This window comes from Harmonia axyridis, chromosome 4 (assembly GCF_914767665.1).
Source record: "Harmonia axyridis chromosome 4, icHarAxyr1.1, whole genome shotgun sequence".
Lineage (NCBI taxonomy): Eukaryota > Metazoa > Arthropoda > Insecta > Coleoptera > Coccinellidae > Harmonia > Harmonia axyridis.
This window is the reverse complement of record NC_059504.1, coordinates 8,491,886-8,609,207: the sequence shown is the minus strand read 5'-3', so window position 1 is coordinate 8,609,207 and position 117,322 is coordinate 8,491,886. Positions and strand designations below refer to the sequence as shown.

Genomic DNA, 117,322 nt, shown 5'->3' with positions numbered 1-117,322 from the left:
CCTAGTTGACGTGGGAATCTGCTTTTTCGAGGTACCCGTGGAGGAAGTAGTTAGGTTTTTGGCCGCTGGGTGGCGCACCGCAGTAATCATTCTGAGTTGCGCCTGCCAGCGTTCAACAAGATGCTTGCTATTTCGTTTGTTCATCATCATGGGTTGAGTTATGCGTTACTCCCTAATAAGGGTGAAACCGGTATATCGCTACTCTCCCTTGATGACATACATTCTCCTTGGTTTACTTTTGATTATGATTCCTATGTAATAGGGTGGAAATCTTCTGTTTGACAATGATTTTGTTGATAGCATTTTTGTTGATACCAGATAGACAATTAATATCGTACACACACTTGGAAATAGTACTTCTTTTTTTTCTGTATTTTTATCTTACTTTTAGTGTATGTACTACTTTCAGATCCTGTCAGTATATTATAGAAAATAACGAGAAGAAGCTTCGCGAAACAAACGCTATCTTCCCAGACTACCCCCGAGACCAGAATTTTCCAATAAAATCGCGGGTTAGAGTCCCGCAATCGAATCCTTCAGGAGGCAGCCGCCTGTGAATTTCATGTTTAAATGGAATTGAGCCAATTCAGAAGTGACAATTACTTGGGGGCTTTTAGCGCCTGGACGCGCGTCGTCCCGCCTCACAGAGGGAGCCACCCGACCACACTTGACAGCCGCTTGTCGTTCGCCCCTATTGGACGGCGTCTGCTGCTTTTTATCATTTTTTTCCTGCTTCTCATTTTTCGTGTCAAGTCGCACATGTGGTACGTCTGCGATGTTGGTTTATTGGACGTCGGTTGACGTCGAGGATTGACAGTTAGTTTATTCGCTTCGTTAATTAATGACGTTTGGTCGTTGGGGCAGGGATGATTCATTCTGGATGTTGTATTTGTATAGGATGGTCCAAATTCGATGGCTAATGGTGGGATCTCCGTTATTACAGCAGTAAGAGAAACTGAATCAGCTGGAGTTGAGTTTTTGGATATGGATATGAGCTAACAATTTCAAGGTTCCTGGAAAATGTCATGCTGTGATTGTATTGCGGATTGTCTCTCAATTCTCAACCCAAACGCATTCATTGCATTCGATAACGATCGCCTGTGATTGTTTCAGTAGGTTTTAACAACGCATAATACACTTGCCGAGCTGGTCCGAACAAATACTGAGCATGACCTTGGAACTGTGAATGTTCGGTTTGGCCGTCGGCGTTGAAACTTGGCTGGAATATCCCAATGATTTTCGGCGCTTGGAATTATCATTATGAATCCATTTTTCGACTACAGTCACAATGCGATGCAGAAATCACTTTCGTCTTTGCCTTGCAAGCAGCTGTTCACAAGCAAACAAACACCGTTCAACATCTATCGGCTTCAACTCGTACGACACCAAATTTCCTTGTTTCTGAATCATTCCCATCACTTTCAGGCGTTTCAAAATGACTTGCCAATTCTTGTTGCGCTTGACATCATTCTTGATCAAGTGATTCCTCCAATTCTGGATCTTCGAAATCATTTTCTCTTCCACCGCCATGCTGGTCTTCGACGTCAATACACCGTTCTTGAAGCTTTGAAACCACTCTCGTTTATGTTTATAAATACCTAGGCTTATTGTATGATATCTACGATCTACTTATTTCGACTACCACTTACCGTTACAGCCATCTATTGCAAAACGGCGGAAGCAAAGTTGTACAACTAAATGTTCTCAATGTCCATTGGTGTTAAGTGTAAGTTTACCAACTATCCGAAATACACCTATATAAAAAACTCTCTCTCTTCAGCCGTTTGACATTTAATGTTGGATATAGGCCTCTTTTAAACGCTTCCATGTTTTCCTATCCCGTACTTTCTTCATCCACTATCTTCCTGCGATCTCCTTGATGTCATCTCGCCATTTCTTGAGTGGTCTCCCAACGCTTCTTTTACTCCTGCGTGGTCTCCATTGAGTTATTTTCAATGTCCATCTATTCGGATTCTGGCGTGCAACATGTCCAGCCCACTGACACTTTTCAACTTATAAAAAACTAGAAGGAACAAATTCCGACGTCCTAGGCCGGAAAAGTAGCTTTTCCGGACCGAAAACAGTATATTTCCATGGAAACATAACCATTCCATTCAATAGCACCATCTACGAAAGAAAGGAAATGTGGAGAAATCACGAATTCAAGATGCCCAAATTGTCCAGAAATGAAAACCGATTGACAAGAGGAAATATCCAGGATTTCATATCATGAGCCGGGAATTATCCCCTATGATCCAACCCCTTCCTGCAATAACCGAGCAATAATCCCCAGAAGACGGGTTCTATTTTCCGATACGCAGCCTAGGAAATTCTGCCTAACTCCTAATGAAGCAATAAACTTGCGATTCGGGATTCTGGTTTAGCCCTTCTCCAAACAGCCAGTTACGTGGAAGTTCCACCCTATGTTTCGGCAACAAGCGGTCTTACGGACAAAATGCTGATGGTGCGTTAATATTTATGTCAAATAAATCGATCCTGCTGCTTTGAGAAATCGTCTTCGATTCCGTTCGAGCAGAAGTTCCGTTACATGAGCCCTTTCTGGTCCTTCGACCGATTATATCTCTTCCGCTCTTGTGCTTTTTATCTTCTTTAGTTCTTAAGTTGGCGGAAGGGATGCTGATACATTAAGATCGCGGTTGGTAGGATGTCGGAATACGAAAATTCATATACAGTGCGCGTCAAAATTACGGAACAAATTCATTTTATCAGAAGAAAAATTTTTGGCAACTAAATCCTGAAACAGGTCAATTTTTGATTCTCTTTCACCAAATTTTATGTATTTTTGAAAGATGTTTATTGCACCCTGTGCCATCCCCATCAACCCTCTAAATTTTTTGAATAGGGATAATGGGTCATGTGGTACTTTTTTGGCAAATTCTTTGTATCTTCTTCACAGGCGTGCATAAATTTTAAAGAAAGTTTTTTTTTTGAAAAGTTAGTTAGTTCTAAGAGGTTTTCAGTATGTGCACTTTGTCATGGCTCATTTACTTCGAGACGATGATACCTGATGGAACACCCTGTATATTTTTCTATATTTGAGTAGCTCTCTTTCCCCTGATTTCGAATATATAACATAAGTTTGGCCTATCTCTCTTTTTCTGAGTATCACAGAGTTTCAAATTTTAAGAACCACCTTGCAAGCTAAGTAATCAGTTTTTAAATCGAAGGCTGCGATAAATGCCCTTTTTTGAGTTATCTCCTTGGCAACGATTTATGACATACGTTTGTCATTGAATGAAACTATTCATCGAATATGCACTGAACAGAAGTGAAAAAATTTGAAATATGAAGAACATTGAACAATAAAAATAAGAAAGTTACAAGGAGAGAATATATGGAGTTGCATCCAAATCATCCAATTCCAATTTATAGTGAAAAACGTATGTCATATCGTTGCCAACGAGATATCTCAAAAAAGGGCATTTTGAGTTATTGCAGCCTACCACTTGAAAACTAATTACTTAGCTTGCCAGGTGGTTCTTAAAATTTGAAATATTGTGGTACTCACAATAAGACATAGGCCAAACATATGTCATATATTCAAAATCAGGGAAAAAAGAGCTAATCAAATATAGAGGAATCTACAGGGTGTTCTATTTGAAAATATGAAGTTGCAATCAATATGTTGCCCACTCTGTATGTATATCGTTTTGTGAAATCATTTTAAGAAACACTAGTCGATTTCGTGAAACTTTTGTAGAAAACATTTTTGTACCTCTTTTAGTAACAAAGTTAAAGGGGGATCAAATTATGGTGAAAAACCCGGTACAACACACAAAATGGTTAACCCTTCAAGGATGATGGATTTAAACTTTTTACCTGCGTGTCTTTCTGTGAACAAATATTATTATTATAGCATCGATTAAGTCTTGTTTTAACTGAAAAGGGAGTTTCAAATTACCCTTTTTCTCCTATTCCAACTCTACTCAGTTTCCGATTCGCAAAAGTCAGAATACAGTGATCTTTTCTTATTTCATTCATTTCCGTTTGTTTCCCATTTTCCCTTCACAATCCCCAAACTTCTCATCGAATAATTTCAACAAAAAATCAGACATAGCTCATCGACCCTTCGTAATCACCAAGAGAAATTCTAAGTTGCAAAGTTTTCAAGAAAATATCCACGGAAGTTGTCAGCGGCCGAATACCTCAAACCCTAACTATAAGGATATATAGGTTTCCTCTTCCAGTCACTGCGATTATTAAAGTTTCATAACAAAGAGCTCCTTGTTCCATAAGAGCTTACGAGGAAGGCAAGCGAAAATTCCTTTCTTGCTAGATGCATTAGAAACGTACAGCTGAAAAACGATACCCTGCTTTTCCGCTACGACATCGTAACGAGAAGTTCCAGATCTCTTTTTGCCGATCCGTTACAGCACCATTAGTTTTTGCAAGGGTATATTCCCCAAAAGTAGATTTATACACCAAGAGGATAAAATGCATGATTTTCTTCGACGTGCGTTTGTAGACCTAGAGCGAAGCTTGAAGGCGCTACAAAGCACTGAAAATGACATTAATACATTTCAAATTTATGAAAATACAGATGGCGAACAAAGCCAAATTTAAATACCAATTTTGTGACAATTATAGATGTCTGCTCGCATTCAAGTTTTTTTGGAAGAATATTGTGATATTAAGCGAAAAAATTATCGAACAAAATGCTGACAAAATAGTCGTAAAGTAATTGCCCCAAACATTCCAAAAAAGTAACGACTAGTCCATCAAGAAATTTCATATTGGTGTTTGATGAAACAAATAAATAAAATCCATAGTGAGAGTCTCATTCGAGTATAGTCTTCAGGTCAATAATAATGTTGAAATTAGCTAGTACTCAAAATTATCAGCTTTTTTGAAGAGTCCAAATGTTGGATGCAAGTCATAAAAATCGAAAATTATAACTAATTAGCAAAATGATCAGTTTCTAACTGAACCTCAGAATGAAACGTTCCTAGCGGATAAGATAATTTTCAAAAATGCCATTTCTAATGAAAATATACTTTTTATATAATTGAGATCGGATAAACAGAGAAAGCTGACAATAGGAGATCTTCAGGACTTGGGATCAACCAATTTGGTATCTGTGAATAATATCGAAATTTTTATGGATTGAGTATTCAGGATAGTTTCCAAAAAAAATTGATTGATTGATTTTGTTGTCATTTCTAGAAAGAACATGGTTCTGTGGAAAGGTAAGTCAATATTTGTGAGTAACAGAAATAACGGATTCTTTACGCAGCCGATATAATATAGAAACACTTTTGGATTATTGACAAACAAGATGGTAGCTGAATACCTCAGATCACCCTTATCATCTTACTTAGGTCACTACTTTTGATGCTCATCAGCATTTTGTATTTAACTTCGAAATTGAAGAATTGTACTTTTACAGTATCTAATAAGTAGAATTTTTTTTATTCGTCTAGAATTGTAGCGTAACATCGCAGTTTTTTCTTCATCTTCAACGTTTTTATGTAGTCCTTGAAAGTATCCTTCGGTGGCACTCTTAATCTCTTCTTGAGGACGGATTCTGCGATCTTCAAGTTGAAGGTATTCTTTGCACCGTAAATGCTCTCGCCGTATAAGGGGTGTATCTGAAAAAAATAAAACAATCTTAATTGTTTTAGGTACTCAATCAGCTCAATTATACCTTGTTATTTTTTTATACAAATAATTTGACTGTTAGAAGTACGAAGAAACGATGATGTCTTGTGTATGTTTCAACTATACATACATTCAAGGGAAAAAATTTACAACCTGGCACCAGACTGATGCTGAGTAAATACTAGCACAGATAAATATTTAAAATAAATAAATATATAAAAAACAGAGCCCTTCAATGTTGTTTCCCTAACTATTTTGAGGTACAGGCTGATCAGAACAGATGGTGTAGTTTGATGGGCTATGTCAAATAGACCAAAGTTATATGGTTCCTTGAATTCAATAACTGCAACGACTTGCAACTACTTGCAGTATATTGAAAAAATCCAAGGAGAAAACCTTGAAAATAATCCAGGACAAAAGTCTTTGGCGACAAAAAGCAATTTTATATATATATTTTTTTTATATTTTTTTTAATTAGACATAATGTCTGTGTTCAGCCGTCACAATACTTAATATATATGCACCTACATTAGTACAACAATGTTCTTTCGTGCTACTTGTGCATAGAACTTTCACATTCATAGATTTCTCAGAAAAATATAATAAAGAATATATTTTCCCTACCCTTATTAGTGGGCAGGTACCATGATACCATTGCGCAGGCATGCAACTTAGAGAATAAGAAAAGGGAGAAGAAATTCACAGTGTACATTATGATTTTATGTTTTTAACCCAGGTATATAACTGAGAAAAACGAGTTCAGTGGAGTAAGTTACCAGATAATGACCAGTTGAGTTAGTAGAGTGTTTAAGGATGTTTTCAAGTGCTATACCACAATAAAGGTCTCATCTGTCATCCATCAGTGTTTCCAAAATCCCCACAAAAACGCGATACCCCAAAAGTCCAAGGTGAAATACCCAAAGAAAAAACTTTTTCCAGAGATTAAAATTTTTGAACTCCAAGAAAAATGGATATCACGAAATGAATATAGATAACATGTTTTTTGATGGAACCAAAAACATAAAAAAAGAATAAATCTTTTCCGACAAATACACAACACATTGACGTGCAGATTTTAATATATTTCTTTATTCACCAGTCTTCTCGATGAAACAAGAAACAACCTAATACATTCGCCATTGAGAAATCTACAAGTGATAAAAGAAAGAGCAAAGCACAAAAACAGCTGGAGATAGCAAGATTTTTGGAAATAATAGGTAACTAACTCACTGAGAGAGTAGCGACGAATTTAGATCTACATAATAGATAAAAGGAGAGTATATCAGACAGGAAAACGATAATTTAAGGACCAATACAGCAGAATAATAGAATTGAAACAGTAATGAAGTAACGATATTCAAAACTGCCTGATAAAAGAGAATCAAGGAGTACGGAATAATGGTGTGCAATTTAAATTGATTCAATTTTCTTGTTAGCATATGCATTCATCTTTAACGAACAGAATATTTTTCTGATGATGAAAGGTTTCGAACCCGCAACCATTCCTATTCCATCTTCATAGCCGAGCTCCCACAACCGATAGCCCTTTCACCAAGTCTACAACCAAAGTGAATTATCCTCATAAGCGAACTTGCTGATCACGATGATTTTACGACCTTTAGACCCCCACGTCGTAAATATCTCCATAACAAAGCACCCTTCGATTTCGTAGCGGCGTGGGCGAATTTACGCTTCCTTCTAAAGTACGTAAAATCTTCCCCGATGTTGCGTCGCGGCGCTGACTGCTCCAGACGGCAGCAGGAGAACCCCGAAGCCAGACTCTCTGTTCTGTTTATTGTCCGTAACTAATCGCTTAGGGGTGGCCAGCAATGCCCAAGATGCAGCTGGATACAAAACGGGTATGGTTATTTCTGTTGAATTTGAGTTATTGGAGGAGAGCTGATTCGGGAAACTGGCCGTGGAACGATTCGCGGAAGGAATTAATCAAGACCACGCTCCGTTGAGTGCGGTGAGGATTTATGTTGAGGTAGATAAGAATTCGACGCCTTTATGTAACGTCGGAAGTGAGCGATGATACGTATTTTTTAATGGAGAATTTAAATAGGGGTGGAAATCGTACGTTAGGTTTCATTATGAAATTTTTACTATATTTCTGATGAAAAAAATTGGGTATTACTGACTCATTTTTGAGTAGGTTATATCCAAAAATCAAAGAGGAAGAAACCCATTTGCTCCTCTTCGTAAAAACATTTCTTTTCCTCTTCGTTCCCGTCTTTCAGGGCTCTCCTTCAAGCCATTCACATAACATTTGGTTCAAGAACTTGAAGGCATAAAATTACACAATAATACAATGAGAGAATGACTTGAAGTGGAAAACTTTTGAGCAAAAGCTCATTTGTATATTGCAGAACTGTAGAGTTCAATTGGCGCATAAATGAGCCCTCAAAAGCTCTCGATTTTACGTCAGTACTTGTTTATTTCATTTTTAATTGATGATGATATGCTTGAATTTGCTATGGTGTTGCACCACTATTGACGAGAATTGAAGTTGCTATTCTATATGTAGTCGAAATAAATGGATTGTAGATTTTTCAATATTTTCTTCTATTATAAAATGACTGTATTTTGTTTTGAATGTAGATTACTCATGAAATAAACATTGTTAGAACTTTCATTGTGAATCATGCAATAAACTTAGATATTTCTAAACATAACTCCATCGAAATATTAGTCGATTTGTGTCTGCATCATAAGGTTATTTTCGATTAAACATGTCAGCTCACGGGCCAAATTCTCGTCATTTGAGGGAGGTTTTATTTTTCTGCTTCAATACGAAGAAATATGCGGCTCATCGAATGCTCTCAACTACCTATGGTGGGGCCGCTATTAGTGAAAGAACGTACCGAGAGTGGTTTCAACGCTTCAAGATAGGTGATTTTAAAGTCGAAACAAGCATGGAAGCGTGAAAAAGAGAAGGTTTTCGAAGATGCAGAATTGGAGGCATTACTTGATCAAGACTCGTGTCAAACCCAACAAGAATTGGCAACGTCGCAACAAGCCATTTCAAAACGCGTAAATGTCATGGCAATGATTCAGAAACAAGGAAATTGGGTGCGTAAAAGTTGAAAACGAGAGATGTTGAACTGCGTTTGTTTGTTTGTGAACAGTTGTTTGTAAGGCAAAGGCAGAAGGGATTTCCACATAGCATTATGACTGAAGATGAATAATGGGTTCATTACGACAATCGAACGCAGTTAATGCGTTTGAACCGATCATAGAAAGACAAACGGCTGCAATACAATGAGGGACATGATAAAATGATTTTACAGCATGACAATGCTCGACCCCATGTTGCAAAAGTGGTCAAGCCATACTTGGAAAAGTTGAAATGGGAAGTCCTACTCCACCCGGCGTATTCTCCAGACGTTGCTCCCTCGGACCATCTCTTGTTTCGATCAATGGCACAAGGCTTAGCTAACCAGCACTTCCGGTCTTATGAAGAAGCCAAAAATTGTATCGATTCGTAGATCACTTCAGAAGATGACCAGTTTTCTCAACACGGCATTCGTACGCTGCCCGAAAGATGGAAGAAAGTAGTGGCCAGCGATGGACAACACTTGAAATCCGGTTTTTTACAATAAAGCCTCGAATATCTGGAAAAAACGGCGGAAGCAAAGTTGTACGCCCATGTAATTGATGTGGTTTCATCGTTATAAACGTAGGATGGAACATTAAAAAAGTGATACGAAAATAAGAATAATTTTTCCTCTAGGTCCTGGAGATAACAGACAAAAAACGTTAAAAAGCTTTGTCTCCTTAAAGGAACATCTCAAATCGCTGAGACATTATCCGACTTGCCTTGTATAATCGCCGTAGGAAAACCCCCAATTTCCCCCGAGGAATTCAATCGGAAGAAACAAAGCGAGGTTTTTCCGTATATCGCCTTTCCCATTGAATACCCGAAAATCCAAGAAAATCCCCCCTTAACAATCGTATCTGCGAAAAACTGTCAGTATAAGTTTCGTTCGCGGACATGATGAAGTTCACCAAGCCGGGGGTAATCAGGGAGCTGGAAAAATCAATATGTGCAAACAAGTAAACAGAGATTTGTCCTAGGAAATCTCATGGTCTGTAAACATTCTTTTGGGCCCCATCAGCGCGGGAAATACTAGGGATTCACGGCTTAGCTTGATTTGCAAGCTACTTGGCTTTTGCATAACTTGATTTCAAGGAAAGCTCAAGTCAAGAAGTAGTTTTCAAATTTCTAGTCAAGTCGAGTATTTATCAAGTACTTGAATCATATCAAGCTACCTGATTTTTAGTAGTTTTATTGTGTAGTGTCACATCACTAAAAAAATGATGAAATGAGAAGGAACCTTGCGAAAAGCACTTTTATTTATTATACTTATTGTATAAAAAAACCGAAAATATCAACTTTTTTAAAATAGAAACATAAATTGAATCACTATAAATTATAACAAAATAAATAATAATAAAGAAATAAAGTTTCTTAATATTGAGAAACCTCCAGGCTTTGTTTGATTTCATAATTTTTCATCCAGGATCTTAAACATGAGGCATCTTATAGATTTGTCGCCTAACCTTTTGCGGGTTTTTGTAACTGTAAGAGCTGCTCTGGAAAATTGTCTTTCAACAGGAGCTGAAGATGCTGGCGTTGATACAAAATTTTTGGCCGTTTTGGCCAAGTTTGGAAAGATATTTCTGAAACTACCAAAATCTACCAGTAAATTTCATAGAAATGTGAGAAAACTACCGATAAAGTCACACTGGCGAATGCTTCAGTCTCTCGGCACTCGAAGAATCCCCTTATTTAGTCTAAGCGCGCACAAGATTGCAGAAATATATGACGTGCGACGCGTGCATATCAAGCTCAACTAATATTAAGAAGCTTGATATCAAGTCAAGCAATAAATATCTAAAATCAAGTCAAGTCAAGCTCAAGTATGTAATTTTTCACGAGCTTGATTTTCAAGTCAAGTAGTTGGTTAAAATGTCAAGCTACTTGGCTTGATGAATCCCTAGGAAATACATAGCCCATTTACGCATTCAATGTAGGAAGGGTCCGGGGAGCGTGCGTTTTGTCCAACCACCCGTCAGATTTACAAGGATTAACTACCACTCGCAGAAAAAATTGTACGCAACAGCGGAAAACCCGATTAATTGCGAAACCGAAGCAGCTCTCCAGCATTTTTATGGTCGATTAAATTTCTTTATGGCTTTGGTGTGAGAGCTCCAATTTATCGACAGATTTAGAAAAAATAAAGTAGCTGGGGCGCATGTGAGAGTTAATACGCTGAAATCGTAAATTGGGATATTTTATGCGGTATCTCCTTCTTCTTTCTTGAGCGTTATGATCGTTATCGATGGTTAGTGACCATAGAAGGTATTAATGGGTTCATTACGATAATCTTAAGCGCAAAAAATTATGGGGATATTCCACGTCGACAGCCAAATTGAATATTCAGGGTTCCAGGGCCATGCTCAGTATTTGGTGAGACCAGCTCGGCGTAGTGTATTATGAGTTGTTAAAACCGACTGAAACAATCACAGGCGATCGTTATCGAAAGCAATCAATGCTTCTGACCTGAGCATTCAATGACAAACGGCCGCAATACAACGAAACACATGATAAAGTGATTTTACAGCATGACGATGCTCGACCCCATGTTGTCAAGACATACTTGGAAACGTTTAAATGGGAAGTCCTATCAAACTGAGTACAGCTAAAATCTCTCAAAATTTGTCATAGGGCCTGTCGAATACCATGTCTAGTACTCTCCATTAGAGTTTATTACTGTTTCCAGTATCAATTTTTGTTTTGGAGGTTGAATAAAGGTTTTTGGTTCACATTATTTTCGAACAAAAATATTTTATCAACTTTATAGCGGAAATATGGTACAGTTATTTGATCATTCAAACAGTTTTTTTTTTAATATCTTGAAAACTATTTTGACGAATGAAACGATTCGAATATAGAAAATATTCAGAATGAATACTCGACCTTATACAACATTTTTTTCATTCCCTATATAACTGAAAGAGCTCAAGCTTCAAAAATTTCATGGCTCGCTAGAGAATGTCGAAAAATCTCTTGATACTAAGTTTGAGACTCAAAATAGGTACAGTTTTTTAAAAACGTCTCATATTCAATCGAACTTGAAACACCCTGTATTGCATTTCGCGAAAAAGTAAGAATTCTTCATTGAATACATCATGTTGGAACTGAAACAACAAACCGACTATACAGTTTAACGTTCCAAGTGAAAAATACGTGTAGAGATATGAGAACTGTGAATTCAGTAGATAAGATCGTTTTCCCATGGTTTATGGTGAACAAAGAGTTCCTCATTGTTTATATGACTCGAGATCGCGTTGAATGTTATTCAAGGAAGGAAGTTGTTAAAATGAAAGACGGGAATAATCAGATAATCACTGAAAATATTTACACTTCCTCATTCTACAGGAGTCTTCTACCGTTTTACGATGTAGGTGTTGGTACATAAAGAGTTCATTGAATGTTGGGAGAGATGTTATCGAATAAGACGCGTTTTTCATTAATTAGTCAGGTTTTGTTTTTGTTGCTCATTGGAGATGAGGCGAGTGAAGGCTTTGGGGAATAAAGGGAAAGGTTTGATGATTCTTCTCGAAAAGTTATTTCGAGCTTTTCTATTGAGGTTACAAGTTTATCAATTTTTTACTTAGAATTTGTTGCATAATTGCATGAATTTCATAAGCAACTTCTGAATAATACGCAATTCAACAATTCTCGGCTTCAACTCATATGCCACCCAATTTCCTTGTTCCTGAATCGTTCCCAAGACTTTCAGGGGTTTTGAAGTGGCTTGTTGCGTCATTCCCAAGGATCCTGCCAATTCTTATTGCGTTTGACACGAATCTTGACCAAGTAATGCCTCCAATTCAGCATCTTCGAGGACCTTCTCTCTTCATGCTGGTCTTTGACGTCGACGTTCTTTCACTAATAGCGGTAATTGAGAGCATTCGATTAGCCTCAGCCGCAGATTTATTCATACCAAATCAGAAGATCAAAACCTTCTGCAAATTATGAGAATTTGGCTCGCAAGCTGAGACCGACATTATGATGTCGACACAAATCGTCTAATATTTCGATGGCGTAATGTTTAGAAATACCTGAGCTTATTCTTTACTGTATGACATCTACGATCTATTAATTTTGACTACCACTTACCGTTGCAGCCATCTATTGCAAAACGGCGGATGCAAAGTTGTAAGTCTATTTAATTTTATCTAGATTTGTATTGTTTTATTCATATTTGTAATTTGGAGTAAGTTTTGGGTACTTTCTATTATTATAATTTTTATTATTTGATCTGTTGGGTATTTGATTGCTAGGGATGGTCCTTTAGTTAGAAATTAGTGGGATAAATAAGTTTCAACAAATAATTATTAATATTGGTAACCTTGCAGTTTTCTTTAATGTCTTTGGAGACAGTTCTCGAAAAGAAAAACTGATTTACGATTATGCGACTTATTTTTTGCCGCGAATACACCTTACTCCGCATATTTCTCTTTCGTTCCATCTCGAAAACAAATAATTCTTTTTCGATCGTCTTTGTTTTCCTCCACGCCCCAGTTCATGATAGCGAATAAATCATCCCAAACTTCTTCGGGCCACAATTAATAACAGCCCCCCCCCCTCCAACCGATCGACAGTTACCTATTATCGCGAAGAATCGAACTCTCAGCAGAAATAATGACGGCGTAAACAGGAAACAAAGGGTCCGATGATAAACGGAAAACCGACACAAATAACTCGTATGAATGTACGACCTCACGATAACTCTGATTTTTCCCCTGAATTTTCCGCGACCGGAAAACTCGGATACCGCCGATCTCAGCGTCTCTCCGTTTTCCCATGATCAGGCCCGGTCTGGCTTCACTGGTGGCCTTCGGCTAGAGGCTGATTTGAGGCTCCACTTCAGGAAATAAGACGAACAAAATTAGGTCTTCTAACGACATCTAACATGGTTTCAAATAGTTTTAAATTTTATTTAATGTGGTTTGAATAAATTGCGGAAGATTTTGCCTTCGAATCAGCAGCAAATTAAGATTTATTTTCATTATCGAATCTTTACTTAAAAGAACATGATTAGTTATGTAGTGCTAGGTAATTGGGAGTGGTTATTACTAGGATTGAGACTTCTTCTCGATGGTGATCGCCCACGTCGGATCAAACTGACAAGTCACATAAAGAAGAATCAGTTTTCACTTAGTTCTGCAGTACTCCTGGCCACGTTATTGATTATCTCATCTTATATTCCCACAACTTCAAAAGTCTTGGCGTCCTTAGGTTTTTCAGGAAATAAACAATCTATATTCTGGAAATGAGATGAATAATTCTAAGTACAATATATTTGATAGAGAATCTTTGTTTGGTACTCTTTGCTTTATGCAGGAAGAGACAAAATAGGAAAAATATAAATTTATCTATTATTTATTTTTGAATGATTATAGTTAATCCACAATTGAATCCAAATTCAATAGTCTTACTACCACCTTTTCTCTCAATCAACTGCCCAATAGGCTTGGCATTCCAAGAAACAAGTCATTCCAAAAATTTTCAGGCATATCGTTCCATTCTTCCTGAAGAGCTAAACTCAATTCCTGAAAAGTTGAAGAAGGGTTTTGGCGATTGGATATTGCTCTCCCTAAGCAATCTCATACGTGCTCAATTGGATTCATGTCTGGTGAGTTCGCTGGCCTGTTCATTTTCTGGATATTGTTCTTTCGAAGAAAGTTTTGAACCCTTCGTGTGCGGTGAGGCGTTATCATCCTGATAAATCAAATTTTTCCAGAATTCGTTGCGCAGAACAATTATTGGTTCAATTATGTTTTCTACGTAGATGGCACCAGTCATTGTTAGTTCAACGATAATAAGGGGGGTATCCGACTTGAAAGGGCAAGACTTTTGACGATGTGTGTATATAATGAAATAATATTAATAATTGAAAATAACAGATTTTTCAAAAATTTTTCTACTTTAGTTTCGTTTGGCTGATGGAGGCCCCCTTGTGCCGGATGCCTTCGTCAATCGCCAAACCGCCGACCAGACCGGACCTGCACATGATAGATGTATTTTCGGTACGGCAATTAGCGCGCGTGCCGCTACCATTTTTCAACATCGCGACCGTCACAAGTGGGGGGGGGACGACGGGAAATGACGCGGCCAGAACGGCCGAAACAATAAAAATCAAATCTAGCCCGCCTCCGTCGTTTCCGCTAGAGGTCGTATGACTCACGATTTTCGCGGGACCGGAGAAGGGGGTGTTTTTCCCCGTTTCGCCGACTTTTACGAGGCGATTTTCCCTCATCATCTACGTAGTGAATGCGGACATAACAGTTTATTCGAATTGAGCGTCGGATGTTGCTGGGATATCCTAGACTGGGGGACCTTGGAATTGGTCTTTTAGAGTTTCTGGATTTTTTTTCGGGTTTAGTATAGCGGGATCTGTTCGTGAAAGGTTTGTTTTGCCGTAGATGGAACCGAAATAACAAACTCTTCATTTCAAATATTGAGATCCTATAATTTTTCAAGTAGGCACTTTTTATTTTGATGTCAAATTTTGGCCTCAGAATATCCTGAAATTATTGTTGAGCAAACACTGCAATCGAAAATAGTTACTAATTGATGCACCCTTTTCAATTTAAATTAATTTTATTCACTAATATTTTTTCTCTTGTATTAGGTGTACAACTTTGCTTCCGCCGTTTAGCAATAGATGGCTGTAGCTCTGAGTGGTAGTTGCAATAAATAGATTTTAGATGTCATACAATAGTGCTTAGGTATTTGTGAACATAACGCTATCGAAATATAAGTCGATTTGTGTCTGCATCATTTAGTTATTCTCGATTAAACATGTCAGTTCACAAGCCAAATTCTCGTCATTCGAAGAAGGTTTAAATTTTCTGCTTTAATATGAAGAAACCTGTGACTGAGGCTTATCGAACGCTCTCAGATACATATGAGGAGGCCGCTATTAGTGCCGAGAGTGGTTTCAACGTTTCAAGAACGGCAATTTTGACGTCGAAGACCAGCATGGGGATGGAAGAGGAAAGGTTTTCGAAGATGCAGAATTGGAGGCATTACTTGATCAAGACTCGTATCAAACGCAACGAGAATTGGCAGAATCATTGGGAATGACGCAACAAGCTATTCCAAAAAGCTTGAAAGTCATGGTAATGATTCAGCAACAAGAAAATTGGGTTGAAGCCGAGAGATGTTGAACGGCGTTTGTTTGCTTGTGAACAGCTGCTTGCAAGACAAAGACGGAAGGGATTTCTGCATCGTATTGTGACTGAAGACGAAAAATGGGTTCATTACGATAATACAAAGCGCAGAAAATCATGGGGATTATCCCGTTATGCTTCCACGTCAACGACCAAACCGAATATGCACGGTTCCAAGGACATGCTCAGTATTTGGTGGGACCAGCTTGGCGTTGTGTATTATGAGTTGTTAAAACTGACTGAAACAATCACAGGCGATCGTTATCGAACATAATTAATGCATTTGAGCCGAGCATTGAGAGGCAAACGGCCCCAATACAACGAGGTATATGATAAAGTGATATTAGAGGATGACAATGGTTCTTTAAATTGTTTTAGTCCTGGATTCTGAATTTAGAAGTGATCTTTGGGAAATACTTCAGGTATACTTATGTTTGTAGCAGTACTTGAACCCCTTACATTCTAAAATGTGTACGTGAAGGTTTTCTGCATCCAGATTGAGCAATGGAAACAATAAAAGATTCTGTAGATTAAAGTGTGGCTACTTCAACTTCATCTTAATTTATTTATTTACTATTATACTAGAAGCCAAACATGACCAAATTACAAGGTATGAATGAACCTAACCGCATTTTTATCTGAGGTGTGGTATTCTGAGGGAAATCTCCTCCAAAATGCCAGGAGCAGCAATTATCAGCTTGCAATTTCTGCAAAGTTGGCGGCCAATTTGCTTATCTACGAATTATTAACGTTAAAATTCATCAAGTGTATCGGACATATTTTCGATGAACGTCACAGACATATCTTTCAGATATGATTTTCATTTTTGATCTTCTAATCAGAAGGCCCCCCTGAGATCCAACAGTGATTACCTCTTTCCCCCCTGAAAAACCTCCTAGATCCCATAGTATCGAAGCCCAAATCTAATTTATCACTTAGCTTCATACCGATACGAATCCCTTATCCGAATCAAGGTGAAAACTCCGAAATACATCAAACCCGCAATTCCCACCAAAACCGGAACAAGGGGTAGTCCGCTAATTCCCATCGCCTGACCCAGAACCGTAGGATTACACACTTTTTTTCCAATATACCTCCAACGAATTCACCTCTAATTTTCCCGAATCGGAAAAACCACCTCCGCTCTCCCAAAATAACAGGCTAGCATGCTCCACCTTCCAAACACGGAAGAAAGGGCTAACTACGATTAGCTTCGCCCCCTGGCCACGGAAAATACCCCCCCTAAAAGATAACCCGGCAACGCCGGGCCGCAACACCTGGCGAAACGCATCACGCTCCCCGGGAAAGCCGGTTGCGTTGAATTTCCTTCCGTTTTTCCCGCCCCATAAAGATACACCATCTCCTCTGACACTTTTCCATCAGGTCGTCGTGAAAACTTGATGAGTGTACGGAAGAGAAAAGCTTGCAGTCGGGTTGGAAGGGTGGAAGGGGAAGAGGAGGGTGTTGGATGGCACGTGGTGCAGTCGAATTGGATGTTTAAATAAGTAAGCAGCCGAGCCGTTACGGGAAATCAGAGAGAACTATCTGTGCGCCAGGTGAGTGGGTAGGTGCTATGCTATGCTGCCTTTTTTGGTCCTTCGAGTCGGATTTCTTTGTTTCGGTACAACGGGGGAGGGAGAATCTGATTTCAAGTGTGACTTTTTGTTTGGCCTTTTTCAGTTTGCAGTTTTTGTTGGTCTACATTGGTAAGAAAAGCACCACTTCGTGGTTATGAAAGATATGGAGAAAAATTCAAAGAGATTTGAATAAAAGAATTCTGCCAATTGGTGAAGCGCTTAAAAACAGCTCTGCGGAGAATGGCATTTTGGTCTCTGAAAGGGTGTGCAACCAGCACCGTATATTTTGAAAAGTTGAAATTCCTATTCATGTCTCAACCCGACTACTGGTATCAAATTTCAACAACATCGGATTAGTAGAACGCTAAATATTGTGGTCAAAATTGTGAATCAATGAGAATTATATTCTCTCTAATTCTATGGCATATCTGTTCATTTTTTCTGCCATATTTTGAAGTACCAAATCGTGCGGAAATATTCCAGTATCACAAAGATTTCTTGGTTATATATCATTATTATATGATGGTACTCGGAACTCTCCTATCACGGATTTTTCTGTTATGTTATGTATCAATTCAGCTTTTTTTTTCATTTAGTAACAACCAACTTTCTTCACTTCAAATATCCTTGAACGATAATTATGGAAATATTTCATTAATTTCAATACAAATTCAGTGAATTAGAGAAAATAATGTATAAGGATATACAAGCCTTAATACTTGTACTTAAGGAACATTCTGATACTCCTCTATTCGAAAACTAGTGGAAGAATATATATACCTTCTGCACTTTATTATGAATGACTATTGAACAGCTTGAATTTCACAATTTTCACAACCCGTACAGGATATTCACATCAAAATTTCATTAAAGTATAGAAGTGAAGGCTTGTATGAGGATTCGTGAACATACAGATCAACCTTGACTACAGGTCAGGGTTCCTCTAATTTTTTTGACACATACTATCCAACAAATGAAATTAATTTTATGGCATTCAGACAATTTTTCGATTCTGGAAAAAGTACCTCCTCGAACGGGACTCGAACCCGCAACCTCCGAATTACTAGTCCGATGCTCCAGTCTTTGACCTCGAGGAGGTACTTTTTTTACAATTGAAAAATTGTCTGAATGCAATAAAATTAATTTCATTTATCAACACACAAACTTTAAACGATTATTCACATACTATCCAACTTCAGGCGAAAATTCACCTCACACACACACATAAAATACGCTATTCCTGAAGAGCGTATATAGGACCAAGATCGAGCTCCGGTCCAATCTCCTCAAGCCCCGTCGAACTAGATAGGCCCAAGTGAAGTGCGCCCGTCGAGAGACTAAATTTCGCAAAATATTTTCCCACTTCCTCACGTAAGAACCGCAAGTCTATCTAATGATAACAGACATTTACTTCCTCGAGTGCCTCGGTGTGTGAAGGGTTGAAGTGCATATTGAAGTTGGGTGTTGACTTTGCCTGTTAACGCGGTTAACCGCCCAGCCACGAAATGGAAATTGTTCAGCGTAGAAGCAGTGTGCGGCTTGTTTTCGTTCTTCACGTTCGCCATTGTCTATTATCAGTGGTAGGAGTGCGGGGGGTTGACGAGGACGTCGACCCCATTCCGATGGAGATCTATCCGGATAGAGAGAGGGATTGGATGTGGTGATTGATTTTGATTGAGAGGGTATCGTTGTGATAGAATGATTGCAAATTTTGCACAGTTATTTGTTATTTCCTTCCGGTCGGAATATAGTCCAAATCCGAAGATTATACAATAGGAAGTAAATTGAGAATTGTAGAATCGGCGAGATAGGCGTTAACCAATAGGTTAATCGAGTGTGATGAACAACTTATTTGTGGTGCTGATAAATACAATACAATACAATAATTTATTCATCGTCAATTTCAATCACAAAATTACAGTTTTCGGGAACTTGGTCTAAACAATGTTTGTGTGCTGAGACTCCCGAAACAAAAATTTAGGTATTCAACATTCTGAACAATTAGATCATGAACAATTAGAGAAATGAACAATACAAGGAACCCTTGAGTACAGGATACGCGGAGCCACTGAATTGGAGGAAAAAATATCCCGAAACTCAATTATTCAATGTCGAAATAATTTCTTAAAAAATGATGGGTTGTCAAGAATGAATGTTTTTAGTCTCCTTTTGTAAACTTTTCTATCTTTCATAAAGTCTCTCAGTTCGGTGGGTAGCAAATTGTACATTTTCGGTAGCAGGAAAAAGAGAAATCGTTGATTTATGTTCTTATGATGAAGAGGCATGATCAAATTCTTACAAATGTTACATCTAGTAGAGTAGCCGTGAGCTAGGGTCGGAAATATATCCTCTACTTCAAAGAGGAATAACAAAGAGCATAAGCAATATAATGATCATCAGTATAATTCTTCTCTACGTTTGTGATATGAGCATACGATCTGGTGTTTATTCCAATATGCTGAAGATAGCAAAATGTATCCCTCCATATAAGGAAAAAGCTTAACTGTTGTTTTTAATGGAACAGAGCCCTTCAACCTTGCCAATAATTTCTTCATTAGAGCCAAAATTCACTGTCAGCATACCTCCTTTCAACCAATGTTGTAGTTGGAGCACAGTCTAAATAACACTTATATCAAGTAATTGCACAGTATTTTTTTCATGGAAAATCATTGTTTTATCGAAACACGTAACTCGTTTTCATCAATTTTTGGAACAACAACAAATGTAGCATCACTTAACCTCCAATATCTCAAGCCAGATATAAAATTCAAGGAATATATCAACCTCATGAGATTTGTAGTCACGGAAATATTGGGTATTTCTCTTCCAATATTCTTCTTGAATATTCTATATTTCTGATAATGGTTTTGAAACTTTGCACGGATCTCAAGTTGAGAGGGAAGTTGTGCATCAAAGAAAAAGTCAACAATTTCCTCAAATAATCTTTTCAAATTATCAATTGCAGGTACTTTCAAAATATAATTCATTTGCACCATTCAGTTCCTGAAACCCAGGCGTATTTTCGTTTGTTAAAGCAGTGTTTACGGATCTGGATAACTGGAATTTGTTTCTTCAAGAGAATATACCATACTACAGATATAAGAATAGAATATCTTGGAAACCCACATCACCTGTTAACGAAGAGTTCCAAAAGTATTCAATGATGTGTGAAGAATATAGCAGTTACAAATTGGCGTATGCGCTGGGTTCGAGAAAATATACATGGTAGCAGTGAGGTCCACTTTGACAGAAATTGTATGAACTGTGAACGATACTACACACTTCATTGAGATTTAAAGCATTATCATCACTCATACAAATAGGTATAAGTTTTGGAATTGTAAATTGTAACTGATAATTTTAAAAGAATGAGATCAGAAAGCTGAAACGGTGTAAAACAAGATTCATTCTCATGTGAATCGAATTGAGAATTCTTGAATCTTCATCTTACCTATATGTAGTAACTTCATTCTAAGTCATGAATTTTTTTACATTTAATATGAGAATCAGAATAAGAGAATCAGCTGACTTGAGAACCAGTGACATTGAAAAAAAACATAAACCGAAATATTAGTTGGTGTTTCTTAATGCACTCACACAACTAGCAAGCATGAATTTCACATATGCTAAATTCCCCTCCCTTGAATAATTCGATAAATCCCTAAATGGGGATGACGAGACAACACGAGTCTACTCAAATCCTCCATAACGCTTTCTACATCGATGATGATAACGCTTGTAAACGAAAAATAAGCGAACATGTACCAACGGTTGTTATTCGGATCGTAGCGATGCAAATGCGGTCGGATACCGTGAAAAACACGAATCAATTCTTCATTTATTTTCATCGGTCGTCATCCGATCATTGACCACTTGATCACGTCGATTTATCGGTATGTACTTTTTTTTTGTTGTCGACCACTCTCTCTGTTACATTACCAGACGCCAACGCCAGACAGAAAGTTTTTATAATCGGTAATTTTTCGTGTTTATGGAAACCGTTATTCGTGTGATTTTATTTTAGTTATTTGCTACTTTCCACAGTTATTAATGCAAGAAATGGATTATAGTTATTTTCCCACCTGGGTGTTTCATACTATTCTATCAATTGTTTCCATAACGTAGATTACGGAATTTCTTGCAGTTCAGTGATTAGTCCATTATTTCAGAAATTATAGGTTGTAAACTGAAATTTTCAAAAAAATTTTGATAATATTCTCAAGGCTGCCAACTCGCCTAGAAGCAAGATATAAAATAATGATCAAAACCTAAATATGTTTTAGACCACAGCTCGATCTATAAAAAACGTCTGTGTTTGAGGAGGTTATGACCAATATTTCAGGAGCTATAACGATTAAAGTGTAGAAATTCAATTTTTACGGTATTATTCTAAATTTCGGGTTCAAAATTTTCATGAACAGCGAGGTCTACGAACAATCGGTGAGCGGTGTTAGGATAAACGATCCCCAAATTGCCAAATTTCGCTCTTGGCTGAGAATTTTTAGTTGGAAAAATTTGTCTCAAATTTTCCTTAGCACCTTGAAATAGTTATTTTCCTAACAAGTGTAGAAAGTGAAACTTCCGCAAGAGACTGCAGTTGTTTTCGGTCTAAAAAATAGTTATTCATTTTGAAGAATCCTTAATTTCTGATAATGTTGATTGTGATTTCGGAAAAAAAGAATAAATCTGCACCTCGTAGTAAAAACATATTCCCGAACACCAACCTTTGTTTGCTTTGACTTAGTTCCTCGGTCGACAATTCACATTGTCGTCCGGAAAAGTATCAATTTTAAAACATCTTCTTCAAGTTCCATCTCCCCGGCGGAGGTCGGTAATCATCATAGGTATCTTAACTTTTTACGCAGTTCCTTTAAATAGTTATTTTGAATTGCAACCATTTTTTCAGATTTTTCCGCTGAGATTCGTCTTCTTCCTACACTTCATTTACTCTCTATTTTCCCCTGCATTATAAGTCATCAGATACTAAATACAAAATGTTATTTCAGGATATATGGAGCGGCAGAAAGTAAAACCAAACTTTCACTTCCAATGAAATAGATATAGACGAAAAACTAGGCCATTGTTTAGAATCCAAATCATTCCATTTCAATAAACAATAAACTCCTCGCAAACACCAAAATTCCAATCATCCAACAATATACATCCTCAAGCGGAAGCGAATCGCATGTACGTCCGATATATATCCAAGCATTGCTCATCCAACAAACCGCAAAACACCAAATTCGTTCTGCGAGTGACGTCCACCCACCTCCTGAGCGTTCACCGCAGAGCACGCATAATAAACAAAAGCTCTTAGAATGATGAATTCACTTAAAATCTAATGACGCATCTCGGCCGGTCGCTTCAACGTCCGTATACACGCAAGACACGTAAAGAAAGGGTATAGGAAATGATGGCGTTACGTAGACCCGATCGCCAGAGGTACGGCCCTAAATTTTAACGGGGGGGGGGGCATAAACGGACATGCCATGCCTTCAGGATTGACCGAATCAATTTTACTACTGGCGTTTTTCGTAGAACGACCATAAGCCGAGCAATGAGTAAACGGGAAGAGCGATGTGTGATGACGAAATGAATGTCGGAATAGGCTATTTGGGCATTTGGCGTTACCCTCAAATATATTGTTCTATTCATTGGCATTGACATTTATTAGACTTTTAACAACCATGTAACTTCTTACCTACATCAATTTTAACAAAAAATCATTGAATATGCTGTAATATGCTGACACATGTTGGATATTGTATTTGCAAATTATTGCAATTCCCACAATCTTTTTATTTTCCGTAGTGATAAATTGAAACGAAATTCGATAGAAATCGCAATTGTTGGAATGGTTGGTTGTTATGGAAATGTATATGTCTATGATAAATATATTTATCTATTTCAGTATAGTAATGAGTTCATTGCAGTTTCAAAAACAGTGCTGTAATGAACTCATTACAGCATCGTTTTCAGTTATATTTTTCGATTTTTGGTTGTCTCTACTGCCTTCCAATCCTATCAAATTTCAACAAACGTCAATAATTGTCAATATAATGTATAATTATAATTTGGATATAGTGAAATGGCAGCATTATTCGCAATTTCTCTTAAATCTGGTGATGTTAAATTGATTTCGTCAGACATAATTCATGAATTCAATGCGAAATTTTAAATTATTAAAAAATTCGAAACGTACGATTCAAATTCAAATTCCGTAATCTGTCATCTCACACCAACTGCCAAGATACAATACATAAGTCACTAGGATGTATAATTAGAATTTTTCATTGAATTTCGACAACATTTGACAAAACTTGACTGGAATAGACAAAATATCTTCTAATACTCGTTGCAGAAGGCAACTCCAACAGTTCTGCATTCGAATTTCTCATTCGTGTTGGAATAGGAGCCCATTCTGCAACTTGTTTTAGAATAAACTATTTGATAACTTATTAAATTTTATTTTTCTTCATGAATGAATTACTAACAGATAATCGACTTTTTGGATATTTATTTTATATTTATCTGACAGTTTTTTGGAAAAATATCGGATATATTTATATTATGGACAGTGATAGCGATTTAGAAGTACTTACTCCTCCAGAAATAAGGGAGGTTGCAAAAAATATCGATTGTCAAAAAATGTTGAATTATTTATTTCTATTAAGAATAGGCATTTTGCTGCCTAGGTAGGAAAAGTAATACTCACACACATGAATAAAAAAATATCGTATGTGTTTGTAAAATCAATATTTGCTGTCAATCGGAGAAATAATTATTTTTTCTCTCGAAAACTGTGAAATTCAGCAAGAAATTACAAGATACCTTGTGTATTGAGGATGGATTAATTTACTCAATGTTAATTTTTCTATTGAATGAAATGAACTTGGGAACAAGTTTCTTGGGAAACAAGGTTGATGGGTGGCTTTTTCAACGCCTTGCAATCATTGAGAAACACAACCAAATATTTTCTGAATGCCTACTAGCCCGTATAAAATGTCTGCTTAATGGAACTGCAACTATGCAAGCAGGGGGGGCTCAATAATTTGACGCCTTAAATATTTTCACAAGTATTCAAATACACCCCGTTTAAAATGATAATTGCAAGTTTCATGCAGAAATGCAACTCCGCCAACTCTCCGATCCGACAACGCCGCATTAAATCCGCAGGCGTGGAGTTTATGACTCCATAGCTTTAATTGATATGACTTTATTGAGGGTACATTGTTAACACGTTAACTAGTTTGCCGCTCAGAACTCCATCATTGCGAAACGGGCGAGTATTCAGAGGTTCCACTGCCTTCATAAAATCGAATTGGCGATTGCTTGTTCGGCGAAGTTGTTCTGTTCAAATTGAGCGGTTCGTCATACGCCCACAGAGTTGTGGATTACAAGGGGACCACGGAAATATTTCTGTTAGAATTATCGAGATGAAACAAGATAAACCGGAAAGATGGCGAGATAAGAACGGCGAAGCTCTTGTTTTGAGATTTTTTCTGGCGCTGTCTCACTGTCACTAGAATTTTTATGGAAACACCCGATGACTCGAAAAAATTCAGAAAAAATGAGGAATTCCATTTGGAGATTAAAGAACTGTGTAAAGTATACAGTGTGGTCTAACGAAAAATTAACACCTCGATTGTCCGAATTTAAAATGAAAATGTGCAAAATCGCTCGAATCCGTCATTTTCTCATTCGATGGGAAACAACTTTTCCGCTCTTCACATCCCCGTAACTGCAACCCCCTAACGGGGGTAAGCACAACCCCTTGATTTTGAATAGGGATGAAGGGTAATGCGATACCTCATTTTGAAGATTTTATCGAGTATTATCTGAACCTGAAATTTCGCTTCAAAATTTCCATCGATAACGAAATGACAGGTAAAATAGTGGCAGAGTACTTACTACTTATTACCTTTGAAATGTGTCGGATCGAATAATATTCTCGAGGTAAATTCCAGATTGCCTTATTCATTTTCAGTTATAATATTACAAGAGCATAAAGAATATTCGATTATACACCGATTCACGAGACGTAGTTCGCGAAACATCACGAGAGCGGAGCTCGGGTGGTGTTTCGCGAACTACGTCGAGTGAAGAGGTTCGTATAATCGAAATATGTTGTTTATGCTCGAGTGGTATTCGGAAAATCGAGATGTTAGGTTTTCGTTGGACCACCTAGTATATGTAGTCTCCGAGTATGCTCAAAAACAGTTGCATTCACATCAGTGCTTTATTAATTTTTTTTAGATATAGGTTCTTGAATATATTATTATGATTCTGAGACCACTATCAACACGCAATTTTGCAAGTGGCTTGATATAGTTATTCTTAAGCTACTCGCAGGATTTCAACTTGGTCGGATCTATTGTCAATGAAATATAAAGGTTCTTTTAGTTATTCTGCTTGAATTTCTACATCAGATCCTACTATCAACGAAAATTGCTTACACGACACCTGACATACTTGACATATTTTAAATAGAGGGCGAGTCGATAGCCATTCCCGACAGAAGAAAATAAAGCTCAGCTGCTCTCAACGACAAAGAAATAACCAACATTGTTTCAAGTTTCCATGAAACTTGAAATTGCCCCATCGGACCCCCCTTGCTACGGCCTTGTGTATCAATATGTTTATATCCACCCAATTCTTCATCTTCGAAAACCTTCTCTGTTCCACCGGTCTTCGACGTCAAAATCACCGTTCTGGAAGCGTTGAAACCACTCTCGGCACGTTCTTCCGCTAATAGCGGCCTCATCTTAGATATTAGAGAGCATTCGATGAGCCTCAGCCACAGATTTCTCCATTATAAAGCATAAAATTATTCAACCTCCCGCAAATCACTAGAATTTGGCTCGTAAGCTGACATGTTCAATCGAAAATAACCATATGATGCAGACACAAATCGACTAATATTTCGATGACGTTATGTTAACAAATACCTAAAGTTATTGTATGAAATCTACGATCTATCTATTCCGACTACCGCTACAGTCATCTATTACCAAACGGCGGAACCAAAGTTGTACACCTAATACTATGAGAAAAAAAAACTTGATTAAGATTTAATTTTGACACCCTTTATCTCGAAAACAGAGCGATTGCGGGACCTTCTTTATGGGACTTTTTTCTCTTAAAATGATCCGAAGAATCTGTCATGTTCATTTGTACCTCCAATTTAGGAACACCCTGCATAATACCTATAATTTCCTAATCAAAAACAATGTAAGAAAATTTGATAATTCCCAAAACGCAACAAAGAGTTGCACTTCCCATCAATTAAAACTCCCATTGATGGTAATTCATCCAACCTCCGAATAACACTCGAGGAAAACCCTCTTGACGTATTCGCTGAATATTAACCACGCTCCGAGGCCGCTCTCTCTCTCTCTTTCTCTCTGGGAAAATCCAGGTGGAATTAGCCCGGAAAATGATAGACGTGCGTGATAAATCACACACTCTTATGGAATATATTACAATCTTGCCTGTGAATCTCTAGGAACGTTTCTCGCTACGCTGCCGTGAGGACGTTGCCTTGCGGGTAATCTTATTCTTTCCTTTGGCTTCCTTCGTTTTTTTTTTTATGCTCGGGTGTCAATTATTGGGCAACCTTAGAAGATAGCACGAACAGATTTCAATTTGACTGTACAGGCTGATCGTGCAGCGGTTTTAAAGCGGTATCTGATAAACGGTTAAAGGTTTCGATGAGTACATATATATATAATCGGTTTTAAAACGTCCGGCGACGTTGTCCGATGCCTAACTTCCACTCGTTCCTATCGTTCCATTGGTCCTCTCTTAGATTCCTATCACTCATAGCCTTGGTTATTCCTTCGATGAGTACATACATATATTAATATAGTAAATCAGAGGTCATTTGAAATTTTCCAGAATATTACTAATATACAAGGGTTTTACAAGTTTCCAGGAATGTGTTTGAGAGCAGGTAATTCATCATCTTACCAGTCCTTTTCAACAAACTCCAGTTTGCTATTTGATTGTCCATCAAAATAGTATGTGTCGATTTGTTCACTTTCATTGCTCGAAATATTAGGTGTACAACTTTGGTTCCGCCGTTTTGCAATAGATGGCTGTAGCGGTAAATGGTAGTCGAAATAAATGAATCGTAGATGTCATACAATAAGCTTAGGTATTTGTAAACATAACGCCATCGAAATATTAGTCGAATTGTGCCTGCATCATAAAGTTATTCTCGATCAAATATGTCAGTTTACGAGCCAAATTCTCGTAATTTTCGGGAGGTTTTAATTTTTTCCTTCAATATGGAGAAATCTGCGGCTGAGGCTGATCTAATGCTCCCAAATACCTATGATGAGGCTGCTATTAGTGAAAGAACGTGCCGAGACAGGGTTCAACGCTTCAAGAAGAGTGATTTTGACCCAAAGACGAGCATGGCGGTGGAAGAGAGAAGGTTTACGAAGAACAGAATAGGGATGTTGCGTATATTTTTAAATTGCTTTCAATTTTAGATAAACCCTATATAAACACGAAAAATATCTTCATGGAAAAATATAGAAAGTACCAATAAAAAATACGTAAATAAAAAAAGATTTTCAAAATTCCCGCTGAAACGCTTCATTCTGTCACGGTATTATGGTGACGTCACTGCATAAAAGAGTCAACATTATAGACAAACTAACTAGTTTATCTATGATCACCACGTGCTAACGGTCTGTCAAACTGAACTAATATCAGCTGATATTGACAGTCAAGTCGGTTTGATTATATCATCTGACGTTCTAAACCATAGATAAACTAGTTTTAGATAAGATTAGTTCGTCTATGTTCTAAACGTTTCAGTGCTATGACGTCAAATTGACCTGATTGGCGTTCGCAGTCACGTGCTAGTCGATAAGAATTAACAAAATTTAAATCAATTCTATCAAATTGAATTCGAGAAATAAGATGATGAAAATGCTATTTCAGTATTTTAAAAAAGGCCTTTAATGTGGAAAACCTAAAATCATTTGATTTTATTATATGACGCTAAATCTCTATTGGATGCATTATTTTATTAGGACTCGTGTCAAACGCAACAAGAATGGGCAGGATCATTGGAAGTGACCCAACAAGCCATTGCAAAACTCCTGATAATCATAGGAATAATCCAGAATCAAGGAAGTTGGGTGCCGTACGAGTTGAAGCCGAGAGATGTTGAACGGCGTTTGTTTGCTTGTGAACAGCTGCTTGCAAGGCAAAGACAGAAGGGATTTCTGTAATTTCGGTGGTACACCCTGTAGAGAAATAATGAATAATTTCGCCAATCTTCTTCCATCTTTTCTCGCATCAAAACACGGGGATTCCTCGTATCGAACGATGAAAACTCATAAACTTCCTCCCTCTTCAAAAGCAACTATCCTTACGTTACATGTCGTTGCGGAAGAAACAAGAAATGCAAATGATACCAACCCTGTGATTTCCCCTTAGACCTCTGTGAATGCGCCTATGGCTGAGACCTCCGCGATCACGGATCGTAACCGCCGTCAAATTATGAAATTTTAACGGAACCGCCGTTGCGAAAAATTGGGCTCGACTTGTTGCTAGGTCCCGTTGATCGATAGAAGGGGGGCATTTTGAACGGATCAGCCCGCAAATTGGGATGCATGGACGGAGTGGGTATAACGAGTAAGTCGGTAATTATGTTGCGCTGCACCCACTTCGGATAGTTGGACTGAAAGGAGCGCGAGTTTATTGGAAAACTTCGGATGGTTCGATGTCGAGGAGTTCGACGAAATCTTTTGAATTTTTTTTTTTAAGTTTGCATTTTAGCGTTTTACGCTTATCTGATTGGAGAAGGTTGCTGTGATTTGTTTGGGTATGGAAATTTGACTAATTGTACAGGGTGTATGATAAGTAATTGGGAGAATTTCATCTATGGAATCTTGAGCCCACAATATGAAGATTCTCAAGATTCTATAATTGGAATATTTCCAATTACTTATGATACACCCCATACAGTCCGGTCAACTTAGCCGAAAATCTAGGAGTGTGGTTGTTATAATTCCAATAGAGCTGAAAATTTGTAGAAGTCTGCAAAGGAATTATAGTTTTTTCTGTGTTTCAGCCAAACGGAAAGTTTTATAACGAAACTAGTATAGACAAAGAATGTATATCGATAGTTTCAGGGATGATTACTGAAAAACTCTATAAGAAGTTCGATTTTTCAAGCATTATTCACAAAATTCTGCTGAAATTTCATGACACATTGAAAAAATTCAGCATCATAGCTGTATCATAGAGAAACATAATATTTTCCCAAAATCAACGTTCAAATAATGTATAATTATACTATCTTTCTCAATTGAAAAATGAACATCTTCAACATGTAAAAATAATATTGGTGAGCAGATCTTTTTGGCAGTTTTGTCTTTCAGAAGTTCGAAATAGGTATCTTTTATCATTGGAAACTATATGCTTCTACAAAATGGTGAAGGCGCCGGTCACCAAATAGCTAATTCTTTTATTGAGATTGAAAGTGCATATTCAGCAAAGTAATCAAAAATATATCTTGAAAAAATTCAAGAGCATCTTATGAATGCATGTTTTGAAAAATGGTTATAGGTGGTGAAAAATACTGTATATTAATGCTGGTGGTTCACTATCTACAGAGTAATAAACATAGAGGGAGCATATTTTCAGTAAGCAAATTTTGTCCCCAACTTGAACTTACAAATTTGACATGAAGCGCGCGGAAATGAAAACATATCAGTGATACGATATTTCACTCAATTCGCTTGAAATATAACTTGAAATAAGAACGCACTTCGTATGTCCCATAGTGAATCAACATTTCATATTAACTCAAAATATATTGAAATGAATATCTAAAATATATCAGAAATTCAGAAAATAAACTTCAAGCGCGCCAAACGACGTGAAACAACCGATGACACTAGGCGAGGAAAAGTTGCTAAACCTTGAATTTCATCAGGTAGATACAGAAAATAATGAATATTCTGCTTATTATGAATTCGACAATCAAAAAAATATCGGTTTCCTAATATTGAAATTTGCACATTTAATCGGAAATCGGGAAATCACTCAATAAATATATTTCAGTCAATATAATATACATTCAAAATGATATGGTAAAATTGTGGATTTGAAAATATATCACAATCCGACAACGTAATCTATCCATGTTGGGGACATGAAAAATTGCGTATACCCCCTCCATCTATGTTTATTACTCTATGGTATAAGAGAGCTCCCCTGACTGGCAGGATGACCACTACATTCATTAAAAACCGGAACTTTCCCCATTTAAAAATTTCAAGATGAAATATATGTTTAACAAATTTTATCAATAATATATTGTGAGGTGATATCAGCTATATAAATAATTAGCAACTTAGAAAAATATTTTCCTCAAAAATCAATAGGTAAGAGACTACATCAGATTCATAAACAATATCCAATATGTATACTAGATATTTCCCCTTCTGTCCATTCATTATCATCAATCCAAAACATTTCATCGATCCATCATACCGCTCCATTCTGCACCTAAATCCCCAATCCTTTAATTCAGTGACTGAAACTCAACTACTTGATTACGTTAAAACGAAGGCATAATCCATTTTCATTCTCCCGATGCAACCCCAACAGACAGCAGACGTAACAGGACACACCTTGAGGAAATCAAGAAAAACCTACAGGAATAGATCTGTCCATCAAAATGCCTCTCGGCGTAATTACGCATCCGCAAAAAGCCCCCCGAAGAAATCAATCCTAATTCCTACGATTTGGGTCCACTCAATCATTCTGTGGTTCGGCCACGGTCGAAAAAAGTCCACTCGACCCCACGCTCCGTGAATCGGCATCGACCTCGCATTTGTCAGCCCATCTATGAATTATACGCCTTTTTTTCTGTGGTCTCACAGCCAACTGCTCTTTCAGCGGAATCGTCAATCGCATTGTTCTTTAAACCGCGACTCGGGCATATTTCGAAAGTGAGGTTATGTTAATGGCACGTGATAAATCTGACGGGACCGTCGCGATGAAAATTCGGAGCTCCCCTCCTAGTGGGCCCCCCGCCGAACGTTCGAGGGATTTTTATCTTCGGCTGCGACCGACGTTGCCATATTTCATCTGCTGTGCGAATTGTATAAATCTGTATCTGGAGTTTTCCGGGCGGTGAATTTATGGCTATCGGGGTCTGAGAGTTTAACGTGGACGTCCATCTTATCCACTCAACATGCCGGATCGTTTCCGGTTCATTAGTTTCGATGATGAGCGGTTGGAGTCGTTCCAGGAGATAAATTGACGTTTCTCTTCTTAATTTTTGATATCGCGGGATTCGTTATTTCCAAGGTTAATCTGAAGATTTGAAGGAAAAATTATTATAGCTATTAATAAAATGAGAATCTTATGCGAGGATGTCCCTGTAACCTGGCAACGTCCTGATACTTTAAAAAGCATCTTCTTCATTACAATTCTCAACTGCCATAATTAGTATATTGTGCAACAAGTGGAGAAAGTCCAACTTTTTTCACGAGTGTGGAATTTTGTAGCACGAGCATGAAAAGCGAGTGCCGCAAACATACGAGAGAGAAATGGTATACTGTGCAAGAAGTGGGGAAAGTCCAACTTTTCTCAGAAGCGTGGAATTTTGTGACACGAGCATGAAAGCCACGAGTGAGAAATTAGTATATTGTGCAACAAGTGAGGAATGTCCAACTTTTTTCACGAGTGTGGAATTTTGTAGCACAAGCATGAAAGGCAAGTGCCGCAAACACAGGAGTGAGAAATTAGTATATTGTGTAACAAGTGAGGAAAGTCCAACTTTTCTCACGAGTGTGGAATTTTGTAGCACGAGTATGAGAGGCGAGTGCCGCAAACACACAACTGAGAAATTAGTATATTGTACAACAAGAAGGGGAAAGCCCAACTTTTTCTCACGAGTATATTGTGCAAAAAGTGGGGAGAGTCCAATATTTCTCTAGAGTGTGGAAGTTCGTGGCACGAGCCTGAAAAGAGAGTATCACGAACCCACGAGTGAGAAAAGGACCTTCTCCACATGTTGCACACTATACTTTTCCTACAACTGCTATGGAAAGTAGCGTATTATTCATAGCTTACCCAATTTCAAAACTATGTATTGCTCATACTGTGAGAAATATTATTCCACACGGCACTTTGCCCACACCTCGCTTGGTAGACCAATGAAATTGGGCTTTCGAGAAGTCGTTTCTATAGAAACGCAATGAATAAACAGATACTGTGAACGAAGCCTATTTTGAATTGAATAAGGTACATTACTTGTGCAGTTGCAGGAAAAGTATAGTGTGCAACATGTGGAGAAAGTCCTTTTTTCACTCGTGTGTTCGCGGTACTCACCTTTCAGGCTCGTGCCACGAACTTCCACACTCGAGAGAAATATTGGACATTCCCCACTTGTTGTCCAATATACTGTTTCCCACAACTGCACAAATTCAAATAATACAAGTACCGCATTCAATTCAAAATGCCCTTCATTGACAGTACCTATCTATTTCTTGCGTTTCCATAGAATAGACTTCTCAAAATCCCAATTTCATTGGTCTACCAAACGAGGTGTGGGCACAGTGCCGTGTGGAATAATATTCCTCACAGTATGAGCAATACATAGTTTTGAAATTGAGTAAGCTATGGAGAATATGCTACTTCTCATGGCAATGTTAGGAAAAGTTTCTTTCTCATTCGTGAGAAAAGTTGGACATTCCCCACTTGTTGCACAATACACCTACTGCTTCCTACAAATGCATAAATTTAAATAATACAACTGATATACCAATACATATTTTCGAAATTTAGTAAGCTATGAAGAATATGCTTCTTTTCATGGCAATTGCAGGAAAAAATGAATACCTAATATAGAAATATATTTTGTTCAAGTTATTTAAGAAATGCAGAATACGCCATTTGGTTGTTGTGTATCATAAAAATAATAAATGATTATAGTATAAATTATGCAAAGTTACATTTTTCACGACCATCCTAAAAATCGTCACATTTCGCGTCATCAACTCCCAAATCCCCCCTCTCTCAATACAACCGAACGCAATAATCGCCCCTCTCGCTTTCAACGAAACAAGAGGGGCATTCCCCCTCTCCCCCCGACAGCTCGAAATGTCTCCTAAAGCGAAGGATTTTCAATGAAGATCGATATTGCTGCAATTCGTGCGACGTTTCGCGTCGTCAAGAAGTTCACGGTGATCTTTACGAGGAGGATGCACGCTTTGCTGGTCGCCTTCCCCTCGGCCCTGGTGAGTCACGTCTTCGCGGAACAACGGCCGGAGAGAGCGAGAGAGAGCCGAATGTCAGATACATCGAGAGGACGAATAAATCAACGCATCCAAGTAGTCGATGGCGAATTGAATGCTCTTCCGATAGATTAGGCCGTGGCTCGGTGCGTCGGAATTCTAGCGGCAGAACTATGAGGATTCAATAGTCCTATCCGGCTCGAAGGACCAAAAATCTGCAGGAGTTATATGCAGTACAGTGCATCCCATTTTGGGTGAGACAGCCAGGTTTCTCGCTTGTTATTTAAGATAGAGCCTTTCGGTTTGCACGTTCCTGTCCTACTTTTTCGTGAAACTCAAGTTGGTCTAATCAGATTTTGCAAAACTGTTTCCGTTCAAGAGATACAGGGCGATTTTGGAAATTGATACTTTTCGGACCCCTCCTTCATCTCCGTAGATATTAGAAATAATGCTGAGGTAAAAACTACGTCTGAATCAGAATTCTGCGTAGAATCCAGTGGCGTACTCAATATTTTTTTTCGGGGTATGGTTTTGAAGATTCAACACAAACCTATATTTTTTAATGGAACACCATGTATATCATTACTTCGTTGAATTCTTTATTTTTTCCCTTCAAAATGATGTATTATACTATGTCAGTAGGATGTTCAGAAAAAACACTAAAACATCAAATAATGATGATTTTTTGTTAATAAAGTTCAAAACTATAGTAAAACTCACATAATAGTGATCGGGTGGTGGAGCTGCTACTTTTACATCCTTAAATCTCTTCGTACGATCGAAGAAGAAACCATCCACTCCAATGACTTTCTGGCTCATATAATCAGCTGGCCCTAAAAGATTGACATAGAAACAAACAATTCATTTCAAAGTTTTGTTGAACTTACCAGGATTATCTTTATGAGGGAGTATGACAGTTTTCCTTTCTGCTTTCTCCAAAAAGGGTAGGTTCTTCTTGTTGTGCGTAGTTTTGTCCTTGTTTTTGTTGAAACATTCTGATATACCATACTTCGTTACAGGGGGAGCCTGAAACCAATATTGGTTTGAATAAGTAACTTGAACAATTATGGAACTTTTTAAGCGATATCCTCGCATGTCTATTCTCCTACACAGTGGAAGTTTGTTGAATTCTATCATTAAAACGGGAAAGGACTTACTTCAAGTTGAGTATCAATTATGTATCAAAATGAAGTAATAATGACAGGTCAAGAAAAGGATAGTTCTGTATGGGGCAAATTCAAATACGACGGTTACCTTTTACACTTGAAATAAATGTGAGTACATAGGATTGGAAAGAAAATTCTGTTGAAAATGCTATAACAATTTATAGGTTTTTTTATTATGTCTTGAATCCAAATCCTATACTGCCTTCACATTCAAATTCAGCCTAAAAATGGTGAATGGCTAGGGCTTGAGCCTACGTGTTTCTAATGTCTTTATCGAGTCACTGTAATTGACTGAGGTCATTTCGAAAGAGGATATCTTTAATCAGAGATGAAAAACTCACCAAGGTTAAATGAAAATACAATTCAACTAGAGGGTGTTTTTTTTAGAGCTATAGAACTTTAAATTGCAATAAAACAACGATGGATTATTCGATTGACATGAATTTCATTTATCCGCAAGATAATCTTGTGGTATTACATTTTAAATATGATTTCTGGCATATGACCGCCACGGCTGGCTCGGATGTAGTCCAATCTGGACGTCCAATTTTCGATGACTTTTTCCAACATTTGTGGCCGTATAAGGGCAATAACACGACGAATGTTGTCTTCCAAATGGTCAAGGGTTTGTGGCTTATCCGCATAGACCAATGACTTTATATAGCTCCACAGAAAGTAGTCTAGCGGTGTTAAATCACAAGATCTTGGAGGCCAATTCACAGGTCCAAAACGTGAAATTAGGCGGTCACCAAGCGTGTCTTTGAATAGATCGATTGTGGCACGAGCTGTGTGACATGTTGCGCCGTCTTGTTGAAACCACAGCTCCTGGACATCATGATTGTTCAATTCAGGAATGAAAAAGTTAGTAATCATGGCTCTATACCGATCACCATTGACTGTAACATTCTGGCCATCATCGTTTTTGAAGAAGTACGGACCAATGATTCCACCAGCCCATAAAGTGCACTAAACGGTGTTTAGACATACACTTGAGAATTAGCTTCACTCCAAATGCGGCAGTTTTGTTTGTTGACGTAGCCATTCAGCCAGAAGTGCGCTTCATCGCTAAACAAAATTCGCTCATGAAAATCGGGAACAACGGCAATCTCATTTTGGGCCAAATTATACTATTTGCAAGCGTTGTTCAGGCGTGAGTCCATTCATGATGAATTGCCAAACCAAACTGAGAATAAATCACTTGACAGCTGTTAAATCGGTTGCCATCTTGAACAGTAATACCAACTTAAAGTTATATACCTCGAAAAAAAAACACCCTATACATGAAAGTCAATCATATTTTCTCGAGAGCTGTAAACGAGATGCGAATTCGCTTTCATACATTTTTATCCTGTCCACCGCTTGATAAAAGGCCCTCTAACTCATCAAATCCAAATGCTGCGAAACAATATTCATTCTTACGCCCATTTCCCGAAACAGGTAATTTCGAAACGTATACTCCTCGTAGGCGTATAGATGGCGTGATTCAGAGAGATCGGGATTCATTGCACCAAGAGCCACAAAATCACCAAATACACGTGTCCGAACCGATTGTTAATGGAACATTATTTATATTTATCTATGGCTACGGCCTGGACATTATATCGTTAATTGAAATGTCGCAGCGTCGAGTTAATCGCCTGATTTACGGGTGCGTACTGTGTTTACGACGTACGACACTGATTATCCGGCCACGTTCAATTTAGATGTTATATTATGCAGAGGGAAGAATCGTGTTTTCTTGGAAACGAGCTTTCTTCTATCGAGTTACCGACCATTGATTATGATAGTCATCTGGAAGATTGATGAATGGCGGGTTTTTGGAAAAGTTTTAACGTTCGATCGAATCGTAGATTGTCGTTTGAAATGTATACGTATAGGCCATAAAATTTTCCATACCTGTGACCCTTAGAAAATTGAAAAAAATCGAAAGTTCCTCCATAGGACTATTGTACCACTGTATTGATTGATTCGACTATGTAGATCACGAAATGCTTGCAGTTTGGCGATTAGTACATTATTTCAGAAATAATAGGTGAAAATCTGAATTTTTCGAAAAAAAAAATGGATGCAATTCCTGTGGCTGCAACTTCTCCTGGACGTGAGCTACGCCCTTGAAACCTCACAATGGTTCAGATCAGAACCTGATGTTCAAAAAACATTAGTATTTGAGGGGTCTGTGACGAATAATTTAGAAGATATAACGATTTTTGGATGGAACTTCAATTTTTTCCCAAATTTCGAATTCGAATTCCCTCAAAACTGTGAGGTCTACGTAAAATCGGTGAGTGGTGCCAGAATTGACGATACCTGATTAGCCGAATTTCGATCTCACCTGAAAAATTTTTTGTCGAAGAATTTTCGTAAAATTTTCCATACCTAACCCTAAAATATTCCATAGAAATATGAAAAAAATTAAAAGTTCCTTCATGAGACAATTGTACCATTTTGTTAATTGATTCAACTATGTAGATCACTAAAATGCTTGCAGTTCGGCGATTAGTACATTATTCCAGAAATTATAGGTAAAAATCAGAAATTTCCAAAAAAAAAATGGAAGAAATTCCAGAGACTGCAACTTCTCCTGGACGTAAGCTACACCCCTGAAACTTTACTAAGTTCCAGATCAGAACCCGATGTTCAAAAAACGTTTTTATTTGAGGGGTCTGTGACGAATAATTTAGGAGATATAACGATTTTTGGATCGAAATTCAATATTTTCCCAAATTTGGAGTTCGAATTTACTCAAAACTGTGAGGTCTACGCGAAATCGGTGAGCGGTGCCAGAATTAACGATCTCTGATTAGCCGAATTTCGATCTCACCTGAAAAATTTTTTGTCGAAAAAATTTCGTAAAATTTTCCATACTTAGAAAATTGAAAAAAAATAAAAGTTCCTTCATGGGACTATTGAACCATTTTATTGATTGATACGACTATGTAGATCACGAAAATACTTGCAGTTGGGCGATTAGTACATTATTTCAGAAATTATAGGTTGTAAACTGAAATTTTCAAAAAAAATTTTGATAATAATCTCGAGGCTGCCAAATTCCCTTGAAGCAAAATACGCACTTGAAACCTCGATATGTTTTAGACCACAGCAAGATCTATAAAAAACGTTCATGTTTGATAGGTATGTGACCAATATTTTAGGAAATACAACGATCGATTTGTACAATTCAATTTTAACGATATTTTTCTAAATTTCTGGTTCAAAATTTCCTCGAACTCATGAACTGGTTCATCGAAACACGAGATATATAATCCACGACATTTCCACCACCTACACTAATGCACAAATTAATCTATCTGGTTAACGTCCAAAAATTCCCATCGACGTTAAGCCCCATCTCCACGCGTCTAATTAATCATTCGTACGTACACGCCGAACCCCACGCCAGATTCGAAACTCCGTGATCAAAAGTTAAACAATATATTTCAATTATCGTATCGCGACACCCTTGGATGTTTGCACATGCATGGACCGACGCAAGGGGTGGTGGTGGTGGTGGTTGCCGAACGACGGAGGGGGTATGCGGGGGGTTGGAAAACTCGTTCGCTATTTATTATACGCCCTGGAAACGACGAACGAGCCGAAGGTGATGTGATGTGACGACGTACGTAACGAGGGGTCGGTTCAACTGTGCAACGGGATATAATATGCAGTTTTAGCCGGGGTGGTGTTATACGACCTGAGACGGGGTGCTTTTGATCTTTGATACGTTTAGAGCGACGTAAAAATCCGTCGGTGCGATGGTAAATTGATAATGGTCGGAGGGAATTACTGCTATGTCGTGTATTTTATCGAATAGCGTTGTTGACATGATTCAGGCACCCCTAGTGTCATTCATTTGGATTTGTTATTGGGTTGGATAAACCTTGACGAAGATTTTAGACATTTCTAGGTGAGAAGAGCGCTAATAGGGGGGAGTGCTCGCTCATTCCTTGGAGACCACATATGTTTAGGTATATAAGTATACAGGGTGTTTCCTAAACATGCGGCAAAAATTCAGGGGGTTGTTCCTTGGACTATTTTAAGCATGTTTTGTCCTTGGATGATTTTTGAAAAACCTCTTTGTTTCGAAGATACAGGGAGAACAACATTTTTCATATTTTTAAAATTAATAATAGTTTAAATAAAAATGCGTACCGCACTGTGTTTACTAAGTAGGTACAATTTATTTTTAAATTTGTTTAACAACATTCCAATTACTAAAAACGGCCAGTTTTTTGACTAAAAATTGATAATGTGGAAGACTTGCGAAATCGGATCATTGCTGGGTGTAACTTAATAAGAAATGATCCTGGTGTTTTTGAAAGGGTTCGGCAGTCAATGAGGAGAAGATTGGATGCTTGTATGCAGGCTAGAGGTGGTCATTTTCAACAGTTTTTGTAGGTTGAGTTGTATTTTCATGTAATTTTTCATAATAAAATGTTATTATCTGAAATTTTGTTTCCCCTATATCTTCGAAACAAATAGGTTTTTCAAAAATCATCAAAGGACAAAATATTCTAAGAATAGTCCAAGGAACAACCCCCTGAATTTTTGCCGCATGTTTAGGAAACACCCTGTATATGTGGTCACCGAAGGTTTTGTTTCAATCCCTGAAGCTATCAAAGAAGAATGAACGCGTAATGAACCCATTTTTCGTCTCCAGTCATAAGCGATGCAGAAATCCCTTCCGTCTTTGCCTTGCTAGCAGCTGTTCATAAGCTAGCAAACGCCATTCTACATCTCTCGGCTTCTACTCGTACGGCATTCAATTTCCTTGTTTCTGAATCATTTCCATGACTTTCAGGCGTTTTTAAATGGCTTCTTGCGTCACTCCCAATAATCCTGCCAATTCTTGTTGCGTTTGACTCGAGTCTTGATCAAGTTATGCCTCCAATCCTGTATCTCTGAAAACCTTCTCTCTTTCACCGCCATGCTGGACTTCGACGTCAAAATCACAGTTCTTGAAGCGTTGAAACCACTCTCGGCACGTTCTTTCACTAATAGAGTCATCACCATAGATATTTGAGAGCATTCGATGAGCCTCAGCTGCAGATTTCTCCATATTAAAGCAGAAAATTAAAACCTCTCACAAATGAAGAGAATTTAGCTCGTAAGCTGGCATGTTTAATCAAGAATTACTTTATGATGCAGACACAAATCGACTAATATTTATGTTTAAAAATACCTATAAGCTTTTTTTCAAAGCCATGATAACAAATTTATGATGAATTTGAAACTAGTTGGTCTCATTTCAAAATTTTTTCAAAGAAAACTGGACCAAGAAACCTGTGAATAGTTATTTACCTAAACTTTTCCGCACTCAACAGCTTGACCGAACGACGCGAAGCTGTCGAGTGCCGAAAAGGCACTTTTCACATGAGTTAGGAACAATATTTTTCCTACTAGCGTAAATGAAACACTTTAACGGAGAGTGTTCGTCTTGATACCGACTGACGTTATAAGAAATTATATTTTTGTGCGCTCAGCCGCATAGAGAAACGTTTGAATTTTAGGATTGACGCATAGAAACATGCCAAAATTTTATGATTCATGCGATTCTATTATATTTGCAATTGGAAAGGGAATATCAGGACTTTTTTCTGCACGAATTTGGAAGAGTATTATTCTTTCCAAACGACAATTCGTGTGGAAAGTAATACTTTCGAAACGCTAGTAGGAATAAGTCACTTCATTTGTACAGAGAGGTTCCATCATTCTCATCATTTTTAACGTCCGAAACCAAGACAGTCCAACAACCAGCCATAACCCCCAGGACGTCCATGGGATAGGCAGGTATGCAAACTGCTCCTCCACGCACCTCATCTGCATATTATTTACCAAAACATACGGCACCCAGCCCTCCAGATGCCTAACTTTATCCCCTGCACACTCATCTGCCTGGCGTATATCGAATTTTAAACGATTCCGATTTGATGGGACGTCAGAAGCATCGGTCGCAGTAACTTTCAACTGCAGCATTCTGCCGATGCAAACACACGTGTGTTCAGTTCGGGACATGTGTACCTGGCAATTAACGTCAAGGGAATAATAACCGTCAAAATATCGGATCCTCTCCGCGGAATATTTGCTTTCCCAACATATTCCCGAGGATGCAACGGAGCGAGCAGAATTTCAGGAGTAGGGTCTCGAAAGAAGAGTGGGATTCGATGCCACCATAGAGCAATGAACATAGATAGAAGGAGTAATATACGTAATTTTTACATGTCCCTAACACGGTTAGGTTAGGTTAGGTTGTCGGATTGTGATATATTTTCAAATCCACAATTTTACTATTTCATTATGAATGTTAATTATAGCGAAAGAAATAACGGGTGTTTTATTTTCGAGGTATATAACATTAAGTTGGCATTACTGTTCAAGATGGCGACCGATTTAACAGCTGTCAAGTGATTCATTCTCAGTTTGGTTTGGCAATTCATCATGAATAGACTCACGCCTGAACAACGCTTGCAAATAGTGCAATTTTATTTCGAAAATAATGGTTCTGTGCGGAATACGTATCGCGCACTACGTCCATTTTATTTTGTTTAGCGATGAAGCGCACTTCTGGTTGAATGGCTACGTCAACAAACAAAACTGCCTCATTTGGAGAAAGAGGAAAAATTTGAAATATTTTCACTTTATGTGAAGAACAATAAAAATAAGAAAGCTACAAGGAGTTACAAGGAGATATATGGAGTTGCATCCAAATCATCCAAATTCCAATTTATACTGAAAAACGTATGTCATATCGTTGCCAACCTCGTTGCCAACGATATAACTCAAAAAAAAGCATTTTGAGTTATGGCAGCCTACCAATTGAAAACTGATCAGTTAGCTGGTCTGGTGGTTCTTAAAATTTGAAACTCTGTGGTACTCAGAATAAGAAAGATAGACCAAACATATGTTATATATTCGAAATCAGGGGAAAGAGAGCTAGTCAAATATAGAAAAATATACAGGGTGTTCCATTTGAAAAAATGAAGTTGCCATCAATATGTTGCCCACTCTGTATATTTTTCGTTTTGTGATATCATCTTAAAAAACCTTAGTCGATTTCGTGAAACTTTAGTAGAGAACATTTTTTTGTGTTTATACCATAAAAAACAGATTCTCCTCAACGACCAAACCGACCTAAATAAATCACCCTTACTCAACCTGTTTTGAAACCCAAGAATTTCCAGGATTTTATTATATTTCACACCATATTTTTTGAACTATTTAAAGAACTGTATCCCAAATATGTAGTTAGTTACCATGCTCACCTGACGAAGTCATGTTATCATGACGAAACAATTGTTGTGAAAATAAATATATAAAGCGGAAATAAGTTATTTTACTTTTTAATCATGAACATTTTTTTGTTCCTCTTTTAGTAACAAAGTTAAAGGAGGGGTCAAATTATGGTGAAAAACCCGGTACAACAAAAATGAAAACTTATAAAAAAAAGGATTGTACACTTTTCGCCATTCTCAAAACAAGGCTCTTCCACACCCAAAAGTACATTTGACAGTTGCCAAACTTCCATTTCTGAATAGGAATTACCGCATTGTCATCCAGGGCTCTGCTCCTCTCTTAATCCACTTAGCGAGGAATCATCGTCAGCGTCGCGGGGAGATTTCTTTTCATTAAATCCTTGTTAGGACCCCCGCTGCAAACACGCGGTATAATGAAACGACAATACGATACGAATACGGGGCGAGCAAACTTAATTTAAAGTGGCGAGAGCGGCAATCCAATCCAGAAATCCTGTTTGTGAATCGAAATCGTGAAAATGCGGCCCGCAGTTAGATAAATCAGGGAGGGACCGACCGCTCAGAAGGGGGGACACAGGATTGTGGATTGTGCACAGAGGAGATTAGTATCGATTTGGACGTAAGTAATTCTTCCGACGAAAAGTTATTGCGACAAGATAGCTACTTGTAGTTTCGCAGATTTGGCTCACGATCAGGACAATAACGTATGTCGCAAAAGTTTTGGCACAAAAAACCACACACCGCATCGAAGAGAAATTGACTTTGGATGAATTTGCTTGAATTTTTGTTGTTGTAGAACTTGTGATGCTGATCGTCACGTTGCATCGCAGTTCTAAATTCAACCGTTTGGATTATACAGGGTGTTTCCTAAACATGCGGCAAAAATTCAGGGGGTTGTTCCTTGGACTATTCTAAGAATATTTTGTCCTTTGATGATTTTTGAAAAACCTATTTGTTTCGAAGATATAGGGGAAACAAAATTTCGGATAATAACATTTTATTATGGAAAATTACATGAAAATTCAACTCAACCTACAAAAACTGTTGAAAATGACCACCTCTAGCCAGCATACAAGCATCCAATCTTCTCCTCATTGACTGCCGAACCCTTTCAAAAACACCAGGATCATTTCTTATTAAGTTACACCCAGCAATGATCCGATTTCGCAAGTCTTCCACATTTTCATCTGCACTTATCAATTTTTAGTCAAAAAACTGGCCGTTTTTAGTAATTGGAATGTTGTTAAACAAATTTAAAAATAAATTGTACCTACTTAGTAAACACAGTGCGGTACGCATTTTTATTTAAACTATTATTAATTTTAAAAATATGAAAAATGTTGTTCGCCCTGTATCTTCGAAACAAAGAGGTTTTTCAAAAATCATCCAAGGACAAAACATGCTTAAAATAGTCCAAGGAACAACCCCCTGAATTTTTGCCGCATGTTTAGGAAACACCCTGTATAGGATGCTAAAAATAACTTTTTTTCGTACAATAACAACGTCATATCTTGACTGACAATATCAACTAAAAGTTCTACTTTTCCTCCGCTGGAGGGAAAAGTGTTGCCTAGCAAACACAAGCTCGCCATGAAAAGAGACGCTTCTCCTCCTTTTCAAATGAGAAATCTCTCCATAACGTGATCTGAAGCTCGCCTTCCAGTCCCAGAGTTCTAATGAACTCTACAAGTTTCTTGTCCGAAGCAGATTTTGCGTTGACAAGTGATAGTGAGGCATTCCGTAACCAGGTGATCCGGAGTTTCTTCCTCCTCTCCACAGAATCTGCACTCGTCATTTTCTGCTAGACCCATTCGCATGAAGTGTTTCCTTCGGCGTCAACGCCCTGTGAGAAATCCAGTGAGGAGGTGCAGTATATTTTTGCTAAGATCCAGACCCAGAAACTTTCTGGGAAGATCCAAACCAAGAAGATTCCGCCAGAGTGTTTCTCTTTCTATTTTTTACTCCTCCTGAAACTCGTTCTTGCTTCGATTGTTCATACAGCTGTTTAAGACCCAAAAAGGTTTCCGGTACGCTCAGAAAACATACAGGGAATATCAAATCGGAAAATGAAAAACATTCAAAATTAAACTTACACATGTCAGTTTCAAATTATCCCTTCCAGTTGTTGTAGAAACAAATATGCTGTGGCCTGTTTTTACTCTATATCCCGGAGGTATAGTCTCTCTTGGGTACATGGCACAATCAGCTCTCAGGTGAGAATCGTATGCCACAAAGTTGATTTCTCTGGGAACTGTTGAATCGAACGGTGGCCTGAACAAGCTATAGGGCTTCAAGTTTTTCTCGATTCGGTTTTCTGCGAAACCCTTAGGCAGATAGAGGTCGGGTTCTGGAACTGAAACAGATATCCTATATAGGGTGTTTTTTTCGAGGTATATAACTTTAAGTTGGCATTACTGTTCAAGATGGCGACTGATTTAACAGCTGGAAGTGATTTATTCTCAGTTTGGTTTGGCAATTCATCATGAATAGACTCACGCCTGAACAGCGCTTGCAAATAGTGCAATTTTATTTCGAAAATAATGGTTCTGTGCGGAATACGTATCGCGCACTACTTCCATTTTATTTTATTTAGCGATGAAGCGCACTTCTGGTTGAATGGCTACGTCAACAAACAAAACTGCCGCATTTGGAGTGAAACTAATCCTCAAGTGTATGTCGAAACACCATTTACATCCAGAAAAACTGACTGTTTGGTGCGCTTTATGGGCTGGTGGAATCATTAGTCCGTACTTCTTCAAAACTGATGATGGCCAGAACGTTACAGTCAATGGTGATCGGTATAGAGCCATGATTACTAACTTTTTCATTCCTGAATTGAACAACCATGATGTCCAGGAGCTGTGGTTCCAACAAGACGGCGCAACATGTTACACAGCTCGTGCCACAATCGATTTATTGAAAGACACGTTTGATGACCGCCTAATTTCACGTTTTGGATCTGTGAATTGGCCTCCAAGATCTCGTGATTTAACACCGCTAGACTACTTTCTGTGGGGCTATGTAAAGTCATTGGTCTATGCGGATAAGCCACAAACCCTTGACCATTTGGAAGACAACATTCGCCGTGTTATTGCCGATATACGGCCACAAATGTTGGAAAAAGTCATCGAAAATTGGACTTCCAGATTGGACTACATCCGAGCCAGCCGTGGCGGTCATATGCCATAAATCATATTTATAATGTAATGCCACAAGATTATATTGCGGATAAATAAAATTCATGTCAATCGAATAATCCATCGTTGTTTTATTGCAATTTAAAGTTCTTTAGCTCTAAAAAAAACACCCTTTAGATATAGGCAGAACACAACTTTCGCGAAATGTAGCAGAGGCCTTGAGGAAAAAAAATTTGATAACTTATGATTAGGTGTCTTTTCAAGAGCTTGAGAACTTTAAATAATAATACAAAGCAGACATATTTTTGCAATGAATTACAGTCTGGTAGAGTCGCTAGCTAATTAGATGAAAAAAACCCTCATGAGCAATTTCCTGCTCCTCTCATTCTGAACATCCGAACCTTTCACATACTCACCTTCGACGTCCTGTTTTCTCTTCTTGAACCTCTCAGCAGTAAATGTAAATGGAATTTCCTTAAATGAAGGCGAGTCTTTATAGCCCATTGGAGTCGCGGTATCATAAATTGCGTGGAAAGCTCCTTCGTGCTCCTTTGGCGCGTCGAATCTTGGTTTCCTTGCAATAAATGGCTTTACAACTGTTGTAACAGGTGGTCTGTACGTAAAGCACGAACTTTTTTCGTAGTGAGCCGGTGAAGGGTAATTCTGAAAATGAATTCGAATAAGAAATCTTTTGTGTGAATTTGGCACGAATTTTCCTGTACTGATGCGGAAATTTAGTGATTTACAGTATCGGGTGTCCCAAATTCGTTGTGTGGTGAGGAAAGCTTAAAATACATTTGAAACCTCACTATGTTTCATATCAGAACCCGATATTAAGAAAAACGTTCATTTGACGGGTCTGTGACGAATAATTTAGGACATATAAAGATTTTTTTGATGGAAATTCAAAGAGTTCGAATTTCCTCAGAACTATGAGGTCTACTCAACTTCTGTGAGCAGTGCCACAATTGACGATCCCTAATTATCCGAATTTCGATCTCACCTGAAAAATTTTTTGTCGAAAAGTTTTCGTAAAATTTTCCCTAAGAAAATTGAAAAAAATCAAAAATTCCTTCATGGGAATATTGTACCATTTTATTGATTGATTCGACTATGTAGATCACAAAAATGCTTGCAGTTTGGCGATCAGTACATTATTTGAGAAATTATAGGTGAAATTCTGAATTTTTCAAAAAAAAAGGGATGAAATTGTCGAGGCTGCAACATCTCCTGCACGTAAGCCACCCCCTTGAAACCTCACTATGTTTCAGGTCAGAACCGATGTTCAAAAAACGTTTTTATTTGAGAGGTCTGTGACGAATAATTCAGGAGATATAACGATTTTTGGATGGAACTTCAATTTTTTCCCAAATTTCGAATTCGAATTTTCTCGAAACTGTGAGGTCTACTCCAAATCGGTGAGCGGTGCCAGAATTGACGATCCTTGATTAGCCGAATTTCGATCTCACCTGAAAAATGTTTTGTCGAAAAATTTTCGTAAAATTTTCCATACCTAACCCTTACAAAATTGAGAAAATTCAAAAGCTCCTCCATTGGACTATTGTACCATTTTATTGATTGATTCAATTATGTAGAGCACGAAAATGCTTGCAGTTTGGTGATTTGTACATTATTTCAGAAATTATAGGTAGAAATCTGAAATTTTCGAAAAAAAAAGGGAAGAAATTCCCGAGGCTGCAACTTCTCCTGGACCGAAGCTACGCCCTTGAAACCTCACTATGTTTCAGAGCAGAACCCGATGTTCAAAAAACGTTGTTATTTGAGGGTTCTGTGACGAATAATTTAGACGATTTTTGATGGAAACTCAATTTTTCCCAAATTTTAAGTTCGAATTTCCTCAAAACTGTGAGATCTACCTAAAATCGGTGAGCGGTGCCAGAACTGACGATCGGGATTGATCATTTTCATCCCGCGGATTTGTGGGATTGATATTTAGGTACGGGATTGGATACCCTACCGGAGACTTTTCAATCGATCTGTTACAGGTGTACCACTCATTCCGCTGTTCCTATTCCGGTCAATTTCCAACCAGCAAACATTTCACTCACAATACCCCCATCTCCTTACCCCCATTCGAGACTAAATGACAAGAACACGAGCAGAAAAATCGCCAATCCTGGCAACAGACAACAGACTAGGGCTGGGAATCATGAATGAATGATTTGAATATTCGAATAATCATTGAATAATTATTCGAATAATTGCATTTTGCATTATTCGAATAATCATGAATATTAACTGAATAGTTGAATAATCAATGACTACTTTTCTATTCATGAATAAATCAGTGAATAGTTGAGTATTCACTGATTATTCAGTGAATAGTTTTCTATTCAGTGAGTAATTGGATATTTATGAAGTTACGAATGAAAGTTTGAATGATCACTTGACTCACTATTCAGGAATGATTAAAACAAGGTTTTGTGATTCACTACGGACAAATCGTTTTATTAATATTAAAATTACTGGAAATTACATAATATTGAAATTGATAGATACAATTGAACTCCTGTCAGTGTTCGGAATCCAAACAAACAAATTGTCATTCAAATTAGTACGTTGTCGTTGAAGAAATTGGCTAATTTTGATAAATAAGATTATTTGAGGAACGATTTTACTATTAATTGATAGACAGAAGAAACGAGATTAATGCCGTAAGTTCGAACTTGAGGTTCAACTAATAAACACGGCTTTTTACAAAATCTGGGGAATAATACAGGATTCAAAGTTACTGGTATTAACCTCGTTCCTTTGATCTATCAATTAATGCTGAAATCGTTCTTCTAATAAGTACTCTTATTTATGAAAATAAGCCAATTCCTTCAACAAGACCGTACTAATTTGAATGACAATTTATTTGTTTGGATTCCGAACACTGACAGGAGAACCAAAAATGGCGGTGTGGGACGTTACACTAATAGATCGTATATGGCGAGAGGCAAAACACCAAAACGATTATACCACGTCGCAAAGGGTATATTCACTCATCAAAACGCTCGGATTTTATTGGTTCATTAAAACATGAGTTCAATCACTGAATATTGACTGAATATTCATTGAATAATCACTGAATAATCACTGAATAATCATTGAATAATCACTGAATAATCATTGAATAATCAACGAATAGTTGAATATTCATGACTACTCATGAATAATCAAGCATGAATAGTTGTTTGAATGAATTATTCGAATAATCGAATAAATTTATGGATGAATATTCGAATACAAAAAGGCTAAAGAGTCCCAGCCCTACAACAGACCAATCTCCAAGAAAATCGTAATACGTTATCTCCTCCTTCGACTACACCAAACGTGCATAATAAATACTCGGCCCGGATGAATTCGTTCCAATTAGTGGAACTAGCGGCAATTTGCGGATTCCTTATCTGAACCACCCTCTCCGCCCCCCCCCTAAAGAATTGGGCAAGCGAAAATATCCTCTCGAGACGCCCACGCGATCTGCAGCGGAATTAATGAAGCTCGCTTCCTTTTCGCCAAGGTTGGCGGCCCTGGATGCGGTTCAATTGGGCCGGGTAATTGTTGTAGGTCATGCACGGCGACCGGCGTCTTTTTTTTTCGAGATCTTCGCTCTCTGAACATCTTCGATTATTCGCCCCTTCGTTCTTTTCGATTCATCTCGAGTCTTTAGGATTCTCAGCCACCAGAATATGTTTTTGTGAAAATAATGGGTGTATTTTTTCGAGGTATATAGCTTTAAATTGGCATTACTGTACAAGATGGCGACCGATTCAACAGCTGTCAAGTGATTCATTCTCAGTTTGGTTTGGCAATTCATCATGAATAGACTCACGCCTGAACAACGCTCGCAATGGGCCCAAAATGAGATTGCCGTTGTTCCCGATTTTCATAAGCGAATTTTGTTTAGCGATGAAGCGCACTTCTGGTTGAAGGCTACGTCAATAAACAAAACTGCCGCATTTGGAGTGAAGCTAATCCTCAAGTGTATGTCGAAACACCGTTACATCCAGAAAAACTGACTGTTTGGTGCGCTTTATGGGCTGGTGGAATCATTGGTCCGTACTTCTTCAAAAACGATGATGACCAGAACGTTACAGTCAATGGTGATCGGTATAGAGCCATGATTACTAACTTTTTCATTCCTGAATTGAACAAACATGATGTCCAGGAGCTGTGGTTCCAACAAGACGGCGCTACATGTCACACAGCTCGTGCCACAATCGATTTATTGAAAGACACGTTTGGTGACCGCCTAATTTCACGTTTTGGACCTGTGAATTGGCCTCCAAGATCTTGTGATTTAACACCGCTAGACTACTTTCTGTGGGGCTATGTAATGTCATTGGTCTATGCCGATAAGCCACAAACGCTTGACCATTTGGAAGACAACATTCGTCGTGTTATTGCCGATTGGACGTCCAGATTGGACTACATCCGAGCCAGCCGTGGCGGTCATATGCCAGAAATCATATTCAAAATGTAATGCCACAAGATTATCTTGCGGATAAATAAAATTCATGTCAATCGAATAATCCATTGTGGCTTTATTGCAATTTAAAGTTCTATAGCTCTCAAAAAAACCACCCTTTACAAGCTTTTGAGGGAAAGACTGAAGAAGAATGAATTAATCGAAAAATAAATCAATACAAAAGCCACACTTACAAGGGTTTTGAAGAAGTTTTGCGGTTTTATGATTTGAAATACACTTTATTGTTCAGTAAAGTATAGTCCAGCGCCTTCGCTAGGGAGGAGGCAGGGTAGGCGGTCGCCTAGGGCGGCATTTCAAGCTTGATCAACAAAAATCACATGTGTAGAAATTCAAAGTACCCAATGAGATTTGATTCCTTCAGCAACAACAGGAATTAATACCGACTTATTTAATTTATATCAAAAACCAACAAAGATGCTGCTCTCATCAGGCTTGTCCCCGTTCGCTTCGCTAATCGTTGCCGAATTTTATTGCAACTTAGGGCGGCTTCTGAATTAATTTTCTTTTCAATTCTCCGATTAGAATATTGATTTCACAGAATAGAATGCAAAATATATGAGGAACGATTCCATTTCACCATATATATAAGGTGTGTGAATAAGTCTTTCCCGTTTTTTTCAAATTTTGAGCCTTTATTGTGAAAAAATGGTTACAAATGAATTATTGAAAGTATTGGCCATCGCTAGCTACAACTTTTCCCCATCTTTCTGGCAACATACGAATCCCGTTGCGAAAAAATTCGACCGGTTTGGCCTCTATCCTGTCATCCACCCATTTTTTGGCTTCCTCGTAGGAATGGAAGTGCTGGTCAGCCAGGCCATGCGTCATCGATCTGAAGAGATGGTAATCAGACGGAGCAATGTCTGGACTATACGGCGGGTGGGGTAGGACTTCCCATTTGAGCGTTTCTAAGTATGTTTTCACCGGCTGTGCAACATGTGGGCGAGCATTGTCATGTTGCAAAATAACTTTGTCGTGCCTGTCGGAGTATTGTGGCCGTTTTTCTCGCAGTGCGCGGCTCAAACGCATCAATTGTCGTCGATAGACCTCGCCTGTGATCCTTTCATTCGGTTTCAGAAGCTCATAGTAAACCACACCTAGCTGGTCCCACCATATACAGAGCATGAGCTTGGCGCCATGAATATTTGGCTTGGCCGTCGATGATGATGCATGGCCGGGTAGTCCCCATGATTTTCTTCGCTTCTGATTATCGTAACGGATCCACTTTTCATCGCCAGTCACGATACGATGCAGAAAACCCTTTCTTTTATGTCGCTGAAGCAGCTGTTCGCAAGTGAAAAAACGCCGTTCGACGTCTCTCAGCTTCAGTTCGTACGGCACCCAATTTCCTTGCTTTTGGATCATTCCCATGGCTTTCAAACGCTTGGAAATGGTTGTTCGGTGAACTCCCAATGCTTCAGCAAGTTCTTCTTGCGTTTGACACGAATCTTCATCAAGCAAAGTCGCCAATTCTTGATCTTCAAAGATTTGCGGCCGCCCGGAACGCTCCTTGTCTTCCACGTCGAAATCGCCACTTTTGAAGCGTCGAAACCATCCGCGAACACTTGAATCATCTACACAACCTTCTCCATAAGCTTCCTGAAGCAACCGATGCGCCTCGGCAGCAGATTTCTTCAAATTGAACCAATAAAGTGAAACTTTCCGCAAATGACGTCGACTCGGCTCAAATTTCGACATTTTTACGATTTCAAAAATTTATGATGCGAAAAAATTTCAACTAATGTGTTAGTGTGGAATTGTTGACAGATGAATAAGCTTTGATTATGACATATGTAACCATTAAATACTCGCACAGTATTGGTGGCGCCATCTCTTACAAAAAACGGGAAAGACTTATTCACACACCTGATATTTTTTAATTTCAACGAATTTCACAAATGATTTTTTTCAATCAAATTCACTAATCCTTGCATTCAGAATGGTTTACCAATCAGCAACATATTAAATTGTCTGAATGCCGTGAAATTAATTTAATATGTTGATAATCCTAATTGACGAATGAAAAAATCAAAAATATTCTTATAAATTTTTGATTTTTCGCAAAGAAATTGATGATATATACTTTGTGCGGAACACTGATATATTTTCAAAATATTCGTGAAAAAAAAACTAGCAAAAATCATTACAAAAGAGGTAGAATTATAATTTCGTGAAAGTCGTCGTACAGTGTTGCCCCCTACTTAATTGCTTTGAAAAAAAGAAGAAGATGAAGTGAATGTTCACCGTACAAAGTTTGGTAATCAAAGGAGCGCCAAAGAGAATAATGAATGGGTACCAAAGTTTGACTGATATGCGAAAAACCACGTAGCGGTAATCGCCTTTAACCTAAGAAATTACCCACCTGACGTTTAGCATTAAACTGTTGCTGCTCTATGTATCTAGGCAGATAAGTAAGTCGTTGCGCCATCTCACGGTATTCCTCCTCCAACTCGTCGCGGCGGCACATAGAAACCTTCCGCACATCGTAGGCAGCTGGTCCAGGTCCCTCCTTGATTTGATACGTTGTCCTTTTGGATGTGCGACGAGACCAACAACAACCGCTATAGGGATCGTCCTTCACACAGGAGGACTGTAATTTTGAAATAAAAATACATGGGGTGAGATTCGATAGGTTGGGGACCCGGATAATAGAGGGCCCTACTTAAATGAACTGTGGCATCATAGACATAGAATAATATTATTACATTATATGTTATTATACACTCTGTCGCAAGAATTTGGACAGTAAATGATTAATGACTTATGATTTCCTCCCTTTTTTGTTCAATCATTATTTCAAACAAATTTAACTTTCTTCAATTCTATTATTGAGAATATTGTTACTCTTTTAGTGTTATAACTAACCGGTTTCGGTTATAAATATTTTCTTTACACGCTCTATTAGTGTGACGTCACACACCGCCATTTTTGGTTTTCCTGTCAGTGTTCGGAATCCAAACAAATAAATTGTCATTAAAATTAGTACGGTTTCGTCGAAGGAATTGACTTATTTTCATAAATAAGAGTATTTGATGAACGATTTCAGTATTAATTGATAGACAGAAGGAACGAGGTTAAGGACCAATTGCACCATTCAAAAAAAAAACGCTGTTTACCTAATCAATGTTTAGTACTAATCGATGATAATAATTTCTACCGATTGCAGCGTTTGATACTAATCGATGTTTAGCTAAACATGAGATATGTTTGGCAACATTTCAAAATATCGACGGTGATCATAGAGAAATCAGGAATTTCAATTTTCTAGTATAATGTTCTCTGTTCTTGTGGTGACAAAGTTAAAATAAATCACAAATTATCATTATAAATTGTCATTGAATGATAATTCACGATCTGAATCAGAATCCATATTTCAATTTTGAAATTCCTCACAAAACCAAACACAGAAACATATAATGTGACACCATCAGGTTATGTCCATAAAGACATAATATTTATGGTTATGTAATAAGTCATATGTTTTGACGTTTTGAGTTGCGCAGAACCATGGACATTATATCAAATTGATATTAGGTCTATGCGCAGAACTCTGTTTAAAACTAATCGGGAAAATAAACGTCCAAATTTTCCTGTTTAGTGTAATCGGTGATTAGGCCACATTAAACGTCATTTGACAGATGGTGCAAGAGAAATCAAAAAGCAATCAATGTTTAAATTTTTAATCAACGATTAGGCAAATGGTACAACAGGCCCTAATACCAGTAAGTTTGGATCCTGTATCATTCCCCAGATTTCGTAAAAAGCCGTGTTTATTAGTTGAACTTCAAGTTCAACTTACTGGCATTAATCTCGTGCCTTCTGTCTATCAATTAATAGTAAAATCGTTCCTTAAATAATCTTATTTATTAAAATAAGCCAATTTCTTCAACGACAACGTACTAATTTGAATGACAATTTGTTTGTTTGGATTCCGAACACTGACAGGAGAAGTGAAATGGCGGCGTGTGACGTCATCACTAATAGAGCGTATTCCCATTCAAAGCACTCAACATCTATAAATTCCACAAAATATGCGAAGAGTTAATGTTTTTATGCGCAGTAGTCACAGTAGTGTATTAGAGCAAATGAGCAGTATGAACTTTGTTTTTTATGCACATTGAATGAATTGATCAAAAAATGGGTATAGGTATACGATAAAAAAAGAATGAGAGAAAAAAAAAGAATTTTTAAATTTCTAGAAAATCATGCAATTTACACTGTCTATGTGTGAATCCATAACTTGGTGTCTTGTTTCGATAAAAACCGATCAGCTGAAAAAATATATCAACATTTTCTGTGCCGGGTGCACAGATGACACTCTCAGCGCCATGCTTCTTTTTTCTCTTGCCAAAATTTCGGAACATAGAGATAATTTTGGATCGAAATATTACAGATGAAGGGAGGGACGCTACATTTGTTGTTGTTTGAAAATTGGATAAAAACTAATTTTGTGCATTGATTGATAAAATACTGTTTTTTGATGGAAAAAATGGTGTGCTAGCAAAGCAATAATGTCGTGAATCAACTATATCCCTTACCACATTGAAATAATATGTCGAAGGTCCAACTCCTCTCTTCGAAGGTGGAACATTATTCTTGATTATCCTACCATTTTCACCAATTTCGTATCCATAAGCGTCTCTCTTCGTTGGTATAGAGGGTGAACTACCTAGGAAGCTGTAAGGTACATTGCACAGAAAAATTCTCCCTTTACCAGGTGGTGGAACATTGCTAGGTTGTTTCCGTTTCCCAGGAATTTTGGGATCGTACGTCCCTGGTGGTGGCACATCTGAAGGTTTATACACAAAACGTTTGGCTTTGTTCCTCAAGGAATGGCCTCCCTATGAAAAAGTATATTTGGGTAACATAAGGATTAATACACTGTTGTTATCAAGGGCGTAGAAATGAGAGGGGGGTACTGGGGGTAATTAACACCCCCCTCCCAAGATTTTCAAAATATTAAATTTTAGAATTCTCGCAAAGACGAAGATGCAGTTGTAATGCTACTACCTCAGTATTTTAAATAATTCTTTCCTGTAGCGATATAAAACTTCCACAAGAAAATTATGAGGTAAATTTTTGTGTTCAATTTCGTTACAAGATTCGCAAATGAAATGTAAAGAGATCATCAATTGCTTCCAATTTCCAATTGTAAATATGAATAAAAGATATTGATTTTCTCAACAACGACAGTCTAAGGAAATACACTGCGCATTAACTTACATTATGGAAATCTCAAATTTATTCTACAACTGAAGGTGTTATCAATGATAATTATTTTTAACAGAATTATGCATGTATATGTTATCCACTTTCAACATTTTCCTTCAATATAGATGTTTTTTCCCAGCAGGAATAAAAAAAGATGAGATTATCAGATTTTGAATGTATTGGCTCCATTCTGAAATCAGTTGTTCTCGATCAATTCTAGTGATCAATAGTTTTTCTTTCGTTTGATTTTCTACACTCGATTGCTATGCAACGCGAAACACGCAATTTGACCCAAGAGGAATGTGCCCAAGCGGTAGTTTTGCGAGAAGAAGGGTGGACATACACAAGAATTGCAGAAAGGGTTGGAGTTGCCCATTCAAGTGCGTCCAGAATGTTGTAGCGATTCAAGGAGACAGGTGTGAATGTCCGAAGACCAGGACAGGGTAGACCACGGGTAACAACTGCCATTCAAGAACGTTACTTGAGAGTTTCTTCGTTGAGACAACGGTTTGCAACCGCTCGCCTCCTTCAAAATCAGCTTGAGAAAACTCATGGGGTGCAAATTAGCACTCAGACAATAAGAAATCGCCTCAGAGAATATGATTTAAGGCCTCGTGTCGCGGCAAGAGGCCCAGCTCTTACCCCAGCCGCGTTTGGATTTTGCGAGAGAGCATATCCATTGGGAAGAGGCTGATTGTTCACTTCACAGAAGATGAGTCTAGATTCTGCCTCTACCATTGTGATCGACGTTTCCTTGTATACAGACGTCCACATGAAAGATATGCTCAGTACAATTTCCTGAATACTACTGGTTTCGGGGGAGGATCGATTATGGTATGGGGTGGAATATCTTTGACTGCTCGCACAGACCTAGTGGTCGTTGATAATGGAGCTATGAATGCTGATAGGTATATAAGGAACATTCTTGAAGAGCATGTAGTGCCATTTGCCCCATACATTTGTGAAAATTTCATTTTTATGGACGATAATGCCAGACCCCATCGTTCGCGCATCGTTGAAAAAGTTGAAGTCTCTCGAATAGAATGGTCAGCAAGAAGTCCAGATCTCAATCCGATTGAGCAGGTTTGGGACAACCTCAATAGAAGGCTGAGAAGTTCAGAAAACCATCCAGCTACTCTACAGGAATCAAACTCAGAGAAATCTGAGAAGGATTAGATCAGAACATTTTAAGATCACTCATTTTGTGTATGAACCGTCATTGCCCAGCTGTAATTAACGCAAGGGGTGGAAATACCAAGTATTAAATCACTTATCAGCATTCCAGTATTTTGAAAATTGTTTATTCCTCTTCTTTCACATAAAATTCGGTGAAATCCTGAATTTTTCTTCCATTTAATGTGTCTTGTTTCGTTCAAAACCTTCACAAGAGAACATAAAAAATAAGTTATAAAGTCAATGTAGAGTTAACTTTCATTAAAATTGAGGTTTTCAGAATGTGCGTTAATTTTTTTGCGCAGTGTATATTGAATAATTAATCGTTCACAAATATAGATACCTATATGCACAAGGATATCTACTTACCACAATATTTGTTTTAGATGTACCATCATAAAGAGCATCGGTATATTTTGGGTGTGCGAATGAATTTTTCCTTTCTGAAGTGGCTCCAAACGGCACAACATTGGCTGAAACAATTAATAAAGTGATCTGAAGTGAGCATGATCATTAACACATGAAAAGAACAATGCGAATTATTATTATGTTTTGGAGAGGAGAAAGCTCCTCACCATTTTGCGTATTCCACAGAGTTTTCATGACTCTAGAAGTTATACTCTTGAATAAGAAAACGATAGTTTCTGATTACTGAATCTCTCGCTTCAGTTTTTCTCATCACATACAAGTAATTGAGTTGACCTATACCAGAAAGCTCCTGAAGCTACCACGAGCTGAACTTCGAGTAGGACTGCTGACAGGATGCTGTCGGAGCATACCTTTTGTACCGCATGGGTAAATCAGCAGATGAGATTTGCAGGCTCTGTGGAAAGGAAGTAGAAACAGCCGAACACATAGGGTGAAAATGTCCGGAGCTGACTGGCCTAAGAACCACTGATATGGGAAAGTCAGTTCTGGATACTCACGAAGTAATAGCCATAGCTTCTAAGGTTGTCGTCTCTTTCATCAACAGCATCGACGGCCTCCCTGGGTTTGTATGAATATGTATAGGGTTAAGAACAAAAGTTCTACTTTATCAGTTCCTGGCAGGCTAACAGAGCCGTAACGACCCCGATTCAGTGAAATAATAATGAAACTAGATTGCATTATTGAATTTGGAGTTACCTCTTTTTGGTGGAAAAGCATCATCAAGGATATAAGTATAGGGACCAACTTCCGGAGGTGTAGCTGAAAGCTTTTCTAGCCCAAATCTTGGGGAATTATTGTACATATGGAAAAAATACACAAAAAAATGACAAAATAACAAAAACTGTCAATATTCGATCAACCAGACTGTCATAGGTCAAAATTTTCATGGAAATCATTCTATTCTTTTTCTTTTTGAAAATTTTAATGAAAATAAATGATCGAATGAAACATAGATGCACGCATGAGAGGTCGTGCAGCGCAGAGCATTGATTCCAACATTAAACAGAGGAAGATTGAGCTCATGTCACGTGATGACGAGGAAGAGGAAAAAGATGTTTGATAAGGCAAGCCAAATCGCGAGATCTAAAGGGAAAACAATATCAGATTTTTCCTAGATACATCGAAATATGTATGTTAATCCAATCATAACATTGGTTGGTTGTTTAGGCCTCTGGTGGAAGTGTTAACATTGTGCGTCTCTCCTTTCTGTTATAGAAGATTTCTTTCTCTGTGCGTTTTCGGATTTTCCAATGAAAGATTTCATTTAGAGTAGCCCGCTATCTTAGAGTTGCAGAAGTTTGAAGTTGGGAATGTTTGAGATTGACTTGAAATTAAGTCAAACTCAAGTCAATTTTTCTGAAAAATAAGTGAAATCTAACTGGAAAATGGTTACAAGTTTGAAAATTTAAACTGTTTGTCAAACCAGTTTGAAAGAGTTTGAGAAATAATTTATTTGGTAGATATGCCTTGAATGTGTAAAATATTTATGATAAATATAGTAAGTAGGTAAAAAAGTACCTACATCAATTAAAAAAAATACATTATTTTAAACTTTTTTCAATCAACTCCATCTTGTCACCTCAAAATTCATCGTGAAAGGTAAAGTGAAAAGTAGGTGAATGCTGTGATCTCCCTTTCGTGTTCTTTCTTGATGAGATGATCACAATTGGCGAACGAGATCATGTGATTTAACACCTTTAGACTTTTTCTTCCAGGGTTCGTGCAAGTTAAGGACTGTGCCAATGCTTCACAATTGATTTAAAAGCTTAAAGATGGAATTTGTGAAGTTATCGAAGACCATCAACCGCAAATGTGCGAATTGGCCATGGAAGATTTCATGAGAAAGATATCGTTTTCCATCTTTAATGGCAGTCATAATAAACATCCATTGATTTCTCCCGAAATATACTCGTTTGTTTTAATATCAAGATTAAATTTCTTCTTTAAAACCCATTTACTCATTATTAGATCATTGAAAAAAAAAACTTTCAGCTTTGGGTATTTCAAATCAGAATTGATCCTGGTGACTTCAATATAAACCACCTACAACACCTATTTGTCCACTGTCAACCACAGAGTCCAATTGAAAATAATATCCACTTATTGTCCAATTTCAAATTAGCTACAGTAAATCTTATTAACGAAATAATTGATGTAATCTAGAAAATAATAGACATAAATTAGGTCATCTCATTGGATTTATAGGTCAGTTCAGACGAATCGTTTTCTAACTCTAGATGGCAGATAACAAAATGGTGGCAATAATATTATTCACTTTGATTTCCCTTGTTGCAGGAGATAAACATGTATGTATGATAAATGCCTGTGATAGTTTGAAGGAAGGGAAATTATTTGCCGAAGAATTTGGGCTCGAACTGATGCAAAATATGACCAGCAATCTGCTCAACAATTTGGAAAGGCGAATAAGATCTCTGGAGCAACCAGGTGAGGCATTAATTTTGAGCACTCGTCTTTACGCCTTTGGAAACTGTTAGGATATCCAGCTATACAACTTCATCATGAGCATGATCCAAATTTTCCTCATTTTTAGTCATCTTTTTGTCAGTCCACTCACCAACAAAATATGCAACATTGATGAATTTTTACCTGACCACTGAATATTATCGAACATTTTCTAAAGATGTTCTCTTTTAGTGTGGATAATCTCAAAAGAGAACAACAGGTGGTTAGAGTGCTCAAAAGGTCCTTGCACATGCTTGCCAGAAACAAAGTCCATAAGCTGCTGGCAACAGAATATAGCTTCTTTACCCTCCGAACAGGTGATTCCTCACGATGTCTCAGTTATGTGAGTAATATGAGTAAAAAAAAAATTCAATCCATTTTTCCAAGTTTACTTCTAGAGACCTAGGCATGAATAAACTTACAACAATCAATAAAGACGCATTCAAACATCTCCTGTTCTTGACGGAATTGGACCTTTTTGATAATCAGTTGGACTACTTACCAGAATCGGTATTCGATGACCTTGAAGATTTGAAGTATCTGTGAGTTGATTTCTGAAACTCAAATATTTTGATTTTCTACTGTAAATCAATTTGAATCAGTTCAAATTTCTTCAAATCGAAGTATTTTGCTTCATATTTTGATTAATTCACCATTTCAGCCGATTACACAAGAACTTCCTCTTGGATTTTCACAAGAACATATTCTGGGGGTTGAGAAATGTAAAAACTCTAGACATTTCCTTCAATAGACTGAGGAACATACCAGAAGATATATTCACGGTTAGTCAAGATGTGATTATGCTACACTTATCTGGAAATACACTACAAACCCTTCCAGAACTGTTGTTCAATAACTTAAAGTACCTGGAGGACCTAGATATAAGTAATAATGACTTACGATACCTTCCAATAGGTGTATTTCGAGATCTCAATTCTTTGAAGAGGTTAAATTTAGCTGAAAACCAGTTGAATGCTTTTAATGAAGGTGAGTTGGTACCTACTCAAATAAAATATTTATGTCAGAAGTTTATTGAGCTTATTTTGGGTTGAATAATAAAATTTTCTGTGAAATTTTCTGTTTTAAGAATAATATTTTATATTCAAGGTATTTTCGATACTTTAGCCAACTTGGAATATCTGAATTTGAGGAAGAATAGAATTTCTCATATTTCTAGAAGATTACTGGGGAATATGCATAATCTTAAGATCCTCCAACTCGCTTCGAATAAAATCGACAAGGTAAATATGAAGTAAAATATTCCATAATACAGCATAATATGTCACTCAATGTTTCCCAAACTTGGCGCAATTCTTACCAAGATTCAAAAGATGCTGATCAAAATGTCGTATCATAAAGTTAAGTCTGAAAATATTGAAGGTTAAGTGACGCGACCTTTTTTATGTTTGAAAAGAGGATTGAAACGAGTTTCATGTACTGATGAAACACTGTTTTTCTATGTAAAAATTTTGTGCAATCAGAGCAATGGCTTAAATGATATTCAGACTGCTCTATTGACTACAACAGTATTAAATAAGGTGATCCAGGGAGAGAAATTTGGGTCTTATGAAGAAGTGTTTGCCAAGGTTGAAGCAAAGATGAATCTTACTACAAAAAAAGTATTGAAAACTTAGATGAGTGCATGTAACACTCTAAAAGGTGACTGTATTGATGAAAAATACGAATTCTCAAGAAAACATGTGTTTTTAATGTTGAGGCCAGGGAACTATTGAGTGTACTATTAGGTGTGCAACTTTTCTTCCGCGATTTTGCAATAGATGGCTGTAGCGTGGTAGTCGAAATAAATAGATCATACCTAGATGTCATACAGCTTAGGTATTTATAAAGATAACGCCAATTAAATATTTGTCGATTTGTGTTATTCTCGATTAAACATGTCGGCTTACGAGTCAAATTCTCGTCAATTGCGGGAGGTTTTAATTTTCTACTTCAATATGAAGAAATCATGATAAAGTGGAAACGTTGAAATGGGAAGTCCCACCCCAACTGCCGTATTCTCCAGACGTTGCTCCCTCGGACTATCACTTGTTTCGATCAATGACACACAGCCTGGCTCACCAGCACTTCCGGTTTTATGAAGAAGTAAACAATTGGATCGATTCGTGGATCGCTTCAAAAGATGACGAGTTTTTTCATCGCGGGATTCGTACACTGCCCGAAAGATGGGAGAACATAGTGGACAGCGATGGACAATATTTTAAAACATAATTGTATGACCAGTGTTTTTACAATTAACCCTCAAATTTTGAAAAAAAACGAAAGAAGAAAAGTTGTAAGCCTATGTTTATTTTTAACGTAATGATACCCCATTTTTAAGATATTATCTGTCTGAAACAAAGAAGACAACCAAAGCCTTATTGATATATTGACTTGTTGGGAAATTTTTCATTGCTCATCATATTATTTCTGCTGAACTTGGTCAATATCCCCTTTTTTTTGTAAGGCGATGATTTTACGCTTCAACATTTTGTAGTTTTCCTTGAAATATAAAAATTGAAAAAAAAAAAAGTATTACTCAAGAAAATCGATATTCCATTTTCAGCTCGACTTAGATACGTTTCAAGATCTCACAGAACTTACAGAATTAAACCTGGGACAGAATTACATACTCGATCTGCCGGAAGGACTTTTCATCCAAAATGGAAAAATTGAGAAATTGATTCTCTACTCAAATTCTCTAGTTGATTTGAAAGAGAAGTCTTTGATGGGATTGGACAATCTTTCAGCCTTATTAATGAACAACAATTTGCTGGAAAACATTCACCCTGATGTTTTTTTGTACGCACCGAATGTTCAGAAGTTGTGAGTTCATACATGAGTTATTTCACTATGAAAATATTAGAGTACTACAGAAAAGTATTTTTTTCGGCAACCGTCCGGGAAGTGCTCACTTCCTGGACGCTTTTTCTCTGAGAAAGTAGCATTTCCCGGCCTAGTCCGGAAAGTACGTACTTCCCGGACTAGGCCGGAAAAGAATCATAGAATTCATAGCAACCGAGATAACGGCTGACAGTTCATATGAAATTAGTTGTCAAAAATTTGCATGTTTTTTGATCGCAATCGCAATAAAATATTGAAAGCAGCAGCGATAGTGTTATTTTACATGGTTGCCGAAAAAATATTGTACGCAACACGCCCGAAAATGGTTTTTTTGGACTCACAGACTTCCAGGACTCGCTTACGCTCGTCCTGGAATTTTGTCTATTCGTCCAAAAAAACCCTATTTTCCGGACTTGTTACGTAAATTACTATTTCAGGCATTTAGACAGCAATAAATTCCGATTTTTGCAACCTAACACTTTGGATCCTCTAAAAAATATAACGTCAATCAAAATGACAAAAAATCAGTGGCATTGCGATTGCAATATTCTGTACCTTGCACTGTGAGTATACTTTTCTAATATCAACCTCTCATTATACTGAGCCTAATGTCTATTTCTCAGTCAGGCATGAAAATTTTCACCTATGTTTTACCACTACCGATTCAAATTACATCTCTAGTAGTATTTAATATAATAAAAATTTCTCCTTTCTAATTTGGATGTGTAGTCAAAAAAATTATGTTAGTTGTGAGATTTGGATTTGTCCTCAGAGTAAAAAACATAGCTAGAGGGAGCATATTTCATTTTCAGTGAGCAAATTTTGTCCCCAACATGAACTATCTAATTTGACATGAAGCGCGCGGAAATGAAAACATATCATACGATATTTCACCTAATTCTCGATTTTCTCCACAAAGAACGCACTTCTTATGCTCTATAATGAATCAACGTTTCATATTAACTCATAATATATAGAAATAAATACCTTAATATATCAGAAATTCAGAAAACAAACTTCAAGCGTGCTAAACAACGTGAAACAACCGATGACAGTAGGAGAGCAATAGTTGCCAAACCTTGGATATCAGCAGGTAGATACAGAAAAAAATAAATATTCTGCTTATTATAAATTCGACAATTAGGAAAAATATTGGATTCCAAATATTCAAATTTGCATATTCAATGAATAATCACTCAAATAAATATATTTCATACAATATATGATAATATACATTCATAATGATATAAAAAAATTGTGGATTTGAAAATATATAACAATCCGACAACGTAATCTAACCATGTTGGGGACATGTATAAAAATTGCGTATACTTCCTCGATCTATGTTTATTACTCTATGGGTTTGTCAATCTTTTTTTCATAGGCTTAAAAATAGACACTAAAAAGACATAGGGATTTATTTGTTGTTTGTTCGAATTTATCATTTCTTTCGAATATTTATAAATTTCGAAACTTTTTGAATCATTTCAGATGGGTTTCTGACAATAACAACAAACTATGGGATTCTCAGCCAAGCTGTAGAGGGCCAGGTGATCTAGGTGGTAAACTCTTAAAGAACATGAGATTCCAACATCTTTGCGAAGGACAGTGGGCCAGCATGATCAATCTGGCACCTAGAATTCCAATAAAACATAATTCTGTGAAAGAAGGAGACAAGTCGAGGGATAGTACTTTCCACAAAGACCAAAACTAACATTTTGTATCTTCGAATATTTTCTCAGAAGAAGCTGGAACACAATCAATACTTACCCTAATTAACAACTTGCTTTGTCTGTTTCTTGCTATTGAATTTTGAATTATATGCAGTTTTTATTAGTTATTTCCCAGCCGTCGACTTGTATTGAACCATAGTTGAACGTAACAATATTCGAACACGTCAAAATTATCACAATGATAGCGATTTCGACAGGGGCAAGAGTTTTGCCTATCGAAATATTGGTTTGGCTTTGACTTACATAGTCCATTCGATCAGTCCAATTTTTAACTACTTTTTTCAATAAATCTGGCCATATGACGTGAATGGTGGGTTGAAAATCATCTTCCAATGTTTTAAGAGTTGCTGATTTGTCAGCAAAAACTAATAGCCCCATGAAAAAAAAATCGAAAGGCGTTAAGTCGCACGTACGAGGTGGCCAGTTAACAGAACCAGAAAATGAAGTTGACACCAAATTTTTTTTTCAACAAATTGATGGTCAAGCGCGCAAGCAGGCTAAAATAACAAAAAACTCTGTTTCTATACAGGGCCTTTCATTAGGAAACAAAAATACTACATAGGTGCATAGGTGGCACCAAGACGGTTCTGGATATACCCCATTTATTGGGTCTTACTGTCTTCGTAGCCGAGATACAGGGTGTTTTATGAATTTTGCCAGTTTCTTTCTGAGACCATATCAAACGAACCACCCGGTATATTTTCTTCATGTTTGGCAAATATGTTCCTAATTGATAGCCCAAACGTATCATGCAATAACCGCCTTGAAAATCCAGGTCCGGGTTAACAAAAAAATTATGAATCGTTTGAATCCTTGAAACAACACCCCAATTTCTTTGTTTCTGAATCATTCCCATGACTTTCATGCGTTTTGAAATATTTATATTCAAGGAGGTCTATTATCCTACCAATTCTCTCTTCCATCGCCATGCAGGTCTTGGAAGTCGAAATCACCATTCTTGAAGCGTTGAAACCACTCTCGGCACGTTCTTTCACTAATAGCGGCCGCACTATATGTATTTGAGAGCATACAATGAGCCTCAGCCGCAGATTTCGTCTAATTGAAGCAGAAAATTAAAACCTCCCGTAAATGACGAGAATTTAGCTCGTAAGCTGACATGTGTAATCGAGAATAACTTTATGATGCAGACACAAATCGACTAATATTTCGAAGGCGTTATGTTCACAAATACCTTAGCTTATTGTATGACATCTATGATCTATTTATTTCGACTAACACTTATCTCTACAGCCATCTATTGCAAAACGGCGGAAGCAAAGTTGTACACCTAATATTTAATAATATGATGAATGAAAATGAAGAGTAGAGTTTTTACAATTCCAGAAGTTGAAGACAGTCTTGATGAGTCTGAAATTGTATGTTCCACCATTGTTACTCATTCCATTCCTAATTCTTCTTCAATGTATCCCTCGATTGTAGAATAATTTTTCCAACCTCTATGACGTTTCAGTTCTATGATATTACCTCCTCCATAAAGTAAAAGCGTAACTGAGGTGCGCCGAAAACTGTGATCTGTATGTATGTATGTCTCATGAAACCCACCATGATGTTGCCAGTGTAGGCTTCGTTACTGTGTCCTAACGTCACTTCAGGTACAACATTGTTTATTATTCACACAAAAATGAGTGGGTCCTCTTGAAATTAGAAGATTTATTTTCCGGTGCAGGATTCGAACTCCCGACCTTCAGCTAATGAGTACGGAGTATAGTTCGAGATCAATAAACATAGCGACATAAGTAAACCATCTGAATAGATCTTCACAATATTCGGTTCGAATCTAGGACACGAATCAAACTCAAAAAAGATAAAGAAAACATATACACATTCAATGCTATCATCATATTAATTCAAAATGATATTATCTTTGATATGATTAGATTCATTCTACATAGCGACAATGAAATCAATATATCAGAGATCAGATTGAACAATACTTTGGAGTTTCAGTGCGATGTGATAAAGAATGGAAGGAAAAATGTATTTTTTATATTTAATCTGTGTTTTATTACTGTTTTCTTCATCACAGTTAATCAAAGGTAATATCAAATCATTAGTATAAATTATAACAATTCGAAATGGGGTCGTCTAAAATGTTGAAAGCTTCAACCTTAAATTCTGTATTTTTCATACTCCGAATAATATATAAAATCGAAATGGATAAATTGGTCACATGAAATGTAGACTTCTCCATTGTCAACTAGAGAAGACGTAATGAATTGATTGCTCTTTTTTGCTCCATCCTGCATCTCTCATTATCGATATATAGAATTTGGATTCTCAAAATTTTGTAAAAGTTAAATTTTGCTTTACGGAAACATCTCGCAGGCATTCAGTGACCAGATTTCTTTAACATTCATAACAAAAATAATTTCATTCGATTTGTCCTTCCTCTCTGTCATTAATTTTCAATGAAATGTTCAAGGGTATTGTCGAATTAATGATAAAAAGATTGAGGGGAGTAGAATTTTGATCCAAATAATATTGAATTGAAATTTCTAAACTTTTTAAAAAAAATGAATTTCCTAATCTAATACCTCACCGAAATATGATATCATTTTCATACCTGATTCCTATTAAAGCATTGAGGACGAATAAAATTAATGCCAAATATGGGAGATAATCATATAGTAGGTATATCTGTCTAGTTATTGTTGTATATTTCACTGTCTCTATGTACAGGGATATGATACAGTGATTGTCATTCTGATTGTATATCATACGTATCAGATAAATAAAGCAGCATTTTCAGAAGTTTTTCAGAAAGAAACTATTGATAGTTTTCTAACAGACTACTAATTGTACATATACCTGTATATTTCATTTGCTACTACCCATATTCGACGAAATTCTTGATTTCCATTAACAAAATGCTTAAGAAATGCTAGCTTATACATTCATATACTTATATATTCTCTTTTTTTTCAATTGTATATGTTTCATGTTCCAATGAATATACTCATCTTGAAATAATTGAATAAATTAATAATACTCGTTAGACCAGCTTGGAATGAAATATTTATTTTCATCCGAGCCATTCAAACGAATTGACAGCTTATAGCTGTTTCATCAATCCACAGATAACTCGAAGTTCTTCAAAGTCGAAGTAAGAGAGAAGGAAGTCAAAGTGAGCGTAGTAACTCCTTTCGATGAAACAAAAATTGATCAGCAATTGGTGCAATTAACGATTGAGTGTTTTGTTAATGAAGATATAGGAATCAGCACTGCAGGCGTTATTATTTCATTCCCCAAAGAAAAAGAAATTTTCTATTACTTTATCGTTACAATATGAGGGAACTCTATTGACATTATATGTCATGGAGACTTAATGTTAGACCCAAATCTGTCAAATGATTATTTTTTTAACTGTACCGGGTTTTTCACCATAATATGTTGTTAACTTTGTTACTGAAAGAGTTACAAAAAAATGATTTCTACACAAGTTTCACGAAATCGACAAGTGTTTTTTAAAATGATTGCACAAAACGAAATATATACAGAGTGGGCAACATATTGATTGCAACTTCATTTTTTCAAATGGAACACCCTGTAAATTTTTCTTTATTTGACTAGATCTTTTTCTCCTGATTTCGAATATATAACATATGTTTGGCCTATCTCCCCTATTTTGAGTACCACAGAGTTTCAAATTTTAAGAGCCACCTGGCAAGCTAAGTAATCAGTTTTCAAATGGAAGGCTGCGATATTTCAGAATGCCCTTTTTTGAGTTATCTCGTTGGCAACGATATATGACTACGTTTGTCATTGAATGAAAATGTTCATCGAATATGCACTACACAGAAGCGGAAAAATTTGAAATATGTTCACTTTATGTGAAGAACCATAAAAATAAAAAAGCTACAAGGAAAGAATATATGGAGTTTCATCCAAATCATCCATTTCCAATTTATAGTGAAAAACGTATGTCATATCGTTGCCAACGAGAAAAAAAAGGCATTTTGAGTTATCACAGCCTACCACTTCAAAACTGATTACTGAGCATGTTAGGTGATTCTTAAAATTTGAAACTCTGTGGTATGGTATGGACTATGTTGAAAAATAAATCCCCACTTTTTCGAAATTTTCGTTTTTCATCTCTATGCTAAATACTTACCAGACCACCCCCTCTATATCTAGGTACACTCAAAATTTCATCATCATTGGATCTTTTAAACTGAAATATTGATTTTTTTCAATATACCTCTTTGGATTTTGTCTGCTTCTGAGGAGGTGATCGAAATGAAAATCAGCACTTGGCTTGGTCTAATCAGAAATTTTTAAATAATCAGAAAAACAATATTTCGAAAATCCATGTTCAACGAAATGATTGCGGCATTCGGGACTCGGACCAACATAAAATTTCAAGATTTTAGGTTCTTCCGTTCAAGAGTTAACGTCATCAGTGAGTCTTACAATATTTGAATTTGAGCAGAAGCTAAGAGGATCAAAAGATATATTAACCACTTATTAGGACAAGTTTAATGTTATTTTAATGATATACCTATTTATAGAACAGGAAAAGTGATTCTTCTTTCATTTCAGCTGATAACAAGTCTGACTGTTATGTTGAAAATATAACTGATGAAGAATGGAAAACACAAAAAGTATTTCCTGATGTTATAAAGGATGTAGAAAACAAAAAAAGTATTTTCAAAGGAAAATATGACAATATAAAGAGTGAGTTTTCTTCGATATTTTAGTATCAATTGCTGTTCTAATCAATTCTTTCGGAATGAGGAGGTATATGTAATTCTTGGAATATTTCTAATGAATTTTCTTATGCTAAGACGTTGTTGTATATTTCACTGTCTCTATGTACAGGGATATGATACAGTGATTGTCATTCTGATTGTATATCATACGTGTCGGATAAATAAAGCAGCATTTTCAGAAGTTTTTCAGAAAGAAACTGTTGATAGTTTTCTAACAGACTACTAATTGTACATATACCTGTATATTTCATTTGCTGCTACTCATATTCGACGAAATTCTTGATTTCCATTAACAAATTACTTAAGAAATGCTAGCTTATACATTCATATACTTATATATTCTCTTTTTTTTTCAATTGTATATGTTTCATGTTCCAATGAATATACTCATCTTGAAATAATTGAATAAATTAATAATACTCGTGAGACCAGCTTGCCCCACCCTTTTTTTTGGAGGGAAATCCACCTTGTGGACACCTCGGTGGACACCCAACAAATCTCGACAAATGTAAAACACCTGTCGGCATCTGCTGGGTAGTTTTAGGCTCTCGTGAAGGGCATACTTACTAAAAACCTCCATTACACCTCCGCCGAACACGTAGAGATAGGTTCCAAGGACGCTAACCATCCTCTGACGCATTCAGCCTCAGTGCGGCCGGCTCACCAAGGGTTTGGTGCTCTACGGCGGAATGTCCTTTTTGTTTCACGCTGTCCTGCCCTAAGGGGTGTGGGGTAGGACAGAAGCAATTCGTTGAAGGTGGTAGAGTCATTCAACAGGTAGCCTGAAAAGCGTAAGGCAACTACCCATCAATGAGCTCCCTCGTTCCGTGGTTTCCCCCATAGCTCTGATTACGGAACTCTAGCCTGAGGTAGTTCCCCGCAGTGATTTGGTCGGCAAGCCTCCCTTGGAACTTAATCTTCCACGAGGGGACGCCTCTTGACCCTGATCTTGCGAACTTGCACAACTAACGCAAACCCTAAGTCCTCACAGCATAGGATCAGCCTCAGTTTGTGCGAGGAAGTTCAGGATGGGGGTTTTAAGAGCGAGTTTAGTAGTTTTGACTGTGAGCAGTGGGGTTGAGCAGAGTACTAACATACTTTTTCGTTATCCTCATTTCCTAAGATTCGAGGTCATTAAAGTCATAGTTACTCCTCGAATAGTGTACCGAGAATTTCACTTGGTTCTAAACTGGCACCCGCGGAAACATAAGTAACCCCTATTCTGCCACATTTTCACAGCCAAATCTAGGCATCTTCTTGCTTCCTTCTCTTCCTCTTGTGTTTGCTTCTGCTAGACCTGTCAATGATTTCAACCTTCCTTTATGGCCGTTACAGCAGGCCTCTGTCTGGTCGGTTCTGCGCCTTTCTGGTGGACCCTGCTGCTGTAGTTCTCTTCTCGTGTTGTTCGTTCTGCTTGAACCTGTTGCTTGGAGGGGTAGAGATAAGGGGATAAGGGATATTAGGGATGGGTGAGGTATTGGCAGAAATGTGGTGTTTGGGGGAACATGGGATTGTTGAGGTATGAGGAATATAGCAGGCTGGGATTAGCCACGCCACATTTTTGGTCAGTCTTAGTTCCACTGTCTACTTTACAGCAGGCAGTTACTACAAGCCCTCCCACCACGACAAGGTGCTGACCTCGGAAGAGAGCTTGCCCCACCTGCATGCACCATTGTTAATTTTAACATTAAAGACTTAAGGATCTTTTAAGTACCCATTTATATCCACATGATATTAAGATTTGCACCTTTCACCACAAGTTTTCTACCTCTTATTCAATGTTAAACAGATCTTCATCTTCTACTATCCACCATCTACTCCTGAATGAAAGCCTCCTTCCTACTCTTCCACATTTGTCTATCTCTGTTCTGACTCAGCCAGTTTCCACCTGCCATCTCTCGAATATCTTAAATCCATCTCCATTGTAATGTTCTTAGTGTATCGCTATTTCCTCCATAGCATCTTTTATTTTGGTTCTTTCGCTGATTTCCTTGTTTCTGATTCTGTCCCTGAACGATATGTGGATCACGAAGCTTTCCATTACCGTTTGTGTTACCTTTAGTCTATTTGCACTGGTAACTGTAAAATGGTCTCTATCCCGTATGTTGTAACAGGTGAGATACAGGAGTTGAAAACTTTACGTTTGAGATCGATTCAGATAATCGCATTTTTTTAGGATATATGCAAGTTTTCTAGAAACTGTCCACATTAGCGATATTCTTCTGGTGATTCGTGCTCTTTAGTTTTCATTTTTTATTAAGTGGTCGCAAAATGGGGCTATTTATAAGTATCGTGCATTAAAAAATACATATACTTATAAAACTGTCATTTTTTTTCAAATTCTCTGAGCTGATCTAGATCAGAAACAACCTTGTGAATAACGTCATTCTCTTGGAACAAATTTAGCAATATGTTTTTTTGTGTCACATTATTATTTGGAGAATTAATGTTGAAGAATTAAGAAAATGAGATCACTTACACTAACAAAATAACACCTGAAATAATAATTCCTCTTCCACAACACTTGAAGCTGTAATAAATTACATATTTGTGTAACCAATAATCGAGAAAAAATTGAGGAATATTATTGGACCGAAGATTTTGTACCTGATGATTAATATTTTGTATAAAATCAACTAGTTGACCGTTGTTTATTAATTATTGGATTTTTATATGTTAGGTGTCGGAGAATGTAACAAGTATTTCTGTATAAACTTGAAAGAAACTACAAAGCAATTAGAAATTATTACATCTGACGACTTCAGCAGTATTGACGGTAATGGTGAATATGAGAGGGCAAACGAAATCCTTGAAATACCTCGCACAATAGAATTGGTCTGCTCCACAGGAAACCGATCTTTGGTGAGCATAAAATTACATTGAATTTCTGAAGTTAGTTCCAATTGATGTATTTTTGAGCACTTGTCTTCAAACAGATCGCTTTACCATTTCGTCACAAAGTCTGTAAAGTTAGAATTTTGAGCAGGCAATGTTTTCAAACGATATAGTTTAATTTTCTGATGACGAATCTCTCCTCAAATTTATTTATGTTAGTCCGGCTAATAGGCAGTCTGTAAACATTATAACTCTATAACGAAAAGACCTAGAAACTTTAAATTTTCAGTGTTCATTCAGATCTGAAATGCTTCGGCTGAGTTCGTTTGAGCATAATCCAACAAGCTGCTCCGAAAATATAGTCGTTTGATTTATTTTTTCTTTCGGAATATTCTTTTCTCTATTTCAGTATCCTAATGAGATCATTACAGTTCTAAAAACAGTGCTGTAATGAACTCATTACAGCATCATTATCAAGTAATATTTTTCGTTTTGATGTTGTCTCTACTGCCTTCCAATCCTATCAAATTTCAACAAACGTCAATAATTGTCAACATAATGTATAATTTGGATATAGTGAAATGATTTGCAGCATTATTCGCAATTTATCTTAATTCAGGAGGTAATTAATCGATTTCGTCACACATAATTCATGAATTTGAAGCGTAATTTTAAATTATTTGAAAATTCAAAACGTACGATTCAAATTCAAATTCCGTAATCTGTCAATTTTCGTAACAGTTACCAACTGCCAAGATACAATACAAAAGTCACTAGGATGTATGATTTGAATTTTTCATTGAATTCCGACAATATTTCACAAAGCTTGACTGAAATAGAGAAAATATCGTCTAATACTCGTTGCAGAAGGCAATTCCAACACTCGCTCCTTCGTCGCTCGTTTTCGAATTTCGCATTCGTGTTGGAATAGGAGCCCATTCTGCAACTTGTTTTAGAATATACTATTACAACTTTCAATTCGTGATCGCGAAATTTTATTGGCTTCCGTCTCCAGAAAATAAGATCAAATTTCACTTCTTGTTTTTCTGTCGGTTCATCTGTCGGTCTGTGTCTCCACACATCCTTGACTCTTCAATTGTCATCCGATTTTGCTGAAATTTTTTTGTCAGTATTATGTTTGGGCTGTTGATAGTACCAAAATAATCGTGAAGTTGGCACTCAAGCAGAATGCGATATTATTCCACCAGTATCCTTGAGGTACAAACAAAAATTTTGAGTTACAAATAGTTACTAACGAGTTAGGTACTAACGAATGCAAAAGAAATTCTTCATTTTCAAAATAGTGGGTGCTAACTATACGGACACAAGGAAAACAAGTTGAATAAAGTAGTAGATGATTATACTAATCAATTTTCTAGGGATGGTGAATTGAATCATTAATACGACAAAGATGTTGGTGTGAAAGAGTATTTCATGAAAAAATCGACATTTATATACAAGATGAATATTTTATCCTTGAATAATTCGTATTCTCTATATTTCAGACAGTCAAAATAAACGTAAAAGACACAAACAATCATGCACCTTCATTTAGTCAACCAAGTTATGAATACGTTTTACCTATGCCAATGTCACCAAAAATTAACATCACAAACTTTGGAGCACAAATAAAAGTTACGGATGTAGATTTTTCCAATAAAGATATAACATTTTCTCCGGATTACAAAGGGCTCTCTACCAAAACTTCATTTGGTGAAAAGGGAAGTTACTCCTATATACTAGACTTGGAATTTGCAGCTGTGAAAAAACTAACTTCACCGACAACCTTCAGTTTAACGGCAACGGTAAGTTTAAACTGTTCTCTTAACCGTGAAATGAAACATTCTAACTAAACATACATTTATCTATATACCAATGCTTCAATGCATGATAAATAACGAATTTCTCAATAGGATACTGGTACACCACCAAAATCCAGTACAGTAAATATTACTTTCAAGATTGATGAGGATGTCAGTGAGCCGCCATCTTTCACACAACCTTCATATTTATATAAATATGATGAGAAAACTAAATCTATTTCACCAGCAGACGCCGACGGACAAGGAGCTATGTTAGAATATTCTAGAGATAAACTCCAGTGCACACTGAAAGGAGGTTAGTAAAGATAGGAATTTTCTACCGTGTTGGTTTCCTACAAATTTCAGGAATTTTCATGTCTCGGGTCTATTAAGCCGATGTTGATGAAAATTGGTTTTGCTATTCGGATGAGCTAGTGAGTGGTTCCACAAAAACATGAAAGACCTATGATTTGAAGAATTTCGCATTTTATTAGGCATACATTTAATGCATTTCATTTAATGATAGTTATGTTGTGTTCTTATAAAATTTATATTATTATAATTATTACAAGTTTGGACATCGTAGGTTTTATGGAAATTATAGCTTTTTGAAATAGGCGTGCATTGCATACAGTAAACTTCCCGGTAAATAATAATGTTTGAAGAAAATAACGTATTGTGCTGACCTTTTAGGAGCGACGGACATATATGAATGGTGCCACACTCATTGAGAGATCTTTTCCTTGTATCGAGAATATGCATCGAAAATTTATGTCAAATTTTTAGAATTCGAAAAAACTTTTAACGTGGGATGTTGAAAATGAAGCTGACTAGAGGTGCAAATATTTCAACTTCACTCTTGTCCACGGAATTTTTGAATCAGCATTTGACGCAAGTTCCTGCAACTAAGTAACTAAACTTGTACATACTTATAGTTTCTGAGAATGAGAACTTAGTTAATGAAATATGCCTAAAATGCTAATGCAACAATTTCAAGTAAAATATTTATTTTCATCCGAGCCATTCAAATGAATTGACAGCTAATAGTTGTTTCATCAATCCACAGATAACTCGGAATTGTTCAAAGTCGAAGTCAAAGAGAAGGAAGTCAAAGTGAGCGTAGTAACACCTTTCGATGAAACAAAAATTGATCAGCAATTGGTGCAATTAACGATTGAGTGTTTCGTTAAAGAAGATATAGGAATCAGCACTGCAGGCGTTATTATTTCATTCCCCAAAAGTACGGTCGGTTTCTCGACGAAGAAATATACTGCACAATATGAAATTAAAGGAGATGACCATAGCGTGAACATGACAGATGTTATAACCCTGACTGGGTCACTCGAAGACGGCGTTATCAAAGTAGGTGAGTGGAAAATCATTCTTTCCAAACAAGACCAGCAAAGATAATTGGAAGAAAACATTATTCAATTAAAATCTTAGACGAAGAAGGAAATTGATTGACAAATATACAGTATGGTGCAAATATAAGGAATAAATTCATTTTCTTCCAAAAAAACAAATTTTGTGAAAAATGCTGAAATATGTCAATTTATATTTCTGATTATTCAATTTTTGATATTCATGTGAGGGGGGTGATGTCATTGGTATGGTCTTGATGACGTCATCGGTTGTTCTTTAAAAAAAATAGGACAGTATGTCATGTGACACCTCAGTAAACTACTCAATGGTACAAATGTAAGGTTCATTCATACAGAGTGGATACAAACCCTCAATTTTTGTAGTCTCTTATTTTCTTTCATTACAGTAGTATTATTGATCAAGGATATTAAAATTACAATCAATACAATTACAATTACAATTACAATACAATTACAATGCTCAATTGCCTTCAGCAATAATACAATGTGAAAGACGGGAGTTATTTCTATTTGTGACATCTTATATGAGTTGTCTCGGTTTGGATACTTCACGTTGAATAAATTGCAAACTTCATTTTGGGTTCTCGTTTTATCCCCATAGCCAATCATAATGAAAACTTCGATGTGAACAATTTTTATATTATTGTCGTTGAAAATCCTGCGTTCAAGTATTCATTTCAATTTTAATAATAATAATGAATGAAAGTATCTTCTGCAATAAGAAACTATGAGCCTACAACAAATAAACATGTTTCTATCAACCCTGTATAAATGGATCTTACAATGATTTGTACCATTGAGTAGATAATTGAAGAACCTACAAATTGAGGTGTACATGATAAACTTTCTCTTTTGAAAAAACAGCCATGACGTCTCTCGCATAAATGTCACATCAAAATTGAATAATCAGGTATACAAATTGACATATTTCAACATTTTTCACTAAATTTGTTTTTTTAGGAGAAAATGAATTTATTCCATACATTTGCACGTTACTGTATAAATAGAAAATTGTATTTCGGTCCTTAATAATTATAATGATTATCATAGAATAAATATCAATTATAAATCACGATATGATTCTACAATTAATAATTTCAATACTCAAAATCCAAAATCTTCAATAAAACAAGTACATATAGGGATATCCTATGATTGTTCATTTCAATAATTTAATACTTCCAAATGATCAACTAATTTTAAACAATTTTTGAAGTAAATTGAGATTTCCTTAGCTATTTATTCAAGTTTTCAATGAAAAATTCTCATAAATCACTATAAATTAGTAGAAACGAAGTAAATATTTTCGAATTATCAAATTAATCAGTCGAAATATGAATATTGATAGATTTATTACATATTTATACAAAAGTGAATAATAATTACCAAAGAAAAATGGAAAAATAACTAGGTAGGCTTAATATTTTAGAGGACTATCTGAATCTGAAAGACTACCTCGAAGTGAAAAAAAAAAGTGAAGGTGTTTGGACACTGAATAAAATAAAAAATTTGGAAGAAAACATTTTAAAAAATACCGAGATCAATTTTATTATAAAGCTCTACAACAAAGATATTGAGCTAGATACCGCTTTCATATTGCTTGTTTTACCTAATGGAGAGGAAGGTGTTGATTTCGACCAATCATTTTTCACTGGTGATTACAAATTCGACGACGATGGTAGAGGTACAATGGAAGCGATCACAATCACTCTTAATAACAAAAATTTGGATATTGATGGATGTGATCTCGAGAAAAGTGAGTATCAAAAAAAATATTGATGTTGAAATATACAATACAGGGTGGCCATTTGAAAACGAAACAGACGAGATTACAGACGAAATAAAGTTTTTCGATAGAAATGCTCGGACAGGTCGATTTCTGTTTCGAGGGGGACAACTTAAGATGTAGGTTACGGACGCATAGCGCTTCAACCCTTGCTACTACAACCCTCACCCCCAAATATTGAATAGGGAAGATGGGGTGAGTGATACCTCATTTGAAAGGTATTTTTATACTGATTTCAGCACAGTAATTGTTTTTTCAATTTATGCATTAGTTCTCGAAATATTCTTAACTAAGTATTTGAAAATGAAGTGGTGTTTTCATGGCACTTGTAGTGTTTTGTGAAAAATCGACATTTTGAGCTTCAAAACAACCATGACTGTGGCTTCCTTCCTAACTAACTAACGCATGAATATTTCGAGAACTAATGCATAAAATGAAAAAACAATTACTGTGCTGAAATCAGTATAAAAATACCTTTAAATTGAGGTATCACTCACCCCATCTTCCCTATTCAAAAATTGGGGGTGGGGGTTGTAGCAGCAAGGGTTGAAGCGCTATGCGTCCGTAACCTACATCTTAAGTTGTCCCCCTCGAAACAGAAATCGACCTGTCCGAGAATTTCTATCGAAAAACTTTATTTCGTCTGTAATCTCGTCTGTTTCGTTTTCAAATGGCCACCCTGTATAGTTCTTAGAATCAAATTTAAACATTCAATAGTAGGAATCGTTCGAGGAAATCCCTTAATATTATTAATTAATTGATATATTCAGTCCTCACTTGATGATAATTTATATTAAATATAATGAAAATAATAATAGCCACACTGTGGCTTCAACTGGTAATGCATTCCAACTGATTACAAAAGAGACAATAGATGCAAATATACCTCTTCAACTTCGAATTGAGACTAATCACAAGTAATTTGAGATTTAACCATTTCAAAATAAACAAATAAACAACTTCAGAATGGTTTACAATCAAACTGAGAATAAACATCTTCAAAATACTCGCTCCAATACTTGGTAGATCGAGGTTATTGTTATTAATCAATCATTTTTGAGTGAGATTTTATCATAACAGGCCAATTGAAATGTCCCCATACTACCATAGTAGAACACATTTTTTTGGCAAAATTCGATTTTATTATTCAACATAGTTGCCTTTGGGGGCGATACAGCGATTACAGCGATCTTCCAACTTTTCGATACCATTTATGCAGAACGATTTGTCCTTTGCTTCAAAATAGGCCCTCAGTTTCGTCGATTACTTCTTCATTGGCGCTAATTTTCTTTCCAGCGAGCATTCTTTTGAGGTTTGAGAAGAAGAACAAATCGCTGGGGGACAGATCTGGCGAATACGGTGGATGCAGAATCAATTCGAAGCCCAATTCATGTAAAATTTCCATTTTTTTCATTGATTTCTGACACGGCTCATTGTCTTAATGAAGCAGCACCTTTTTTTTCTTCAAATGTTTTTAACGATTTCATTCTTTAAACGATTCGATAACGCAGAACGCTAGATAATAATAGCTGACGATGGTCTGGCTCTTTTGGAGGTATTCAATGAATATTATACGAGTACCTTGCGCATCTCAGAATATTGATGCCATAACCTTGCCAGCTGACTGTTGTGTTTTTCCTCGCTTTGGATTCGGTTCATCGTGTGCAGTCCACTCAGCTGACTGTCGATTGGACTCCGGAATGAAATGATGGAGTCATATTTCATCCATTGTCACATATCGACGCAAAAATTCAGGTTTATTGCACTTACACAGCTTCAAACACTGCTCAGAATTATTACCACGTTGTTGCTTTTGATCGATTGTGAGCTCGCCCAGCACCCATTTTTCACACAGCTTTCTGATGTAAAAATATTCGTGAATGATATGATGTACACGTTTAGGTGATATCTCCACAAAATATACTATCTCGATTCTCGATCAACTTCACTTTGCGGTCATTCAAAATTATTTTGTGAGCTTTTTTGATTTTCTCGTCGGTGACAGCCTCTTTTGGGCATCCACTGCGTTCGCCGTCTTCGGTGCTCATTTCACCACGTTTAAACTTAGCATATCAATCAATGATGGTTGATTTTCCTGGTGTAGACTCCGCAAACTCTTCATCAAGCCAAGATTTTGCTCCAACTGTATTTTTTTCCCTTCAAAAAGCAATATTTTATCAGCACACGAAATTCTTTATTTTTTTTTTAATCTTTTTTCAAATAACAAAAGTAGCTACACTCACAACGCAATCTCTCACAACTAATGGTTGGACTGCTGTCAAATTTTGATACGTATCGTTTGAAGGTTGGTACTAATACTACTAACTAAAAATCATATGGATTCAATACTAGCACCGCCATCTTTGCATCGAACCCAGGACTTTTCAATTCGCCTAATAGTTGAAAAAAGTTGGTAAAACTATGTTCGATTTGTTTTTTATTATCCTTTTTTCAGACAAATACAGTCAATATTTCGAAGTCAATTGTGGTAACGTTGATGAATTGAAATTAATTAAGAAAAGCGATATACCAAGTGATCTACTACGAGATGGTACCGTTCCTCTCACCATGTGGATGGATATCACATTGGGGAACATCAAGAGGAGAATTGAGACTGCAATTCTTCTAAATTTAGAAAAAGCAGGTGAAACTAGTCCAACAACTCTTTCAACAACAACCCCCTCAACAACATCCACATCAACAACACAATCTTCTCCAGCAGAAGAATCAGGTAGGACAACCAATAAATTCCGATTCGCTCAGCCAAAAACATTATGTTCATGATATTATTATTACTTAAGTATTTGTTTATACCTAACTAATACCAGTTGAATTATTTATGAATTTTCAGATTGCAGTCACACTGGATGGATAATCGCTGTGATAGTCCTTTTACTGCTTCTTATTGTCTATGTTATTGTAACTGTTATCTACTATGTCAGGAGAATAAGGTAGTTTTTATATTCTCATACTATGTTTCGTATATTTAGTATTGATAATTTCCGACTTACCGTAAAGCTTGTTGTATTTTTGCGAATATCCATATATTTTGAATAGTAAAAATGAATATATTCGTGTGAGTAGATAATTATATACAGGAAAAAATTGTTTTTTTTTCTTAATTTGCATTCAATTTGAAATTAGCTCATGTATCGAATAAGAGTATTTTGACATGGATTTTGGTTTATTATTTCCTTTGAAACCCTTAGAGTCAGTCGCGTAATCGATAGTTATTGGAAATACGCATGTATATAAATCGAATGAAAACACTGCAAATTCATTGATTCCAATCGTTTGAATATACTCAGTTATATCACTACTTATTTCGAATCGAGAATGAACTAAGATATTACGATGAAAAGGAAATAAATGATGAGCTTCTGCAGACTTACTTTCAATTTCAGGGTATTAATTTTATATAAAATTGTAAATGTGCAGTGAATCGCGAAAACAACAAAATTCCATTTTACCTTGTTATGATGTCATTCTCTTCTCTACTTCAAACGACAATCTCGATCAAACGCATCACTAATTGTAAGGTTCAAGGGCTCAAATACGAGAATTTATTAATACTTTCAGCTCCTTGAAAATATTGCTCAGCGATTCGACTTATGGCATCAAAACGGTCTGGTAAAGCTAGTTGTCTGAAACGCTCTCTAACAGTTTAGCGATAAGACTTCGATAGGCAACAAATATATCCCTTCTGAAGTTCCTGAGATAATACCGATGTATTTCGACGTATTCAATCACGATTAACACCATAGACAACAGTGAGAAAGCGGAGAATTTTATCATCAACCGAATACTGCATGAAGAACTGAAACGAGTTTTATTTCAGTAAAGAAAGAATAAAATTTTGAAATTATTATGTGCTAGTGCAGCAACCAAAGGTTATCCTTCCAGAAATTATGCCTTCATTTTTGTACATAGGTGTACAACTTTGCTTCCACCGTCTTTTTTCCGAAACACGAGGCTTTATTGTTAAAAACTGGTTATACATTTATGATACAAAGTATTGTCCATCGCTGGCCACTACTTTTTCCCATCTTTCGGGCAGCGTACGATTCCCGCGTTGAGAAAACTGGTCTTCTTTTGAAGCGATCCAATTTTTACTTCTTCATAAGACCGGAAGTGCTGGTCAGCCAGACCATGTTCCATTAATCTAAACAAGTGATAGTCCGAGGGAGCAACGTCTGGAGAATACGGCGGGTGGGGTAGGACTTCCCATTTCAACGTTTCCAAGTATCTTGACCACTCTCTATAAAATTACTTTATCATGTCTCTCGTTGTATTGTGACCGTTTGTCTCTTAATGCTCGGCTCAAACGCGTTTGATAACGATCGTCTGTGATTGTTTCAGTCGGTTTTAAAAACTCATAATACACTACGCCGAGCTTGTTCTACCAATTGCTGAGCATAACCCGAATATTCGGTATGGCCGTCGATGTGAAAGCATAGCCGGGATATCCCCATGATTTTCGGCACTTTAGATTATCGTAATGAACCCATGTTTCGTCTTTGCATTGCAAGCAACTGTTCACAAGCAAACAAACGCCGTTCAACATCTCTCGCCTTCAACTCGTACGGCACCCAGCTTCCTTGTTTCTGATTCATTCCCATGACTTTCAGGTATTTTGAAATGGCTTGTTGCATCCATTTCGAATTGTATTAGAAAATCTTCTGAATGTATAGACTTTAAGTTGGCAAAAAATGAAGCAGAATCACGTTGAAGAATGAGAGGATATGAGAAAATAAGGTTCGATATTCACAAAAAAAAGAATATTCGGTTTCACTTTCAATTTTATTTCAATTTTTTCATTCAATTCATGGTAGTATTTGCAGCATTCTGTAAGTTCAAACATTCCCAAAGATAAACTGAAATTAATCTATCAAAATCAACTGACGTAGAGTAATTAATCATTTATGATTTTTTTATGTTCCATAAATTGTTGATAAGGTGAAAACAATTAGTTCAGAACTGAAAGAATCAGGACCAAATCGATTAAAGAGGGGTCTATACCGTTTCAGCGATCAGTTCAAAAATTAGTTTATAATCTCATAAAAAAAATTAGTACGTTTTATTTTACGCTAGAGACCATCGATTTATATGAGGTTTTCAGTTTGTCATTGCAGAAAGTCCTTATTTATTTTTCTCAATGGAAAAAAGGAATGATATTATATTTTTTTTTGCAGAATAGGTATGCATGATATAACATTCCGAACAAACATTAATTTTTTTATGAATTTCCATTAAAAAAATATTCTACCAAAGTCTTGTCAAAAGCTGCAAAAACGGTTATTCTAAAATTAAAAATAAATACGTAAAAACGTATTTTGAATTCTTGCTTGTGATAGAAATCAAAGGAACGTTCGAGATTGCTCATTGCTCCTGAAAAGTGGAGAGAGGATTAGTTAAACTTTGACAGATCACGAGGATGCCACGTGGTATAAACCCCTCTTAGAGTTTCTAAAATTAATGCGCAAGTTAGGTAGTTCCGAGATAGTTCTAAAGACTGTTCGACCAAAGCTACAACAAATATAGAATAATAAAAACTCAGTTGAGAAGTTGGCAAAATAATTGAAAAATTTCTATTAGGAACAGAACAGAAACTGAAATCCCACTTCCAAGCACAAGGATGCCAATGAATGGACCACTGTCGAAAAAAAGATCATCTGAGTAAGTATTGAATAGGGTGCAAATTTTCTTCTACCCTCTAATTATGAGATAATCGTCAAGTATGATAATGACCATTTCGAATAGAACCTAAAAGATTTGTGATAACACCTGCCAACAGACATTTTGGAGTCCGAGATTTTTCCACTGTTAATTTTTGGGTGCAGAAAATTTCGGGTAGAATTAGATTGTTTTTCCTCAAACGATAGAAAATCTCGGCATTTTGAGAAAAACTCATTCAAAAATAATCTGCTGAACTGTTAAATGAGAGATAATTAATAATAATAATAAAAATAATAAAATTTATTTAGCACCCGGCTAGTACAAAAATTGAAAATCAACACAACAATAATATAATCATTCACATTTCTCTGAAGTGGCCATTCAATCTTCCGCAGAATGCACCCAAAGATGGTGCCGTCTTAATTTCCTCTGGGAGACCATTATACAAACGAACACCCTCATAGAACAAGGACTTCTGTAAAGAAGTTGTTCTCACTGTGCAGGTATTGAAGTTTTTTGCTGACCTAATATTGGAGTCATAAAAATTTCCTCTTCTTTCTAAGAAATCTTTCAGATATCTTGATACAAGATCATGCTCTATCTTGTAAATTAGGGTTAGATTGGCCTTCTTGATATTTTTTCCACAGGTAACCAGTTCGATTAATTATGCATGACTACTACAGGTGTGAGCTTACTACATCTTAGGATTATTCTCATGGATTTATTCTGTTGAACTTGAAGCCTACTTATATCTTCTTGTGTACATGATATCAGCAGTGCATAATGATTGTATTGAAGACATGTCTCCTGGTCGACTCCGACAAAAAGGCAGAAATACGAGCAATTTCCTAATTTCCTGTATATATAGTCAAGGTGCAGAGAAAAACTCAATTGCGGATCCAATACAACACCCAGATATTTAATCTCTGAGACATAATCTATATTCACTTCATTAATACATACTCTCAAATTTGATTAAGAAAACTTTTGACAGTCTGATTTTGAACCTAAAACCAAACATTTTGTTTTGAAAGTATAACGTTTCAATCTATTCTCACACAGCCAGTCATAGAGTAAGTTCATTTCAGAATTAATAATTTCCGTCACCTCCAAAAAGTTCCTTCCTGCCACACATAAAACTGTATAATCAGCAAAGAAATTAACAAATGGCTTCTTCAACACTGTATTTAAATCATTGACATAAACTATAAAAACCAGAGGACCCAGAATGCTCCCCTGCGGTACACCTAACCGACTTTCAATATTTTCTGAAAATTTCTAAAGTCTAAAATTTTTTTTTTTCACAGTAAATTCAAGGACGTATCTACTCGAAGACCTACGGGTTTCATACGATACAATCCAGATCAGGACAGAAGTTCTTTGGATTCTGAAAATGGTGATGCTAGAAATGAGGTTGAAGAAAACACAAACCGAAACAGATTCATGAATGAGCCAGAAGAAAACTTCAGAAAAATTTCCGAAGGTAACAGCAAACGCAGAAGCATTGGGTTTGCAATACCCCCACCACCACCCCCTGAAACGTAACTGGAACTGAATACAGCTATCAAACATATTGTTATGATGAAATTTAAAATTTTTGTATATTTTTTTAACTTACTAGTTTAATCATGTATATTCCAGAAATGTTTTTGAAGTATTGAATAAAACATACTCAACACATTTCCTTTTTCTCTCAAGGAATAGATCGTCAAATCAAATCAAGGTGCATTTTCCGATTGACAGTTCCGGAAATATTTTCAAAGTTTGATTTTCTTTGATATGATTTCAAAACCATTTTTTCGATCGAGATTAAATAAATTATACATCTTCATGGAACGGAACATAAATGTGAAATTTCAAGTTCGATGCAAGATTTCTTATTGATCACCTCATAAGAATTTAGAGCCATGAAAAATTCAAGCGGCATATCATAAAAAACCCTATTTGACAGTTTGATACAAAATTTCTTGTTGATCGTTTTACCAAAACTATAAAATTTTCGAGAAAAATATAAAAAAATAGTTATTTATTATACAAGGGAAAAAAGTATTAGATTTTAGCTCGAGGTTATGTTGTCTCCCGACGCGAAGCGGAGGGAGACAAAAAACCGAGAGCTAAAATCTAATATTTTTCCCGTGTATAATACACTATTTTTTTCTGTGACAGGAAAAACGACAATTTAATAATGAAAGAACATATAATAACAATATATTAAAGTCAGAATGTTATCGATATGAAATTTGAATTTTTAAACTAGTAAGCTGCAATTAGACCTGCGTTGCTAAGGGAAACTTCAAAGTAATCAAATATCTGTCAATTTAATTTTGTGATTTGTTTCAAAAATTGCGAACTCAGTTATAATTGTTTAGTAGTTATTTTGTTGAATAATATAAAGTTAAAAAATGTCTGATTCCGAGTTTTCTTTGACTCCACCGAAGTTGATAGAAGCAGCGCAAGTAGCGTCACGAAAATTATTGCCAGCTAAATCGCGGAAAATTTACGAAACCGCGTATTCAAGATTTATGGAATGGAAAATGAAAAAGACATGCAGTTCCTTCTCGGAGACAGTGTTATTGGCTTATTTTCCGGAACTGCCATCAACAGTGTGGTCGAATTATTATTATTCCTTTATCTCTATGTAGATAAATATATATCCGGGAAAAAAGTACTCACTTTTTTCCCGGGGAAAAAAGTAATTTCGTGAAAAGTCATATTTTGTTACCTGTCAACAGATATAAAATGTCAAATTTTTTCCCGTCACAGAAAAAAAACAATATTTCTGTAACAACAGATCGCATTAGCTAAAATGTTAATCATATACCGATGTAAGACGATCACTTGTATCTTGAAGTCGAATTTAAGCAGGATAAATGAATTTAACGATAACAAGGACAATATAATGGACATAATGAATCACATAAGATCATATATACCTCTAAACAATCCTGTGGTCTTCAAGGGCGCATTAGATCATAAATGAATGAGTGCACAAAATTTCCTATCGCTAAGTTAGTGCTATTCTAAAATTTTGATATTGTATTTCTCAAATATCTTTTAGGATTGAATTTCAACATTGTCTTTTAAATTCCACTTGTTTGTTGCAACGAATCCAAATTTTCAATAACTTCCACACGATATTCTCGTTAGTACCTACAAACTTGAACTGAAAATCAATTGATTGTATTGAACCGTTCCAATCCCAAAATATTATTAAAGTAGGTTCAAGTTTCTGTCAATGAGTAGGTATAAAAAGATATTCAATTAAAGGGCGTATCATAATTCCTAAAAAAAGAATAATTGTAATAAAACTATATTTCGTTGACAATATAAATGAGAATAAATATAAAATTAATATCACCAGGAGTATAAATATGTTACTAAATAGCCAATTCTGCAATTGTCCAATTGCTAGAATCCAGAAATAAAGTACTGTTAATCCAAATTGATAACCTTCGTGATTGGCACCATTGGAGACTTTATCATGTCTTTCCATATGTCACTCCTACTATCAATTTCTATTCTGCCGAGCTCTAATTTATGTCCAAGAAGAGGCGTGCACATAAGTTTAATTAATATTCTCAATTGGGTGCAACTATGCTCGTCAACTTTGACTTTCAGTCGAGCTGATTTTTTTTCGAGTTTTAAACTTATCGTTGGATCGAATTTGTCGCTTTTCATCTTCTGAATGACGTCATCCATTTCGAATGCGGATATTTTCAAGTATAGTTTTCCTGGAAAAAAATCTCATAATGTTAAATGAAGGAACTGGTCTATTTTTCTACGATATAAATAATAAGTAAGATTGAACTTAAACCTATTATCCCTGTAATTTTATGAGCGACAATAGGGATTCACGGCTTGGCTTGATTCTCAAGTTACTTGGCAAGTCAAGTATTGGTTTTTCACCCTCTAGTCAAGTCAAGTATAGGGTGTTTTTTTCGAGGATTTTATTAGTTGTATAGGGTGATTTTTTCGAGGTATATAACTTTAATATGGCATTACTGTTCAAGATGGCATTACTGTTCAAAATGGCGACCGATTCAACAGTTTGGTTTGGCAATTCATCATGAATAGACTCACTTCTGAACAACGCTTGCAAATATTGCAATTTTATTTCGAAAATAATGGTTCTGTGCGGAATACGTATCGCGCACTACGTCCATTTTATTTTGTTCAGCGATGAAGCGCACTTCTGGTTGAATGGCTACGTCAACAAACAAAACTGCCGCATTTGGAGTGAAGCTTATCCTTAAGTGTATGTCGAAACACCGTTACATCCAGAAAAACTGACTGTTTGGTGCGCTTTATGGGCTGGTAGAATCATTGGTCCGTACTTCTTCAAAAACGATGATGGCCAGAACGTTACAGTTAATGGTGATCGGTATAGAGCAATTATTACTAATTTTTTCATTCCTGAATTGAACAACCATGATGTCCAGGAGCTGAGGTTCCAACAAGACGGCGCAACATGTCACACAGCTCGTGTCACAATCGATTTATTGAAAGACACGTTCGGTGACCGCCTAATTTCACGTTTTGGACCTGTGAATTGGCCTCCAAGATCTTGTGATTTAACACCTCTAGACTACTTTCTGTGGGGCTATGTAAAGTCATTGGTCTATGCGGATAAGCCACAAACCCTTGACCATTTGGAAGACAACATTTGCCGTGTTATTGCCGATATACGGCCACAAATGTTGGAAAAAGTCATCGAAAATTGGACGTCCAGATTGGACTACATCCGAGCCAACCGTGGCGGTCATATGCCAGAAATCATATTTAAAATGCTCTAAAAAAACACCCTTTACATAAGTAATTTTTTCAATAACTAATAATAAATAACTTAGGTAGTCAAAAGCATCATGAATGAAATACAGGAAACTCAATGAATACATCAGTCGTGAACCCTCAGTGACAATTTTCATCTAATGCCACCTATCGGTAAATTTTCCACTCATGACTACCAAATTATTTAGTTGAATATGAATAAAAAAATGGTCATAGCTATAATATAGTATCATCTTTGTTCCTATCATTGGATTTGGATATCTACAATACCCGGACCTATCGTTGCCAATAATTTATACTGAATAGAGTGATTCATCTCACCTCCTAATCTTTCATGTTCCTCCATGGTTTGGATATTGCACCTCAGCTTAGATACTCCCACCTCGATTAAATCCTTATTACCAACTTCACTTACTGTGTACAACATTGTGACTTCTACACAACCCTTTTTGCTGTCTCTCTGAAAAGAATAGAGAGAAAATGAAAATGATTTCGCTAAACCATAATATTCCTCATTGTAACAGAATCCTAATTCAAAAAACTTTATGATTTGAAAGAATTGTATGAAACGTATCTAACTGAATTTTGATTATTACGTTCTACAGGTCAATTAAAGGTCAGGTCAAATGAAAGTAGTGGTATGTTGGAGAATGAGGTATGGGAGTGCCAATTATTTTTCTTCAAATATTGACTAAACTCTTGATAGAGGGCTTTCATCACATCGAACGGTTATTATTATTATTATTATTTGAACTGGCGTCGCTGTGGCTCAGTAAGCCTTCCGGGAACTACGACCATGTAGATCTTTTATTCTCTACCCTACTCTTCATGGAAACCCAAGGAGGTCGTCAATGATGTTGGTAAAACTGACAACCTCCTTAGGGGCCTTGGCCGTTACCTCTCGGGTATCCAGGACCGGCTCGCCCATATGAATGGTTCTTAGGCCAGCCAGCTCTGGAAACTTGCATACCATGTGTTCAGCTGTTCCTGCTTCTGATCCACAGAGCCTGCAAATCTCATCTGCTGACTTTCCCATACGGTACAAATGATGTTTGTAACGACAGTGCCCCGTCAGCAGTCCCACCATCACCCGAAGCTCGGCTCGTGACAGCTTCAAGAGCTTTCTGGCTTAGGTAGGTGAAATCATCAAGAATTTCTTGGCCTGAGTAAGTCCATGAGTGTTTGTCCAGTGGGTTATCCTGTTATTCTACTTCCATTGCCGGACCGCTGCCTTTTATTGTTCTTTTTCTAGTCCACAGAAAGGCTCAGGTCTAGCAGGTGTTAACCTTGATGCACTTTTTGCAAGTTCATTCATTTCCTTCAACAGCACAGTGCCCTGGTACCCATAGTAGAGTCACTTTATTGCCTCTGGTCAGTTGCCTTTTGGTGTTACAGCACTCCCAGGTCAACAGAGACCACTGGCAGTACGATTCCAGGGATCTCAGCGTGGTCTGGCTGTTCGTGGGGATGTAAACATGCGCTCCCTTGACGTTCATTTCAAGACAACGAGCGCATACGTTAACAGCCAGTATCTCGGTCTGTAAAATAGAGGGCTCACTTCCCAGGGCTTTAGAGATCCTCAGTTTAGGTCCATATACCCCAATGCCAGTACAATATCGAACGATTGCCGAATTGTGCGGAGAAGTTCTTACTAACCCTATGCTACCTCGGTAAAGCAAGCAGAACCTCTTATGAATTTTCAATTTTAGGCTAATTTATTACCCAATTCGAGTTTATTTTTCCCTCAAATTGTCATAGAAAGCGCGGGCACTGCTAGCTTAACCACAAATCTGATTTTTCATGGACAATCTGAAATTTTTATTTTTATTCATTTTCTATTATGATGGATGATGTACTCCATATTTTTTGTATGTGTTTACTTTCTGCTTTTACTATAATATATCTTGACACTTTTTCATAATTTTTATTCAGTGGTGATTATTTTTTTGCATTTTGATGAGTAGTATGAATATCTCCTTGTAATTTACGTCCGATTTCAGATGAATCTATCCATAAATTTTTTATGAGAGGGAAATATTAATGTCTAAGATTTCTCGAGGCATCTCAATTGACATTATCGCTCAATATATATACAGTAGATCTATTTAAATGAAGGAGATGTTTGGAAATCCAATATCTCCTTATTTAATCTCAAATACCTATCTGTTAATACTTGACCCATTTCAAGTTATAACTCTCTTAAGTTTACTCAAAGCATTGAAATGATAGGAATAAAATTTTAATGATTTGTTGAATTCAAAGGATCCTCTATTTCTAGTTCTCACAGCAATCTATTGATGAAATATTGCATTAAATGTTATTGTGAAGCATAAAAATAAATGTTTCGTTTTTCGACAGAATTTATAATGGGGTCAATCGATTGTTTTAATGATATATCACACTAATTGTTTGATCGTAAGCAGTTACATGTTACATATCAGTTGTTACAATTTTTAGGTTTCAGTCACCTATAATGAAACTCAATGAATATATTCCGTTAGTTTTAAACTCAGAGTAATAAACATAGATAGTGGAAGCATATGTCATTTTCAATAAGCAAATTTTGTCCCCAACATGAACTATCAAATTTGACATGAAGCGCCCGGAAATGAAAACATATATCAGTGATACGATATTTCACTCAATTCGCGAATTTCTCCACAAAGAACGCATTTCTTATGTCCCAGTGAATCAACGTTTCATATTAACTCAAAATATATCTAAATGAATACCTAAATATATCAAAAATTCAGAAAACAAACTTCAAGCGCGCCAAACGACGTCAAACATGATAACACTAGGAGAGCAAAAGTTGCCAAACCTTGGATTTCAGCAGGTAGATACAGAAAATAATAAATATTCTGCTTATTATAAATTCGATAATTGGGAAAATATCAGATTCCAAATATTCAAATTTGCATATTTAATCAGGAATCTCTCAAATAAATATATTTCATTCAATATAATATACATTCATAACGATATAGTAAAATTGTGGATTTGAAAATATATCACAATCCGACAACGTAATCTAACCATGTTGGCGACATGTAAAAATTGCGTACCCCCTCTATCTATGTTTATTCTTATGGTTTTAAGCATCATCTTCCCAAAATTAAATGGCATTACCTACTATACACAAATGATATAAAATGAGTCGAAAAATAATACACATTGTCATAATTTTTATTGAAAAATAAGACATGATCCTATTCAACAAAGTTCGTTCATTGTACCCGTTTGATTGAACATAGGGGACACCGGTGTGAATGACTGATATAATACATACAATAGATACTCACAGCATTATTTACAACTCCACTTGAGATCTCCTTAAGACCTCTCCAAATCTCTGGGGTTGAGCTGACATCGTCGCTTATTCTAACACTGAAATTTTTCATCTCTAAATTGTACGTTACGCTTCCAATTGTTCTTCTGTTACTTAAGGAATGTCGAAAACTCTTTCTGGTTCTGCTATTTCTTTTCTGCTTACCACCTGCAAAGGCTACGAAGCGACCAATAAGGGATTTGCTTTCTTTCTGTCTCTCCTGTTCACCATAGAGAAGAGCATAAGCCGTAAATGATATGAATTTTCCTTTCAAGCAGTCGCCAAATTTCGAAAACGACTGTATCTTGAATTTGAAATCTTCGTCGAATGTTGGCCAAGATTGTTCGACAATCTGAGTTTCGAATTTTTCCTTTTGCGGGAATACTGTCACCTGAAATAGTAAATTATTTCATAAGGAGAAGTGTCACTTTTCATGGCGAGCATGGGTCTACCCGCCGAACGTATAGCAAGGAGTAAATGATTGAAATTTGGAGAAAAAAACGAATGGTTTACAATTTTTTTTAATAAATTTGTTGATAATGTGTTGGTCCACCGCGATTATCTATACACTCCCCAACACGTCTCGGCACTGATGCAATAAGATGGTCTATTTCTTCTTGAGGGATACTATCCCAAGCTACCTGTACTTCAAGTCTCAGAGTCCGTGGAGGTAGGGTAAATTTCAAAGCCTTGTATCCATCATGTCCCAAACATGCTCTATGGGCGAAAGATCGGGGTATCTGGGCGGCCATGACAAAAGATTCACATGGGTCGCTTCGAACAAACTAACTCTGGCAATATGAGGTCGGGCATTATCTTGCTGAAATATTGAATTCTCGAGCCGGTTAAGGTAAGGGAGAATATATGTCTCCACTATTTCTTGAAGGTAACCCAGTGCTGTGTTACCTTGAATGAAGACTAAAGGTGACCTAATTGCATGTGCAATAGCACCTCATACCTTAACGCCTACTGTCTGGTGTACATGACGCTCAACATCAAACTGAAGTTCACGTCTTTCTCCCCGACGTCGTCTTACCATTCTTCGGCCATAATGCGCATCCAAGGAGAACCGAGATTCATCAGAAAAGACGACCTGATACCATTTCACAGTCAAATGTTGACGTTCTCTGCACCACTGTAATCGTTGCCGGCGATGCTCAACCGTCAGAGGTAACACAAGATGGGATCGATAATTCTGCAGTCCAAAAGACCTTATCCGGCGGTAAACCGTTCGAACAGTTGCAGGATGGCCTTGTTCTTCTAACCACTCATCAGCCAAAGATCGAGTTATCGCAAATCGGTATCTAAAGACCAAAAGTCTTAGAAGTCGATCTTGAACTTCATTTGTGCCCCTTCGACGTCCAGTGCCTACTCTTTTTCGATTTTGGGCATTATCAAACCACGCTTGACAACATCCCATAACAGTAGTTGAATTTCTGTTCGTACGGTTAGCAATTTCTCGAAATGACAACCCCGCCTCCCGTAGACCAATAATTCGAACTCTTTCAAATTCACTTAGCTGGCTATAAATTCCGCGTACACGTCCTCTAGGCATTTTAACAACAACAAAAAATTAAAATTTAAACAGCTCCTTTTGGGTGTTGCAGTTTCTTCATTGATTAGTATATTTTAGATCGCCAGAGCAGAGGTTTCCATCCAAGAAACCAAATTTTCAATAAAATCGTACCGTCCGTTCTCCGTGAAAGTATGGGTACTATCGACAGTGTGCCACCCTATACATATAGATAATTTATTTGCAAATAAAATTGCGAAGGAAGTAATTGCTGACAGAAACGTGTAGCGAAACAGATCACCAAGTCATAAAACAGTCATTGATCCCAGAAAAAATTTAATAGTTCTATTCCACCTACCTCTTTCAAAACTCCTAATTTATGTTTCAAAATTCAGAAACGAGCAAATTAAAAAAACGGTTTAGTGTTTGTAATCAAATCGAAATGAATGTAACCCACTCAAAAAAAAATGAAATACGGACCACCAGTAGATCAAATATTCTATTTTGATAATGAGAGAGTGTTATAAAGAACCTAATGGTTTCCACGGAATAACAAAAAGATGCTTTCGCTCATTGACAATAGGACTTTGTTATGTTCCATTAGTATTCGTTCAGGTAACGCAAAAGGTTATTGAACCTTCTCATTCTGAATGAAATTCAACTGGATTGTTCTATATATACATACAAGGTGTTTCACAGTTAAAAACACCTTCTAGGTGTTTTTTAAGGCCAATTGAAAAGTCCCCGGTCTACCATAGTAAAAAACATTTTTTTTTGGCAAAATTCGATTTTCTCATTCAAAATAGTTGCCTTCGAGGGCGATACAGCGATTATAGCGATCTTCCAACTTTTCGATACCATTTTTGTAGTGCGATTTGTCTTTCGCTTCAAAATAGGCCTCAGTTTCGGCGATTACTTCTTCATTGGCGCTGAATTTATTTTCAGCGAGCATTCTTTTCAGGTCTGAGAACAGGAAAAAGTCGCTGGGGGCCAGATCTGGCGAATACGGTGGATGCAGAATTTATTTGAAGCCCAATTCATGCAATTTTGCCATTGTTTTCATTGATTTGTGACACGACGAATTGTCTTGATGACACAGCACCTTTTTTTTAGGAGAAATCAGAGGTAGTTTATTTCATTGTAAAGAAGAAGGTAATCCGATAACGATGGAAAGCGATATCAGCCAAATGGCTACCACGGCTTTGGCTACGGTTGCAGCAACATATCCTTCTCATGAAAATTCTCAGTTGTTCTTGAGCGATGCACACGGTTTCGATTCTTCACTTCACTAACTTGTCCCAACAGTTCAGATTTTCCCACCTGTCTTAATATTGCATATTTAATTGAAGCAATTTTGAATAACTGTTAGGAAGGCTGAACTTTGGGATTTTGGATGAATAAACTAGATAAAAATCATAAAAATGCAGTATTAGACCATTCTGATAACTTTGTAAGTTACCCTGTAATCTGTAATAACATTCAAAGGATGCATTTTAGAAATAAATCTCTTCTTATAAACTACCACAACTATTTCTTCATGTCCTAAAAATTTTGGCTCACAATAATGGTACACCTTGTATACACGATTAAATATTGGCTGTCGCTATTAAACGGGATGTCACGTGAATGACAAATCCAACTATTTAGAGCAAGCTCGTGCGAAATGGTTGGTAAACATGCAAATTGTTTCGACCAGAAAGGTCAAATTATATATAACTGCAAATGTGGCATACACTCTATGGAAACGTGATAAAATTTTATATAATTTCAAACATTTTTCATTGAAAAAACAGCGATAGATTAGAAATCTACTATTGAATTTTAGAATAACGGTAATTTTGAAAAAAAATATATGAATTCGATTTTGAACTTGTTCTCAAAAGCTTCTGGCTTCAGCTTAGTGCTTTTCTCACTTTTGAATGCACATATAAGAAACGAAAAATTGTTAAGTCTGTCATTTAGACAATTCTCATTGCCTTCAATCAAAACAGAGATTTCAAAAAAGCACTGATGTGAAGTCAGGATATTTGTGGGTCAAACTTTATCATTTGAGACCATTCCCAGCTCAAAAGTAGAAAATTACAGACATTGTTCCCAAATAGTAGTCATCGTTTTCGAGAACAAAGGATCAAAAAGCAATCACAGAATAATAGAATTCATAATATACAACAATCCAAAAGAGTTCATTCAACCAGACATAAAATAGTAACAGTAATATAGATAGAAAGTAGATGAATCCAAATTTTAGAAATTTAATTTTCATCTGTGATTTGTTGGTTTCAATATTGATTGATTTTGTTTCAGTGTTAGAAGAATAGTAATTGTCGTACAATATTTACATGCATATATCTTCAACAGTTATTAAGCAAACATATGCAAGGTGGATTGACGGATTTTATTCAGATTTCTGTTATGAGTAATTTTGGGAAGTTAAATCTGAAATTTCAAAGGGAGTTCCCGGCCGTCGTTAGGGGTGTTTCAGGCACCTCTATTTGAGGGGCGGTAATTCGGCCCAGTTTGCTGGATGCCTTTTCATATTCCATCTTTGATTCTAAAAAACAACATAAGGTTGTTCCGCTCCACTGCGTTTGTCAACATTCCTTACAATAAAAATCTCCAAACCACCTGTATAATAAATATACACATGGTAGCCCAAACAATATAAACAGAATATCCTATTACCCTCATTGAAAGAGGGATCAAATCATAATGTATTCCACAAAGACGAAAAACAACACTACCTTTGAATTCGATTAATTTGAAAGCCGATGTTTACACATTCAACATATTCAAAATACCTACAATTTTGCATTCGAAACTAGTAACTGTTAAATGTCAAATGTTTTCAGCGGAACACATTTTTGTAATCCCAATAATACTGAAACTTTGCATGCCCTACCACCCTTTGTATTTAGTGGTGTGATAGGTAATCAATCTTCGATCGTACGCAGTGTCATGTGGATGTGAAAATCAGATATAGTACTTATAGAACTTATACATTATTCATCAGCGTCGATGAAATTCAGGAATAAGTTAAGATGACTACAGCGACAAAAACATAATTAATTACCATTAATTAAGTTAGTGGATTACATTTGTATTGTTTTCAATAGACGAGTGCTAAATAAAGTTTATTATTATTATTATTATAAGGTAAATAGACAACTTAACATATATTTTGTTTTATTCGATTTGACTTTTCTGCAATAGCAGGCAGGTGAAGTATTATTATGATGAATTTATTGTAGGTACAACGTCAGAAAAAAGCGAAAAGCCCTGTAGTAACGGCTTTAGAAGGAAACAATTAGTAAAAACGCTTTTGCAGCAGGGACGTAATAAAATTCTTTGCTTTAGGAGCCTAAAATACTCGCAACACCCCTGAAGAAGTTAATATTGATTTTTTTGTCAAACGATTAATGTTTATGAACAGAATAAATTAATCAAAATATCATAAAGTATATAAATTTTCAAATCTGACTTAACAAGGCGCTTAAGGTTTCTGACACTTGTCTTTCTTTTGAAAGTTATCGTTTGTACATCCATCCAGATGAAAAAAAAATAATTATATCATACCTAAGTCGAATTCTTCACCAGTTAGTTTATTGTAATTTTTGAGCTCTTATTCGACTCGAAATTTACTGTAACTGATTACTTAATCTCGAAAATTAGGGTTAATTTCACACCCAAATATTTTGTTTTACCGTATCATAGAATATCTCAACTCTTCAAAAAAATAAAATCATACAAATATCATTAAATTCATCGATTTACTCGCAATGATTGTATTCGATTTTATACCGACCAAACAAAATCAAAAGTAGATGCGTCCCTTTAAACTTCCTCGAAGCTTCCTCAAATCTTGGAGAGAATTATACATTTCAAGCTTATCAGAAGAAACTAGCGTATAGACTTAATTGTATTAAAATAATAATAAATTCAAATCACAATTATTCTCACCTTTATTAAATATCCCTGAGTTTTGTTGCTCCCATAGCTGGTAGGCAACTGTTTCGCACCTAATACAATAACCATCATCTCTCCAGTTTTGTTGTTGAAAGCTAGTTTGAAACCAACCTGGGGTTCCACATCTGCATATATCTCATCCTTAGTCTTAGAACCCCGAAAATGTCTGAGCAGACTCATACTTGCCGAGCACTAACCTAAAATTGCTGCAAATGAGCATTAAGCGGAATTTATAACAAGATAATTCAATTGAGACGACTTAAGTTGAGTAGCGTTTGAAAACTATCAATGGAAAATGCGGCATAGGCATGCACTCATATCCTCAGTAAATGTTAGCAATGCTGGCAATGATGCTCGAATCGTTTTAATTATCTTTTTTATCTTATCAGTTTTTAATGTGATAGAGAGAGATCATGCTCGTGCAAATAGTACAAATTTCTATTCGACTATTTGATGTGTGATAAATGCAACAGTAATGAACTATTTGTTCTTTACATGTGAGATATTTCCTTCATTCTGTGGAAATTGGAAAAATCTTGGCAGTAGTGGATATTCTTATCGTTCAATTTTTTCCCAAATGCGAAATGTTTCAAAGAAAGACGTCGAGTAAAAAATCTGGTCTAATTCAATTGATCACACTTCCACAATGTTATTGATTTTTTAAATTGGAATGCTATTTCTATATCGTCGTATCCTATTCATTATCAATTTTGAGTCATTTGAATTCGAATATTTATGTGCCACTTGAATTCGAATATTTATGTGCCACTATGTGACCCATTACAATAAGGAATAGACAGTGCAAAACAGTGCAATTTATTCATATATATTTACATGTCCCCAACATGGTTAGATTACGTTGTCGGATTGTGATATATTTTCAAATCCACAATTTTACTTTATCGTTATAATAATAATAATAATAATGATATTTATTTGCCAAAAATTTGAAATTAAGTATACAATATATTTGTGGCTTATCCGCATAGACCAATGACTTTACATAGCCCCACAGAAAGTAGTCTAGCGGTGGTAAATCACAAGATCTTGAAGGCCAATTCACAGGTCCAAAACGTGAAATTAGGCGGTCACCAAACGTGTCTTTCAATAAATCGATTGTGGCACGAGCTGTGTCACATGTTGCGCCGTCTTGTTGGAACCACAGCTCCTGGACGTCATGGTTGTTCAATTCAGGAATGAAAAAGTTAGTAATCATGGCTCTATACCGATCACCATTGACTGTAACGTTCTGGCCATCATCGTTTTTGAAGAAGTACGGACCAATGAATCCACCAGCCCATAAAGCGCACCAAACAGTCAGTTTTTCTGGATGTAACGGTGTTTCGACATACACTTGAGGATAAGCTTCACTTCAAATGCGGCAGTTTTGTTTGTTGACGTAGCCATTCAACCAGAAGTGCGCTTCATCGCTAAACAAAATAAAATGGACGTAGTGCGCGATACGTATTCCGCACAGAACCATTATTTTCGAAATAAAATTGCACTATTTGCAAAAGTTGTTCAGGCGTGAGTCTATTAACGATGAATTGCCAAACCAAAGTGAGAATAAATCACTTGACAGCTGTTAAATCGGTCGTCATCTTAAACAGTAATGCCAACTTAAAGTTATACACCTCGAAAAAAACACCCGTTATTATATTGAATGAAATATATTTATTTGAGTGATTCCCGGTATGTAAATTTGAATATTTGAAATCCGACGTTTTTTCTAATTGTCGAATTTATAATAAGCAGAATATTTATTATTTTTTTGTATCTACCTGCTGAAATCCAAGGTTCAACTTTTGCTCTCCTAGTGTCACGGTTGTTTGACGTCGTTTGGCGCGCTTGAAGTTTGTTTTCTGAATTTATGATATATTTAGGTATTCATTTCAATATATTTTGAATTAATATGAAACGCTGATTCACTATGGGACATAAGAAGTGCGTTATTTGTGAGAAACTCGCGAATTGAGTGAAATATCGTATTACTGATATGTTTTCATTTCCGCGCGCTTCTTGTCAAATTTGATAGTTCATGTTAGGGACAAAATTTGCTCATTGAAAATGACATATGCTCCCTCTATCTATGTTTATCACTCTGAGATCCCACATAATGAAAAAGCAATAAAGTGATAAGCAATTCGGAGATGAAAAAGTACACTGGTGGTGCCATCTATGCTCCGGGCGCGGAACTGATTGAGTGGCACGTTATATGTGGCATAACACTCAATTCTATTGAAACCAAATACTCTCTTTTGTTTTTTAAATAATTCAAATTCAACTTTTCACGAAAAACCATTTTGACACTGATTTAAAATGATGAAACAATTAAATGAAAAATCGATGTCATTTGTCAGTCATCGTAATAATAATATGTAATTGAAAAGCTTCGATGATATTGTGTATGTAAGCAGTTTAGAAAGAAAATACCTATTAGTCAGACATCATTATCATTAGGCAGAGGATCATTCAATGTGATGATTATGGCTCTACTGAATAATAGTATACAGGGTGTCCAAACGAAAATTTGATACCCCAGAACTGAAAAACGAAGAATTTTCGGAGATGATGAAAAACAGATCAAAAATTTCAAAAAATTGGGGGTTGTTGACACCCTCAGGTGGTTTTTTCATCATAGAATTCTTTCTCCCTGAAACAGAACTCGAAAATTATTTTTGGATTCACCAAAATTCTTTGGTTCTTGAATTTGGGTGGTTCAACTATCTGTTCAACATCACCTTTTTACGGTAAGTTTAATATTACATTATTTCAATCAACACTCGACATCTCTTCCCCATTCAAAAAATTTGGGGGTGATTTTTTCGAAACAAACTCATGATGGAAATTCGTACCCCTCAAAACAAAAGTTGACCTGTTATTTTAAAGTTCTTCGTTTCTTTCGTTGAGACACCCTGTATTTCTTAGCAGCACACATTAAGTTTCTCAGTTTTCTTTCGAAGAATGAAATTATAGTTTGGTATTCAAATTAATATTACATACTTCATTTACACAAAAGACACAAAAACATTTCAACCACAACATACGAGTCATATAACTGTTGCTCATACAAAAAATCAATACCTCTAAGATTAATTTCAATTGAATTCATTCAACAATTCGTCTCCTATCCTGTTTGTAACCTTGAATTTAGAATTCAATGTCGGTGCTATTCCCGAAAAAACAGTGATAATTGATATTTCTTGAAGGAAAATTATAGCACGTTGAATCCTATCCTGCAGAAGATCTTAACAACTCGCATGTCTGTCAGTCTCAACCTTGGGACTTGAAGAATTCTGATGAATATTTCGATAAGAACGAAATATAAGGGGCTACAGTATTAATTAACATTGAAAACGACGAATTATATCCCAAAAATCGATAAGGTGCGTCTACAAAAAGCTGTGAAAGCAGCCAACGATCTAGAAACAATGCGATTAAGGGTCGAGTTCACGAGTTAGAAATGGAACACCCCCTTAGGAGTTGCTCAAGATCAAACAACACACGAAGGTGGTTTGCATACCACTTAAAAGGGCTAGAATTTTCTAAAAAGAAAAGTCATGCGCGTTTATTCTTCGAATGGACCGCCACTGGACAGCGGTCAGTGGTCAATGAAGTGCTGCTGTCGCTTTGTTTGTATTGTAAGTTCTGTGAGAAATAAAAGTGTAATTCGAAAACTGGTCTGACCTGGAGAAATACGGAACAACTTTCGGGCCAAGGATGTGAAAAAATGATTAATTAAAAAGTTGTACCTATGAATCAGGGGTTCAAAGAAGGTTTGTCTGTTGATAATTGATACTTCTTTTATCTTTGCAAATATCTGCCGGTGTTAATTAAGTCAGTTGTCAAGATTCGAATATCCTAAAATGTAATGAAAGATTGTTCGCTTTTTAATTTTAACCGTTTAAAAGTTGTTGTCTTTTCACAGTGACGCAAAATTCCTGTTACTTTTTGCGTTAGGGATTGGCCATTCCTTAATAGAAATAGCCATATAAAATTGCTGCATATTTCACCCAAAACTTTATCATTTCTAGATCATTACGTTCTACAATCAAGAAATGATTGATACTTCTTTTCAACATGAAATAGAAAAACAAGAAAATCAGAATTCATATTCAATGAAACTACGCGGATATTCTGAGTTGTATCCAAGTGATATCTAAGAAAATATTAGACAAAATATTCGTGACTTTTTCATTCAGACATCCTCATTTGTGAAATCATTCTTCATCGATTATCGCCGCCAAATAACATGTTTCAATTTATTGAAGTTTGCTCCATAAATGGTTCATTAATTTGATAATTGTTTCCTAGTAGAATAATACAGGCGAATTGTTGAATGAATGAGGAAGGATACAGTGCTGGCCAATTTTCTATATCTTCTGCTGATATAAACTTATTTTTTTAGTCATTAAAATTTTTGTTTGAATCAATGAAATATCGAATAAAATATTCTTGAATTTAAATTCCAAATTGATTCTCTCGAAAATTTGAAAAAAGAAATAACTACGCTCATTGTGACTACAGAGATGTGAAGGGTGTTTTTTTAGAGCTATAGAACTTTAAATTGCAATAAAACAACGATGGATTACTCAATTGACATAAATTTTATTTATCCGCAAGATAATCTTGTGGCATTACATTTTAAATATGATTTCTGGCATATGACCGCCATGGCTGGCTTGGATGTAGTCCAATCTGGACGTCCAATTTTCGATGACTTTTTCCAACATTTGTGGCCGTATATCGGCAATAACATGGCAAATGTTGTCTTCCAAATGGCCAAGGATTTGTGGCTTATCCGCATAGACCAATGACTTTACATAGCCACACAGAAAGTAGTCTAGCGGTGTTAAATCACAAGATCTTGGAGGCCAATTCACAGGTCCAAAACGTGAAATTGGGCGATCACCAAACGTGTCTTTCAATAAATCGATTGTGGCACGAGCTGTGTGACTTGTTACGCCGTCTTGTTGGCACCACAGCTCCTGGACGTCATGGTTGTTCAATTCAGGAATGAAAAAGTTAGTTATCATGGCTCTATACCGATCACCATTGACTGTAACGTTCTGGCCATCATCGTTTTTGAGGAAGTACGGACCAATGATTCCACCAGCCCATAAAGCGCACCAGTCAGTTTTTCTGGATGTAACGGTGTTTCGACATACACTTGAGGATTAGCTTCACTCCAAATGCAGTTTTGTTTGTTAACGTAGCCATTCAACAAGAAGTGCGCTTCATTTTGTCGACGATAAAATGGACGTAGTGCGCGATACGTATTCCGCACAGAACCATTATTTTAAAAATAAAATTGCACTATTTGCAAGCGTTGTTCTGGCGTTAGTCTATGCATGATGAATTGCCAAACCAAACTGAGGATAAATCACTTGACAGCTGTTAAATCGGTCACCATCTTGAACAGTAATGCCAACTCAAAGTTATATACCTCGAAAAAAAAACTTTTGGCATTATAATTCAGATGACTATCAAATTTTGACTCTACGTTTTTTTTTCATTTATGTACCTAAACTATTCATCAAATGAAAATATAAAGCATGCATCTTTTCAGTAATTAGGAAAAACCCCAAAGAAATTATGGGTTTCTGAAAAAATTCATAGAATATTTAAGGAAGCTCATCCCTTATTCATTAACATGGATGAATTAACTGCTGCCGGACATCGATTTTCCAAACTGAGAATTCTATTTTCTATAGCTCTGAACAAATATTTGTAATGATCGATTTTAATAGAAGGGTTCTCGACCCAAATAAATCAATAATACTAATAATAGTAGTATTCATAATCCCATCAACATGAGTGTTATCTATTAGATTATCTATTTTTATGTAGGATGGAGTATTACAATGTTTCAATACCCACTTTCCTATGCATAATTTGCAGTTACAACATTTCATCCACAACCCTACTAAAGGGTGTTTTTTTAGAGCTATAGTACTTTAAATTGCAATAAAACAACGATGGATTTTTCGATTGACATGAATTTTATTTATCCGCAAGATAATCTTGTGGCATTACATTTTAAATATGATTTCTGGCATATGACCGCCTCGGCTGGCTCGGATGTAGTCCAATCTGGACGTCCAATTTTCGATGACTTTTTCAAACATTTGTGGCCGTATATCGACAATAACACGGCGAATGTTGTCTTCCAAATAGTCAAGGGTTTGTGGCTTATCCGCATAGACCAATGACTTTACATAGCCCCACAGAAAGTAGTCTAGCGGTGTTAAATCACAAGATCTTGGAAGCCAATTCATAGTTCCAACACGTGAAATTAGGCTGTTACCAAACGTGTCTTTCAATAAATCGATTATGGCACGAGCTGTGTAACATGTTGCGCCGTCTTGTTGGAACCACAGCTCCTGGACATCATGGTTGTTCAATTCAGGAATGAAAAAGTTAGTAATCATGGCTCTTTATCGATCACCATTGACTGTAACGTTCTGGCCATCATCGTTTTTGAAAAAGTACGGACCAATGATTCCACCAAACAGTCAGTTTTTTCTGGATGTAACGGTGTTTCGACATACACTTGAACTTCACTCCAAATGCGGCAGTTTTGTTTGTTGACGTAGCCATTCAACCAGAAATGCGCTTCATCGCTAAACAAAATTAAATCGATCACCATCATGAACAGTAATGCCAACTTAAAGTTATATACCTCGAAAAAAAACACCTGTTACAAATCATAGTCGACCTATGGAAAGTAAAAAAAATTATAAGGAAATAAAAGGTATATTTGACCACAGGCCGACTATGATTTGTGAAAGGCCATTCACAATTGTAGCTATTGAACCTCTCAGTAAAAGAAAAACCGCATTTCCTCTTGTGTTAAGAATCAATAGTTGTATCTGAATCAAGCTTTAATAGAGGCTTGTGAACATTGGTTGTACCTTCTTGAATTGGATGGTGGACATTGGTTAAAGAGAAAAATACGAATTTACCTTTTCCTAACCGAATATTTCATAAAAGTCTTTTTTTATTTCAGTATTCACTACCTCAAACGCTGTCATGTCCACTCCTCCTAAATCGTGATGAAAATGACTGAAGTTGCCTTGCCACTGCAAACATCCCTTCGTGAGGATGGAGATGATGAGGTATCCTTCAAAGTGATCAATACCGACAACCTTCCAATGACTGTGTTAGGAGAAAGAATATTCAAACCATTTGGTTCCGACAATCAAAGAAGAAAACCAAATGGTATCGTTTACCCTACCAGAAGGGTGGACCTGAGTAGCCAACAAATCAATCAACAGAAACATTTGACCAAATCTAATGGGCATCTCAATATACCGCATAAGCCTTCAACCAACAACTCCAACTTTCGCAAGTTGAGTGCATCTCAAGGTAATCTAAATAATGCATCCAAGAACAAAACTCAAGATGAATTCACGAAAAACTTGGACGCGAAACTCAAAAAGCTTCAAACGGACAGAAGAAGGAATGATGGCAAGAAGCCATTCATAACCACCGTGAAGAAAGGGCAGTTCATTTCTCCTGAAATATCACCTCCACCAAGTAAAACTTCTAGAATAGAAGAAGAAGAAATGAATAACAAAAATAACATAGTGAAGAAACAACTGTATGCATTTGTCAGCAAACCAATGGTATTGAGTAGATCTCCTCCTCAGAATGTTCATAGGTCAAGATGTGAAGCTGCTTCAATAGCAGCAGGAGTGCCATATACTAAAGAATTCCCAGAAGTGGAAACAACAGATGGACACAGACATAGGAAGAAGTAAGTAAATATAATTCGTGAGAATCTTCGAATTTATATTCGTCCAAGAAGGTATTACGCTGAAACTTCTCTCAATTCTTTGCATTTTAATTTCAGACGAGAACTCAGAACTGTATCACCTGATAAACAAGCTAATCAGGAGAAAGAAATGCTAAACAATCAAAAAAATGAGATGGTAAGTATTGTATGACAAGATATCAAATATGTGAATGAAAAATCGAATGGTTTTTGGTGATGTGTTTTATACACCGAGTAGAGAAAACTGAGCGTAGTAAATCACCTGTTTACATCATTCACCCTCAAAGTGACCAAGGGGTTAATTTTCTTTGTTTCATTTTACTGGGCAGCCAAGATGGAATCCATATTTTGCATATGCTAAACTCTTGTCACAGGTATGTAATAGCATATTCCCAGCAACCAAGCTTCATCATAAATTAGGTTTCTTGTCTTTTAATCATGACATATTCGTGATTGTTCATAATTTTCAACGTATAATATTTTTTATATAGTTCAAAGAATAATATGTCAAATGGGTGCACCAATGATTCCTCATATTCTTCTTTAGGAGAGAATAATTCAGTTTTGGCTATCTGGAAAATTGAAATGAAATATTGAACGTATCTTGTTCTCCTTTTCTAATGGAATTCTAGCTCAAATGGGATGTTCCTTAGTATTACGACCTATATAATTGTGCAAAGCAAGAATTTTTACTGAAAAACTACAAACTTATACATTTTCAGTTTTCAATTGGTAGAAAAAAAAACCTCAATGATGATCCAAATTTAGAAATCTCATGAAATATTGCATTATGCAATTTTTTTTTCATAAATTCAATTCTAATGCATGTGCATGAAAAGCAATATTACTTCACCCTACAAAGATAAGAAAGGCTTGCACGGCATTTATATGTTATTGAGATTTCATCACCTATTTTCATAATATTTTATCGTACTCTGCAGAGTATACTTTTCTCCGTGAAGCCAAGAAGGCGTGTGAATTATTTTAATGTAGAACGAATATTTGTTGATAAAATGTACCTTTGAAACTCAATATTTACACTTCGATCAAAATCATAACGATTGAAATTATAATTTACCCACGTTCAGAAAAATCATGGAAAATTCAGTGACGGCATAGCTAACTACAGATGATGAAAATGAACAGAAACTCAAAATTCACTTGTATGTGCTGTATAAGTTTCATAAAATTCTTTTCCTGATACTTTCCAGTTAAATAAAAGAATAAATAACAGACTTCTTCAAATAAGGAAAAAAGCTTTCAAGGAAATAGAAGTTTAATTTGAAAAAAATTCTTCTTATCAAGAAGAATCTGCATAACCCTAACATTCAATAATCGCATATGAATCTTTTTACCAGGAAGAAGGCCAAGCACAAAAAACGAGGGAAGAAATAGCAAAAAGAAGAGCAATAGCAAGAAACAAAGCACGAATACAGTCTCATAAGAAAAATGCAACAGTGACCTCAAACCAGCAAACCAGGAATGTAAGACTGGTAGCTGCAGGAATCCAGACCGAAAACTACCTCCAAGCAATACTACTCAAGCCTCCTATTGTAGACAGTGTTGTTCAAACAGAGATCGAATTATTAGATGGGTTGATGGGTTCGAAATTAGCATCAGTTGAAGCACAAGACGAAGGGACTCAAATCATACCTGGTGATGTAAGTACATGACATGATAACTTACGAGTTATTACATACTCTATACTGTAAAAGCGAATATCTAACAATAGTGAAGAGGTTATCTCTTTCCAATTCTACCTTCTATAAAAATTGATTTGAAAATAAACCAACTAATATTATTTTATCACTCTCCAAAACGTCTTGACTACAACACATAAATTCAAACATTAGTTTGATTTCGTAATCTAAAAACTCAGTAGCTATCTTATTCTTCTGAGTCGATTTGATCTCCTTAGCTCTTCAATTTCGAAGAAGAAGTTCAACCAGTTTTGGAGGTCCTGGTTGGAGAAACTGTAGAGAGTGCCCTCATAGAAATTTTAGAAGAAGAGGAACTTGCAGCCTTAAAAGAACAGCAACGTCGTTTTTTGGAGATGAGAATGGAAGAGCAAAGAGTGGCTGGAGAATTGTTGGAAAAGCATTTGGTTGATCGCTTGCATCAGAACAAGAAAGGAGGTAACTCCATTCTTCTGGAAAATTATTTAGCACAATTGATTCCTCCGGTATTGGAAGATTTACAGTCAGAAGGTATATTACCAGAGGATAAAGGTAAAACATCTAATTAATCTAGGTTCCATATAATACATTCACTATTTTCAGTTTCCAAAAATGGTTCTCTATTACCTTGGTTGATGGAAGAAGTGACAATAGAACTAGGAGATATATTAAGCAGTGGAGATGTATTGAATGGTAAGAAATACTATTTTTAAATTGCAATCTTAAATACATATCAATTTCTCATTCACAAAGAGAAGTAACAAGTCAGAAAGAACTCGATAACATAAATAGTAGAACTTTATCAATTCACTCATGTACACAATAACCTAAAGTCTTAAGTCTGAAAGAGGAAATAGAAAATCTTCCTCATTAAATTGTTCTCTTTTCTAAATGGAAATAAATCATTTAGACTCGTGGGCAATTGTATCAAGTTGGCGAATTTGAAAATTATTCCTTTTCAAGTTTTTTAAATGATCAATTCCCAGCACTGTTTCCAATGTATTTATCAGTTATTATTCTGCATTGTCATTCTTCATCATTTGCAGGTATAGTTAGAGATATTTTGAATAGAAGGAAAGAAATTTGTGAAGCCATGGGATCAACAGAGGACCATGAACAAAATAGGGATGAAATAAATTACTTAAAAGACGAGAAAGAATGAAAACAGTCCAGTTTGGGAAACAGATAAGTGAGTGAAAATATTTCTGATGAACTTGTGCTATATCTACTGACTTTGGTCTTTACTGAAGAAAAGCACTGAATTTTGAATTGAAACTTTTCAAATATTGAATTTTTTTCAGGTTTCATTAATTGGTAGTTGATCATGATTGAAACAAGTTTTCTTGTTCCTATGTTTTATTACCAAAAATTTGTATTAATAGACATACACTCGAAATATTAATCGTTTATTCTCAATTGAACATGTCAGCTTACGAGCCAAATTCTCGTCATTAATATGAAGAAATCTGCCGCTGAGGCTTATCGAATGCTCTCAAATACCTATGGTGAAGCCGCTATTGGTGACAGAACGTGTCGTGGTTGGTTTCAACGATTCAAGAACGGTGATTTTGATGTCGAAGACCAGCATGGCGGTGAAAAAGAGGAGGTTTTAGAAGATGCAGAATTGGATCTATCACTTGATCGAGAGTCGTGCCAAACTCAAAAAGAATTGGCAGGATCATTGGGATAGACGCAACAAGCCATTTCAAAACGCCTGAAAGTCATGGGAAGGATTCAGAAACAAGGAAATTGGGTGCAGTACGATTTGAAGCCGAGAGATGTTGAACGGCGTTTGTTTGCTTGTGAACAGCTGCTTGCAAGGCGAAGACGGAAGGAATTTCTGCATTGCATTGTAACTAGAGACGACAAAAGGATTCATTACGATAATTCCAAGCGCAGAAAATTATGGGAATATTCCGGCCATGCTTCCATGTCACGGTTCTAAAGTCTTGCTCAGTATTTGGTGGGACCAGCTCGGCGTAGTGTATTATGAGTTGTTAAAACAGACTGAAACAATCGGTATAGAACGCAATTAATACGTTTGAGCCGAGCATTGAAAGACAAACGATCGCAATACGACGGGAGACATGAAAAAGTAATTTTACAGCATGACAATTCTCGACCGAATATTGCGAAAGTGGTCAAGACATACTTGAAAAAATTCTCGTACGATTTTCCATACCTAACCCAAAGAAAATTGAAATAAAATTTCCTTCATGGTACCTTCATCGTACCATTTTCTCGATTGATTTGACTATGTAGATCACGAAAACGCTTGAGGTTTGGCCATTAGTACATTATTTCAGAAATTATAGATAGAAATCTAAAATTTTCGAAAAAAAATTTAATGAAATTCCCGAGATTGCAACTTCTCCTGGACGTGAGCTACGCCCTTGAAACCTCAATATGTTTCAGATCAGAACTCGATTTTCTTCGAGGGGTCTGTGACGAATAATTTAGGAGATATAACAATTTTTGGATGGAAATTAAATCTTTCCCAAATTTCGAGTTCGAATTTCCACGAAACTGTGCGGTCTACGAAAAGAATCCCATGAAGTTCCTTCATGGAAATATTGTATCATTTTATTGATTGATTCGAGTATGTAGATAACGAAAATGCTGGCAGTTAGGCGATCAGTACATTATTTCGGAAATCATAGGTAAAAATCTGAAATTTTCAAGGAAAAAAATGATAATATTCCCGAGGCTACAAATTCTCCTGGATGCAGGGTTTTTGGGGGGAAATTCAATTTTTTCCCAAATTTCGAGTTCAAATTTCCTCAAAACCGTGAGCTCTACGAGCAATCGATTAGCGATGCAAGAATTGACGATCTCTGATTAGCCGAATTTCGATCGCACCTGAAAATTTTTTTGTCGAAAAATTTCGATAGAATTTCCTCAGTATGTATTAGATCGTAACTTGATGTTTGAAAAAGGTTTTATTTGAGGTGTCTGCGACGAATAATTCAGGAGACATAACGGTTTTTGGCGGGAAATTCAACGAAAATTGACGACCTCTGATTAGCCGAATTTCGATCTCACCTGAAAATTTTTTGTCGAAATATTTTCGTAAAATTTTCCATACTTAACCCTTTGAAAATTTAAAAAAAAATTAAAAGTTCCTTCATGGGGCACCATTTTATTGATTGATTCGACTTTGTAGATCACGAAAATGCTTGCAGTTTTGTGATTAGTACATACCTTTAGCAACGAGACGTGATCCATTGCCTTTAAATTCAGAAGAGGAATCGAATCATAGTATTCGTACTGCGTGGGTATCAAAATCAAAGGCTTTTTCTATGGCTGTAAGCGCACGAGTACGAGCAACACAACCAGTTATCAAAACATAAAATGACCCTTTTTGAATGCAAATGCAGACTAAATAGGGGTATGGGACATACTTGGAAGCTGTTTACAACTCTGAACACTCAATTTTTAATGACAAATGGTTTCTATTTGGAAAAACTGTGAGACATCACTTGTCGGCAGATTTTTCGAGTTTACCCGCGGCAAAACTTGAAAGCTCATGCCATGAAATAAACACTTTCATACTATATTATAATTTTATTAGCATATATAAGACCTTTTTTTATGAGCATGTTCAATAGGTAGAGTACAAAGATTATATTTATTGTTAACAATCCCGCATTCTTGCGGATCCGCGGGATTGATAATTTTTATCCTGCGGATTTGCAGGATTGATATTTTGGTGCGGGATTGGATTCCCTAGTTGGAAAAAATATCTTGTGTGTAATTCGAGTCATTGTCGATTTCAAGAGGTTGCCTCATATATCATTTTGTGCTCTTAATACACAAAATACTTCATCTAGTAGTTATGCTTCTTCAAAATCCTGTTCGAATTTCTCAAACCGCACAAAATGTTTCGAATCCATATACCCTCCTCTTTCTTCTCCCCTATCTTCGCCTCCATCTTGACGACTCTATACGGGGGTGTCTGTTTGGCCCAACCATTTATAACACAATCAATGAATCAGTGGTTTATTGGTCACGGTTTTCACAACTTGTTCCCTCTTCCATTCGGCATGACCATAGAGCATTGAAAAAACGATTAGTTTCGCAACCACAGGTGCCGATAGGGGAGGGTCAATTTGATACGCAAGTGTTCCCCGGCCTTCGCAGGGTTGCAGGGGCGGCAGCTGCAATCGCAGTCAATGCCTCGCTAATGCTGGCTGCACGATAGAGATCATGCTTGAAGAAGAAATAACGTAGTAAACGGAGGGGCGTTATTGTGTCAATGTTTTTGCTGTAATAGATCAGGTCTAAGAGATATCAAACGATGAGATTGTCTATCTTTTTCGAACTGTGGTGTTTTTATGTTGGTGGGGGTGCCCCATGGATCAGTGTCGGGTCCCGTTATCTTCAGCAATGACCTCAGAAATGTTAAAGGTTTTTTTCCAATTCGCTGGAAAAGTTGTGGCTCAAAACGAATAGCCTCTAAGTAAATGCTGAGAAGAGATCAGGTCTAGAAGATATCAAACGATGAAAAGGACCTTCTTTTTCCAAATAAAAATGTTCGGTAAAAGGTCTGTTGGTCCCTCAGAGATCCATTTTCTTCATCATCTTTATCGATTTTTGGTAAATCTCTATGGGTTTCAGTGTTTTCTTTCATGATGATAAGAATTATGGAAAAATCGTGGCTAAAACGCAATAATCTCAAACTAAGGCTCCAGAACAAATCAAACAATGAGATGAGCTTTTTAGAAATTTTTTTCAAGCTATGATATTGTTATGTTTGGCTGGTGGATCAGTTGTTAATGAAATATTGAATATATTTGTTATATATTCTTTTTGTTTTGAATTTAGTTGAATCCTGGGAACGCGATAACATAATTTTACATTCAGATCGGTAGGTGAATTGGTCTCTAGTACTTATACATTATGATAGTCTGGCTGCAATCAAAGCACTGAGCTCACATATCATCGATTCTAAGAAAGTATTGGAGTGCCGAAGAAAACTCGATGAATTAGGCAAGAATAACATTTTTTTAATCTGGGTTCCCGGCCACTCGGAAATTAGAGGAATGAAGAGGCCAACACACTTGCTAGCAAAGGAACATAAACTCCTTTCATTGGCCCGGAACCTTTCTGAGGCGTAGACAAATGTACCTAGGTACTAGAAAGAGTTTCAGGAGAAGGAAGAAACCGAAAGAGAAATACTCTGGTGGAATCTTCCTGGTTTAGATCACTCCAAAAAGTTTCTTCGAAACTTTGCCTCTACGAGATCCAAGAAGTATCTAGATCTTAGTAAAAATATGCTACACCTCCTCACTGGATTCCTCACAGGGCATTGTCGCCTTAAGAAACACCTCATGAAAATGGATCTAACAGAAAATGACCAGTGCAGATTCTGTGGGGAGAAGGAAGAACCTCCGGATCACCTAGTAAAGGAATGCCTCGCCATCCCTAACCAACGCAAAAACCTGATTTGGACACGAAACTTGTAGACGTGAGGAATTGGCCTCATTGAAGCCATCCCTATCGGAGTTCATTAGAACTCTGGAACTGAAAGGCGAGCTGTAAATCACGTTATGGAGAGAAAAGCTCTGGAGGGAGGCACATTAGACCATTAGGTCGTAGTGAAACGAAACCTCCTTAATCAAATCTAAATCTAAAATCTAGTACTTATTTCCCCTTTATATTCAGAAATTTTAAAGGTCTTATTATAACAACTGAAACTGAGTGTTTGTGAAACAAGCGTTTGAATAACACTATTTTTTCAACTATTTACAAATAAGTATTGGATCAGAGTTGCATTTCATTGCACTCAAATGAAGGAATAAAATTATGGAAAATTTAATGTCAATCGCTTGAGCAGAACCATAGAAAATTAAAAAAATATTACCCAATATTTTCATGTCCACAAAACCAGCAGTTAAGATTATTGGAGTTCATATGAAATAGCATATTCAAACGCCACGTGAAATTTCAAGATGATCATCTCATTAGGACCATAGAAAATTGGAAAAGAAATAAGTACCCAATATTTATGTGATTACAGCGTGTATAAATAGAACCATTTCAAGCTTTGTGGATAGCGTCATCAAGTAATAAAAATTAAGGGAAATATCAAAGAAAAAGAAACTAATATTTCAGTGGCAGCAGATCCCATCGAGTTGAAATTCTGCGTATAAATACAAAATAACAATTCCAAGTTTCATACATAATTTCGCTTGACGTGAAGTCGGGAACTCTTAAGCGCTCATTCCTTCATGCGTCAATTGCACCTTCGGAGAGCACATAACCGTATATAGGTATATGTATATATGTGGTCTTCAAGAATGCTATTGGCTCTTGGTTGGACGTAAGAGCTTTCATCATTTTTTTCTTTAAATTACGATTATCTATATATTTTTGAATACGATGTTCTATGATAATAGTCTCCTTTCGTATAATAATATATTGATTGATTTTCCTATTTTATGAAATTCTGATACATCTATACTTATCATAATTCATAACATACCTATAATTAAATAATCTGTGATTCAAATTAATTTTTTTTTCAGGAACCGAAAGAGAATGAAGACAATACGCGAAGGGAGGCTGAGAACGACACCTTGAAGCTAACATTTTTCTTCGCACTGAACACTTCTAACTCGAAATCAGCTATAATCAATGCATTCGTAGATAGAACATTTATCTCCAGAAGATATTTTGTATTTATTTGGTTAAATAAAATCCTTAGAAGCAGATATTAAGTTCATGAACTTTTGATGCGCGATAAAGAGGAAAAAATGGATGCTATTATAAGAAAAGAGGATACCAGAACAATAATCTGACTCACCCTTTTCTAATGAATATGAAGCATAAATAAACATTTCTAAGAATGTGATTTTGATCTGTAACAATTTATGTTTACGACCTCGAAAAATTTTTTCGATAGCTCTTGGTGAATAATTTAAAGAATAAGTCTGAATAAAATGTCAACTGATAAAAATATATATTTCATAATTTCAACAACTATTTAAAATTTGATTATAACTTTGACTCCTCGGTTTTCGAAGATGGCAATTTTTCTACATCATCTACTTCTTCTTCACTATTTCTACTGACGATGAGGTTCATATCTGGATGTGTTTCTGGCAGATGCCTCGACTTTAAGTGACGCTCTAGATCTCTTCGTCGCACTAAGACCTTCCCACATAAGTCACATCTGAAAAAATAATTAAGATATAATAATTATATCAGTTCCGCTCCTGATGCTATTGATAAAGTAGATATTGAAGATATTTCGGTGTTTAAGTTCTGTGGCCAAGACAATTTAAATAAAAATCAATGAATTGTACTTCAGAAAGGCAGCACCTACTTGGCTATTTTTATTTTGTTGCATTTGTAAATTTCAGGCCAAGATTTATATGAAAAAGAATAATTGAAAAATTGTGCGGAAAAAAACGGATACTATAGATGAGGTTCGAAGTTTTCCGGAAATTCTGACACTTCTAGGAATCATAGAGTTTATCCGCAACATGACAGTAGAAGTTAAGATAGGTTATGTAATTTTGACAATTGATGTCAAGTTGTAGAATATGGGTCGACATCATTCTGACATACGTTATGCTCGCTGCTCATAATAAAGCTGGTTGGGATTACAATATTGGTAAACATGTTCTGCAAACCTTATAATTCTAAAGATTATCTCGTATTCTTTAACTTGATCAGTTAAATTGGCTCAACTATAACTAAACTAGCACGCAAAAGCTTCAGACAAGACTCTATATGTATCTTACCTATATGGTGTGTTTCCCTCTGCATGTAGCCTAACATGTTTGTTCAGGTTGCTGGGATCTCCAAATGGTCTTTTACAGTATTTACATTCTAAGGGTTTATATCCGGTGTGTGTTCGTATATGAATTTTCAATCCGTATTTTCTTGAATAACACTTTCCACAATATACACACATATGACCCTGCTTTGTCTTTCCTAAACTACTAACTAACGATTCTATTTGAGCTTCATCTTCCTGAAAAGAAATTTACATTCATCACTAAGATACTTAACTAAAATGATACGATGAAATGATAAAGATTATCAAGAATGTTTCAGCTCATCTCCACTCACCTTCATATTTCCTGATGATGTCAAATTTGACACGTTCAAGGGCCAACTTACGCTTCCTTGAACACCACTCTCACCTTTTACGTGATTCTCGCTTCTTTTGAAAGGCTTGAAGGCTGAATTTTCTAAAAATGGTCTATGTGTTATACTATTAAGGCAGTCTCTTCTAGATGTAGATGTTGTCAAGTCCATGGCGATTTTCTGACGCGTTAAGGAAGTTTCAGGTACTAGTTTGAAGTCGAAAATGTCCCCCTCCAAGATTTCCGAGGTGGTGTTGTTGGTCAGAATGGAGCAAAGTTTGTTCCACAGTTTTATTACTGGATTTAATCCACAGTTCAAGGTTATGTGGAGCTTCAGGGGGTTTGGTGATTCGTACATGGCTCCACATCGGAGACAAACGTATTCTTTCTGACCTGGAAAAAAGATTGGTGATAAAACACAAAACTGCGATACCACATTCAATTTTCATACATATTATTGGAAATTTTTGTTCGATAGAAGCATTGGGGTAAAATAGTTACCTTGAATATTTGCCGGTGTTAAGAAAGCTATCTGAAGCATCGCCAAAATGTCTTCAGAGAACCATAAGAGTAACTCTTGTCCTGCCAATATCGGCCTCACTACTTGTAGTATCAATTGTGGAGGTGCTGATGTGTTTTTGTTCGGCAAACTGTTTGATATTCTTTGTGAGGGTTTCAGCTTTAATTGTATGTTATAATTGTGACAGTCATCAGACAGACGGATAGCCCTAACCCAATGGATATCATCAGACCAAATTGCATCAGATTTACTGTCTAACATCAAAGTCCCAAATGCGCTCATGGTAACTGAAACCTGAAATAAAAAATATTTATTACTATGAGAACCTTAATGAAACTATCTAATCTAACGAAATTTAAATTTTTGGGATGTAACAGGATTCGACATCGATCTCAATGATTTAACAGCTGTGTAAAGCGATTCAAATTAACCTAATAAATAATAAATAAATTGTATTGTATTGTGAACACTTACATAAAAGAAAAGAAACTACAAAATGAAACATGAAAAATATATGATGCTACTCAAAGATATAAATTTTGGGTTATTGAACTGTATTCAAAGTCACTTACGTGAAAATTTTAATGAAAAGTATTAAATTTGTGGCAATTATTTTCTATTAACTCATTAACAAGGCATTATGGAATAATAATATAAGGAAAGAAAACACTTCGAGCTAACAAATGAAGTTGAAAACAAATATATTGCAGGTAGAAGGACAATAATATTCAAGAATGTAACTGATGAATATTTTGATTTCAAAAGTTTCACCAATCTCTTTAATCGGAAATCACCAACATTTTCAAATTCTACATCTAAACTTCAATTTCGTTTGTCCGAATAACATAAAAATTATAATGTAATAAAAAGATTTCCAAAAACTTACTTGTACAACATCTGGTTTGCCAAAGAGTTTAGAAGGCTCGATTGGCAAAGTCATCGAACCTTGAGCTATATTGTTGCTTGCTATAACTTTTCCTGGTACCAAAAGCTTATCAGAACCTGTGACATAGCCAGTGATTGATTCTGATGGAGAAGCGCCACGATTCTTAAATGTGAATGCAGGTGTAAATATAGAAAACATTCTTCTTTAAAAAAATCCTTGGGAGAATGTCGATTTAAAAAGATTATTCCAATTATTTCACACTAATATTTCAACATACTGTTGAATATAAAATATCACTTTGACAATTCACCAAATTTAATTCACGGCACTTGTGATAAAGTTTTCAGGGTTGAAGATAGTTCGACTTGTGTTGTGGTTGTTGGACGGATTGAAATTGAAAGTAGAGAAATCATATTGGTGGTTTTACATCATCAGAGATTACCACCCCACTGGGACTTGTTGTCATTTGGACAACCCCAAATTATTCTTCCTGGACCAGGAGCAGGGGTGGATTAGATTTTCCCCCTGCATCCTAGTGCTAAGAATTGTGGCATTGAATCATGGACAGATCCAGGTTGCCTGTGGTTCTTATCTGTGTTGCTTTGGATTATAGTTTTTGAAATCTGTAAACTAATTTACTGTTTCCTTTTATTTGATATCATAATAGAATTAATCAACTATTTTTTCAACTGTAGAATCAATGCTATTCGATTGATTATTTCGATATACAGATTCTTTTCTACGAATCTTTCAAAGTGATATTCATTAATTCGGTAATTAACAGAAGTAGAACTTCAAGCTATAGGATATACTATACCCTTTTTATTAACTTATAATAATCACGTGTTTCATGATTTTGTAGTTCAACTCCGCCTTATGGATACCAATTTCCTATGAAGATTTGTCCGAAAGAAGACTCATTGTAAGAAAACAGCTGATTTTTGAAATTTTTGTCTGATTGCATTTGATTTGTTTTTAGGTGTGCCTTTTTATTTATTTCAAAATGGACATATAGAACCTGATGTCTCTTGAAAAATCCAACCTACAACCTACAAGAGAAGCAATTGTCCCCCCGCAGTAATGATTTGACGCCTTTGGACTTTTACCTATGAGGTTTTTTTAAATCTAAAATTTACTTTAGTTAACCAATTGCCCTGGTACATTTAAAACAAAATATTCGTCCTGAAATAAAAAAGGAGCCATTTTGAATTAATGAATTCCCAACTAGAGTATTTTCATAATTATTAAACATATTTTCGACAAACGACTTATTTTTTTCAATCGCTTTTTTACATATAAATTTTCTTTTGGGACACCTTATACTATGAAATAATTTCCACCTAATTACTGAAATTTCAAATATAACATTTTCATTATCATTATCAGTTTCAGTAAATACTAATTCTACTAATACATAACATACATTGTTCGAATAGAATTGTAATTCTAATACTACTACTGAGTACTTCCGAATGAATACTGAATGAATTGTGAATTACTCGCATGATGCGAGTAAGCATAGAGTTGAACCACAGAGGAATTCTTCTTCTTCCTGTGTCAGTCTTAATAAATACCAAAAAAAATTGTACCAAGTATACGTTAATGTTTGATGTGTCCAAGTAATTTTGTTAATAAAGATATCTAAATTCTTTGATTTTGTTTTCATTTTTTTTAATGAATTTACCTATATGATTACCTATAGAGATGTCGGTAAAATCACTTTCTGACAATAATTCGATGATTTTGAAGCGAAAGCAGTGTTTGGTATCAACCATTTTTGTTCAATATCCACTAGCTATTCAGCAATATGAATAGTTACCAAAAATATCACCCAAAATACACAATCATCTATGGAATCAATTGGTTCAATTTTCGAAAGATGCAGAATAAATTCCTCTTGGGAGTTTACTGTGGAGCTAATGCGTCCCTGTATTTTATCAAAATGTTTGCATTTTATCAGGTTGCCGAATAAACTTTAGAAACGCCCCTTCCCTATGTTAATGTGCCTTTAATGTAGGGGGTGAACACTTGCTCTGAGGACAATTGGTGGGTGGGTCCTTTTTGGATGCTGTAAGGGAGGACCAGCCCCTAGTCGGAATTCCCTTTATTGTATTAATCAATCAAGCCAGGACGGCAGGTATACGTCTATGAAATATGAGCGATGACAAGTAATTTGTAACGCAATACCACAAAAATACGAATTTTTTATTAGTCCGATTTCCAAAAACAAATATCAATCATTCGGAGTATATTGAAATATAATAATAAATTTGAACAGGGCTTTTATCCCAAATGTCTGTATTTTCAACACAAGAATATTCTTGAACTTTCAGGTTAAATGACGTGTTCGTGTTTTTTTTTTTCAATATTTTCCTTGAGTTTTCTCTGTGATTCTGATGAAGTGATTGACTCATAGAGTAATAAACATAGATGAAGGATGGGGTTGAATGGAGTAACTTAAGCTAGACTTCGCCCCTATATCACGTAGTGTTTCTTTGCTTGCAATAAAAGCACTATTATTATTATTATTAAGTACGCAATTTTTACATGTCCCCAACATGGTAAGATTACGTTGTCGGATTATTCTGATATAATATATTGAATGACATATATTTATTTGAGTGATTCCCGATTAAATATGCAAATTTGAATATTTGGAATCCGATGTTTTTCTTGATTGTCGAATTTATAATAAGCAGAATATTTATTATCTTCTGGATCTACCTGCAGAAATCCAAGGTTTGGCAACTTTTGTTCTCCTAGTGTCATCGGTTTTTTCACGTCGTTTTACGCGCTTGAAGTTTTTTTTTTAATTCTGAAATATTTAGGTATTCATTTCAATATATTTTGAGTTAATATGAAACGTTGATTCACTATGTGACATAAGAAGTGCGTGCTTTGTGGAGAAACTCGCGAATTCAGTGAAATATCGTATAACTGATATGTTTTCATTT

The 117,322-nt window shown here is 36.2% G+C and overlaps 6 protein-coding genes across 12 annotated transcripts; 3 read left to right on the top strand and 3 right to left on the bottom strand.

Annotated features, from left to right (window-relative positions):
• Positions 1-5,405: 5,405 nt before the first annotated feature.
• LOC123678567 (sperm-tail PG-rich repeat-containing protein 2-like) lies at positions 5,406-57,454 on the bottom strand. Of its 2 annotated transcripts, none has more exons than XM_045615668.1 (9): positions 57,270-57,454; positions 56,514-56,617; positions 54,299-54,601; positions 52,123-52,350; positions 45,685-45,931; positions 44,225-44,484; positions 34,603-34,741; positions 34,436-34,548; positions 5,406-5,609 (listed from the first exon to the last, which is right to left on the bottom strand). In XM_045615668.1, exons 1-9 carry the CDS (start codon positions 57,373-57,375, stop codon positions 5,430-5,432), a joined length of 1,680 nt encoding a protein of 559 aa, XP_045471624.1. In that variant the 5' UTR covers positions 57,376-57,454; the 3' UTR covers positions 5,406-5,429. The 2 variants fall into 2 exon arrangements, with proteins under 2 accessions (XP_045471624.1, XP_045471625.1); XM_045615669.1 differs by lacking the exon at positions 57,270-57,454 and adding an exon at positions 56,720-56,762.
• Positions 57,455-57,676: 222 nt separating this feature from the next.
• Positions 57,677-63,699, top strand: LOC123677710 (carboxypeptidase N subunit 2-like). 2 transcript variants are annotated; one of them, XM_045614392.1, is made up of 8 exons: positions 57,677-59,018; positions 59,229-59,379; positions 59,424-59,578; positions 59,698-60,023; positions 60,144-60,277; positions 61,600-61,859; positions 62,315-62,440; positions 63,369-63,699. In XM_045614392.1, the coding sequence occupies exons 2-8, from the start codon at positions 59,287-59,289 to the stop codon at positions 63,589-63,591; spliced, it is 1,317 nt and encodes a 438-aa protein (XP_045470348.1). In that variant the 5' UTR covers positions 57,677-59,018; positions 59,229-59,286; the 3' UTR covers positions 63,592-63,699. The 2 variants fall into 2 exon arrangements, with proteins under 2 accessions (XP_045470348.1, XP_045470347.1); XM_045614391.1 differs by having other exon boundaries at positions 57,679-59,018; positions 59,435-59,578.
• A 1,811-nt stretch (positions 63,700-65,510) lies between these two features.
• LOC123678028 lies at positions 65,511-83,501 on the top strand. The gene is made up of 11 exons (XM_045614795.1): positions 65,511-65,667; positions 68,171-68,305; positions 71,021-71,202; positions 72,681-72,980; positions 73,089-73,293; positions 74,044-74,343; positions 75,789-76,115; positions 78,601-78,876; positions 78,997-79,096; positions 81,741-81,821; positions 83,129-83,501. Exons 1-11 carry the CDS (start codon positions 65,595-65,597, stop codon positions 83,364-83,366), a joined length of 2,217 nt encoding a protein of 738 aa, XP_045470751.1. The 5' UTR covers positions 65,511-65,594; the 3' UTR covers positions 83,367-83,501.
• Positions 83,502-85,115: 1,614 nt separating this feature from the next.
• Positions 85,116-111,490, bottom strand: LOC123678164. Of its 3 annotated transcripts, none has more exons than XM_045615024.1 (5): positions 111,351-111,490; positions 95,408-95,619; positions 89,912-90,328; positions 86,931-87,069; positions 85,116-85,552 (listed from the first exon to the last, which is right to left on the bottom strand). In XM_045615024.1, exons 2-5 carry the CDS (start codon positions 95,591-95,593, stop codon positions 85,254-85,256), a joined length of 1,041 nt encoding a protein of 346 aa, XP_045470980.1. In that variant the 5' UTR covers positions 95,594-95,619; positions 111,351-111,490; the 3' UTR covers positions 85,116-85,253. The 3 variants fall into 3 exon arrangements, with proteins under 3 accessions (XP_045470980.1, XP_045470981.1, XP_045470979.1); XM_045615025.1 differs by having other exon boundaries at positions 95,408-95,610; positions 111,351-111,483; XM_045615023.1 differs by lacking the exon at positions 111,351-111,490 and having other exon boundaries at positions 95,408-95,776.
• Positions 98,459-111,560, top strand: LOC123678163. 3 transcript variants are annotated; one of them, XM_045615019.1, is made up of 10 exons: positions 98,459-99,189; positions 99,588-99,591; positions 102,424-103,172; positions 103,269-103,347; positions 103,520-103,564; positions 104,549-104,851; positions 105,109-105,418; positions 105,470-105,559; positions 105,913-106,055; positions 111,394-111,560. In XM_045615019.1, exons 3-9 carry the CDS (start codon positions 102,469-102,471, stop codon positions 106,026-106,028), a joined length of 1,647 nt encoding a protein of 548 aa, XP_045470975.1. In that variant the 5' UTR covers positions 98,459-99,189; positions 99,588-99,591; positions 102,424-102,468; the 3' UTR covers positions 106,029-106,055; positions 111,394-111,560. The 3 variants fall into 3 exon arrangements, with proteins under 3 accessions (XP_045470975.1, XP_045470976.1, XP_045470977.1); XM_045615020.1 differs by lacking the exon at positions 99,588-99,591 and having other exon boundaries at positions 102,423-103,172; XM_045615021.1 differs by lacking the exon at positions 103,520-103,564.
• Positions 111,561-111,810: 250 nt separating this feature from the next.
• Positions 111,811-114,691, bottom strand: LOC123677878 (zinc finger protein 177). Its single transcript, XM_045614607.1, has 5 exons — positions 114,369-114,691; positions 113,464-113,776; positions 112,946-113,355; positions 112,615-112,847; positions 111,811-112,040 (listed from the first exon to the last, which is right to left on the bottom strand). The coding sequence occupies exons 1-5, from the start codon at positions 114,564-114,566 to the stop codon at positions 111,863-111,865; spliced, it is 1,332 nt and encodes a 443-aa protein (XP_045470563.1). The 5' UTR covers positions 114,567-114,691; the 3' UTR covers positions 111,811-111,862.
• Between the last annotated feature and the right edge of the window lie 2,631 nt (positions 114,692-117,322).

Bases quoted from the DNA above. Each gene is read 5' to 3' on its own strand.
- LOC123678163 (XM_045615020.1), top strand. From the start codon at position 102,469: ATGAAAATGACTGAAGTTGCCTTGCCACTGCAAACATCCCTTCGTGAG. The intron at 103,348-103,519 runs GTAAGTATTGTA...TTTACTGGGCAG, and splicing joins ACAATCAAAAAAATGAGATG to CCAAGATGGAATCCATATTT. The intron at 105,419-105,469 runs GTAAAACATCTA...CACTATTTTCAG, and splicing joins TATATTACCAGAGGATAAAG to TTTCCAAAAATGGTTCTCTA.
- LOC123677878 (XM_045614607.1), bottom strand. From the start codon at position 114,566: ATGTTTTCTATATTTACACCTGCATTCACATTTAAGAATCGTGGCGCT. The intron at 113,777-114,368 runs GTAAGTTTTTGG...TTTTTATTTCAG, and splicing joins GCAAACCAGATGTTGTACAA to GTTTCAGTTACCATGAGCGC. The intron at 112,041-112,614 runs GTAAGATACATA...TTATTTTTTCAG, and splicing joins GAGGGAAACACACCATATAG to ATGTGACTTATGTGGGAAGG.
- LOC123678164 (XM_045615024.1), bottom strand. From the start codon at position 95,593: ATGAGTCTGCTCAGACATTTTCGGGGTTCTAAGACTAAGGATGAGATA. The intron at 90,329-95,407 runs GTGAGAATAATT...TTACTATTTCAG, and splicing joins CTCAGGGATATTTAATAAAG to GTGACAGTATTCCCGCAAAA. The intron at 87,070-89,911 runs GTGAGTATCTAT...TATTCTTTTCAG, and splicing joins GTGGAGTTGTAAATAATGCT to AGAGACAGCAAAAAGGGTTG.
- LOC123678567 (XM_045615668.1), bottom strand. From the start codon at position 57,375: ATGTACAATAATTCCCCAAGATTTGGGCTAGAAAAGCTTTCAGCTACA. The intron at 45,932-52,122 runs GTGGGTAATTTC...ATTCATTTTCAG, and splicing joins AGTTTAATGCTAAACGTCAG to AATTACCCTTCACCGGCTCA. The intron at 5,610-34,435 runs GTGAGTTTTACT...TATTTTTTTCAG, and splicing joins CACCACCCGATCACTATTAT to ATACACCCCTTATACGGCGA.
- LOC123677710 (XM_045614391.1), top strand. From the start codon at position 58,811: ATGGCAGATAACAAAATGGTGGCAATAATATTATTCACTTTGATTTCC. The intron at 59,380-59,434 runs GTGAGTAATATG...GTTTACTTCTAG, and splicing joins CCTCACGATGTCTCAGTTAT to AGACCTAGGCATGAATAAAC. The intron at 59,579-59,697 runs GTGAGTTGATTT...TCACCATTTCAG, and splicing joins CTTGAAGATTTGAAGTATCT to CCGATTACACAAGAACTTCC.
- LOC123678028 (XM_045614795.1), top strand. From the start codon at position 65,595: ATGGAAGGAAAAATGTATTTTTTATATTTAATCTGTGTTTTATTACTG. The intron at 73,294-74,043 runs GTTAGTAAAGAT...ATCAATCCACAG, and splicing joins CCAGTGCACACTGAAAGGAG to ATAACTCGGAATTGTTCAAA. The intron at 78,877-78,996 runs GTAGGACAACCA...ATGAATTTTCAG, and splicing joins TTCTCCAGCAGAAGAATCAG to ATTGCAGTCACACTGGATGG.